The 144,179-nt window shown below is 42.4% G+C and overlaps 5 protein-coding genes across 5 annotated transcripts; 2 read left to right on the top strand and 3 right to left on the bottom strand.

Moving 5' to 3' along the window:
• Positions 1-2,494: 2,494 nt before the first annotated feature.
• On the bottom strand, positions 2,495-14,608 carry cass (apoptosis inhibitor cassowary). The gene is made up of 10 exons (XM_080283880.1): positions 14,492-14,608; positions 11,833-11,994; positions 10,698-10,863; positions 9,928-10,091; positions 9,129-9,329; positions 8,219-8,407; positions 7,797-7,969; positions 6,642-6,822; positions 5,693-5,873; positions 2,495-3,412 (listed from the first exon to the last, which is right to left on the bottom strand). Exons 1-10 carry the CDS (start codon positions 14,558-14,560, stop codon positions 3,288-3,290), a joined length of 1,611 nt encoding a protein of 536 aa, XP_080140006.1. The 5' UTR covers positions 14,561-14,608; the 3' UTR covers positions 2,495-3,287.
• Positions 14,609-17,903: 3,295 nt separating this feature from the next.
• LOC145414150 (uncharacterized) lies at positions 17,904-67,716 on the bottom strand. Its single transcript, XM_080283717.1, has 7 exons — positions 67,354-67,716; positions 66,364-66,597; positions 23,791-23,963; positions 23,226-23,382; positions 22,270-22,383; positions 21,298-21,444; positions 17,904-20,488 (listed from the first exon to the last, which is right to left on the bottom strand). Exons 1-7 carry the CDS (start codon positions 67,714-67,716, stop codon positions 18,038-18,040), a joined length of 3,639 nt encoding a protein of 1,212 aa, XP_080139843.1. The 3' UTR covers positions 17,904-18,037.
• Positions 67,717-107,513: 39,797 nt separating this feature from the next.
• LOC145414269 (retinol dehydrogenase 13-like) lies at positions 107,514-116,255 on the bottom strand. Its single transcript, XM_080283874.1, has 8 exons — positions 116,159-116,255; positions 115,224-115,351; positions 114,018-114,183; positions 113,096-113,204; positions 111,912-112,057; positions 111,326-111,494; positions 110,503-110,710; positions 107,514-107,679 (listed from the first exon to the last, which is right to left on the bottom strand). The coding sequence occupies exons 2-8, from the start codon at positions 115,298-115,300 to the stop codon at positions 107,583-107,585; spliced, it is 972 nt and encodes a 323-aa protein (XP_080140000.1). The 5' UTR covers positions 115,301-115,351; positions 116,159-116,255; the 3' UTR covers positions 107,514-107,582.
• A 731-nt stretch (positions 116,256-116,986) lies between these two features.
• Positions 116,987-125,029, top strand: LOC145414267 (BTB/POZ domain-containing protein 6-B-like). Its single transcript, XM_080283872.1, has 9 exons — positions 116,987-117,080; positions 118,184-118,292; positions 118,726-119,055; positions 120,739-120,883; positions 121,214-121,430; positions 122,129-122,308; positions 122,593-122,789; positions 123,515-123,683; positions 124,128-125,029. The coding sequence occupies exons 2-9, from the start codon at positions 118,193-118,195 to the stop codon at positions 124,422-124,424; spliced, it is 1,635 nt and encodes a 544-aa protein (XP_080139998.1). The 5' UTR covers positions 116,987-117,080; positions 118,184-118,192; the 3' UTR covers positions 124,425-125,029.
• A 6,616-nt stretch (positions 125,030-131,645) lies between these two features.
• On the top strand, positions 131,646-139,440 carry LOC145414152 (arylsulfatase A-like). The gene is made up of 11 exons (XM_080283718.1): positions 131,646-132,150; positions 133,025-133,108; positions 133,525-133,648; positions 134,252-134,451; positions 134,975-135,101; positions 135,921-136,087; positions 137,321-137,445; positions 137,961-138,091; positions 138,636-138,744; positions 138,942-139,077; positions 139,182-139,440. The coding sequence occupies exons 1-11, from the start codon at positions 131,894-131,896 to the stop codon at positions 139,438-139,440; spliced, it is 1,719 nt and encodes a 572-aa protein (XP_080139844.1). The 5' UTR covers positions 131,646-131,893.
• Positions 139,441-144,179: the final 4,739 nt, after the last annotated feature.

A 144,179-nucleotide genomic window follows, 5' to 3' on the forward strand; every position in this document is an offset into this window, starting at 1 on the left:
TTAACTGACTTCCTGCAGCTAACGAGAGAACAAAGTGAGGACAACTTAGAAATATTATAAGACAAAAGTGGTGAACCAGCAGCTAAAGACAGAACAGGGAGAGGCCACATAGGTAGGTAAACAGTAAATACAATCCCTAAATAATCACAGGAAACAATCAGAACACAGTTGTCTTCCGAAATCCTGGGAAGAGAGATGGGAAGTCTGTACCTGTCGAATACTATTCCATTTAAATTTCTGCGGTCTCGATTTCTTTTCTGAGACTCAACTGAAAGGTACTATAAGAATCATTTTGCAATAGCCAAGTAATTCCTTCATTAAATGAGCCAGAATTTTTCAGTGAAAATCACCATGCTGCTATGTCAGCAAAATCTGTATTTAAAAAAAAAAAAAAAAAAAAAAAAAAAAAAAAAAAGGGGGGGGGGGAATGACTAACTCTACAAAGAAGCAATTACATATATATATATATATATATATATATATATATATATATATATATATATAAACCAATAAAGGATCAGAGATGACTGGAAAAAATCTTATTATTCGATAAATGATTCTTCGATGCCAATAAAACAACTCCACAGAATCATTAAAATAATCATGAGTACAAAATCAGGAGAAAAATATGAAGGCAACCACTGTATATGTTTACTTTCTTTTTATCATCAAGCTGTATCCATCCATCCATCATCCAAGCCTTTACTGTACAATAATGGTAAGTAATAATACAGTAACTATAATAATAATCACAAAATGCAACAAATATACACTAACTATACTACATATGCTTTCACATCTCAAATGTCATAAGTAATGCTGAATATCAATGCTGGAGTACAACCTGTGCGGCATATGCTCTTTGATCTCCGTTCCATGGTTGAGGCTGCATAAAATACAGATGCAAGATTATTTGCCTCATATTTGGGACGAGTACAGAAAGTCCTCCTTACATATTGCTGATGTGTTCAAAATTACAGCATCATTACTTATCCCAGAGAAATGATGTGGTAAATCGGACAAAGTTAGAAAAATCAGCTCTAGAGGAGACAATAGATTAATATGTAATTTTTCTATACCATAATGATGCATGAATGAATGTACACTACTGTGAACTCAATGACCGAAAGGACAATATATAACAAAGACTTTCTGTAATCCGCTGAATCTCCACCTCAATCCTTAACTGCCAGGAAACCTGCAAAATAAACAGAGGTAAGTGGGTGTGACACTGCATAACTATATTTGTGATCTTATCGACTCTGACGAAGACGTGTGGCCAAGGGATGGCTGATGTCGGTGTGGGAGCTCTTCTCAGTCCTCTGGTTGGTCTTGATGGAGGAGGGTTCTTCGAGTGAGGAGGCGAGCTAAATACAGAGGCGAAGGGAGGATCTCATAGCAGTCTTCATGCGGTTGGTTCTCAAAATTTCTTGCACTACTCTTCCTCACTGGATGAGATGCAGTTATACCAGAAGCAGGGAACAGGTACTTAATTCTGAGGAATCTTGTTGGGGCTTCATAGTTATATATTCAGCGATGTGCAACAATGCTGAAGCTGTTATAAGCTGCAGATGCCACTGGGGGAACTTCAAACAGACTCAATACAAGTAACTATCACGCAGCTTGGCATCACACTACTTTCCCGTAAGCTGGATATACACAATGCCAATATACATGTAAAACAAGTTGATGTAAACTATACAAACCAAGTACCAACTCCCTTACCTAAACAATGGTTATATCATACAAAATGTGCTGCCAAATGAGTTTAAATTGGCACTAAGTACTCCAAGGAACATATCTTGTACTGTCTATCCAACAAGCAAAACTTATAACAGAAAACCGGCAAACTTATAGAGCTGACTTTAAATCTTCTACAGTAAGTATGATAGCCAGGGAGATGAAACTTGTCCACTAAGGGCAGTATGTTACCTTAAGACATATTCCTACAACTTACACAGCTACAGTCAACAATACAATTGGACACAGAGGACAACCTGTTCATCTGTAGTGACTGCCACAATATACTATTTCTGCAGCTGACAGCAATTACGAGGTAAAAATTAGTTCAAAGAAAGCCATAAAACAAAGATGCCTTCCCACTGGTGTGGCCGATCATTAAAATTTCACAACAAATGAAAGATACTTCAAATCATGGTTACATATAACTATATACATAAAGAAATATTACCTTATCCAATGTAATTCCTAATCCTTACTTTGACTAAAACACAACTAGGCTACATTTAGTCAGCAATGCAAGCATCGTTATGAAAGATGGTCCCAACTCTTGACATGTGCTAATATTTTGATTATTCCGTACTGTTTTCTGTCATTTTAACTATTTAGTTATTTCACCCACAATTTAAGCGGCTCCACTGATAGCATAACCAATATTAAGCCATTATCCAAAATAATTTTAATTCAATAAAATATCTGAGTCTGGGAACTGCAAGTATTGTAATTCTGTCCATTGTTATGCATTTTTACGACATACAATCAAATGACTGGATCTCATTATCTTCACCTTACTGCTCTCTCCTCCTCGTGTATAAGTAACAGAGAACAAGTCAACACTAAAATACCACATCATAGTATATAATCCATGCTACCAATATAATCAGGGTACTCAGGTACCTACAGCAGGCTAGCTTTAAGATTTATAAGTTGCTCATGCATACCTTGCTCTTATCTGTTTCTTGTGCAATCTATTCATCTTACTTCATGGATTAACATTTCAACATCTGAACACTGACATACCTTACAGTTAACAATTGCATAATACACTTACAGCAACAACTAGTCAGCCTCTCAGTATTCATGATATAAAAACACTGCAAGCAATTGTATTTCCCACTTTGCCAGGCTATCCCTCCAAGTTTTTCTTTTCCCAGTTTACTGCATACTGAAATCACTAACCGGTCCAACAGCTTCAATATTGATGCCAATACCAATTACTCTACCAAATATGACACCTGAATGTTCTTGTTTTTCTGAGCAGCGTTATCTACTCCCCAGTTTCTCGAGGTACTAAATCTGACATCTCCCTAACACTGCATGTTTATCAAAGCATGCACTGTTCTTTCTTTCACAACAGAGCAAAACACAGAATCAATCTCCAGCTTTACAACACAAATCAACACTCTTGCAACCAATATGTGGTTTCCTTCCGCACATCTCTGATTCATTATGCAGCTTATTCCCAATGTTTCTTTGAAGTATTTTACTGTACCGGTCAACCTTCTTCCCCAACGTGTTGGTCCTGTGTTGTGTGTGTACTTGTCCATTCAGTAGCCGCCCCTGAAGCCACCGCGTCTCCCTCTGAAGCCACCTCTGAACATGCCCCCTCGGTTGGACCCAAAGCCAAAGCCACGCCCACGCCCACGTCCCATGCCTCTGAAGTTACCACTGGCTGTTTGGAGGAAAGACAGCAATTATTAAACACTGGAACCACACCTCATCCAATCTTTGGATGAGAAAAGAGATTGAGATGATAATAATGATGATGAATACAAGCCCTGCACATCTGGAGGTCTTGTGGCTAGAATGCTCCAGCTGAAGTGATGGTCTTGATATAGCCTATACACGTGAAAGTTCAATTCCCGAGAGGTGATTAGGGTTTTTTTAATCAAATGATGTTAACAAAGAAGGTACGCTGGCCATCTACCCTAAATAGTAGCCGAACCTGTCTCTACACCTCAAAAAAGGAAATATGCGATTGACTATTACCATATTAAACCATTCACAATGATGGATCATTTTAACATTTCTACAGGCTCCAGCACACTTGCATGCATCAGCCCTGGTCACCCTATGGCAGCTCTCCATGCTGTTCAATCTCTGGCACCCTCCTTATTCAGTCTCTTATCCCTGAGGTCAAACTCTATAACCTCGTCCCAGGTCTTTTTCAGTCTGCCTCTCACAACCCTACCCCTGACATTCACATTTCTCACCCTCTGCATCCAACTATCCTCCTCCATCCTCTCAACATGCCCAAAAATGTATAAAACAGCTTATTAGCAGCACTGCAAGAGTATATTAAAATATGTCACCTTACTGGATGGATCAAGACAAACGAGTAACAACCAACACCCACCCACCCATCAGTACCACTAACCAATCCCTGTTTACCATCATTCAAAAGTACCGTGAACCGGGGTGACTTCGTACGATTTTGAAGGTTATTTCATCCTGACACAATTTATTTTGGCCAAAATACTGATGTTAAGTATTACATACGTACGTGAGCCAATAACCTGTAAGTATCTAACAGCCAGATAATCTCAGTATCTCCATCTAGACGTAGTAAAATATTTTATAGGTGTCCGAGGTCACCCCGGACTGGGGAGACTTCGGACTGCCTTGGGGTGACCCCAGACACTCATTAGAAATGCACTGAAATGGGCCCCTAGTAGCTCAGCTGAATGTTTGGACAGTTCTGGGGGGTCTTCGGACACTGCGCGACTTTTAAAAAAATTGCTGAAAAAAATACAAAAAAATACAGAAAAATTACAAGTAAATAGTAGTGATATATAGCAAAAATAGATGAAAAAATAAATTTTCCATTGACTTACAACCCCAGTTTAGTTGATTATACATATACATTATAGGTAGTACATTCTCACGCTATGCGCAGGTTAAAGGCACGATTGTGACTGACTGACCGGACGGTTTAAAGCGTGCCGGCTATTTAAATGCCTAATTAAAGGGAACTTGGAATGGAGGAACAGAAGATAGGGAAGGAAAGAGCTAAAGAGTGAAGGAGCTTGGGAAGGAATGAGAGAAGGAGAAACAGGGAAGGAGAAACAGGAGTTAGGAATGAGGAACAAGAGGAGGGAGTGGAGACGAACTATAAGGATATCATACCGGTACCGTACCATATGGTAACTTAAATAATATGTGTTCTCACATCATATTTCTTAGCAGCAAAAACAAAGATAAGCATGCAGACTGTGTACATTGTACAAAATATGTTTTATTACATATAAAAAAAGCAAATTAGATATGCTGTCTGACCTCAACCCTTTAAATATCCATTGTCCGAAGTTACCCCTTTAAATCCCAAAAATGCGTACACATTCACTCATGTCATGTTTACATACATTTAAAATGCAGATTTTAACCCTTTCTCTGTTCCAATCTTCAAGTTAGACGTTAAAGTAAACCTCTAAATGTGTATAAGCGTGCGGTTTGTTATGATTCGTTCACACCAGACCAAGTTTTCCCGTATTCATTTTTTCACCAAAAAATAGCATTGTCTTTTTTACAATATATTCACCAGTGGAACATAATATTTTAAAAAGATAATTATACATAACATTTTACAAAACCTATGCAACATTATCCCGTTTAAATATATACGATATCTTTCTTCGTTTAGCAGCTGCGTAGCATTTAATCTTTTTATGCAAATTTCGTCCGAAACCACCCCGTGTCCGAATTCACCCCGGCTCACGGTAATTACTACCTGGGCACAAATGGTTGTAGAGCAGTAACAATCACCTGAGCCCAAACGTGCAACACTTTCTCTCACAATTCAAGCTATCAGAATGTTCAGTTGCTGGTCACACCTAATGCAACATCCACAACCAAGTCTGTTCATATTATCAATGGGACAAAGACATTCTGCAGACTGTGATGCCTGACATAGGGTGCAATCCAGTAATATACATTCAACCCCATATATACTCACAATACTGGCCTGCTCGCTGGCTGTACTTGTCTCGCGGGGGGGCGTAAATCTGACGTTCTGTTTTCTGTGCCTTGGGGCTCGTGCTGTCGAACGTGATAGGGGTGTGGCGTTTCTCAGTTCCATTAGCAACGCTCTTGCCATTTTCCGTTGTTGCTGGTTTCCATGACAGTGTGATGCTTGCCTGAAAACCGTCAAAAATAAAATATCAATTGTCACCACATCACCAATACTTTTAAATTTTCTGTCTTTAATCAACAAAGACAGACAAAAATTCAATCAACTTCAAAGTTAATCACACAACAACTGCAAGGGAAAACTGGGGTTAATGCATCAGCAGCTTAAAACTGACACAACTATTTTCTTTCCACTGGTAAGGATTTCCAATAACTGAATAAAAACTGGTACTGGCCAGCATGCAATACAGTCCTAAACAGACAAAACCAGTAAAAATTTAAAATGTTTCACCCTTTAATAAGTAGGGATTGCCAATAGATGAATAAAACCCCTAGTGGTGTCACAACACAAAACCTACATCAGAAAAGAATATAGATGAATAAAATCCCTTACAGTGTCACAATACAAAACCTACAGCAAAAAAAAATATGTAAAAAAATTTCACCAACACTCATCACAACAGTAAGTTTCTTTCATCAGTTATTGCTCCAATAGTATAACAACTTTATTTCCATGCATTTGGTGCTGTAAACTGCAGGAACCAACAAATCTGTTTTACAGGTGTTATTCACCCTCATCTTTAATGTCAGGACCAACTTGTCTAGCCCCGAGCTCCTATGCTCCTCATGGGGCAACGTAGGATTGGATGCTGGATGGATGGATGATGAAACTGGCAATCATCTAGGATTTAAACTAAAAATACAAAATTAAGGTACCATGGAATTCCCACCAAAAATATAAGTGAAAGGTGACATACACTATAGACTTCCCGTACCTTATAGGATGGAGGCTGATGGAAAAGATCCTTGATGAGCATGTTGATGTTGTTTGTTGTCTTTCGTGCAACAAGCTTGATCTTATTTTCTTCAGTCTTGAGTTCCTCCCCTTTCTTGTTGGCCAGAGCCTCTCGCAGCCGCTTCTGATACGCCTGGCACACTCGCGCAAAGTACTGGAGTCTGCAGCAGGAAGAGTTCTCTATTATTAACATTATATAATTTGTGTTCTTGGTGTCTCCAAATTTTATTCAGATCGGGTGAGACTTCTGGACCTAGAAGGGTTAGATTTAGTCATCAGTATCTCCTTCACTGCAACATGTCACCCCTTAGCTGAAAAAAATCACCTGGAGGAAGTAAGAATTTAAAAAAGAATAAATAAGAGTTTATAGCTGGACAAGAGAATGGCTATCTGGAAGATGAAAATCAAGAATATCTATCCATCCCCCTACGTCGCCACATGAGAAGCGTAGAAGCCCGGGGCTAGGAAAGTTGGTCCTGACATTTAAGTTGAAAGTGACCAGCCCCACTCATCCCTGAGTGGCATTATGTGAGCAATAAACCCCAACCACCCTTGGATATAAACATGCATCAGCTCAATCCACTTGCAGTGCCCTACTTACCCACTAAACCACCAGGCACCATAATTTGGTTATATGGTTACCACCAACCATAGTAAATGGTTTCCTGGTGTACAGCAGCTTCACTGCTCTTACTCTTGACTTTCATTTTCATGCCACACCATAGTCTCACAACCAGATGTTAAAGTTGGTACTAACACTCCTTCATGTAAGCCTAGTGCAGCTGCAACATTCAAGCCTCTGTTTCTTATCAAGGCCTTCATGAAAGTGCAGTTAGGATTGTGAGGTGGAACCATGGTTCCAGGGGCTTGATTGAGTGAATGATTACAGCCCACTTCATTCAGTATGCTGTTGATAGCTCTCCCACTTTCATATTTCCATAATTCTTGATCCTACTGAATCCCATCTTGAAACAGAAAAAAATGTCACAGCTCCTGTGACTCAATATCAGTGGAATTAAATTGTCTGGCCCTTATTGAAATAGAATACTAGAGTCGTCCTGACCATGAGAGGGTTAAGGAGGGTCTTAGTAGTTACCAAACAAGTCTACCAATAGTATGAGAATGTTGGTCCTACCTGATTCTGAAGTCCTTAAGCCTGGCAGCATCAGCTGTGAGGAACTCTGTGTGATGTTTGGCCAGCTGGTGGAAAGTGTACAAAAGACACTCCACACGAGAGAACTCCAGACTCACTCCACCCTCCAGTGCCTCCGTGGCAGCATCTCCCTCGGGTGGCAGTGGCATTACTTCCTGTGGGGGGGGGGGGGGAGGTACTCTTTATGTTAATTATAAGTGCTTGTAACTAAACTTCCTATTGTAAATACCTGCTTCATAAATCAAGAAAACGTACAATGCATCAAGAACATGCTCAACTTTCAAACAACTCAGTGCCATACTGGCATCCTGAATTAGTTACTATATACAGTACCTAATAACTCTTATAAGCTTATTAAGCTACAGTAAGCCTGAACCACAGCAATCCTTGCTGGATGAACTCACCAGAAGTTTGTCATAAATGGAAGTGACTTTCCCTGGGATGTCTTCTATCTGTCCAGCATGTGGCACCAACTCAGCGATGATCTTGAGGAAGTCTAGGAGGAGTGTGCCACCAGCTGCCTCAAGCTGGTCTAATATCGGCACCACTTCACGAAATATGTATTCCACAAACTGTGTTGACCGCACTTGTGACTGGGGGAACAGCAAGAAAAGGTTACCACAGAAATTACAGGAGTGTAGTAAACAATACATAGCAAGTTTGGTAAGAAATAAGTATGCTTTCCATTCATTCCAAACCCATCAATACTCAATAACTCACACCCACCCCAAAGGTGCTGAGATACCGTACCCATTAATACCTAATGTGCCAGTCTGATTTTCCTTTTCTGTCCACAACATAACTCTCAACCTAATATAATAAAGACTTTGACTGTAAACAGAGTAGTCTACTGTATTTATACAAAGAGAACACATGCATTCAACCAGTTTCACAGGGAGCTGTCCAATGAACAAATCTATTTGAGTCATGTGTCAGTAATATTATTAAAAGAACCAAATGACTACAATCATAACATCTTTTGTCAAATTCCCTATAAAGCAAGTAAATGTCTGTTAAAGAACTTTATCATTATATTCATTTAACCTCTTCCTCAAAATCTTTCCTGTTAATCCAGTAGGCCTCAATGGTCAAATTCTACGTGGATTTGGAGATTTCAAAACTCCTTCCTGTCATTTTTATTTGTACATTAAACCTCTCTATCACCTTCTATGCTATCAATACACTCTATGTTAACACAAAAAATTATAAGAACTGCAGACAAGAGAATAATAAGGCACAAGGTGCAAAATACAGCTCTGTGGCAGAGATGTTGTGTATCTGTGACGCAACTATAGATACAAGCCGAAGACTCACCGAGAAGTAAGGGAGGGCCTGTTTGGTACAAGACGCCACCCGATGGACACTCTCCATGTCTGTTGTGTCCAGGGGTTGGCTAAGATTAATTTGTTCAGACACCAGGTCAACCAGTCCCTGGTAACCCTTGACTGACTGGCACACTTTCAGTTCTCGCAGGATCCCCATCATGTAGGTAAACTCATCTTCTGAGGAGGCAACCTAGAGGAACAGAATATCAATATCATCATCATCACCACCCTGTAGCCACATCCATCACATGGAATGGATAGAATTAGGAAACTACTCAATGAAACAGACAAGAAAGAGTACCATAGCTATCATGAGAATGCTAAATGAAATGTGCCATTCATCTGTTCACTTACTATGCAAGTTTTCAAAATACCGTAACACATGTCTTTCCTCACACTCCAATGCGACCTTCAGATATTTCATCCTGCCAGTCCAATGATGTCTTTTTGTGGGTGATCCTTACTACCTCCAGATGTGTTCAATGAAGACATGCTCATGGCCTAATGCTGAACACTAGAAACACAACAAAGGAATCTACACCACAAATTAAGAAACTAAAAAGCACTCAAAGAGTGCATACCTCTGCCAATGACGGACCCAGATCCATCCCCAAATTTAATCAATCTTTTCTTGGCCCATGGCCCACCCTTCCAGAAAATTTCATTGAAACTCACTAAAAACTTTTGGAGATATCATGTGGACAAACAAACAAAGTGAATACATAACCTCCAACAAATTTGCTGGTAGAGGTAAAAAGGATAAGGGTAACAACAACAACAAGACTAACCTGCAGAACCTTCTTGGCTTCTGCGAGTATGAGATTCTCTACTTCAGTGGTGAACACCTGCGGCCCCAGAGACTTCACCTTGCTGTGGAGGAACTTAATACACCTCTCCCTCACCAGCTCATCCTCACTGTGCTCCATTTGGTAGAACAACCCTGTCAGGGTTCCTGTTAAAATGGAGAATGGCTCAGAGTTGGGGTTGTATTCTGAGTGGCACTGGGAGTTTTCATAAATACAATAGTAAGGCCACATTATATGTCACATTTTCAAGTGTTATTTTTTGTTACGTTGGGTCTGGTTAGTACTTGGATGGGTGACCACCTGGGAACACCAGATGCTGTTGGCATAACGTTCTCCCTACGTGTGTGGGGTTGGTGGAGGATTAGTGCCCCTCCCTGTAAAACAATTAACTCTAAGCCCTTGGTCACCCCGTTTGGGATACATGGCGTCTGGCAATGAATGAAAAAAAATGAATTTTTTGTTATTATGTCCACTTTTTTTCTTTTTTTTTTCCTGGGAGGGGGGGATATGTAGTGATATCCTGGAAAATGTCAGTACCCTGAAATGGTGGGTCACATGGAGAAAATGGAGAGCATGACTGATTGTGAGTTTATAAGTGGTGGAGAGAAAGAGGAGGAAAGGGAGACCTAGGATGAGTTGAAGACAGTAGAGAATGGTGTGGAATAGAGGAGGGACAGAGTGATGTGGGTGAATGTTCGCAATCACCCCAAATGGGATTATGAGACCTGGCTAAAGAGGGATATGAAACCCACCCTTAGCGTCGGTCTTGAGCAGTGTGACAAGTGAGCTGTGTACCATGGCCACCTCACTGGCATCTTCCATCTGCAGCAGCTGGGCCAGGATGTCTGCTACTTTGGCCACCAGCTCAGGCCGCTCCTTGCACAGGCTTGGAAGATCCTTGATGGCTTGCTTTCGTATCTGATATCAAGAAAAGATAAGTTACAGTATCCTATAGCCATTATAACGTAGTAACAGGAACAGCTAATCACCTAACATCCCCTTTGAGACGTAACTGCCCAAGGGAATGAAGGTTCAATATCTATTAAAAACAACCATGCTGCATTCACATTTCAGTACTGTATATCTGCTGGGCCTGGCACTGTAGTTAAGTAATAACAAGAACTATACAGATACGGTAAAAGTACTTCTTTTCTAAATAATAAATAACAACAAATTTTACTTAAAGTCGCTTATAATTCACGTGGAAAATCTGCTTTGAAATAAGCTCAGTCCTCAGTCAAAGGCTATGTGCTTTTATCTCCTTCAAACTTATAATGTAGCTACCATACTGTTAAGTTGCTTCTTGGTATCTCCAAAACAACTTGATTCTCTTTAGGAGTGACACCATGAACTGAAGGGGTTAACAAAGACCATATCTAACCCCTCCAGTTCAAAACTATCATAAGCTTTACAAAAGCATCTGGTGAAAGTGAGAATAAAATATGAACTACCAGGGCTCTTGCTAAATGCCGATGGTTGCGAGCCACTTGGCTCCTGATGTTTCAGATTTACGAGCCAAATAAATTTTTAGTAGCCAAACTGACTAAGAGCCGAAATATTTTACGAACAAGAAATATATTTATTTACATATTGTGATGATCAGAATCATATAATGAGGTTTTAAACATTCACAATGGTGACAAGGAAAGACTTAATAATCGATCACAATGTGCTTTTTTGTTCATTTAAGTGACATTTACTTATTCTGTAGTTTACTGGGTTTTGAAGTGGATGTATTTTCTCCTCGCTAAAAGACGACTTTCATGTAAAATCTGTTCGCCAAAGGGAAAAAATACTCGCATTTGCAAGCTGTGGCTCGCCAAACAAGAGCCCTGATTAGTGTTGGACTGAAAAGGCTAACTCCTACAGCGCTGGTTGGTGACTTACCGCAACATCCTCATCTTCACAGAGGTCAAACAGAGCATTGAGTGCTTGCTCTTGCTGGGCAGGGAAGTGCTGGAAGAAGCGAGCAATGAACTGGGAGGTGAGGCGCCGCTCCCCAGCCCCTCCCTTCACGCCGGTAAGGATCTCTGTGAATTCTGCCTCATGCTGGAAAAGAATCAGGGGAGTCAGACCACAGATTCAGTAATGCATGGAACTGATATACATAATAAAAAAGACAGCAAAACACATGGCTGCAGGAGATTAAAACTAAGGATGAGGTCAATAAACTGCACTGTGACTGCGAATAAACAACTGCCAATACATGACCACTACCGTATCCCGTTTTACCCCCTCCAGAGCCTAGAAGACCAAGGTAGCTTACCCTATTCAGAAATTTAAAGGCAGGAGACTGTCTACAGCTCTTGTAGCAATTACCAGAAAGTAACCTATTATAAGCTGTCAAGCATATGACCAGTGCAAGAACACTCAGGAGCAGAGGATGCAAAGGTCAGAACCGATGAATCCAAAGATTAGGTCCATATGAGTGGCTTAATGTCTATATCTGTACCAATGTACAAAATTTCTCATTTTCTTAAAATCAGCAGTACAGTACTGTACTCCAATAAACTTTATATACTGGAACTTTCTTCATACTTCCATACTGTTTTTCATGAGTCAGTACAGTATCAACAAAACTGCTGCAAACTCTGTATTTTTATGTACTGTTTGCTCATTCATTCACATATAAAGACTCCAACATGCCTGCATGTTATCAGCCATGGTCACCTAATGGTCTTCATACAGTAAGCAATTCAGATAATTGAAAAATTAGTTCAAATTTTCATGCTTTAATAACTATAACACTTGCCTAATACCTTCTACTTTCATAACTTAAGACTGCATGGCTTGTAAATATGAGGCGCTCCGAGCCAGAGGGGCGACCGTGCATTTTGCTTATTTTCTTTGACATTACCAAACTGTTATATGCTTAAACATGTCTTGTTTACCACCATTCTAATCGTCGTGGCTAGCACTTTCAAGCTAAACAATAAAATGCATATAAATATAATTTTACCTCTGTATAATTAGCCACGTCAAAGTTTAACATCTAAATTACTGAAAATGAGCAAAATGCACGATCGCCCCTCTGGCTCGGAATGCCTCATATGATCTCCAATATGGTACTTTGTTCAGATGTTACCATAATTTCTTCTATATCAATTTACTACAATTTGTCAGGTTATTTTCTGGTTTTCACTCACCTTTCTTTGCCACCAATCACTTCATTATACAGTTTACTTTTACTTCCTCCGAACAATTTCAGTTGTTACAAAGGTCATCCACAATGAAGGGACAACATTGTTTCATATCATTTATAAAGACCAGCAAGCTTGCTAGCATCAGCATTGGTCACAAAATAGCATATTACATAATGCTATACCTGGTACTGACCCATCTGGTTCGCAAAGGTGAGTAAAATTGTGAGACAGCAAAAAGAATATACAGTACAGTATGACTTCATCTATACCAGTATTTCATGATAATTTTACTGATAATTCTGTAATTTTCTACTTTCAACCTAGACATGAAATTTCAATGTCTCTCCCTCCCCCCCTTAATTGTACAGTATGTTATTGGTTCAATTTTTAACTTCAGTTCCGTTGAAAATTACCCGAGTTTTATACTGCATACATATGCCATCCACCCTGATATGAGTGAACTACAAGCCAATTTTAGGCACTACCCTGACCCCAGTTAACCTAACCTTCCACATAATCCCCATTAAAAAAAAAAGAAAAAATCCAACTTTACCTTAATACTTGTCTTCACATTCCTTTAAAGGAGTAGGAATGGGGCAGCTCCTACTATTCACACAGGTCATGGTGAAACTGAGTCAGTGACTGGGTAAAGCAAAGCACATGACATGCTGGCTGCCAACTGGCTAAATAATGTTATATTTCCCTTATTAATGATTTTTGACGTATTTCACAGCAGAACTGGTGCTTGCACTGATGATACATAACTAGAGAACACCCATAAACAACTGGATCGATTATCGGCTACAAGAATACCAATAATTCTGCTGTTAGACAAATATGGTAAAAATAAATAAACTGAAATGACCACACCTATGAATTTGCAGCACATAAAAACAGTAATAATTAAATACTGTAAATGTCATTTTATATACTGGAAACTAAATGATCTTCACTTTAAAAAAAATAGTTATCAACAGCCTATTCACAGGCTAACTCTGCCAACTGTCAATTTTTCACTAACAATTTTATAAGATTCCACAATAAACTGCACTTGATATTCAAATGTGCGGCATCAATGGAATATTTACCCAACAGTGTATCTAGTGCCAATACATGCTCCTATTCGTGTCAATAACAGGTGCAACCACTTAGGATGGTTTAGGCCTACAAAGGTTACACATACTGACAATCAACACCATAAACTATTTACTGACTGAACAATATTAACAAATACTACAGCAACTATACTAATTAACTACCCATAAATCACTGGCCAACCAATTATCGATCTGCCCGAAAACATCGCCAATAATGTCTGTTGACGTGGTTCCCAAGCCCGCCATTGCTTTCTCTATATATACACATTTAGCAAGCAATAAAAACAGAATCACTTATGGGCCTACCTCGCCTGCTTTATCTTTAGCGTCTGCTATGACGTTATAAAGCGCGTACAGTCTCTCAATGGTAGCCATTTTTTAGAGTTAAACCTTCAGGACTCACAACAGACGCCGCACCGCCACACCACTGCCACAAGATAGCGGATCCTGTTCTGGGGACAGATTATGACCATACGATTTTCTCCTTGTTCTATATTTCAAAACTTCTTACTATAGCTCAGAAAATATATAATAAATTATTTTACACAAAATTTATAACTCTTGAAAAAAAAGTCTCAAATGCACAAAGACAGTACAGAATCTTCTACTTTGTATGATTTGCTTAATTCATTCGTTTCATCGAATTATAACTATCAATGTTTGCATAAAAAGTTTTTTCAGAGTACTAGATGGCATGTAAGTTATCAACAACGCATATTCACGTACATCATTCATGCACTTAGTGGCAAGTAAACCGAAGTCACACGCATTCCAACGAACACAGTTTCCGTGCAGTTTATTGTACACTAAATACTTCATAGTTGAGATCAGCCAATAAAAGAAAAGCGCTCTAATTCATCGAGAATGATAGCTATTCTCTGTGGTAGTACATGAGAAATAATATCGAGATGGGAGCGAAGTTACTATGAAACTATCATGAAAGGCTATGGAGGAAGTACTGATTGACAAACATTTATTGTTGTAAGTGTAGAATATTAATACAAGACAGGTGCTCTTCCAGGATCCTCAAAAAGGAAGAATCTATGGACAACGTACAATACCTCGATTTTTTTTTTTTTTTTTTTTTTTTTTATGAATAGGGAATATACGAAAACAAAGTTTAAAGGTTAACTCAGGTACCAAGTCCCTACTTACCTGCTTTTTGGCGCTTGCCTTATCTCTCTGTTGGTCCCCATTAGCTGTTTGAGAGTTACAAAGGTCGGACCACATATTCAAATCCCACTGCGAGCAGGAACTTCTCAACATGCCACTTTCACACCGCCACTGTTGTTGCCCTCTGCCACTCTTCAGTCTCACTGTTCCTTTTCAAGTGCTTATATGCTGAATGTTGGGGCGGTTCCTGGGGGTAAGTTAGAGCACACACACACACACACACACAAAATAACACAGAAAAAGAAAAGAGTCTTCCTATTTTTTCATGGCATCATAACTGCTGAGAGTTACTACATGGGGTTCAGCATAGAAAGTGAGTGCTCCATTCAACTAGCCATGAGCTTTCTCTCTCTCTCTCTCTCTCTCTCACACACACACACACACAAAATGTACCTCCCTATACCCTTTCATCTCTTCCTCCGTCCCTCCACTATCTCCTTCTCCTGCACCCTCATCCCAAGGTACGCTCATTCTCTCTCCGCAGAAGGACCAAAACTACAGTGTCCTCACAACATACAGTTTCATTATACACTTTCCTTACCTGTATAACATCATCATCCTAACCTCTCTCTTCCACCCAGGTTAAGAATAAGGGTGAGGTAGGGTAGGAAACAAACTGCACGAAAAACAAGAGAGGGAAATATCAACAGCATCCCCAGCGGAATTAATGGGCCACACATTAATTCCCTCACCTCTCAAGCCCAAGTAATGCTGCTTCTACCTCACTTACAACCATATAATTATATTTTGTATTATTTATAGATTAGCCTCGCATAATTTTCCCTCACCTCTCAAGCCCACGCAATGTTGGTTCTACCCCTCTGACAACCATAGGCACATTTTATTTATAGATTATCCTCGCATTGTTTTCCCTCCAAAATATACACTCATATTCTGTTAACTCTCCAAGACAGTACCAGGGGTGGGATTCTCAGACATATTTCCGATCGATTCTCTGCCGTAAGTTATGTGGTTTTACAGGAAGAACTAGACAAGGGAAGATTTACACTTTTTACCTTGATCTTCGTGCAGAAAACAGTTACAACCTGCTGCAGTTTTCGTGTCGTAACTTAAGATTTATTTATGAAGAACAGGACAAAAGGGAAAATTCTACAGCCTTTGTCCCTCCTGCATATCAAAACCTGAGTTACGACATGAAATAAGATCGTAAGTGCGTTTGTGCAGTCCTTGATACCAGTTAAGGAGCGTAAATGTGAGGTGAATGAAAGGATAACGAAATTCTACTATATATTCACCGTTTTTACAAAGAGTTCATTTCAATCAACAGAAATTTAAAGCTTGACCTCTTACCACGCTGAACTATACATATATACACTGTCAAAAAATTAATAGAACAGACTGGAAACGTAAGCAACTATTGAAGAGAAAAGTACGTGAACAATATGAAAGAAAAGGCACAAGATGATAACGCAATAAAAAAGACAGAGCACATGAAGATAATGCAGTACGAAAGAGAGCACAAGAAGATAAACGCAAGATAATATTAACGGGAGAAATGAAATAAAAATATGGTACAATAGGATGAATTAAAGCAGGAAAATTATTATAACGATACACAATAACTGCTCCACTCTCTTCAACTCTCCCTCACACTGCAAAAACCACACTTCTCATTTTAAATATCTACAGCGAAAGTCAAAATGAGCTTCCGTGTCCACCGTTACGAGACAGCAGCCGTGAAAGCAATCTCTATACAAATTTGGTATGATCAGCTGCACTAGTTACCAACAAGAGCTAGTATAAAAATATCTATAATATTGTTTGGTAAATTATTAAGACTAAAAATTAGCTAAGATTGTACAGAATTCCCCTCCCATACATTGCTGACTATTTCTTCTATATTATTATTAATGATGGCTTATGTACAGTCTAGAAAAGAATATCATCACCCACGAAACTATATATATATATTTTTTAACCATACTTTCCTTGTAATCTAGTGCGTTTGATACTTTCCAGGAACTTGTAATTTCGACTGTTGATGTTACTTTAAATGGGGACTTATTAATATACAATAGTTAATGATACAGGACTTGCAGTACAGCATCTCAAAATTCTTTATCTCGTTTCCACATACAAAGCACAACGAAAGTAACGATATTCTTTTTTTCAGACTCCCCCCTCACTCAACAAAATACACAGACCATTACTGCCTTACGATACGATAAATACGAAAACAAGTTAACATTATTTCTTTGGGCTGGGAACAGTGTATATGCCCTGTTAAGTACATTAAGTAGGCGTTACTGTATTAATGTACTACCGTGATCCCTGGAAAACTAAGTACTGTACACTATATTATACACAAAGTCTATCTACACAACACTACTCACTCAAATTACACTATACTACTGACCTAGCTCTTGCCTGACAGGTCAACCACGGCAGAGATAAATAAAACATGAAACTAATCCATCCATCCATCATCCAACAAATAAAATTGGTAATAATAAAGTGATGAAAACAAAATTCATGGCATTAATATCCTTGTAACATTATTCTGGTTGAACTGCAAACTTTCATTCTACCCAAATCCGTCCAGCAGCATATTCTTACGTCATCTACTTCACTCACGATCTGCTGCTTCTTCACATTCGAGTCATTCTAATAACATATTTACACTACACTACTACATTTTACACAAAACTACCTCCCACCTCAGATGTAGAAACAGTGCTGACTGTTGTGTTTACAGGTGTGTGTTCTGCTGCCTAGAGATAATGTGTTGCAGGCCGGTGTGTGTTGCTCTGTTGCTGACTGCGCAGGTGTGGAGGTTGCAGGTATGGTGAGGGTGTGCTTTGGCAGGACAGGTGTGGAGAGAACAGACGTGTGGGACTCAGCATCTGTCTTTCCCCCTGCCAAATGACCACCCACCACTCCTCTCTTCATACCTGCCTTCAACTCTTTCAAAACACCTGCTCTAATATCCTGATATGAACTAGTACTGGTTTTCAACTCTTGAAACGGCATGGTACCTGTTTTAGAATCTTGTATAGGTGCAGCATCTATTTTCTTTTCCTGCAAAATACCTACATGCAACTGTTGCAAGGATGGAACAGCTGTCTCCGGCTCTTTTGAGGAGGGAACATTTGTCTCTGCTCTCTGTTTACCTTGCATCTGCCTGGCCAGCTGCTTGGACACCAACGTCTGAGTGCTCGTATTCGACCAAGTCTTAGTCTCCGTATTAGTGGCGGAGTCTTTGGTGTTCGGAGCAGCCAGGGAGATAGGGGAGGAGTCTGAGCTGAGGGAAGGGTCATGGGAGTTCAGGAGGTCACTAGCTGGGGTCTTGCTGGAGAAGACTTCAGCAGTGTCCGGACAGTGGGAGGAGGGAGGATTTGGAAGTTCAGTGTTTGAGGAATTTTGAAACGTAGCCGATGAGGGGAAGAAAAGGCTGGTAGAACTTGACTCATCAGGGAGAGATGAACCCTGGAGTTTTGCAGTATATGAGGGACTCTGAACTTCAGCATCAATTGGATTATGAACTTCAACAGTTGTGACAGAATTCTTCATTTCAGAGGAGGTAGAGGAGGGTTTGGCATCAGAGGTGGTGGTGTGGCAGGCCAGCAATAAGGCCGTGGACGATGCAGGAGGTAAACAAGAGAGGGTGGCAGTGGTCCTTGTTTCAGCAGAGAGTGAACATGAAGTAGACGTTGCCTTGGCAGAGTTAGCAGGATTACAGTACAGAGGACTACAGGTGTCTCTTGAATCAGCCGTTGTGGGATGGTATGAGTAACTCGAGCCCCTAATCTCATGAGCAGAGGGAAAGTGCGAAGGATTACTGCCTCTCCTCTGAGATGGGAAGAAAGACGACTTCGTGGCACCTCTAACTTCAGGTGCGGAGGGGCAGGAGGCAGGTGGGTTGTTCCAGTTTAGCGCCGTCATCCTTGGCATCACATCCGTACAGTCAATCACTGCCTCTTCCACCAGCACAGGCGGTGGTGGTCGGGGTGGTGGAATGGCGGAGTGGGGTGGATAGGACTGAAGTGGGTGATGAACATTAGGAAAAGACGTTGTACTAGGTGGAACAATCTGGGACGAGACAGGGTTGGGTGGTGCACTGTAGGGTGGAGCTGGATTAAGTGGAGTGTTGTGCGATGGGGCAGGGTTGGGTGGAGCGTTGTAGGACGAAGCGGGGTTGGGTGGAACATTATACGATATGGCTGAACTGGATTGAGCACTGTATGATGGTGCATGGTTGGGTGGAGCATTGTAGGGAGGGGTAGGGTTGGGTGGAGCGTTGTAGGGAGAGGCAGGGTTGGGTGGAGCGTTGTAGGGAGGGACAGGGTTGGGTGGAACGTTGTAGGGAGGGGCAGGGTTGGGTGGAACGTTGTAGGGACGGGCAGGGTTGGGTGGAACATAGCAGGCTGGGATGGGAATGGGTGGAACATTGAAGGGTGGGGCTGAACTGGGTGGATTACTGTACGACTGAGTGACAGGACTGGGTGGAACAGCCTGGGGTGGAGGTGGACACGGGTTAGCCGAGATACTGTGTGAGGTGGCAGTGTCAGACGCGGTGGGATAGGTAGGAAGAGACTGTGGGGGTCCAGAATAGGGAGGGGCGGTGTGGGGTACGGCACTTTGGGACGGGGCGGCGTGTCTTGTGACTGGATAAGATGGAGCGAGATTAGGTGGGACAGTCTGAGGTGCACTGGGATAGGATGGGGCAGACTGGGGAGGGAATGAATGGGGTGGGGCAGGGTGATTTGGAGCTGGGTAGTTAGGGACAGGGTGAATTTGGGCAACGTGGTTAGGGGGACAGTAGTTTGGCGCAGGGTGATTCGGGGCATGATAGTTTACGGCAAGGTGATTCGGGAGAGAGTGATTAGAGGCAGGGTGGTTTGGAAGGGGCTGGGATGGTGTAGGGTATGAGATGGCAGACTGGTAAGGAGCAGAATGCTTAGAAACAAGCTGGGATGTGACATGATGTGGCAGGGTGTGGTGCGTCGGGGCGGACTGGGACACAGCAACCTGGGACGGGACGGGGCGGGGTAGAGTGTGATGCACCAAGGCGGACTGGGATGAGGCAGGGTGAGGCGGGTCGTGGCAGGGTTTAGATGACGTGTTCGACTGTGCACTCTCTCTCTGTGCTTCAAACGTCCTCAGGGAAAGCTGCAAAAAGGACGTCAATCAAATAAATCGATTTATTTCTCTATCTATTATCTATCTATCTACCTACTGACACCCAGACGCCTTAATCCCGGAGAAGGTGGTCACGAACAGATAGCCTCCACGTTGCCCTGTCCTCTGTCATCAAGCTGTCCTCTTCCCAACCTACAAAACCTTCATTCCTAAACCTCTCCACCCCACCCTTCCATCTCCTCCCCGGTCTCCCTCTTCTCCACTTCACTCATCACACTCTCCTAGTTGGTCTCTCACTCAATTCATCACACTACACTCTGCTGTATATCAAGAAATCTAAAATGACGCATCGTAGACCAAAGTGATCATTATTACAAACCTTAGACCTTAAAAAAATAGTCCTCCAAATCGTAAAAAACTATATCTTGCTACAGGACTTAAGAATTATGCATTAAAATGACTCACAATATAATGACATGAAAATAATGCAGACTCGAGGGATTTATTCTCTCTCTCTCTTTCTCCATGATATAAAATGGCATAGAATCATAAACTACCGCTCATATCCGCCTGAGCGGTGAATGTGCCTTTAATACTTGACTCTTTTTCCCTCTAACTTGGCCAAAACTGCCATCTCTCCATCATGGACGCAGAGCTGTAATAGTAATACTAGAATTCGGTGCTAGTCACGAGGAGGTGCTATGGGAAGGAAGCAGAGTAGCATTGCCTTCTGCCACTATGTAAAACAACTTACAAAATGGGTGAAATTCTAGGCCAAGATAAGGTGCAAGAACTACAGCGTACAGAACTTTGCAAAATACAAAACAGAGGTGCTTTACCTTCCTGAGAGAGAGCGCCTGTGACATATTACGCCTGAGGACAAACACATACTCGGACTCCCTGTCTCTCGGCCACATCGCCTTCACGTTCAGCAATGTCTCTTCCGGCGGGATCATTCGGTCGCTGAATTCCGGACTCCGCCGAACCTGGGAAAAGTCACCTCATTATATACCTGTACAATTTTTTATTTAATCATTCATATACTAACCTGCTGTATCGATTATTAAAGTTCTCTCATTATAATCTGTTGTATCTGAGTAATAAAATTCTCTCATTATCAAACTATCCACCTAGTCGTCTATCTACCCCTTTAACTAGCTTTCAATTGTATATCTTATCAGTAACGTCGGCTCTGGTAGGATTATTAAAAACTGAACTTACACAGCGCCACTGCTGTATTGAGGAAACGTTAACTGATTCAAGTACTGTTTATCTGTTTACCTGGAAGTATGTATGCTACTGGCAGTGCTAGTTGTATTGGTATGGCCTTACATACGCCCGCATACGGTTTTTATTCACTTTCTGACTGATCATATAGGTGAAATAAAAGTACCCATCCTTAGCATACAGAACACAGCTTATCTGAGGGAGTCTTTTCATGACCCGCGGTGAGTCCTCCTGTATAGGCTAGTCCATATCCGTTGGTCAACATGTAGTCTACTCTGTATCTGAGGGAGTTAGACCCCCCACACCCCCGGCATGTCGAGCCCTGACTTTGACACACATAAACATAAATAAACACTTCCACTTTCGCAGGCATCAATCGTCCTCCACACACCGCTTCCCTTTTTGTACTTTGTCAGCATGGAGAAAGGTTTATTTTGTCTTTTACTCTCCCTCCATGAAGAAGGTCCAGTCCTGCAGATGATGTCACAGGAACAGATAAGAGATATATATTTACAATGAGGTGATACAGATAAAGAGACACTAGGGATAACCCCCTTGTCCGTGATGCCGTGTACCTAACTAACCTCGTGTATGGCGTAGTAATGCCTGTTGTCCCGCCTGTTGTAGCAGTTAAGCAGCAGTTGAACCACCTCCTCAGCAGTAGTGCGATCCGACACCAACAACGACTTGTACTGCGACTGTTACAAATAAATAAATAACTAAATATATAAACAAATAAGTTAATACAGGCAACAGAAACATCCTTGGGAAAGCGGAGTCTTATAAAAAAAAAAAAAAAAAAAAAAAAAAAAAAAAACGCACTCGACAGCAGAAAATCATCTTGTTTATTTGGCACGACAATTTCAGAGACAATTTTACTCCATCATCAGACAATCTACAAATTAAATGAAACATCATGTGGCAAGAGTGACAAGCAATTTACAGAGTTCATTATAAAAATTAAACACAAATCAAAAGTATCAGTAATTATATCAGCTTGTCAGTCTATAATAAAAAAAAAAAAATAGTGAAGGTAAAGAAGTTAAATCAATAAATTCACGAAAAAAGGACAAGGGAGAAAAAAAGTCACGTAAAGCAAAGTGCACCGATAAAACATTATATTAGGCTCCTTACAATACAAACACAAGAGCTCAAGGGAGGTGTCACTGCTGGCTAGTGACGGCCGATGCTGCACCGCCAACAGAGACTCGACTAGACACAGCTCCGCCTGGTTCGCATGAGCAGTGAGGACTAAGAAGGTGCCAAAGCGGATGGGATGGTCCGATTCTATGGAAGGTTTACGTATGGCGCTATAGGATGGGTTGGCTAATGGCCTGTTTGTTCTCACAGATCGACCCAAGTGCTCAAAGACAGGATCCCTTTAACTGGCGTGTAGTTTTGCCATTGTACATTGTAATGCAGCTATAACACGTTTAATACATCAGTACACGTGTCCTCCTCCTCCTCCTCCTCATCATCATCATCATCATCATCATCATCATCATCATCATCGCCAACGCAACTAATACACCACACTCACCCCCGGCATCAGAACAGTATCGTGGACCTTGACAACGCCGCCCCTCCTCATCTGCAGAGCGAAGCGGGAGTCCCCCGGGGGTCTGCACAGGGCCAGCTGGGCGGGGCGGGCACCCTCCTCCAGCACCAACAGCGACCGCACTGGAGACCCTGAGCACCTGGGGGGGAGGCAGGGGGCTTAGGCAGGTGAGGCAAGGTAAGTAGGGTGAGCGGTGAGGCAAGATAGATCGTCATCATCATCATCATCATTATCATCGCCATCGTAACCACCATCAACATCTTCACCATCACCATCATTATCATCATGATCATAATTATCATCACCATCATCATTATCAACTTTATCACCATCACTGTCATCATCTTTATCACCATCATTATCATCATTCCATCATCATTACCTTTATAACCATCATCATCGTCATTATCATTACCATCATCATCAACAAATTTATCACCATCATCAGATTAACAAACTTCTGCCCAGTTAGACAAGATGGGAATGATACATATACGTAAAATATTGCAAATACTTCAAAACGGGGAGGGTCAGGAGCATGGCGTACCTCCTGACAGTGACCTCCATGGTAAGGTAGAAGAGGTTGGGGTCCCTGTGCCTCATGCGGTACTTGGAGAGCAGCGTTGCCACCACCTCACGGCAGCTGGCACGGGACGACACCGACACCGTCTTGTACTCAATGTCGGAACGCAGGCACTTGGCGAACACACGGATGGTTGTCTGTGGGACGAAAGAAACGTTAGATAAATATATAGATACACAGATGAATGGATGAATAGATAAACAGATAAGGACAGGCAGATAAATACAATACAGTTGACATGGGCGGTGTGCGGGAGAGGAGGAATTAGGTGTCAGCTGAGTGGGGGAGAGGGAAAGATGGATGCAAGCAGAAGTAAACAAACACAAATGTACCAAAACAATCTGATACGAATAACGACGGGAGCCAACAAAAATAATTAGAGAGAGAGAGAGAGAGAGAGACGGATGAGATTAGAGAGACGATTGGAATTCATTTATGCAGAGAAGCACCACATTCGTTTTTCAACATCTCATTCCTATTTCCCTGCTCCAATCTGCTTCCTGTTGCATTTCTTTTTTCTTTTCTTTTTTTTTCAAGGCGGGTGAAGTATCAAGGTCATAAGCGGAGACTCAAACAGGTTCTCAAGGGTGGGGTCAGGGTTTGATAATTTAATGATGTGTTGCTGGCAAAGGGAAAACAAAAAAACAAAACAAAAAATTACATTACAAGGAGATTTGAGATGATATGGAAACACGTGGATTCTCTATGATATTTTTTTTTTCATTTGTTTCTTCCTCTGTTCAACTCCTGACAAAAAAAAAAGGAGGGGGGGATACGTGTTCCTCTTGTGTCCTTTCTTGTCGGTATAATCTCTCTCTCTCTCTCTCTCTCTCTCTCTGATTCACGCCTTGCATCACTACTATTTCTACACACACTTCCTCATCACTTCCCTGGAAATCCCACTTCTTGCTCACTCTCCTGGAGAAGATAATGGTGTGTGTGTGTGTGTGTGTGTGTGTGTGTGTGTGTGTGTGTGTGTGTTCGAAACAGGCTAGCATATTCGGGGGGTCACTACCTTCGACAGTGGCGGCCCTCCAAGCGCGGAGAGAGGGGAGGGGGGGATGCTGGTTGCTGTAAGCACCCCCTTGTAAATCAGACCAGGCCATATGTGGTGAGTAGTAGTTACCAAAGCAGTATTTAAAGATTCAGGATGCAGTATTCCCACTATAATAAACACACACACAATTTTATATATATATATATATATATATATATATATATATATATATATATATATATATATATATATATATATATATATATATATCGTATGTCCGTATGTATAAAGTTATGTATGTAGTACGTGCATCCTTCACAGTCATGGGGTCCTTGTTTACAGCCAGCAGCAAGGCCACACAACCGACTCAGCAAGACGGAGGGAGGCACTACAGTCACACTTACCACACAACTGCACCTATTTATCTGTCAATTCCCCCACTCAAGCGTAATGGGTATAAAGCGGCAATGTACGGGTGTGTTCAGTACTTCCTGTGTGTCATCTATACTCGTTTTACCCTAATGACCTAAAATGTCACTTCTCCATTTTCAGTGCTGATACGTAACAGTAGATTAAACCCTGAATATGCTGCTAGTCACGAAAACATACCCTGAAAAGACTAACTTCCTCGAAAAACCTCTCATAAGCTGAATAAAATCGTCTGGGAGTATAACGAATAAAAGTAGTGCTTGTTTAGACGTGGGTGATTATTTGGACAGACCAGACGTGTAAATGAATTAATGACGGTGACTGTACAAGCCTGTGAGCAGATTGTGATGAGGGAGTGATCTTCAAGGTGAGCAACTCTGACACCCGCCATTAAAAAAAAAAAAAAAAAAAAAAAAACGAATAAGCCAAAAAGAGGTGGATGGAGAGAAGGAAGTAGAAGTAAGAAGTATGGAAGGAGGGAAGGGGGTACATGGAGGGTCAGGTGAGTGGAGGAGAGAGGGGATGAGGGAGGAAGGAGGTGCATGGAAGGGGTAGGAGTGAAGTGGAGGTAATTTTGAAGAGGTTTGGGTGGGGTGGATGTATGTGAGGTGGATGAGTGGAGAGATACACAGAAGTATGAAGGAATTAAAGAAAAGAAGTCCATTGGTCTATAACAAGGTAGTCTGTGATCTCAAAAACTTTGGATAAAAATGAAACCTGCATGCGTAAGAAAACAATGTTAAAACAGGAGGGGAGGAGGCTTTCCCCAGCCCACCACTAACCCTGGCATAAAAGCCGATTTTTAAAAACTCATTAGCTACTGTTAGCTACGCAATATTCTCATTTTAAAGGCACAAGAAGACTTGTGGTGATCTAGTTTGCCTCTAATCTACACTTCGTCAGAAAGAATAGTCACAGAATACAACCGTAATGAATCTAATTACCACACAGTCGTATGTGCACACCTACACCTAAATAATAACCCTAAATGATAACAATAACGCAAAGAAGTGGCCTAACCAGTAGGTATAAGGCTTGGAAATCATATCTGGCGTTTTGCGATCAAATTTCATGCAAAAATACCCAATGGCAAAGGAGGCGGAGCAGGCAAGCGTGAGGAGAGATAGAGTGAGTGGAGGGGTGAGGCAGGGTGAGGGGAGGGGTGAGGCAGGATGAAGAGAGGGGTGAGGCAGAATGGGGCAAGAGGTTAGGCAGGATGGGTGGATGATGCAGGAGTAGTGTAAGCAGCAGGTCTGACAAGGTGAGGGTTAGGCAGAGTGAGGTGTTGATGCAAGGTGAGGCAGCAGGCAGAGGAGGGGTGAGGCAGGGTGAGGCAAGGTAAGGGGTGAGGCAGGTGGAAGGCCGGATGCGAGTGAGTGAAGAAGCAGGTTGTGTTCCCACCATTAGTGACACACACACATACACACAGGAAATACCATACTCACATACACAATACTCCACTACACCTGCTCTCCGTACATGCACACGTACAGTAGACGTATACGCACACACATACAGGCAATATCGCACACACAGACATACACAAGGACACTCAGGAAATACCACACACACACACACACACACACACACACACACATGCTGTCCACCTGCCACCAATACACAGTTCTGAAAACATCTCATTACTTTTCTTGTAACATCAGCTTCTCAAAAACTGGTTGTGCTGAACCGATCCTCTGCTTTCTTTATGCCTACAAGTTTTTTTTTTTTTAGGCCTATTCGCCTCAGCGTGTCTTACAGCTCCATGTGTGGGGAGATCAAAACATACAGCCCTTCTAAACGGGGTGGAATCAAAGGCTTCTCGTTGTATAGACTCCTCTCCTCTGACTCTCTCTCTCTCTCTCTCTCTCTCTGCTGGATTATAATTATACAGTCATGAATTATCTGTCGGATTATATATAGAAACAAGAACTATTATGGTCATTTGGTCCTTCTTTTACACACACACACACACACACACACACACACACACACACACACACACACACGAGGGCAAGACCTTGAGTGGCGTAATTTGCAGGAATGATTATGATGTTTATTAAAAGGGGAGAGGAGGTGGATGGGTAGCAGCAATGGGAGAGAGAGAGAGAGAGAGAGATACTGTCATTTCTTCTTGTGCTTATCTGTATTCTATTTTTTAATGTTTTATGTGTGTATTTTCATTTGTGTCTGAGTGAGTTTGAGGGTGAAAGGTCATGTCATCTGTCTTCATTTTTTTTTTCCATTATTTCTTGCTATTTAGATCGATTTCTCTTCTTTTTTCTTCTTCCATTCCCAGTTCCTTTCTTCCTTTATTACATTTCCCCCTCCTCCTCCTGGTCTCACCTCGCTGTTTTTTTGTTTTGTTTTTTTTTACCTTCCTGTTCTGTTTCTTTTCATTCCCCTCTCCTATTCTTCTTCCTATTATGTCTCTTCCGCTTCGTCTTTAGCTTCTCGTCACAACAATCACGCTAGGGTCAAAGGCCTTTTCTTCATAAATAAACCCTTCCCCTCCCTGACTGATTCCCTCCATTCTCTCTCTCTCTCTTACCGGAAAGGTGTGCATTTAGATAATTATACAAATAATTATAACAACAGTAGTAGTAGTATTAACAACAATAGTAATGGTAGTAATAATAGCAGCAGGAGAATTAGCAATGAGTCAAGCGTAATAACAGAAAATAACTTAATCTGACCTTGCCTCGTCTCCACTACACTCTCAGTTCCCCTTACTCATCTCCCCCTTCCCCTACCTTTCCCTTAGTCTCCTCCTTCCTCCTTTCTCTCCCTCTCCTTACCCTCTCTCCCTTTCTCTCCCCTTCCCCCTCCATTCTACCTCCTCCCTTCCTATCTTTTCCCCATGCCTCTCTACCGATCCCCCCCCCCACCTCTCATAGTGCTCCCTCTCCACCTCTTCCTTGTCGTTCCCCTCAACTCTCCCCTTTCTCTTCCTCCTCCCCCTTCCCCTTTACCTCCCCCCCTCATTTTCTGCCTCGCTATCCTTGTCTTTGACTGAAGGAATGCTAATTTCAGTTATAACCATCCCTATAACAAACAGCCTTGAAGGGACCAAGGACGCTGTTGTGGCTTGCTATCCTTTGTATTCTTCTTTGAAATTCCTTTGTATTCTTCCTTTGAACTCCTTTAAACTTATTTATGTTCTTCCTTGAAATTCCCTTGTATTCTTCCTTTGAACTTCTTTGTATTCTTCCTTTGAACTCCTTTGTATTCTTCCTTTGAACTCTTTGTATTCCTTTTTAAACTCCTTTGTATTCTTCCTTTGAACTCCTCTTCCCTCCCCTTCTCCTCCGCCGCCATTTTGCCTGTCTCAGCCAATCAGCGTCCTCCTCCCCGCCCCTCTGCCCTAAGCCACGCCCATCCCTACCCTCACGCCCCCCCTTCCCCCCTCCCCTTACCATCCCTTCTACTTTCTCTATCCTTCCTCCCCTACCCCACTTCTCTCTCCTCTTCCCTCCATTTTCTCTTCTCCCCCTCTCTCTCCTCACCTTCCTCCTTTACTCTCTTTCTCCTCTCCCCTCCCCTGTCTCTCCCCTCTTTCTTTCTCTCCATCCTCTTTCCCTCCCTCCCCTCCTCTCTCTCTTTCTCTCTCTACTTCTCCCTCCTCTCCTTTTCCGTCACTTTCCACTCCCTTCTCTCTCATTCTTCCTCCCTTTCCCGTTTTTTCTCTCCTCTCTCCCTCCCTCCCCCCTTCCTTTGTTTCTTTGTCATTTCACCCGTCTCTTAATTTGTTAACCCCCCCCCCTCTCTCTCTCTGAAAGGGGTTAGGTGAAGTATGTGAGGTCAAAGGTAATGAGAGAGAGAGAGAGAGAGAGAGAGAGAGAGAGAGAGAGAGAGAGAGAGAGAGAGTTTAATTTTTTATCTATGACTCATAATGATCCAGCCAATACACAAAACCCTCATCACACACACACACACACACACACACACACACACACACACACACACACACACACACACACACACCACTAACGTCATCACGCACACGCAAAAAGCTAATTGCGTGTGACCCAACAGATGACAGGTCTGCCTGACCTTGCGTGAATGTGGGTGAGATTGAGGGTGTCATGCTACGGAAATTATCATCATCATCATCATTATCATCACCACTACCACCACCACCATCATCATCCTCCCCCCCTCCTCCTCCTCCTCACCACCACCACCACCACCATCATCACCACCACAACCATATTCATCATGACATTCATTACCATTATCATAATCACCATCACCATCATCACCTCCACCACCATCCTCCTCCTTCTCACCATCATCATCACCACTCTACCCCCCCCCTTTGTAATCAGGATGTGTAGGTATGCCAGGTAACTCATTACTCCGCCTCTCATTTCCTTCCCTCACACACAATACTACCCACCTGTAATTAAAAAGCCAGAGCGGAAAAAACGAGAGAGAGAGAGAGATAGAGAGAGAGAGAGAGATACACAAACAGATAGATTGATAGACAGATATATAGACTGACTGATAGACAGATAGATAGATAAATAGACAGACTGATAGGGGGGAGAGGGTGCATGGTGACGGTTGAGGCGGCAGGATCGAGGGGTCAAAGGTCATAGTGAAGCACAATTATCCTGTAACCTCTGACCCTGCCTCCCCTCTTTCACTACCTTTCTCTCTCTCTCTCAACAATATAATCTTAGGAGAGAACCATTACACGAGAAATGAGTAACGCAAACTTTTTTCTTCTTGTAACCAAACACGAGGGAATGAAACTTTAAAATCGGCAACACTTCTTTCCAAATAAAGAAAAAAAAAATCACAATATAAGACCGTACAGCCCGCTACAAAGTTCGCATACTGTTTCACCTCGCCTCTTTGTCATTTTCCTTTGCTTGCTGATATTCCTAAAATGAGAGAGGTTTGCTAGGTTTCTCTCGCCATGGAAACAAAAGCGTGACTAATATTTCATCTCTTCTCACTTTCCTCTCCTAGTTAATATTCCTTTAGATGGAGAGGCCTGGTATGATTCTCTGTCCATAGATACAAAAGTCTGACTAATGTTTCACCTCTTCTTCCTCTTATTTTCCTTTGCTGGCTAAAGTTCCTAATCTGAGAAAGGCTTGCTATGTTTCTCTGCCCAGAGATACAAAAGTCTGCCTAATAGTTCACCTCATCTCCTTGTCACTTTCCTCTACTGGCTAATATTCCTAAGCAGAGAGGGGCTTGGTAAGTGTCTCTGCCCATAGATACAAAGGTGTGCCTAATATTTCACCTATTCTCCTTGTCACTTTCCTCTGTTGGCTAATATTCCTAAGCAGAGAGGGGCTTGGTAAGTGTCTCTGCCCATAGATACAAAGGTGTGCCTAATATTTCACCTATTCTCCTTGTCACTTTCCTCTGCTGGCTAATATTTCTAAGCTGAGAGGGGCTGGGTATGCTTGTCAATCCACATATAATTCTCTCTTACATAATACAAAATGCGAGGGAATCCAAAGTGTGACGCAGACGCAGTGGAATAGTAAACCAACTTTTGTCCCTGCCTGTACCTGCAAATCACTAACCTCCACCCCCCCAACCCTGCACCCCCACACCCACCATCACCTTCCCCGAGGCAGGGGAAAGGGTTAACTGCTGGGGGGAGGGGAAATGAGAGAGGGGAAGGGAAATCGAGGTGAGGAGGGGAAGGGAAAGAGTGAAGGGGAAGGCGAATAATGAAGGGAAGGGGAAAGGAAGGAAGGGGAAAGGAAGAGAAATGGAGGTGAGTCGGAAGGAAAGGGAAAGAGTGAGGGGGGGAGGGAAATGAAGGAGAGGGGGAGAGGAAGAGGAAGGGAAATGTTGAAGGGGAGAGGAAAGCAGGGAGGAGCGGAAGGGAAATGAAAGAGAGGGAGAGGGAAGAGGAGTGAGGGGATAGGGAGCGAGTTTAGGGGAAGGGAAATGGTGAAGGAGAGGGAACGGGAACGAAAATGAGAGAGATATGGGAAGGAAAGGGGACGTCAGAGGGGGAGAGAAGGTGAGGGGCAGTAGAGAATGAGAAGCGGCAGAGGAGGGAGAAGAGAAAGGGGGACATGAGGAAGGAATACTGAAGGAAAGGGGAATATATGAAGGAGATGGAAGAAGGGGGAAATGAGCAATAACTAGACGGAGGAGAGGAAAAATGATGGAAGGGGAAGAGAAATGAAACTGACGGGGGAGGGGGAGGGAAGGGAAAAGGGAAGGTAAAGGTAGGTGAAAGTGGAGGGGGGGGAAGAGGAAGGGAAAGGGGAGGGGGGAAGGAAGGATTGAAGGCCTATTTATCGTGTTCCGGGGCCGGCTCAGTCAGCGTTATCAATGAAGGGGGTTTCTAGAGGTTGTTTGTAAGGGGGGTTTACCTGTGGTCCATCTGTACGTGCAAACCACTACACCCCCTCCCCCACACACCGCCACCCCCACTCCATCATCTTCCCCAGGGCAGGTAATTAAGGAGGGGAGGAAGAGGGAGGGGAAATAGTGAACGGGGGAAAAGGAGGGGGGAAGGGAAACAGGAAGGGGGAGAGAAATAGTGAGGGGAGGGAAATAAAAGAGGGGGAGGAGAAATAAGAGAGGGGAAGGGAAATGGACTGGGGCGGGCAAATAGTAAGGGTGAAGGAAACAGTGAAGGGGAGGAAAATGAAGGTGAGGAGGGGAAGGGACTGCGAAGGGGGTGAGAAATACTGAGGGAAAAGGGTACCAACGAATAGGAAGAAGAATGATGTAGGAGAGGGAATGAGAGGAAAGGGGAAAGGTATAGAAGGAAAATTGTGGAAGGTGGAGGCGAGGTGGTAAAGCCTTCCTATATATCTATCCTTGTCTTTAACTGACATAATAGTTTTGTAATGTATAACCTTCCCTATACCAAACAGCCATGAAAAGAACAAGAGGTCTGTTGCTGTTTGCTTTCCTTTGTACTCCTCTCCCCATCTCCTCCCCCTCTTCTCCCCATCCTTCCCCCCACCCCGTTACGACCGTTCCACAAACCTCTAGTCCAGTTGCTGTGTTGATGGTGGGGAGATGAGAAAAGCTCCTTCCCCCTCTCCCTCCCCTACCCTAATGTCATTATCATCCCCCCTCTCCTTCTCTTATCTCCAACTCCATCCTTCTCGCTCCTATTCTCTCCTCTCCCATTCACCCGTCTCCCTCTACATCATCAACATCACCATCACCATCATTCCCTCCTCCAGCCTCACTCCCTCATCCCTCCATTCCTCTCCCTCTCATCTTCTACCTCCCCTCCCTTCCCCCTCTAACATCTAACTCCTAGCCCCCTCCCTTCTTCTCACTCCTTCCCTTCCCCCTTTACTCCCCCAGTCATCATCGGCTCCTCCCTCCCCTCCCCTTCTTCTTCCTCTACTTCCTCCCCTTCTCCTTCCCCTACCTCCTTCCCTTCCCCAACTCAATCTCTTTATCTATTACCTCCCTCATGTCCTTCCTCCCCCTTCCCCTCCCCCTCCCTGGCCAGTTCCTCTATCTCTTTCTCTCCCTTCTATCTTTCCTTTTTTCCCTTTCCCTCTCCCTCCCTCGTCTGCTCTCTCCTCTTCTCTTTCCATCCTATTCACCTTTCTCACTCTCCTCTCCTTACCTTCCTCCCCATCCTATGCTTCTCCCTCCATCCTCACACACACACACACACACACACACACACACACACACACACACACACACACACACCTGTCCCTCCCATAACCACAACAGGTCATTAATACACCTGCGTTTCCCTAACTACCCCACCATTACCATAACCACTTCCACTACCATACGCCTCTACCATTACACAACCAATTACAGGACAACTACCATAACCATAACTACCACTATTGCCACAACCACCACGATTATCACAATACTACTATTTTCTACTACCACAATTGCCATTACATAACAATACCACAGAATCCATACCCACTATTACTCTTACTACTACTACTACTACTGCAACTGCTAATACTACTACTACTACTACTGCAACTGCTACTACTACTACTACTACTGCAACTGCTACTACTACTACTACTACTACTACTGCAACTGCTACTACTACTACTACCACCAATTCTCAGTCTGTTTATCTATCTCTCCTCCCCTCTCCACTTCTCTCTCTCTCTCTCTCTCTCTCTCTCTCTCTCTCTCTCTCTCACACACACACACACACACACACACACACACACACTTCCGCCTGTTTCACTTCCGGTCACTATTTCCGACTTGGATTATTGCCCTTCCTTTCCGGTGGAGGGAGAGGGGAGGGGAGGGGGAGAGGAGAATGAAAGGGACAGGGGATAGGGGAGGAGGAGGAGGAGGAAGTGGGGAGGAGAAAAAGGGAAAGTGAGATAAAATGAGGAAAAGGGATGGGAGAGAGAGAGAGAGAGAGAGAGAGAGAGAGGGGGGTATTTGCGTGTGTGTGTGTGTGTATATTGTTGATGTGCATGTGTGTGTATCTATGTGTGTGGGGAATTCATGCATGGATTATATGCACACGCTTCTGTATGTATGTATATGTGAATGTGCACAGTAATTATTCGTATAGTACATAACTCAAAGTGCGTGTGTGTGTGTGTGTGTGTGTGTGTGTGTGTGTGTGTGTGTGTGTGTGTGTGTGTGTGTGTATCTTGATATGTATGAATATGTATGTAAAGATATACTTATGTGTGCGAGTATGTATGTGTATAACGTAAAATGTGTGCGAGTATGTATGTGTATAAGGTAAAACACCAACACAATTCAAACAGCATTATGTCATGATCATTGAAAACTTATAAGAGTATGGTTACAATGGTAGGTGTAGCAGTGGTGTTTGCAGGGTGGTAGATTTAGTAGCAGTGTTTGTGGTAGGTGTGGTAGGAGTGTGGAAGGAAGGTGTGGTAGGAGTGTGGTAGGAGTGTGGTAGGAGTGTGGAAAGTGTGGTAGTGCTGTGGCAGATGTGATACTCGTCGGAGTGTAAAAGGTGTGGTAATCGTGAGGAAAATGTGATACAGTCTTGTGGTGGTAAGTGTGGTAGAGATGTGGTTGTGGTAGCAGTGTGGTTGTGGTAGCCGTGTGGTAGGCGGCGGGGCAAACCACACGGGGGCAGGAAATGTGGTTGGTCACACGTGAAATTGTTATACCCAACCCAGCCATACTACCTCTCTCTCTCTCTCTCTATCAGTAATATATCCATGGTATTACAATTCTTTTTCACATCGATTAATTTTCTCATATTCTCTCTCTTTTTCTCTCTCTGTATCTATCTACCACCTAAACCCACCTACCTTCTCTCTCTCTCTCTCTCTCCCAGCAGGTAGCCCCAGGAGGGAAGGGTGGCACAAGGGCTATTGTGTAGAGGTAGTTCAGGTCTATACAGGTAGATGGTCAAATCTTAGCCTAGTAATGGACACTCATGGGATTCCGTGTGTGTGTGTGTGTGTGTGTGTGTGTGTGTGTGTGTGTGTGTGTGTGTGTGTGTGTTTTCTCTTTAATTCATGTCCCGTAAGACTTTCAATCGCCATAATGATCTCTCTCGCCAGAAACACAGAGAGAGAAGGGATGATGATGATGATGATGATGATGATGATGATGATGATGATGATGGTGGTGGTGGTGGTGGTGATGATGATGATGATGATTAACACGGACACTCACAATACCTCGAAACCACCACAAAACAAAATCAAATGGCCTCAAGGATTCGTTATTGTGGGTGGGACTCGTTAAATTCGTTATGCCGTTAAGTAATTTATGGCAGGCTTGAAAGTTCTCACACACCTCTCGCCCCCTCCCCCTCCCCTTTTCTTCTCCACCCCGTCTCCCTCCTCCTTTCTTCTCCCCCCCTCTTCCCACTTTCTCCTCCCTCTCCCATTCCTCCTTGTTCTAGTCTTCCTTTTCCTTCTCCTCCCCATCCCATTCCTCCTCGCCTTCCTTCTCCTCTCTCTCTCTCCGACTTCTCGTCTTCCTTTTCCTCCCTCTCCTCTTCTGTCTCCTACCTCTCCTCCTTTCTCTTCCTCCTCCCTTTCCCTGCTTCCTCTCCCCCTGCTTCTCCTACTTTCCTTCCCCTACCCCTCCCCTCTCTCTCTCTAACCACGAAGCCCTTCCCTACCTTCTCTCCTCCCTTCTTTCCTTTCCTCCCTTCTACCCTAACTCTCTGTGGATCGTATTCTCCCTGGCTTGGGAGATTTCGCAACACCTCCTCAACAGCGATTTATTCTGCCTGGCCAACTTAACCCTCTCGTGGTCAGGACAACTCTAGTATTCCATTCCAACTAACGCCTGACGATTTGAGAGAGAGAGAGAGAGAGAGAGAGAGAGAGAGAGAGAGAGAGAGAGAGAGAGAGAGAGAATACTGCGGTGTAATACGGAAAATAAATCGCTAGGGAGGACGTGCTACTTAATCTCCTTGCCAAAGAGAATGTAGCTCTAGTTTCTCCTTTACACATTTCTCTTTCTCTCTCCTCCCTTGTTCCTTTCCCTCTCAATATCTGTCTCACTTTTTCCCTTTCTCTCATTTCTTTTTCCTCCTCCTCCTGCTCTCTCTCTCTCTCTCTCCTCCTGCGCCGGTGTGTTAAAGGTCCATGCTATAACCTTGGGTACATCCGGCCCGAGTGGAGACCTCAACGCCGCCCCCTCCAGGTAGTGATCCAAACTGAGCTTCTAGTCCGCCCACCTCTCACCCCGACGCGTTTATTACCCTTCCCTCCCTTTCCCTTGCCTTCCTCCCTTCTTTGCCTTTCCTCCCTTCTCCCCATTCCTCCACTCCCTGCCCTTCATTCCTTTGCCTTGCCTTCCCTCCCTTCCCTACTTATTGCTTTTCTTTCTCCATTCCATCCCCCCCCCCTTTTCCTTATCTTCCTCCTTCCTTCTCTGCCTTGCTTTCCTTCCCTACCCTTCCAATTTCTCTCCTATCTCCCTCCCTTTTTCCTCCTTTTCTTCTCATATTCCTTTGTCCTCTCCTTTCTCCCTCCCTGCCTCCCCTTCCCTTCCTCCTTTGTTTTTCTCTTTATTCCTTCTTTCTTCTCTCCTCCCACCCTTCTTCCCTTACCCTTCATTACCTCCCTTTCCTCTTCTACTCCCTCCTCCCTCCCCGTTCTTCTACCCTGCCTCCTCCACTTGCGTTCCTCTTTTATATTCACTTTCTCCTGTTTCAGTATCACTTCTGTTTTAATTTTACTTCTCTACCTTTCCTTCTTCACTCTTCTCCAGTCTTGTTATACGGTATCCTTTTCACTCCTTCCTCGTTTCCTCCTTCCCCTTCCCTTCCTTTCCTTCCCTCCTCCTCTCATCTCTCTTTCATGCTTTCCTTCTCTTCATTTTCCTCTCCTCCATGACTCTTTTCTCTTCCCTTCATTACTTCTTTTTTTTTCTCTCTCATTTTCCTCTCTCTCTCTCTCTCTCTCTCTCTCTCACACACACACACACACACAAACACACACAAAACCACCCCTATGACCTCAACTCCTGTGGGTAGTGATCCAAGAATCGTGCCTACACCAAAACCAACATGGATTAACATTTTTTTTTTTTCATCAAACCTTTTTCTTCCAGTTCTCTCTCTCTCTCTCTCTCTCTCTCACCTAATGTCACCTAACCTCTTTGACCTTGTACAAAAAACTTTAAACATCTGCCAGCTCACGACACACACACAGGCACACACACACACACACACACACACACACACACACACACACACACACACACACACACACACACACACCTGGGTCTTTAAACCAGGTGTGTAAAGGGATCAGTACACCTGTCTGACTGGGCCTATTGTTATATATACACATCAAGAATATCTGGAGCGTCTTAGTTCATCTAATTGTCTCTACAAGAAAAGGGCAAAATTTCTCTGTCGCTCTCTCTCTCTCTCATCGTCATCACCGTTATTGTGGTCATCAGTATCAACGTAATAATCGCCATCGTCATTATCACCCGAAAGAGGTTCACCATCATTATCATCATCATCGTAATCATTACATAACAGACATCAATACTACCATCATCATCATCATCACCATCATCATCTTCATTAAGCTTCTAAGTATCATCATCCTCATTATAGTCATCATCATCAGCACTTTCTGCAATCTAAACTATCATTACGCTACCTAATTGCATCTCATTTAAAGTAATTAATGTACACTGACTCAGCATTCCCTAACAGTGTACTCCTACCCACCTTAACTAACCTAACCTCCACCTTGACTTAATCTAAAGTATCTTAATCTAAATCATCTCTCTCTCTCTCTCTCTCTCTGCCTGGTTCCCACAGTAGGGCCCGCTTGCTCTACCTCAGGGGATCTCACGGTGGGTGTGGGGGTGTAGGAGGGTGGGTGGGGGTGTAAAGAGATGTGTGTGACAAGGAGGAATGGTAAGAGTGGGTGTGGTGGGTAGGTAGGTAGGCAGACTCAAGCAGGCAGACATTTATATACGCAGATAATGTATGATGTAGGTAGGTAGTTAGGTAGGCAAGTGGGTAAGTAGGTATGTAGGTAGGCAGGTAGGTAAGTAGGTAGGTAGGAAGGCAATTAGTTGAAAGGTAGGTGGGTGTAATTGGACGTGTATAACAAGGCAAAATGAGGAGGGTGGGTGCGAGGGTGGGTGAGGGTAGAGAAGTGAGTGAGGAGGAGTAGGGGTGGGTCATGATAGGTATACATGTTTAGATATTTGTGTGTGTGTGAGAAGGAGAGAGAGAGAGAGAGAGAGAGAGAGAGAGAGAGAGAGAGAGGAGAGGTGGAAGGGTGGGTGTGGTGGAAGGTTAGTGATATGAGAGGGTGTGGGCAGTATTGGGTGGCAGGGTGGGGGGAGGGAGGGTGCGTGGGAGAATGAGTGGGGGATGGTATGTGGCCTAATTGGGTGGGATGAAGGTGGGGGATGGGGTGGGGGTGATGGTGTGGTGGAAGGTGGAAGAGGGGATGAAGATGAGGGTGAGTGGGGGTGGTAGGCAAGGTTGTGGGTGAGGATGGGAGTAAGAGTGAGGTTGAGTGAAGGACAGGGTGAGGTGTGGGTGGGGTTGGGGTAAGGGTGAAGGCCTGGATGAGGGTGAAGTGGGGGAAGGGGGGCCAGGGTGGGGATAGGGGGGATATGATAGTGAAAATGAGAGTGGTAGTAGCGAAGGAAGGATGAGGTGGGGGTAGGGATGGGGAGTGACGTGTGAGTACAAAGGAATACAAAGGAAATCAAGCAACATGTAACTATTGTCGTTTTCAAGGACGTCTGGGATGGTGCAGGCTTGGCTGGTATCTCTGACGATGTACCAGTAATGCGAAGTGTTGTATATACTCGATAATATACCCATCATCATCATCATCAACACTATCATAATCATTATCATCATTTTCAGCACCATCATAATCATCAATCTAGCCATCATTATCATCACCATTATTTTAGTTATCGTCACCACCACCACCATCACCATCATCATCACCCTAACCTCTCTGTCAAGTAAGAATGACGTGAGGTAGAGCCCCGACGCAAGGAAAGATAAAGCACATTAATGGGAGAGTCTTTTAAGGTATACGTTAGGGTCCAAGTGGGGCCTAAACAGTTGTGGGTTATCCTCACCATTAACAGAATTTCAGTATATTAATTCCACGACTATGGTATCTATTTTATCAGCTTAACCCCTCTACCAACAGCCTCCTAATCTTAATAAAAATCTTCTAGAGGTAACCTGAATAAAATCGACTGGTAGCAGCCAAGGTGCAAGGAAAAAAAAAATGATATAAAAGGGTAAGGGTGGTGATGATAAGGTGAAGATGAGGATACTACAAGCAACTACCCTCGTCATTATCACCATTATCATCACCATCATCAGTGCCATTATCACCATCAATTTCAGCCATCATCATCTTCATCATCATCATCATCATCACCACCACCACCATCAACTTAGTCATCATCATCACAACCACCACTACTACCACCACCATCAACTTATCATCATCATCGTCCACCAACAACCATAGCCACTCCACATCTTCCACAACTCCAAAACTGCTGAGGAAGAGAGTACACACAGGTGGAGGAAAGGTGAAGGAGGGAGGAGGAGGGGGAGGGGGAGGGGTAGCGTTTCCTGCTCCTAAACCCCTCCCCCTCATCCTGTTTCTCTCCCCCTCCCCCTTCCCTCCCTTTCCTTTTTCCTCCCTCACCTGCCCTGCTTACCTTACCTTACCTTTACTCTCTCTCTCTCTCTCCTTCTTCTTCTTCTTACTATCTCTACTTTTGCTCTTTGAACCCCCTCCTCTTTTTCTTTCCCTGCCTCTCTTGCTTCCTCCTCCTCCTCCTCCTCTTTATTTTTCATTTTTCTCTCCCTCCCTCCTCCTTTTTTTCTCTCTCTCACTTTTCTCGCCCATTCTCCTCCTCCTCATCCTCTCCTTCCTATTCCTTTTGTCCCTCCCTTCTTACTCTCTAGCTTCTCCCCACTTCTCCCTCGTCCCCCTCCAGACCAATGGGTGGTTCTCTTCTTGTGTTGTGGTCAGGCTCTCTCTCTCTCTCTCTCTCTCTCTCCCTACCCAGAGCTTCCGTCCTGGGCATAATATAATGGGTCTCCTTCCTCCCTTCCCTCCAATCTCTCTCTTCCTGTCATAGTCTCTCTCTCTCTCTCTCTGGTCTCGCACGTCAAGCAGACAGACATACAAACGACACCCAGATAGTTAAACAAACTTTAACACGTAGACAGACGCAGAATAACATATGAGTGGAGACAAAGAGATACAATAAGTTACCTGAGTAGGTAAAATGCATCACCATCATCATCATCATCATCACCTTATTTCAGCAGCAACGGCGGCATTAATATCCTAGGCCTATTTCATCCCCATCATCATTAACAACCTAACCCTACCTCATTATCATCATCATCATCCCACATCCCACTACCACAAACAGTAAGGCATGACACAGGAACAGGAAACCATGGCATCAGAGGTAATCATCAGCATACCCTCTCCATTCATCCACACTTCCACCCATTCATCATTCAACCCCTCCAAATCCCACGCTTCCTCCCAAACACACAACCACCCACACTATAATTGGTTTGTTTTCATCTGACGCCACTGTCCCTCTCCTATAACTTCAATAATAAGTCGCAGTTGCGTGAAATTCAGTGAGCTTGACATGAGGTACGATTAAGCCTCCTTGGGTACTAGTCAAATTTACCCTTTCCCTGGCCATCAACTGAGCTGTAACCATACCGTCTACGCACACACTCTCCTATCTTTCCATATATACTCCTCCTTACTAGACTTATTTCATGATTTTTTTTTTTTTTTACATTCTACCCAGTCAAAGCATCCCATATTATTTCCTAACTGCCCCTTTTAGATGCTGGAGAGGGACGCCTTCATGTTGTGGCACCGATATAAGTGGGCGGTGGAGCTGCCTGGTTATACAAACGTCCCTCAACTCCCCTCCTACCGCCCCCAAAGGAGGGATGGTAGATTGCAGCAGAGAGCCAACTTCAGCCTGCAGTCCATTGAGTTCACATTCAGAGAAGCCTGAGGTTGCATCACTGCTACTACTACTACTACTACGACGACGACGACAAACAACCCCCTCCCCACTGCTCGCATAACAGATTAGAGATATTTCACACAAATTTTACATCTAACTGGAACTCCTATATGTTATTGAGACCACCAACACACTTTGATGTAGTCAGTCCTCTGCCCGCCTCTGTACTCAATTTCCTGTTCCTTATCAAGACCTTGTAACACCAGCCACTGTTCTTCCTTGCGCCACTCATATTTACACTTCCTTTTCGAACTTACCATTCTCATTTATTTTTTCTGCAGCAGTATAAGTACCAAGGAAATGAACTAAATTATCTCACCACTTCGTCTTCAGTCACCACACACACACACACACACACACACACACACACACACACACACACACACACACACACACACACACACACACACACACACACACACACACACACACATCACTTTACACTTATCTACATTCCGTTTCCGACATCATAACTCATTAATATTCACAAAACTCTGGACCAGTTTGCAAAGATCCCATTCTCCCTTATACAGCAAGCAACACGGCATCATCTGCATATATCTGAATTGAAATGCCCCACCTCTCACTGTCCAAGTTTTGTGGATGGATAACATTAATCGGAATGACAGACAACATAGATAACAACAACTTTCTTCCCCCCAGTCCTTTGCATCCTCTCTCCATTCCCTTCCCCTTTATTCTTTCCTCTTTCTCCACTCCCTCCCGTTCTCTCTCTCTCCCTCACTTTGTTTCCACTTCATTCCCCTCTAGTCTTTCTTCCTCTCCCCTCTCTAACTTGTCTTCCTTATCTGTTTACTTCCCCCTTTCCTCTCCTTTTCTCCTCTCCCTTCCCTTCCCCCCTCGCAGTGTTCCAGGCCAATGCTAACCCTCCCTCAACCCTCGTTTACTCTCCCCTCCAACACTCTAATGTCTCCCCTCCCTCCCCACTGCTTTACCTCAATCTCTTCCCCTCCCTCCCCACTGCATACCCCTCTCCCATATTCATCTACAAACTCCCATCCTTCCTTCCCTCCCTCCCTCCCCTCCCTTACTCACCTCTCGACATATTCCCCTCCCCCACTACTCTACATACTCCCTTTCCTCCTTCCCTCACCCCTCCACATATTCCCGTCCTCCCTTACTCCTCTACATACACCCCTCCTTCACCTCTATACATATTCTCCTCCCTCTGCATACTCCCTCCCTCATCCCTCTACATATTCCCCTCCCTCTACATACTCCCCTCACCCACCCCTCCACATACTCCCCTGCCGCCCTCCCCCCCCTCCTCCCTCTCCCCGGTGCAATGCAAAACTGGGGTCACTCACAGTCCACCACCGTCATCATAACCTCTGACCTCAATGCCCTCAGCCCTCTAATATCTCACATGTGGTGTCTACGCACTCACGGGTTAAAGGACCATATGGTAAACAGCACAGGAGGCTTTTCACCTTCTCATATTTACCCATTTATTTAGCGTATTACTATTTATTTTGCATTAAACATCCTTGGCGTTTTCTAGTATGTTACCCCCCCCCACTCTCTCTCTCTCTCTCTCTCTCTCTCTCTCATACACACACACACACACACATACACACATTTCCCTCTTTGTCACCCCACTCCTCTTCGAACCCCCTCCCCTCCTTGCCTTACCCCACCCCAATCCCCTCCCCACATCCTCACCCCTACACCTCCCTCACTGACCCGAGCCGTTATCCCACAAACCGTAACTGCGTGAATGAGTCGCAATGAGGCAGACAACAAGGAGAAGAGTGAGTGTCCAGCAGAGTCTTCTAACAGGGTACTCATGGCCGCGTTCAGGGGAGCTCAATAATTTTCCTTGGCACTGTTTATTTATGCTTTACCCCTCTGTGGTTAGGAGTCTTCCTTTAACTCATTATTTTGTGCATAACTGTTTCACCCTTACATTACATTTGTGTGTGTGTGTGCGTGCGTGCGTGTGTGTGTGTGTGTGTGTGTGTGTGTGTGTGTGTGTGTGTGTGTGTGTGTGTGTGTGTGTGTGTGTGTGTGTGTGTGTGTGTGTGTGTGTGAGAGAGAGAGAGAGAGAGAGAGAGTCGGAAGAGGGAGCAAAAGGTCTTTGTAAGGGGGACAATACCTGTCTCACCATCCTGCCTCACCCCACTGAACCTGCCTCACCCAACCTGCCTCACTAGATATATTTCATTCCCTTGCCTCACTCTCCTTCCTCCTTCACCTGCCTCGCCCAACCTGCATGATTACATTTACCGGTATTTCAAAGCACCTGCCTTTCCTCGTGCCTCACACACCTGCCTCACTCACCTGTCCACCTGCTCACCCCTCTCAACGTACATCACCCCTGCCTCACATTTGCCTCTAGCACCTGTCATAACCACCTGCCTCACCCATTCCTCGCACTTGCCTCACCTCTGCCTTACCATTAAGTCACTATACATTTTCCCTGCCTCACCCTCCTGCCTTACCTAACCAGCCTGTCTCAACCACTACCTCGCCCCTGCCTCACCATGCCTCGCTCTGCCTCACCATACTCATCCCTTCCTCACCATACCTCGCCCTGCCTCACCTCACCCACCCCTGCCTCACTTCACCTGCTTGCCTCTCACCTGACAAAATTCACCACGACAGGTAGAATATGACAGGTATACGCTCTCTCTTTTTCCCTCTCTCTCTCTCTCTCTTACACACACCCCTAACTACTCTCTTCCTCCCTCTCGCTTCCTTCCTCCCGCTGCTTCCTCCCTCCCTCCACCTGTTTCCTTCCCTCCCTTCCCTTCTCTCTCTCTCTCTCTCTCTATCAGTTTTTACTCCTTTCTCGCTTTCCCTCCCTCCCTCTTTCTACTCTCCTCTCACCACACCTCCCCCCCCCACTCCCTCAACCCCTCCATTTCCAGTGTCTCCTCCCACTATCCTTTCCTTTCCATCGCATCTCTTTCCCCTCTCTCCCCTACCCCATTTTCTCTCCCTCTCCTCCCCCTCTCCCCCCACCGAGGTATTGTCTCTATACTGTGGTCTTTTTTGTCATCTCCGCTTCTTTCATTCATCAAGCATTCTTTCTTTACCCATACACTTCCCCTTCCTACCATCCCCCTTCTCCATATCCCTATTCTTCCCTTCCCTCCTCCTCCTCCTCCTTTCTTTTTCCCCTTTTCCTCCCGTCCCTCTATTTCTTCATCCTCAGTTCCCAGCTTCTCCGTCCCTTCCTCTTTTCCTACTCCTTGCTTCTTCCTACAACCTTCCCTTTCCCTTCTTCTCTCCTCCTACCTCCTCCCCGATCCCCCTCCCCTTCCACGGACCCAGCCTCACCATCTACCCTCCTTCCCGTTCCTTCCTCATTTCATCTAATTTCCTTGTAATTTCCCTCCCAAAATGACCAAAATTAACTGCATTGTCACAAGAATCAAGAGGAGTTCAAGAAGCGTAGGAAACAGACATCAATAATTCACATCTCTCGAGCAAAAACAATGCCGAGATTTACCCGAAGAAATACTACTTTAGGGAAAAAAAAAAAAATGATAAGAGAGAACGGATCATTATATTTCCCCGTCTGTTTCTTATTTAAAGGATTCCGAGTATGTTTTTTTTTTTCCAGCTATCATCCTGCCAAACATTAAGTCGGAGGGAGTGGCGGGCGGACGAAAGCTTTCCTCTCTTCCAATTCTTTCCCATAATTCTGACGTCTTTTTCCTACCTAAGGAGTGGGTGAGGTAGGGTCCAAGAAATTAGGAAAAAATAAGTAAGGATGTGGTAAAACTATGAACAGCATGCCTATTAAACTGGGTCACACATTCACTCCCTCCCCATTCAAGCCCAAGGAATCCTGGCCCTACCTCATAGGCCTAACTATCTTGACCTAATTTTCTTCTTTACATATGCCCTTCACATTACCTGCCAGACACACTCCATCCCAGCCGAGAGGTCAACAGGTCTCTTATATTTCTTATGTACTGCTATAAATTCACTCCCCCCCTCTCTGTTCCTTCTTCCTATCTCTCTCTCACCTTTCCTCTCTCCTCTCCCTCTCACCCCTCCTCTCTCTTCCCTCTTTCCTTCATTTCCTTTCTCCCATCCCTTCCTTTCCTCCTCCTAAACCCCCCCCCACTTATTTTCCTCTTCCTTTTAATTCTCTCTCCCCCTCCCACTTCCTTTCCCCTAGTCACCCATTCATTACCCCCCCCTTTTCCTCTCTCCCCCCTCTTCGTTTCCTCTCATCACGTCCTCCCATTCGTTTCTCTTCTCATTCTTCCTCTTTCCACCTCCTCTTACTCTCTCCCTCTCTGGCCCCTTCCCCCTTCTCCTCCCCTTCTCATTCCCGTTTTGGTGTACGGAAAGAAGGGGGGATGGGGTGGAAGAGGAAGGGAGAAATGAGAGGGAGGAGGAGGAGGAGGAAATATATGATGCTGGAGGAGTGACGGAAAATAAATAAATACATAAATATATAAATTAATAATCATAATTGATGACGATGACGATTAAGGAGGAAAGATATGCTGCTGGAGGAGCGACGGAAAATAAATACATAAATAAATAAATAATAATTGATAATGATGATACATAGGAGGAGGAGGAGGAGGAGGAGGAAAAAAAGGGAAAAGATGTGGAGAGAGAGGGAGGGAGGGAAGGAGGAAGGAAGTGTAGGAGAGCCAGTACTACAAAGGAATGGGAAAGGAGGTGGAGACAATACTCAATAATTACACTGATGTTAGACTGAGTTCCCTTTAGCCTATCTTTCTGTTCAATACACAGTCTCACTCTGTTCACTGTGTTCACCGAGAGAGTGTTCTTAAAGTTAGACAATGACTGACAGACTGACAGATAGATAAACAGCTTTAACTGAAATATCTATCTAGTAATATTCTTTTAGGTTTAAGTCTAGCTGAAAATATCCCTATATCATTTTTGGTCAGATGAAACGAGAACTTGCGGAACGTCACCTATCAAATGTTCCTACGTGCTTTGGTGTTTTTATTGTGTGTGTGTGTGTGTGTGTGTGTGTGTGTGTGTGTGTGTGTGTGTGTGTGTGTGTGTGTGTGTGTGTGTGTGTGTGTGTGTGTGTGTGTGTGTTTAAGTAAGTAAGTAAGCAAGCAGACAAGTAAGTAAGTAATGGAGCAAGTGAGTGAGCCAGGTCCTTCTTGTAAGGTCCTATATGCTCTATAGGTCAGTAAGTCATTGAGGTGATTCCGAAGGTGAGTCAGAGAGGTTGTTGGTGGGGGTGGGGGTGGGAGGGTAAGGGTGGGGGTGGGGGTGTTTTCTAGGGTCACACAGCACACCTTATCCCTTCACCTCTACGTCACCCCTCACCCTCACAGTGCCACCCTTCTCCTGGCACCACACAGACACTGGGGTATGATACAGAGATGCATGGGTTTGTATGTCACTCTGTACTCTATTATAATCTCTTCACTTTAACTATACTGTCTTTAACTTGACCTAGATTTTCGTTCTTTTGCAGCTTGTTTCACGAAGATCAGTGGCAGAAAAAGATAATACTGCAGCTCCACATCCTTTCCATGGCACTTCTTTGTGAACAGCATCGTCTTCGAATGGCAATCTACTGTTACAAGCAAGGACGGATGAAGAAGAGATGGCAATATAGGCCTAGTTAGAGTAAAGCAGATATAGGCGTAAAACTGCCATCTCTCCATCTTGAATGCTTAAGTGTAAAAAGAGATTAACACTAGAATATGGTGTTAATCACGAAGATGTCTTATTGAATGGATGCTGAGCCGTATTGTCATATTCTGCCACAGAGGTACGGGAAATAGGCTGCAAAAGAACAAAAATCTATTCCAAGTTAAACTGAATGAACTACAGTATGTTATCAGTTAGAATCGACTGAGAATGAAAATGTGCAGGGAGATGACGGACGTTACCCAGCGTATATGTACACCACGGCCTTGGGTTTCCATCTATACGCTTTATTCGGGGCACACGCAGCTCACAAGATCAACACGGTACCACCAGATCGCCGTGGCTCTATCAAACGTTTATATTATCTACTCCCTTCCACCACCACCGCCACGACTACCACCACCCCCCCACAGAAATACCGGCAGAGACATAGAGACAAAGAGAAAGAGACTGAGACTAGGCATATGGATGAGTGGATGTGGGTGATGTGTGAATAAGGCACTGTGTAACACCTCCCACCCTCCCTCCCATGAGAGGAAGCCACGCCACACCACCCTCCACCAGTGCCGTGTTGCGTACCCTGCTGTGTTGGCTCCAGGGGTTACCAGGCCTGGGTGTCAGGGAGGGAGTGGCACACAGTATCATACAACAGCATTCACATTTCCCGTTTTGTACTTTTATCCTGCATCCTCTAGCTTCTCCTCTCCTTCCTGTACTCTTCATTTTTCCCTCTCCTTTACTGCCTCTGCCTATTGATCTTGAATGCTGTGAAAGTTGTGTAAGTTTTTATAAAACCACCTAAAAAGCTACATCTCCACGCTGACCCTAACCGAACCCAACTGAACCTCGTGATCACATGGCGTTGTGTTCACTTTAAAAAATCCAAAACACGTTTTGGCGCTTTTCGGTCACTGAAACTAAAATAAATGTGGGCGGAGTTGTGACAGATAAAAACAACACAGCTAGTTTTTGAAGAGACTCCAAGTCAAAGCGGAACGACAAATTCAATGTTAGTAAGTGTTTTTCTAAACAAGCATGCACAACACTGGTGAACAAGACATAATGCTCACCATCACCGTCACGGCCTCATCAGCGAACCAATGAACCTGAGTGCCGGGGGGCCATCGACGTCTCCTCCGGTGCGATTCACATCAAACCGGTCGATGGCGGTGCCAAGTAATGCACTCGGCTCACGGTTCCTCTGCTATACCGTTAACGGAGCCTCGGGTGTTTCGGCGGGATGGGAATTAGAACTTGGCTGAATCTTATTATAACCTACAAGCACATGAAGGTGGCAGGTGATGGTAAGTGATCAGAGAAGTTATCTGTTGTTTACAAGGACGCAATTTCATTCCCAGGCCGGGGCATGGATGTGAAGCCCGTTACTGAGGGCTTGCTTCTGGGGAAAGACTGAAGCCCGAATTCTCGTCAGCTGTGGAAGCTCCTAACACCTTTTCCTGAGCAATTTATGTCGCTTATTACATCTTACTGTCCATCTATGTATTATATAAGCCATTCTGATGTCGCCACACTTTGCAGTGATAACGTGCAAAAGGGTATGAGCCAGCCATATCGAAAAATAAATCTTGTACAAGGGAAGAGGTGTTAGGGAGCCTTCTCACCCGACGACAATACGGGCCTGTGGCTTACCAAAAAAACTGACTAACTACTACAGTGAACCACGTGTACTCGATATGAATTCTACATTTTCACTACCCTTTTGCCCTTATAGGCTACAGTGCACATAAATCAAACTATAATTATTGAGGCCCTGCATGTACGCTGACTACATCAAATCGTGTTATGAGAAAATTAAGGCTTACTAAAAACTGACTGGCTGATGACCGTCCATCGTTCTAGCGTAAGGCTGAGACTTGGAAAAAAATGAATGTCTGACTGATGACCTTCGTGTTTCGTGGGGTGGGTAGATTTAAACCTAAACCTTCTTCATCTATCTACCCAGCACCGTGATAAACCCAGCAGTACCAGGGACCAGGTAAACCGGGCCAGGGCATTTGGGGGGAGGGGGGCAGGGGGCAGGGTAGAAGTAGGGCGTGGGAGAGGCAAGGTGCTGGGAAGGGACGGGATGGGAAGGCAAGAAAGGGGGAAGGGGGAGGGAGGAAAGAGGTTGCTTCCTGCCACGACACACTGAAGGAGAGGTGAACGTGGGGGTTGGTGTGGGTGTGGATGGTGGGGTGTGAAGTGGGTCAGGTGTGGGTGTGGATGAAGAGTGAGAGGGTACGCAGTGGGTAAATATGTGTGAAGGTGTAGGTATAGGTGTTTGTGAGGGCCATGTTTGGTTATGGATGTTAGGATGTGGATATGGATATGTGTGGGTGTGGTGTGGATGTTGAGTGTTTAAGGTGTGAGTATGTGTGGGTAATGGTGTGAAAGTACAAGTGGCTGTGTGAAAATAGAAATAGGGAACCAGAAAATGTGGACTGTACGAGTTAAGCTCAGACACCAATGTCGTCACTGAATGAAAGGAACAAAATTTAGGTACCGCGTATGTAGAGGCGTTTATTTTATTCTCACTTGGGGAGCACGAATTTCACATCTATTCGACTGGCTTTTCATACGTTTTTGTCTTTGGTAGTAACCAGTATACCACACACACACACACACACACACACACACACACACACACACACACACACACACACACACACACACACACGATGCAAAAGTAATCACGACTCCTAATCAATGGAACTAATTACACAGTTTTAAAGGCCTAGTAATCGTGATTTGTTCCACGGCAAAACGAATCACAACGTCGGCAGATTTTGCTGTATATTATTATATTTATGAAGATGATGATTACTTCTACAACTACTACTACTATCCGTTATTTAAATTGTTATGAAGTGGTAAATGAATACAAATATTTAGGCCATGTAATTCAAGACAACTTTTCTGATAATCAAGATATTTATTTCAGATTGAACTCATTTTATGCTAAATTTAATTCAGTAATTAGAAAATTTAAGAACGTTAATGCACAGACGTTACTGTATTTGTTTAAAGCATACTGTGTCCCTGACTATGGTTTAAGTATTTGGAATATGAAAGATATGCTTAAAAGCAATGTATTCAGAAGCTTTGAAAGTGCATTTGCAAATGCTCTTAAGAAAATATATAATGTCCCAAGATTAATAAGTAATCATAGTATATCTAAGGCAGCAGGACTACTTTTACTTAGACACCATGTTGCCCTAGTGCAAGCTAGGTATTGTAAAGCCCTAAGTAGAAAGAATAATGCGGTTTTAGGTTATTTTATCAGTCCTCTGGCCACCATGTTCCTCATTTATTGAAATATTTTTATGATAAATATGAGATAGATATATTGGATAACTCTGTGGACATTATAAATGCCAGAATTCAGTGGGTGCAGAACCATGAGGAAATAAGTGGTGTGGAGTTAATGTAAATTTCGAAAAAGATGTATAACAGTTGATACTGAATGTGTTGGTATGCAAATTGTATATATTGAATTTATTTATTTATTTATTTTTTTTTTAATTAATGAAATTGGATCAACTCCTCGATCTGATTGTTAAGGATTTATTTATTGTAAATATTTTATTAAATTCAATTGTAAAGGAGTATCTATAGTATTTATGATGATGAAATGTATTATATTTTATGTATCACGAGATACGAAATAAAGACGATTGATTGATTGATTGATTGATTGACTACTACCATTTTCATTGATTATCATTATTATATACATACTCACAGGTTTCCACAAATGTATCTGAGTTAATAAGCAGTCACTTTCAACTTGCAACACCCAATAATCACCAACACATTTCAGACACCACACCCACGTATGATTAGACCACAATTTGCTCCAGTTTTCTCGTGGCAATCGATGCTATCACTCTCGGTATGACGTTTCTATTACTCTCGGTATCTTAATCGTAATCGTAATCAGAAGTTTGCCATCTCGCTGTAACCAATTTCATTACAGAGAATCGTTACAAAATATATTCCAGTACACCATTACACCTTTTTTTAATTAATGTGTTCAGGTGTATTGAAGTCTTGAAATTGGTTTTGTGTTCGGTGTTTTAAGGAAAGAGCATATTCATTAGGTTTTCAGCTTTGGATTATTTTTTCTTTAAGTAAATAAATAAATAAAACACATACACACACACACTCATACCAACCATACCAGGTAGACATTTCCCACCACATCAACCTCACCACATCACACCTCTTCCACACCACCAAGACTACACTTCACCCATTACCACCCACCTAATGACCACCCACACCACACCACACCACACCACCACACACTATACCACCCAAGAAGCACGTATTGTCTTACCTAAGTCTTACCAACCACCATACTCTCCCTCTCTCTCTCTCTCTCTCTCTCTCCTGATCCGCCTATCTATTCACCAGTGTCGATTCATTCATTTCCTAACTATCCTCTGTCTATCTGATTACTGTCATTCCATTCATTTATGTATCTATTGTTATCTAATCACCAAACAATCTATCTATCTCCACATCTAACTCATACACTATCTATCTACCGTGTATCTAGCAAGCCATCCACCTATCCAACGCTCTAACACCACATCCACATCTAGAAACAGCTCATCACTTCCTTCCATCCACACGGCTCCCATGTACCCTGCTCCCGCGCCGCACCATGATCCATACGGCAAGCGGTGTGTAGACAGAGCAGATGTTTCCGTTCCAATGATTCTGACCATCACCACCTGTCCCTCTTACCTGCCCTGCCTACCTGTCCCCCTCCCTCTCTCAGCTACCTGTCCTGTGCTACCTGTACAGCCTCACCCCCCCCCCATCACCCCTCCCCCTCACTCTTTTCTCCCATTTGTCTATTATCTATTTAGTCTTCCTTTCCCGACCTTCGATACCCCCCTTCTCTCTCTCTCTCTCTCTCTCTCTCTCTCTCATTCATTCATTTATCTCTAAAGCTTAATGCAAAACTTGTCTCTTCCAAGGCACGCTGAACAAAACCAAGTCAATTTCAAGATCCGTTCATTTTTAGATGCCCAGAGACACTGCGTTTAAAAGACGGGAGGTCATAGGCAGTGGGAAAAACAGAAGGGGGGAGACACTTTCAAAGTTGACCTGGTGTGTACGTGGATGACATCTTTGTATAGGCGAGCTGGATAGAAAGTGGTGAGACAGCGTGAAAAGTCGAGCGCTGTGTGCCCACCGTGTTGGAGGAAGGAAGCAGGCAGAAACTACTGTATAAAAAAAAAAAAAAAAGTGTTCAGTGGAATAGTCAATGAAGAGAGAGTTGGGTAACACTGCAGTGAAAATAGAGCGTGGTGGGTGAAGGGAGTCAGTGAGAAGGGGAGTAAATGAGACGAAAAGCCTTTGACTACACCCTCTTTAGAAGTGCTGATGTGGCGACCCCCCGCCCCACATACACACGTGAGCTGTATTCCAAGCTGGGCAAATAAGTCCCTTTTGCAGAATTAGCAACTGTGCAGCGGTAAAGATTTCACGGAGTGGGTTCAGCACATCTAACCTCTGAGAAGCCGATTTTAAAGGAAGCAGTGTGATTCCCTCAAGAAAGATTACGAGAAAAAGGCACCGTGAAAAAAGATAAATGTAGAAAGAATGAGTTGTGTGTCGTCGAAGGTGGGCGGGGGAGGGAACTGTTATGTGGAAAGTTGTGGCACACAGAGCAATGAAGGAATCAAGTTTTTAGGCATGAAAACGCAAGGTCTCTTTCGCCTTAGTCACAAACAACAGCCAAATTTGACGCCAGGTGTGCCACTGCCTCCTCTTGTGACTGATGCGGTGCCTGCTGTGATGAACGATGTGAGAAGTGGGTGGAAAAGAGAAGGGTGGAGTCATCGATCAGTATATGAGTGGACAGGGCTAGATGTGCGGCTCGTCCTTCACAACTAGGAAGAAGGGAGTTGGTGAAAGGACAGACCCCACCTATCGACCTATCTATCTATCTATCTGTTTATCTATTTTTCACAACCAAAAAGCCCATCCAAGGTAATAAAAATAATCTGTCAGTAACATTAATCTAATTTCGCCAGCACCGCAATATCACCACCACCACAATCATCATCACCACCATCATCATCATTACACACAGCAAGAACCTCTGTCATTTCCATAACTCACGCTAGCTTCCCACACTTTCCCTGCATGGAGGGAGGGGGTGGGGAGGAAAGGAGGAAAAAGGGGGGAGGGGAAGGAGGAGGAAGAGGAGGGGAGGGAAAGCTGAAGACAAAGGGGGGTGGAGGAGGGGAGGGTAAAACACGAGAAAAATAAAGATGTGGAGAGAGAGAGAGAGAGAGAGAGCTGGTTCATCGCCTGCCTCTAAGATATTAATAGCCCCGATGTAACGAGGCTTGAGCGTACTTAATTACATCATTACCTTGCTGCTCATCACTCTTATTACATTTTCCCACACCATCCACTCATTACATTGAGTCGATTTTTTTTTTTTATCAACACGCTGCATCAGTGTCTTTGCTCTCTCTCTCTCTCTCTCTCTCTCTCTCTCTCTCTCTCTCTCTCTCTCTCTCTCTCTTTCACTACCGGTACCGTCTTTTTCTCTCTCTCTCTCTCACTACCGGTAACGTCTTATCACCATCACCACCATTATCTTCCTAATCATCATCATCATCATCATCATTTCCATTACTCACAATTCCCATAACCGTATCTCATTACGTCCACAATCATCACCATCATCATTGTGCGACCTTGCAGTGGTGAAGAGGGGTCGTAAGTGGTGAAGGGCGGATGCTGGTGGTGAGATGAAGAGGGAGAGGGAACTACTTGAAAGGAGTGAGGAGAGGAGGGAAGGGCAAGGAGGGGGAGGGAGAGGAGGGGAAGACAAGGAGGGGGAAGGAGAGGGGGGAAAAGAGGGAGGGGAAGGGAAAAGGAGAGTGGGAAGAGAGTGAGGGGAGGGAATGATGAAGTGAAGAGGAGAGAGGATGGAAAGGCAATGGAAAGAGGAAGAGACTAGAGAAGAAGAAAAGAGGATGGGAAAGAGGCAAGAACAAGTGAGGATGAGAGAAAAAAAAAGACAGATGAGCGAAATAATGACATGATTAAGAGATAAGAATTGGGATGGATGTGGAGGGGAGGGGGAGGGGAGGAAAGGAGGGGAGAGAAAAGAAGGGGTGGGGAGGAGGAGACAAAAAAGACAGGGAGAGGAGAGAGGAGGATGAGATGAGCTGAGAAAACGGGATGAGAGAGAGAGAAAAAAAAAAAGTAGGGGAATGTAAGGGGAAGTGAGGGAAGAAGAGAGGAAAAGAGGGGAGAGGAAGCAAAGATGGAGATAAAGAATGGGTGAAAGCAGTTATGGAAGAAGAGGATTAGGAGGGACGAAGGGGACATGGGAATAGGCAGGGAACCAAGGATAGAAAGACGAAAGGGAAACAAAGCAATGTGTGTGTGTGTGTGTGTGTGTGTGTGTGTGTGTGTGAGAGAGAGAGAGAGAGAGAGAGAGAGAGAGAGAAGCAGAAGAGCAAAGTAACCATAGCCTCAAGCAGAGCAGGATGGATGATGCTGAGAGAGACGCGAGAGAGGGAGTGAGAGAGAGGTGAGAGAGACAGGAAGTGAGGGAGGGTGAGCAGCAGGGTGCAGGTAACAAAGGCTGGGATGCCATGACTCCACTCGCGCCAAAAAATAACGAAACTAACGAAATAACAACAACAAAACACAACTTCCATTCGGCACGGAGCAAAATACAAAATCATTTAACAACGCCATTTTTTTTTTCTAGCCGTATTATCAACTTAGTCATTGAAAATAAAAGTTTAAAGACTATCCGTGAATATAATGACATCAGAGCCGAAATGGGTGAAATGAATGAAGTCGCTACACCCAACAATGTCAGTTCGTCTCAAAACAAAAATCAAAACTCATTCCAACCCTCCATGATATTTTTTGCGACTCACTATACAACCACAATACTTCAACTTCACTACATGAAAAAATAAAATACAACAGAGCCGAAATCATGCAGACCGAAACGCACTTATCCAAATGTAAACAAATCATTCGTCAGGTGGGTTTGTGAGTTATCGGTGCGGGCGTATGAAGAGTGGCGGTGCGGGATACAGTAAAAACAGGATGTGAAAGTCGCGCAAAAAGTATGCGAGACACTATTAAATGCGCAGGAGAGAGAGAGAGAGAGAGAGAGAGAGAGAGAGGGGGGGGGGGGATGACTATGAATTAAAGAGAACAGGTGTGATGTAGGGCGCGGTAGGATAAGCCAGCAGCTGTGAAAATGGGCGTGGGTGGGGAGGTTGAGTTGTGTTAATGGGTGTGGACGAAGGCAAGTGTGTGTGTGTGTGTGTGTGTGTGTGTGTGTGTGTGTGTGTGTGTGTGTGTGTGTGTGTGTGTGTGACAAATCAGGTGTGTCTATGTGTGGGTGGGTGGAATTTTAGTCTTAATCGATTCCACGGCAGAAATAATCGTAATCACAATTTCACGCTACATGATACTGTCCTAATTATTTATTCATTACTACTGTCATTTATTTGGTTATGATTTCATTATTTACGGTATCACTTCTCGTAACAGGAACATTCATAATTATATTTCACATGTTACAACACTAGAAGAGAGAGAGAGAGAGAGAGAGAGAGAGAGAGAGAGAGAGAGAGAGAGAGAGAGAGAGAGAGAGAGAGAGAGAATCATTCAGTTCCCAATTCAGTTCCTCACACTGAAATCATTAGCATAATTAAGTATACTATTCTTTGAAGGGCAGTCGTTAAGGGCTCCATTACTTTTCCCAACACCGTCATCATCATTACAGGTTTGTCAGGTTATTACAATCGATTCCACCTGTGACTTCACAAAATTACCACCACTGCTATCATCATCACAATCACCACTCCTCATCACCACCACCACAGTCACCATCACCTTACCATAATCGCCATCACCACCACTAATACCATCTTCGCGTCACCACCATTTTCGCTCATCACCTAACCTTCCTCCCACCATCACTACTCCCCATCACCGTAACTCATCACCTCTCCAACATCATCATCATCATTCCAGAAACGTAATATGCGAGTGTCCCAACATCATCACCACAACTACCATCATCACCATTTCTTCATCATTACTCTCATTCTCTCCACACCACCATCACCATCATCACAATTCCTTCACTGTTACTACTATTCTCTTTGCCGGATCATCACTACCACCACCACCACCACCACTATCATCATCATCATCATCATCATCATCACCATCATTATGACCACCACCACCACCACCACCATCAATATGACCACCACCACCAACATTATCATCATCATCACCATCATTATGCTCACTACCACCACCATGATCATCACCATTATAATAGAAAAGTTGGCCACCTCTCCACCAGCACACACACACACACACACACACACACACACACACACACACACACACACACACACACACACACACACACACACACACACACACACACACACACACACACACACACGGCAATTGTGAAACGCCTCTTGTCTCTTAGTTAGGAAGTTAGTTATGAGCAGGAAGACGGGTACTGCTAGTAACTGCTGTGTTGGGTAAGCAGAATGGGAAACCTAGGCCTATTTACTTTCGAATTACGTATCTAGATAACTATCTTACTAGTAACTTATCTATCAATGTCTCTACTATCTATATTATCAATCAATCAATCAATCAATCAATCAATCAATATATATATATATATATATATATATATATATATATATATATATATATATATATATATATATACACACACACTGTCAATCTATAAATATATCTATCAATTCATCCATTGCGATATCTATTACCGTATCAATCTCTATGAATCAAGATATCTACTATTAATATCTGCCAATCGATATAGCCTATCTATCAATCTGTCAATCAATAAATCTACTTAATCTATCTATTAGTGTATATAGGCTATATATATATATATATATATATATATATATATATATATATATATATATATATATATATATATATATATATATATATATATATATATCACTGTATCTACTATCAATCTATCCATCAGCATATACGAGACTCGTAGACTTCCCGACGCAAATTTACTGACTTCATCCAAAACGACCGAAAAAAGAAAAAAAATCAAAGCTCCTCTACCACCACTCCCTCCCTCCCAGGACAAGCAGCAAGACATTTCATTTACGACACAGTTAAGACAAGGAGTTAGGAATGCAAAGCTGGGAGAAGCGACGGGTGCAGCGGATCTTACTAACTCATCTTCGACAACTTCTTAACCTTGCATCAAGAGGGGAGGAAGAGGCAAGTGAAGAGGAATTAAGTTAGGTACAATCAAGGAAGAAAGTTTGTTCCCTTCTCCCGCTTGTTCCTCTTATCGCTGGATGTACAGCAATAATAATAATAATAATAATAATAATAATAATAATAATAAACTATGGTAGACGAAAGCAAATGGAACTCGACTCCCAAACACAACCATCCGTGACATCATTACTTGGCGGAAGAATGAAACGCAACCACTCAACTTAGTGACAATATTTCAGACTGTAAAGTATAATTACTGAGAAGTGGCCTTGGAATTATAGGCATTGCATCATGGGGTGGGGTATTGTAAAGTGATGCGCAATATTATAGGAAGTTGCAGAGAAATTAAGAGTTATAGACACTGGATTGATAGGTACTGCACCATGAGGCTGGATATTGCAAAGTGATGAGCTGTAGTACTGAGTGTAGTAAAGACATTAGTAACTTTAGGCACTGGAATGAAAGGTATTGCATCATGTGCCTGAGTATTGCTAGGTGATGTGCAATATTACAAAAAGTGGTAAACCAAATTAATACAGTTTTAAGCCATTTCGTTGCAGATATTACAACATGTACCGGAAAACTGCAATGTGATGTGAAGCAGTATATAAGGAGAGTGGTATAGAAATTAATACAGTTTTCACCCCAGCATTCTGTTTACTTATCTTTAATTTCATTCAACCATCAGACGATTTTCTTCAGCCGGGAAAATTCAAGCACTCAAAGGACTGATGAGAGGGATTAACAGTACTGACGAAGACGATTAAATACGACACAGCAGCACAACATTACAGATGAGTATTAAAAACAGTTCAGTTTTTGCAGATACGAACGATACGAGACGATACCCCTTGAGGCCGATGAAGCATTTTTAAATATAATTATTACTACCACTCAAAAGATCATATTACGACAAATCTTTAGTAATAAAAGTTAATGAAGGCTATATCTAACTGCCCCAGCCTAGAAACTCTCAGTAAATCTAGATAAAATGCTTAGTAGAAGAAACTTTAGAATATGAAATGTCATCACAGCGAACGTGTTACATAAAGAAGATTAAGAAGACAATTAAAACTTAGTAATGGCGGATGAGCTAGATTACTGTACGTGGTGTGTGTGTGTGTGTGTGTGAGAGAGAGAGAGAGAGAGAGAGAGAGAGAGAGAGAGAGAGAGAGAGAGAGAGAGAGAGAGAGAGAGACTACCAAGAGGCGACAGACCAGTTCACATGTAGGATGGGAACTAGAGGGGGGGGGGAGAGGGGAGGAGAGGAGGTAGAGGGGAAAAAGAGACAAGAGTTAGAGTAGGAGGAATGGAATGATATGCTTAGATAATTAGGGTTAAGTCTGGCTGAACACGGGTAAGTTAGTGTAAAGTAAAAGTGAGGTTAGATGAGGATTAGCTAAGAAGGCTAGACTAAGAGAGTGTAAAGATGTAGAGAGGATAGGTCTGATTAGGTTAGGTTAGGATAGATTGTTAGGTTAAGATGAATAGTATGATGGGTAAGGTTAGGTCCGGTAAGGTAACGTTATGCTATGTTAAGTAGATTAGATAAAGGGTTATGCTGGTTCATGTTAGGTAAATCAGGTGAAGTTGAGGTCATGGTATGTTAGGTCTGACAAAGTACATGAGTGTAGGGTTGCATGTGGTGTGTGTAACAGATGTGGTTTTGACACTCAGCTACCCACACACCGTTACATGGCCTTGCTTGTAACGGATGGGCCCTAACACAGCATAACATAACACCTCAAACGCTACGGCAATGTTCACGTCGGCTACAATGACAGGGCCCTCACAAGATCACCACTTTTTATTTTTTGTTTGCAGATTTTTTTCAAGTGTGACCAGGAAAGCCGCATAAACAGTGGCTTCACGGTCACACATATAATTTTAAGGTGACTCAGTGGATAACACGTTCGCCTCTCAATCCGTGCCTGTGTGTCCTGAATGTGGGTTCCAATCCGTCCTCAGCAGTCATTACAAACAAGTCCTATCATGACCTAAGTGAGCAAAAGTTCGCCGACGCTTCCCTGCCGGCTATAGCGTTGGTAGCTGTTACGTGAAATATTTCTGTGATCGCAATACGAAACACACACACACACACACACACACACACACACACACACACACAGAATATGAGAGAAAATGATACTCTCGGACGTCCAACGAGGAATGAGAAATGTGGAAGGTAGGGCACAATGCTGGTCGGGGGAATGGTGATGATTTATTCTCATGCCTGTACTTAGGTTGCAAGCCTGTACCCTGTAGGTTCAGACAGGACATCTATCGAGTACGCCACAAACGCACCTCATGCAATATATACCGGAACTAAAAATAACCCAACCCGTGCGAGTATAGCAGAGCATATGACATTACACCAGAGACAACAGCAGAGCACATGGTAGTATTTAAGAGAGTATAGCAGTGCACACGGTGGTATTTAAGAAGGTACAGCAGAGCACATGGTAGTATTTAGGAGAGTACAGGAGAGTACATGGTAGTACAAAAGACAGCAGGCTACAGAAGAAGGTCGGGTCGGGTGGGGAAGGAGTGAAAAATGTGGACGTGGGGAACCAAAGGATGATGTGAGGCCGTCACGGGAAGGGGAGAAGGAGATGAGGACGAGGAAAAGGAAGTGAAGAAGGATGACAAGGAGTTAGGTAAATATATAGAGATGTACACACACACACACACGAGAGAGAGAGAGAGAGAGAGAGAGAGAGAGAGAGAGAGAGAGAGAGAGAGAGAGAGCATTACACCACTACATTAAACCAGAGCGAAACAGCACCTGACCGAGACATTCTGAAGCAATACAGCACCACAGAACAGCACGGAACAACACTAATGGAAACACTGAACAGCACATCAGCACAGAAAATCCATAGCAGTGCGAGAGTAAACAGCAAAATAATAGCACAGTAGAATGCAGCAACTGGTGAACATGGCCATAATCAAATCACCAGAACACCTTTATATCACTTCCTGGCAACGTGAAGCAGCGGCACAGCAACACAAAATATCATGGGAGAGCAACTACACACAGCAGCACAGCATCCCTTTCCGGCAAAACAGCAGTAGACATTCCCCAATTGCATTACTAACCGCAGAATACAGCAGTGCAGCAACACATAGTAAGCGTGTGCGTGAATCGGAACAGCCCCCGCAGCAGCACGCCACAGTTCCTGGTTCTTAGCAGCATGATACAGCAGCACAGCATAACAGAAGACAGTATAAAAGTGAACGTTTGCATGAAGGACAGCTCAGTACAGTGTAACAGAACAGTACCGTACATCACAGCACTCCTTTGCATTATTATAAACCAGACAAGCACAGCACATCACAGTATCTAGTAGCAAGACACAGCAGCACACAGCACAGCATGAGAGTGAGAGTGTGCATGAAGGACATCACATCACAGCACAGCACAGCACAGCAGCCTAGTAGCATGACACGGTACATCACAGTGTAGCACAGCATAAGGGTGAGCGTGTGCATGGAGAGGACAGCAGCCAGCCGCATCTGTGCTGTGACTCACCGCAATCTACACACCCGTCAGACCGCGACACATCCCTCCTCCTCCACCCCCAACCCCTTCCACACCCCTCCTCCTCCACCCCCAACCCCTTCCACACCCCTCCTCCACCACCCCCAACCCCTTCCACACCCCTCCTCCTCCACCCCCAACCCCTTCCACATCCCTCCTCCTCCACCCCAACCCCTTCCACATCCCTCCTCGACTATCCCAACCCCTTCCACACATCTCCTCCTCCACCCCCAACCCCTTCCACACCCCTCCTCCACCACCCTAACCCCTTCCACACACCTCCTCCTCCCCAATCCCTTCCACATCACTCCTCCCCAACCTCTTTCCATACCCCTCCTCCTCCCCCAACCCCTTGCACACTCCCTCCCCAACAAACGTGGGTTAACCAAACTTCCTAGAGTTGCTAGGGTATTCAAAATTGACAACGAAATTATCACAATTTAAAATTCAACTATCATGGCAGAAAAGTCTCAGTAACAATCATCATTATTATTATCGCCATCGTAAATCATCATCATCAAGACCACTGTCCAGACTCAAACCTTTTCACCGCTTCGGGTACACTAAAACAAGAGAGTTTTTAACCCCTGAGACAAAATTTTAAAAAATTCTAAGGTAAGGTAGCCACAATCAACTCTAGTGTCTCCTTTTGCCATTATAAAAAGAAAACACATTACAGACGGAATGAAGTCTCTCTCTCTCTCTCTCTCATTATAGCCAACCAATAATCACACCACTGTAGATAAACCTGTTAATTGCTAAGCACTGCAATCCATAGATCATCACTAATACATGAATCGAGAGAGAGAGAGAGAGAGAGAGAGAGAGAGAGAGAAACTGGCACTCGTAAACAAGCCAGTAATTGATTTAAGCTAATTATAGGAGACACCTGAGATACACGTGTTAATTAAGCACTGCGATATATAATTAGTGATACATAAGCCTCGTCAAAACACCGAATCAACCAGTGACTGACGTAAGTTCAATACCCTCCCCACCACACCCCTCTTACACACCCCTAATCTCTCATCTCCTTTAACTCTCTTACTCCTCTTCACCACCACCACTACAATCGCTCTGTTTTCATGTGATGAAACTGGGCCACCATTATAGCTTAAATACTACCTGTATGTCCTGGTCGCAATTAAATCGATGAGCCTTGGTTATAAAGTAGGAATGAGCCTCCTTGGTTACCAGTGAAATTTACCATCAGCCAGACTACACCTGGGTATCAACTGAGCTGAAAAGGGCTTCCGAATTTTTGTCAGGAGATCGAACGTGCATTACCACCTCCACTCCTCCTCCTCCTGCTCTTCTTCCTCCTCCTCATCATCATCATTTTCCCTCACTTTTCTTCTCTTCCTCTTCACCTCACTTTCTCTCACTTCTCTCTTTTCTCCTGTTGTCCCCCTCTTTCTCTTCTAATACAGATCCTTATCATTGTTTCTCTTCCCCATCACATCACTCCAACTAAACACACACCTTGACCTCAATACCCTGCCTCCCATATCCTTCTTATCTCACCTATTACAACATTACAACAACAAAAACTACCACTACTACTATTACTACTACCACTACAAAGGAAAAAAATGGTCTACTCCTCATCCTACTTCACCTCCCTCGATGACTCTGCCCCCGGTGAAAACAAGAGTGGTCCAGATGGTTACCCTAGGATGCCCACCTGCCCACCTTGGCATGTCATTATCTGCCCTCTGCAACCATCATACCCTGCCCCACTACCATACCACACCCCTATCTTTACAACCATACCACACGCCTACCACTAACCTACCGTACCACACCCCTACCAGTGTACTCACTTCCACTATCCTCCTATCACCATACTCACTACCACCACCCTATCATACCCCACCCCTACCACCCTACTAATCACCACTACCCTACCAATATCCTTCCATACCACACCCATACAATCCCACCACATCATCACACTCTTCATCACTCTCTCATTCCCCACCCGTACTTCATCTCGTGACGCTAACCCAACGTCTCCCCACCACACCACACTCTTGACCCTTCCCTCATTCCATCCTCCTCAAGCCTTCACACTGCATCTCCTACACACCTCCCTCAACCCCACCACCCCCTTCACCTCAACACTTAGCTATCCCATTCACTCAGCTCCACCCGTCCCATCTCTGTGCCACATCCTCACCCCTACTCAACACCCCAACTAATTCCCAACCTTCACCTCCCTCCTCCCTACAAATTTCTCACTACACGATCACCTCCCCATTTATCCCATCCATCAACATCAGACCCTACCTCAGGCACCTATCTGCTTCATCCCTTACACACCTACTTCACACCCATACACTAACACTTGTTATTGAAGAGGGACGCCTTCACGGAGTGGTGGTGTATAGCAGGAGGGCAACTTCAGCCTGCAGTCCATAGGGTTCGTGTACAGATGGGCCTGGGGCTACTACTACTACTACTACAAAAACACATATATATTTCATCCTACACAACATTTACTCTACCCAGTCTATTCCTTACCTACCCTATCCCTAACCCATACCTTAACCTCCTAGCCTATCCTTAACTCACTGCCACTTTATTCCACTCTTCCCACACCGCCACCCAGCCCTCACCACTTAACATTAAGTGGCTTTGCAGATTTCGCAACAGCTCTTCCTAAGCACATTGCTCTCGAATATCCTCTTGAATGTTTTTTTTTTATGCAAACTACGGCACTGTTAAAACAATATAGCAAAACAGAAAATGCTAAGGAGTAATTGGAAAAACAAGTCGCTTAAGGACGAGGTGTTACGTTCCTATGCTATTTCCTTCAGTTACCCTACCCAACCTATTTCTCACCTACCTACCATTCTAGCACTTCTACAACCCCCCAACCCCCACTCACATCCCCCCATTATACCCTTTTCCCACCGCCCTTCCCACCCCTACACCTCCCCCATTTTATTCCCTTCCCACACCACCCTCCTATCCCCACCCCCACACTTACCTACCTCCCCGCCGCCACACACCTGTCGTCTCACCCACACCTGGCTCGGTTAGTGAGGCAGGTAATTAGAATACTGCCTACCTGTCCAATTATTTACTTTCACTTTCTTACGAACTTTATCATTTTTACTCGTCTTTCTTTTCGTTCCATTTCTCTTCCAATTCCTTCCCTTAATCACATTCTGCTTCCTCTTTTTTCTCTACTTGACTTACATTTAGGTACTATACACTCTTTTCACTTTATCTTGGCCTAAAACTACCATCTCTCCATCTTCAGTGCTGAGTTATAACAATGCATTAACGCTACAATATGGTGCTTGTCACGAAGAAGTGCTATGGAAATGATGTACAGCCCTACCATTGTCTGCGCCAAGTTAAGGTGAAAGAACTACAGCATCGCCACAGATACCACCACCATCACCAACATTCATCCTTATCACCACAACTACAGCTACCAACATTCTCAACTACCATGACTACCAACATTTCCAAACTTCATCATTACTACAAATGGTTACTAACATTAATCATCACCACCATCACCATCTCTTACCACCACTACTAACATCCCTAACCACCAACACCACCACCATCCACCTCAACCAACAAAACTACCAACATTTCCTTCTACGAGCACCACCGCAATTACGAAGCATCAATCATCAAAACTACCAACATCAACAGGCAATACCAGCGCCTTCCAACAAAACTGCCACCATCACATCCACAACTACCACCACCACCACCACCAGGTCTCACTCTCACTAGGTATAAAAGCCGCTGCGATTTCTCTCGACTTCCGGGCGAAGCGACATGAAAGTACAGTAAGATCTCGTTTAAGTAGTCTTTTTATGCTCTCTCTCTCTCTCTCTCTCTCCTGAATGAATATAAATCGGTAAGTATGGTTCATTTATCTATCTACCTATCTGTCTATCTATTTATATGCAGTCGCCTCAACCCCTTCAACCCACTGACGTACTTTTCCTATATTCCTGACATCCTTAAACAATTTTATTCAGTCCTGGAAAAATATTAAAATGAGACATCGGACTGAAGGAGTTAAGGAGGGGGAGATCAAGAATTATCAGTCCCCACGTCGCTCTGCCCTCCGCTATTTGGCTGCCCTCCCCCCACCTCAAACTACCCCACGTGAAATACCGATGAGATGTGGTGCGTAACCGTAACATTACCGGGAGCTGAATCATCGAGTTGCGTTATACGTCCGTCACACCGAGGAACGCACGTGACGCACCCATCACCGTAACACACACGCATATAAACTTACATACGCATACACTCACACACATAAACCTACATACAGGCATACTGTCACATAGACCGTGCATGAATAAATCAACACACACACACACACACACACACACACACACACACACACACACACACACACACACACACACACACACACACACACACACAAACAAACACACACCAAATCCATCCTGACACAGATTCTGAACATACAGGGTGGGTCTTTTTCGTGAATCTCACTAGGCATATAGGCTACAAGGCGTCACACACACACACACACACACACACACACACACACACACACACACAGAGTAGAGTGTTTTAATTATGGGTGAATCCTGCTATCTGCCATGGTAAGCTCAACGAAACCAAAGAACAGGTAGGAAATGTGTGTGTGTGTGTGTGTGTGTGTGTGTGTGTGTGTGTGTGTGTGTGTGTACAGGAAGAGGGTGACGTTCTGCAACCCATCCCTTGAGAGAAGTGTTGAGTGAGTGTTTGTCCTTCTCTCTCACTCTCTCTCTCTCTTTCTTTCTCTCTCTCTCTCTCTCTCTCTCCTTTCTTTTACCCAGGCAGGAGCAACAACCAAATCCCGTGACTGCTGAAGTTCCTGCTACGATGGACGTTGTGAGAAGCGAGTGGAAAGGTGAAGGGTGGAGTCATCAGCGTATGAGTGGACAGGGCTAGGGATAGTGAACGGTGGAGCCATCAGTGTACGAGTGGATAGGACTGGATATACAAAGCATTAAGTTACTGATGAATTCAAAGTCAAGATGCGTAAATGAAACCAGAACCTAATAACAGTTACCGTAACCTAACAAATGAACAATAATAATACCAAGCCGTGCAAAAGAACAATAATCATACCAAGCTAAACAAATGACCAATAATAATACCACGCTAAACAAGAGAACAAAAATAATACCAAGATAAACAAAAGAACAATAATAATAATAAGCTACATAAAATAACAATAATCAGATATGTAGGACCCTCATTTGATCACTTCAGAATCCTTGTAATCTATATATAAGGAATGTCAACACCTATAAAAAATAACATATTGCAAAATCAACGACCAATAAATGGGCTACAATATAACCTTTCTTTTTTTCTTTATTCAGAACCCCCAAACTACGTCTATGGTGTCAGAATCCAATAACACTTTTCAAAACTAATCAACAAGAATCAAGTGTGGATTGTAAGTGGATTTTTGGGCGTGAGAGCAGGGTAATCGATGCAATAGGGTGAGTCAGCGTGAATCATGCTTCTACCCTTCTTCATGGAACTCACCGTTGCTGTGTTTCGTAAAGGTCACACACACACACACACACACACACACACACACACAAACCTTCCCTCTCTTCTCTCCCAATCACAAAATATGATCACAAAATATACACCGCAACTGGTAAAAAAAAAAAATTAATAAAAAAAAAAAAGTATGAACAGGATCACCAAACAACCTTTTACCTCCGAAAACTATAAGAGAAAAATATCCAATTAAAAAAAAAAATGCACAGAAACACATCAACAATAATAGAAAAAAAAATAAATGCCAGTAACTTTTCACTCGAGAGAAAAAAAAAAATCTGAACATACTGCATAGTCTCGGGGGGAAAAAATCAATAAATGCACAAAGAAGTACCATTCACAGAAAAAACACCATATAGCAAGAACATTTCTTAAATTTTACCCCCTAAAATATAACTACCGGTACATATATGGAAAAAAAAAAACAGCTCATAATGGAAAAAAATCAATCACTCAATAGAAAATGAAAAGGAGAAACTAATAATCAATAGTTACTCTGAATCTAATAAATAAATAAATAAATAAATACTACAGAACAACAAAAACAGCAATAGTAACAATGCATGCAACTCACCGAGGCAGGCTCAGACGTGGAGGACTGGGAGCCACTCGAGGCGTTGGTGTTGCTCGAATTGGAGGACGTGTTCGAGGTCCAGCTCCGAGATGAATTCCTCCCGCTCTGAGCCGAGGAAAAGCAGCTGTCGGCGGAGTTGAGGCTAAGGGAATCCGGACTGAGTAGCAATCCGGCCCCACTGACCAGCCTGGCATGTCCCCGAACGCCAGGTAAACGCAGGAGGTTCTTCAGGCTCTCAAGGTCTGAGTTTTGGAAGGTCTTGGAGGAGTTCTGCGGAATTTTGGAGTTTCTGGTGATGGTCGTGCTGGGTTCGGAGTTTCGGCGAGGGCATTTCAGGTTCCCGGATTCGCTCTGGTTTCTCGGCTCGTCCTCCTGATTCAATAGGTACTTTTTCTCCGTGTCTTCTTGAGCCTGTATGTACTTCCCTGTGTCGCCCTGGTCCTGTAGGTACTTCCCCAAGTCCTCCTGGTTCTCTATGTACTTCCCTCCAGTGTGTTCCTGATTCTGTATGTACTTCCCCGTGTCCTCCTGGGTTTTAGGTAAGTACTTGAGGATGCCAACGTCATCTTGTGGCTGCTTCTGTTGTAAGTAGGTCCCGATTTCACTTCCGGATTTCTGGTGTAAGTATTTCAAGGTACCAACATCGTCTTGGGCCTTCTGTAAGTACCTCACCGCGTCCTGCTGGCTCTTCTGCAAGTACTTTGAGGCATCACTGTCGTCCACGTCACTTGGTATGGGTTTCAGGGTTCCTTCATTATCATCACCTAAATACTTTTCATCTTTAAGTGAGTTTTTCAAAGTTCCCCCGTCCTTTTTTAAGTATCTAAGTGTGCCTCCATGACTCGGTAGACGTTTCCAGGTACAGGAGTCATCGTTAAGTGGGTTCTTCAAGGCACTTCCACCATTCTCCGAGTATTTAAGTGTCCCTCCGTCATTTTCTAGATACTTAAGCGTCCTTCTGTGGTTTTCTAGGTATCTCAAGCCCCGCACTTCATCCCCGTTTAGGTACCGTCCCCGCCCATCCTCCCTCTCACACAATCCGGCCAAATCGGTCACACTGGAACTCAGCGGGTGATTCAAGTGGTGAGCTAAGCGCGCCGGAGATCCCTCACTTCGCACCGACCGCAGGGATATGGAGTCGGGGGGCGTGTGTCGGGAGATGAAAGATAGTCCCCGACGCACACTGGCCGTAGATACACCCGACCACGTCCCGACTTGGTAGCCCGCCTGCTGTTCGGCCCTCGCGTAGGCTACGGGGACTACCAGGTTATCGCAGTCCACCCCACGCTCGCTGTAGCCCTGGCGAGGAAGGTTCGGGCAGGGGAAACGCTGAGGACTGGCGTGTTTGAGCATGGCGGCATCTGTTGTGGAGGAGAGAGAGAAGGGGTTAGCTTTGAGTAAGACAGACAGACAGGCGCAGAGAGAGAGAGAGAGGGGGGGGGGGGAGACGTACTATACAATAAAACACACACACAAGTACACATGAAAACACCGAAGTATATTCACACGACACAAACCGCACATCTAAGCACAAACACAATCTCTCTCTCTCTGTTTAGCTGTAATCTCCATTCACTCCCTCAGGCTCACGGTCCATCCTCTACAATCCCCCACCCGCACTACCATCACACCCATTTCGCTCTATGCCTCTTTCATGTCCTATTAATGCCTCTTTTATGCTGTCTGTCTCCCTTGTGCCCTTTCCATGCCTTTCTTCTCGAGCCATATTCTCCTCAGTTAATGCCCTGTTCATGCCTTCCTTCTAATCGTCGCCTCATGCTTTGTTTATCTTTTTATACCGTTATTATCAAAACTATCTTAAACCCTATAACTGAGATTATTTTTAGTCATGCTTTCTTTAATTTGGTGGTCTAGTGGTTTGAAAGCCCCCGTCGGAGTGACGGCCATGCATAGGTTTCAATTTCCAAGAGGCGATTTTTTTTTTTTTTAATTTCCTTCCCCAGCTTAGTCCTCCCCCTCCCCCCAAAAACAAACAAACAGCAGTTTAAGTCCAAGTGTTACATATATACCGTACACAGTCCGTTCCCTGGGTCTGAGGCCCGTATTCTCGTAGGTTAAGGAAGACCCCTACCACGCTTCCCTAAGCGATTTATTTTGCCTATTGCATATTACTATCCTACTGTATTCTGTGTTATATAAATCCTTCCAACACAGCCCTATTCCGCACTCCGTACCGGTACCATACACAAGGATACTAACCAGCCATGTCTAAAAATAAATCGCCAAGGATGAGGTGCCAGGAAGCCTCCTTACCAAAGAATAAGGGCCTAAGGCGTCCTGATACGTGACCCACACTTTCACACATCACCACTCTGGCACTAATACCCCCCGTCCACACTGGGAGCATATTAGGGCTGTCTCACTCACAACAGGTGTTATGGTATTAGCAGGGGTGTTGGGATGACATGGCAGTGGCTCTTGCGGAAGGCAGGTCGTGTTTTACTTCACCTCGAACATATAGTTTTTCTTTTTTGTTTTTCCTTCACTACGGACCAACTTTTTTTTTTTCCTTCTCGGATCTACTCTTCTGTTTTCCCTTCTCAAAACTACTCTTTTTATTTCTCGAACCTACTTTTTTTTTTTTCTTTTCGACACTACTCTCTCGAAGCCACTCTTGTTTTTCCTTGTAGTCTACTCGCACCTACTTTTTCTGTTTTCCATTTTCTTGTACTCTTGCAACATTTACTTTTTTCTGCCCTAAACTACAATGTTCTGTTTAACGTGATAAAAATCCTTCCCTGTCCCTAGTCTTCTCAGTTTCACCCATAACTTTATTTATTTATTTACTTTTATGGGGGGAGAGGGGGAGTACTGTAATGAAAACCTATGACGACGACGACGACGACGACGATGACATTCTAAAAGTACGCTTACATTCATCCATGCATACCCGGTAGCTACATACTATTCATACACATACATACCCCGGACATACATGTATATACACACCCGGTACATACATACACATGCAGCACATACCCGGTACATACACATTCATACCCGGTACCTACAACACATGCATACTCGGTACATATACTGTATACACATTCATACCCGGTACATACATACATACCATTTTAGTCTTTCCATGTGCATCATACTGCTATGACAAAACTACTTCACGTAAGCTACCACCGTCCAAGGCCACAAGGAGGTATCGGCAGCCTTTGAAGGTGTACCGCCTATCTCAGTGAGTAAGGTAGGCTAGACCACGTGACAGGTTTGGCCACTCCGCCACCACACAGGCTATCACTACCAAGGGAACACTGATCCCACGCCTCTCACACCTTACACAACCAGTACAGTACAAGTTAAATAGTGAACGACAGTATGCTAACACACACACACACACACACACACACACACACACACACACACACCAAGCATACTGAGACTGCTATTTCGTGCACTCGTAAAAATCCAACAGTTCAACCCAAACATTTAATGAACAATACCGGTACTTGACCCCCCAACAATACATTTTGAAAACGTTTTATGACAGGTACCGGTTTACGATTTACCTCACATAACGAGCAGAAAATAACATCACTTCTGCAAACCCTGCCTTGGAGAGAGAGAGAGAGAGAGAGAGAGAGAGAGAGAGAGAGAGAGAGAGAGAGAGAGAGAGAGAGAGAGAAAGGGGGGGGGGCTGGAAATTAGTCTTCAAGAAACCCATTCACGGAAGTACACTTACTCTAACCTGGCAGAGCCCTAACGCTTTTCTACTCAGTTGATGTCAAAATAAAGGGTCAGTTTAAATAGTAACCAAGGAGATTCGATCCTACCTCAAATCTAGAGCTCACTGAGTTTCATGCAACCACGTATCGTTGTATTTTTATGAACCGTTATCCAGAGCTAAAGACAATCGTACCGAAGGGGTTAAACATGCCTATAGTTTTAGCTAATGCAAGATTCTGAAAATGAAACTCAAAGCCTCATATCGATACATACTAGTACATATATAGTTTACTGGTTGAGTTAGGAAGTTCATTATTTCTGCAGGTGATGAATATATTTAAGTCCATAGCTGACAATAAATACCTATAATAAAAGAAAATTCCACACTAAACAAAGGAAAGGTTACCTAAATTATCTCATGCATGCAAACAAAAACCTATACCGGTATATCAGACTTTGTTATAGAAAACACTCAATTTAACGTGTCGACAAGCTAGACGAGAACATATAACACTCCGACTTATCTTGGAAATATAAAAGCCTCACAAACTTCAAACAAAACAAAACAAATCAGCTAAACAACTCATTTACGGGTTAGAGGAAGAAATCCGTCACAGTCTGGAAAGAAAGGCCTAAAAATCCGAACGGTTCTCGTATAGCCCACTTTCTAACGGCTTCGGTGTCTGGGTGGACTCAAGTGACGTGGGTGTCGGTGTGTGTGTGTGTGTGTGTGTGCAAATGACGTGCTGAGCGTGTATGAAAAAAAAGTTTGCAACTTTCTGTGAGAATAAATGTTTTTATTGTCATGAATGCCTGGACCATTTTATGTGCCGTGTAAGTAATTGGGTAGACAGTGCCTGCCTGTGTTCAAACGAAGGTATGACCTAACTATGCAGATAATTTTTATGTTGCTTGTGTGCAAATTGTGTAATGTGTGTGTACTTACAAACAACTGCTTTCATCCAGCCTGAGCATATAATTGTGTAGGCTGCTTGAAATTACTGAATGGCGTATGTGTGGTAATAACTGTGCAACATATGAAAATAGCTTGCCTACAAGTGTGAAATTATGTGAGTACCTTATAGTGCAACTGAACCGAGAAATATTTAACTGGTTATGTTCTTACCTAATTGTATTTTTACAGGAATGAGTCAACCTCGTACTGTCCCGTGTCTTAAACCATATTTATCGTACATATCCTTAAATTTGTGAATTGTTTTGGCACACACTATTTCATTCGGTAGTGAATTCCACTGATCAATTGCTCTATTTGGGAAACTAAATTTCCTTACGTCTTTATCACCTCTCTTTTTATGCAGTTTTTTGCAGTGTCCTCTTGCTGATGCTTCCCCATACGTTAAGTAATCATTTATGTCTATTTTCTCCTTCCCTGATATGCATTTACATAGCATAATCATGTCACCTCTTTTCCTTCTCTCCTGTAGTGTTGGTAGATTCAGTTTATTTAGTCTTTCTTCATAGCTTAGATCCCTTAAGCTAATTGGTACCCATCTTGTAGCGGCCCTTTGAACTTTTTCAATCTTGTCTATGTGTTTTTTGAGATGAGGACTCCAGACTACTGATGCATACTCCAGGGTTGGTCTGATGAAGGATGTTATTATCTTTCTTAGCATATCTTCATTTATGTATGTAAACGCTATTCTCATATTGGCAAGCAGTGTATACATGTTCCGTACCTTCTCACTGATGTGGTCAGCCGGAGATAGTCTGTTATTGACAATCACACTTGATTACATGACACTTGTCCATATTGAATTCCATTTGCCATGTATTGCTCCATTCATGAAGTTAATTTAATTCTTCTTGTAGCTCTTTACAAGAGTCTGTTAGTAATTCTCTTTTGTATTTTTGCATCATCTGCAAATATATTTAGATAGCTTTCATTTCCTGTGTTACTGTCTATATCATTTATATACACCAAAAACATGATCGGTGCCAGCACTGAGCCCTGTGGTAGTCCACTAGTCACTTCTTTCCATGATGAGTAATTTCCCCTTAGTACTGCTCTCATTTTTCTTTTCATGAGAAAATCTTGCATCCAACAATACAGTTTGCCTCGAATTCCTCCTTGATGGTTCAGTTTCCATAAAAGTCTTTGGTGTGGTACTGTTTCAAATGCTTTCTTGAAATCTAAATATACTGTCCACCCACCCTTCTCTTTCCTGTAATGTGTCCGTTACTCTGTCATAGTTGTGTGTGTGTGTGTGTGTGTGTTGGGTTTTTGTGCGCTCAACTTTATGCAAACTGTGTGTGTGTGTAAGTCCAACACCACAATGTCACAGGGGAGGGGGGTAAGGAGGAAGGAGAGGGGGAAATGGGGGGAGGGGGCAGAGGTCAACGTGAGGTGACTTCTTGACGCGCACATAGGCTACGCACACACATGCACGGTACTCACACATGCCGGTAGCTATGCAAGTATTGTACATTCAAGAACACAATGTACTCACACTCCTGTTGGCTTACTCTCACACACACACACAATTTACAGTACTACTAAACACAGCCATGTAAGTGACCTTACAGTAAAGACGCTAGGCTATGTTACAGTGGCGATAACACACTATTAATTTACTTGGTTTCACTGTAAGAATAGGTGTCTGGCTGCAATTAAATCTGGTAGGCAAGTTTAAAAATAACAGTTAACGGTCGCGGTAAGATAACGTTTGATCAATATTATCTTTGTTAGGTTTAAATTGAGTAAGGCTAGTTAAAGCAGTGATGGTTAGTTTAGATGTTACGATTCTGGGTCTTCATGATGGTTTAGTTTCCTTGGCTACGATGTTGGGTAAAATATATAAACCTTGTCAAGTTATCTACTCGCATGGGTCTTTGCGAAGTTAGCTACGGCTCTGCACGGGCTTTTTTGGTGTACGTTGCTGACCCAGTTGAATAAAAGTGCACTGACTACATACACAGACCTTGCAAACACTTACCAAAATCCCAAGTGTTGCTGCCTCCAGGACCATGCTACAGGCGACGAAAAACTGTTTCATAAACAAAAATCACTTAGGACACTTAACAACTCACTTCTCGTCTCGTCTCTAACCTCACGGTAAGTCGGGGACATGTAGCAACATAATTCCATACCACTACACCTGATTTCACCGTAATTATTTGTAAATCGTCAGTTATATCACTGTTTTCCCAGCACGCGAGAATCAGAACCTGGAAGGCCCGCCGCACCCAACCTCCCCACTGGACGACTGGGAGGTAACTGAGGCTGGGCGGAGCTTGTTGCTACATGGATGCCCCGCCTTCTCTCCCCCTTTCCTCTTCCAACTCTCCTCTCTTCCCCCTTCTTCGGACTCTCCTCGTCTCCCCTTTTCTTTCTTCCTCTCTTCTCTCTTACCTCTTCCATTCCCCTCCACTTTTCTTCCGTCTCTCTTTCCTCGTCGTTCATCCCTCTTCTCCTCCCCCTTATATCTCGTCCTCCCCCTCCCTTTTTCTCTATTTCACATACATCCCCTTCTTACATTATCTTCAGTTTTTTCCCCTCCCCTTTTCTTTCTTCCACCTCTCCTCTTTCATCCCTCTTCTTCCCTGCCCGGGCTGCCCCCTCGATCTTTCCTCCTCTCCTCCCCGTTTCTCTTACATCTCCCCTCCCCTTCTCTGTTTCACATACATCCTCTTACATTAGTTTCACTTCTCCTCCCCTTTTCGTTCTCTTCCAACTTCCCTTCCTCCTTTTTTCTTTCCTCCAACTTCTCTCCTTCCCCTGCTCACTCGATCTTTCCTTCCACCCCCCTCCCCTTCTCTCTCACATACAGTATACAGTATCCCCTTCTTACGTCAGCTTCACTTCTCTACCCTCCTACTGTCTCACCACAGCACGCAATAACGATGAAGCTTCAACGGTAATAATCCATTTTCTCTTAAAGCAGACATAACTGCCTCGTGAAAACTGAGCTCATAAAGAATAAAAATTTGACGATTTCAGCTCATGACGGTTCCAGGCACGTGGTAATCACAATATATCGTTTCTGTAATTTAATCTTAGGACATTCTCGTAACCTTGGGAGGCTTCTGGCACCTACTCATTTGCGATTTATTGTATATTGCTGTATACTTAATTGTTTTCCACATCATTAATGCAGCAATATGGACAGTTTTGGTACTGGACTGGGATGCCTTCCCTCATTGAGGATGATGGATTTCAGAAAAAAGGGAAGCTAATTCAGCCTGCAGTCAGTTGGGTTCACGTCCAGATAAACTTTAGGCCAAAACAATATGGACAATTTGCACAAATAGCATACTTAGGCCACCACTAGACAATTTTAGTCGTTAGGAAAGACGGCTATATTGAAACCCGTCCGGAAAAAAAAAAAAAAAAAAAAAAAAAAAAAAAAAAAAAAAAAGCGCCAAATTAACTTTCATCCAATTACTGACTGCTTTTTCCAGCCCATCAGGAACGTAGGGGACCAGAACTAAGCTCACAATCATAACATTCAAGACAAGAGTGGCTAAATTACTCGTCCCTGAGGCGCAGTGCCATTATAGGCAATAAATCCCAACCATCCCTCAGAAACCAACTGGGTCTCATCTCTCATCCAACTGCAACGACTTAAGCCACTACACCATTTGGTATATGGTTCCTAGCCAGTGCAGAACATGGTTTCCAGGACTGCATAAAATCATATGGCTTATAACTAAGTGCAGAGGGGTAGTAAACAGCACATCTGCCCACCTCCTCCACCTCAATAAAAAAAAATAATAATAATAATTAAAAAAAAAAAAAAAAAAATCAGCATAAAATCAACAAAAGGTCTCTGGGAGCACCCAGCTGAAGTGGCTTGGTTTCCTGCAGTCTACTGAACAATGTTTATGTCCAGATGAGTCTAGAGCCAAATCAACATCAATTCATCCTGGCTGAGATACAGTACAATGAGGCCGGGAGGCTAGAGGGCAGATGCTAAGAGGAACACGGCTATGGAGCTTACCTCTGTACAATTAAGGTTTTGAAGATATGGTAGATTATTCACCCCCTATCCTGAGACGAAAAATGACTACATCAACCAGCTTACCATAGTTACCTTCCCTGTATTACCCTACGTACAGTACTCATGTTACCTGCCAACCAACAGTGGTTGGATGGATACCTTCCAGTTATGTTGCACCAGCTGCCCGCACCAGCACACAAACCCTAACAATAACAAACATATTGGCAGTTTCATAGTTAGAAATGCTAATCACTAGGCCACCACTGCCCAGTACAGTATGGGGATAATCGCAGCCCAGTACAGCATCGGGATACGCTAATTCACATAATGCGCTAGCATCAAGTTTAACAACATAATCAGTTAATGATAAGGCAACATAACACCATCCATCCGCCCCTCTCCCGGTGACGCCTCAACGAGTTGCCTGGAACCACTCACTTAATTTCTGCAACATTTGCGGCCTTCCGTCTTTCTCTGTTGAGCACCACCTCTCCTCCCCTAAACCTCATCTTCCCTTCTTAACTGAGACTCAGCTGTCTGTGGCAACTGATAGCAAACCCTTTTCTGTATCTTCCTACTTTCTCTATACTCATTTCAAAGCTAAAGGTGGCTCTTTTGTATATGTAGGCAATTACTTATCTCACTCTCATGTTCCTGAGCTTGATTCTTCTGAATTCTCTCTCTCTGGCTTCGGCTTTCCTGTCATTCTCTAACTAAATATATATGTGCTATTTACTTATTCCCTAATTCTACTACTATGAAAAATTCAACTATCTTACTTCTACAATGGAACACATTCTATGTTTCTCCTTTCTCTGAAATCTCCATTCTAGGAGATTTTAATGTTCACCACCACCTTTGGCTCTCCTCTCCTTTCACTCATCCACCTGGTGAACAAGCCTACATCTTTTCTATCCTTAAAGACCTAGTGCAGCTTTTACAGCACCCTACCCGTATCCCTGACCGTCTTGTGGAGAGTTCCAACATAGCTGACCTCTTCCTTACAAGTCATCCTTCTGCTTACACTAATAATCTTTCCTCTCTGTTGGGCTCCTCCGATCACAACCTTATTACCTTGACCTGTTCTATTGCTCCAGTACGGCCTGTGGACCCTCCAAAGAAAAGTTGGTTGTGGCACTTTGGAGCTGCTGATTGGGAAGCCCTCAGGCAGAACTTCTTTGATTTTCCCTGGAATTATTTTTGCTTCCATGGCCGAAAGCCATCTGAGTTTGCCTTGCGCATTACGGAGGTTATTCTCTCAAGCATGGAAGAACGAATTCCTCTCGTATCCTCTGACTAGTGCAAGAAAGCCTTGGTTTAATCACTAATGCTGTCCACAACAAGGAAAGGGCCTATAAAAGGTGACAGAGCCTGACAGAGCCAACCCTGCCTAGGCAAATTCTATCACCCTTGTCTATCAACTTGTACCTTTCCTTCTTGCTGGCAGTGTGCTCTCATTCAGCCTGTCCCAAAGTAGGATAACCATTTCCAACCCTCTAACTATCGTCCAACTGCTTTAACATCCTGTGTCTCAAAGTTTTCAAGTCAATTCTTTACAGGAAATTTTTAAATTTTTACAGCATCTTCCCTATCACAAACGTTTTTTTGATCGTCAGTATGGGTTCCTTCAGGGATGCTCCACTGGCAATCTTCTCACCTACCTTTCAGACTCCCGGTCATCCTCCTTTCGGGACTTTGGCGAAAGCTTTGCCATTGCACTTGACATCTCAAAGGCCTTCGATCGAGTCTGGCATAAATCTTTAATTTTCAAACTGCCCTCTTACAGTTTCTATCCTTCTATCTGTGCCTTCATCCATAGCTTCCTTTCTGGTTGCTCAACTGCTGCTGTTGTAGACGGCCACCATTCTTCTCCCACATCTATCAACAGTGATGTTCCTCAGGGCTTTGTCCTATCACCAACTCTCTACCTTTTACTCAACAATGACCTTCTAAGCTGTACATCTAACCCTATCCATTCATAGCCTGATGAGTCCACCCTTCACCTCTCCATTCGGTTCCTGCAACATCTATCTCAGCAGTTACTTCAACAAACAAGGGCTGAGGCTTAGGTCATAGACCATGTGGTTTGTCACTCAATGTAGAGTCACTACAGTACATCCAATGGGTGCACTGGTGGGTCTCTCTACCTGCCACCATCAAAATGAATGAAAATAAAAAATCTTTAAAAAATAAAAAGTATGTTCACCCACCCTTCTGCATGATGATATATTAACCTCTTCAATTCAGTGATGCATTCTTTACTGTACTTTACTCTTGCTACTATCAGACTTTCTTCCCCAGGTAAGGAAAGGCCTCTCTTACAGAACGGGTTATTATTGCAGGCTATATCTACTGTAACCCCCCCAGTTCAAGAATTCAATCTCGAGGTAAATAAAATCGTTTAATGGCCGCATGAATAAATAAGAATGACATCACTTGACTGAAGAGGTCACAGTCTACAACATTTTCCAGTTCCAAACTTACTTTTTACACAGATTTACATGCAGTTATGATCAACCAGCATAACAATTACATCTTTCTGATGAGCTCTATATTTCATAATTTTAAACAATAATACAAATACATACTGACTACAACTCTCCAATTCACACCAACCTTAACAATGGGTTGGATATCAACTGCTTCACCAAATTAAGAAATGAATCAAACTCTGTTTCTCAATGCAAATAATGATCTATGGCATGATAATTCCAGAAAGACATGTTGCACTACCTTCTTGTGAAAGCAAACTGTTTATGCTAAACATTCAGCAATTTATCACCGGCATATGAGACCAGCCCTACCAGAAGACCATATGTGCTGAAAATGCAAGGACACAATTTATTACAATTCTTACAAAAGAAACTCCTTAGGTTTGTAGCCCACTTAATTCTTTATTTATACCTTACTATTACCAAACATATTCTACAATGGTCTGACGATCAGAGTGGCATGTCCAACTACCAATGCTTAATCACTGTGGTGGCCATTATGGACTTCTGGCATGGCTCCCCTCATATACATCCTTTTTATTTTTTGGAAAAAAAAAGAAAAAAGAAAAAAAGACAAACACTATCAAATCAAATCAAATTAAGTGGTGTCATGTTAGCTATTACGGAATCCTCATAATGAGATTGGCTATGATACATTTGATCTTTCCTAAGAAATGGAGGCTAAACAAGGTGCCACAACTAGCTACTGTTATTACTGCAGATTAGTTGCTGGACACTCAAAGGAGAAACCTGAGACATGTAATAGGATTTCCTATTCTGTGGCTACTTACCAAGCTTGCAGCCACACTTCAGCAACGGTAGCACCTCCCAGGGTCACTGGTAGCCAATGAAATACTACCTTATATCAGTCACGTCAAAATACATATTGTACCATTCTAAATACAATGAACAGATGACAATAATATATATCCTCTCTTATTGTAACAAAAGTAATTCCATATTCATCTAAGTTCTCCTTTGGAAAAAATATATTTATGTCAAGAATTAAAAAAAAAAAAAAAAAATAGCCATAGAAAACATAACATCCAATCCTTATGCATTTGTATCTCCTAACACAAAGTCAAATCAGTAACATCCGAGTACTGTAATACAAAAGCAAAAACCACAGCTAAATTACGTCAGTGATATGTACTTTACAACATAATAGTCAAACTTTCTCATTATGAGCTGTTTCAGTAAAAATAACTCCTTCCATTCTAACCAGGTTGTCATACATTCAGTTTGTCTCCAGTAAGTGTTGAAAACTCTCCAGTAAGTGTTGAAAACTCTCCAGTATGTGTTGACAATCTCCAGCATGTGTTGACAATCTGAAATTGGATTGAAAATTTAGTCCTTTGGTTATTTAAAATATTCAATACTTCAATTACAGCAGTATTAATGAAGCCAATTCTCATTTAAGCCCTTGAATCCAATAATGCATTTCTATCTACCGTATGTTTATTCTTGCTACTTCCAGGCAATTTTAGTCAGTTAAGGCAAGTACTGTAGTAGCGGAGGGATTAAGAAGGGCAACATGTAACCCTTTCAGCTCAAACTATTTCTCCTAAAAGGAACAAATTATCTAGAAACAGCAGCCATAAAGAACAAATGTTGTGCTCACTGTGAATGAGTTAATGCATTCACAGAAGCGGAGGTCAAAGGGGGTAGTTGCCTCCCCTGAATTTTTTGTGAAGCAAAAATTTTTTCTCCCTTCCCCTCAAACAATATCTAGCTGTGGACTCGTGACATCCTACTCTCCGCATTCCCCTCCTATTCTGCCTACTCATGTATTCTTTTATTCAGTTCTCCCAACATATTGGAGGTACCCTCGCATACCTGCACCTACAATTTAACTTTCATATACAGTATACAATATATATATATATACTCGCACTGCTCTCACTCTCTACTTTCGACAAATCCTCAAAGTGCTCCTTCCATCTCCTCAATTTCTCTCTCTTCTCCACCAACAATCTATTATTCCTGTTTTTCACTCCCCTACTATTTCCCCTTTCACACTGCCTTACTTTCTTTACCTCCTTCCAAAACAATTTCTTAGTCTCCCTCCATTTCACACTCAGATTCCTCCCAAACTCTTCATCCACTTTCTTCTTACTCTCCTTCACCAGTCTCTTAACCAGCATACACTACCAAAAATTAAAGAAAAATTTAGCATATGTTACAGGCCAAAATAATTTTGAAATATTAGCTGCATACACTACTTTTTCCTGTACTGTACAGAACTAATCAAGAATTATAGGGGGATCATCAGGATCATGAATTGAGGATTCAGACACTGGAGAAGAAGTGGAAAGATCAAGGTCAGGAGCTAAGAAATGGAAGAAACTGGGTCAGGAGCTGAAGAAGTGGAAGGAACTGGGTCAGGAGCTGAAGAAGTGGAAGGAACAGGATCAGGAGATGAAGATTTGAATCGGCGACGACCAGTATCTGGTATATTTTCGACCCCATGCCGGACTGAATTTGGTTCTGGTTATAGGGATGTGCCAATGCACTGGATGCTGGTTAATTGAGCTTTTACTGTACCACTACTCTAAGTGGGTGGATGATGGGTACCCCCACCTACCAACAAAGTGGTAGGTATATGAGAGAAGGGGGTGTGAGCTGGGAGCAGGGCAATGAAATGGCGGGGGACAGGGTGACATGGAGGCGATTTGTTTATGGCCACCCCTTACAAGATTAAGGTGTCTGGCAATAGATTACAGTAATCTGATGTCATATCACACGACGGAATAATGCCACCTCTGGTGGGGTAAGGTTGGGCACAGAATGCCAGGAATAGGAAAGAATAGAGTAGTGAGAGAATTAATCAAAAGCATGCTCCATGAAATGGGTCTCATACATACATTCATGCACCATTCATGTCCCCAGAATATGGTGCTGGAAGAGATAGATCTTCAGGTACGGTAGCTATATGTGAAAATAACACTGATTATTTAAAGGCAAAACAAATGAAGATGGGATAAGTATCACTGAATGAACAACGAAATGTGTAAGAACAGAGCAGCCTGGAGACTACCGTCCTGTCCACAGTGAGCAGCGAAGTTCCCAGGCAAGAGCAATAATATATCAGAAAGACAGACAATATCAGAAAAAAAGCAAGCTAAAGATTTATCATTTTAATTTGATCAATCATTGAATTTTAGGTAAAATTCAACAAATCTAAAATCATAATATAGAATCTGTTTGTAATAACAAACCAAATCCCAGAAAATACTTAACAAAATGCTGATGCCATTAAAGAGGATCTGGCACAACTACCATCAAAGATGGTCACCGTTACACTGAAGGCGCAGTAAAGGTAAACCTGTAACTGCTAAATAAAATACTGTACTGCAGAAATGAGAACATAAAACACTTATACTGTATGTCTTACCTGTAAAATGCCAGACCCAGGTTCTCAAAATCTCCTTTTAAATCCTTCATAACCTGAATTCCTTTCTCTATCAAGGTTGTGGCATCAGTTCTCTCATCACCTTCAGTTCTGATTACAGTCCCCAACAAAGTAGAGAAAAGAGCTCGTGGAGTCAGACGTTTTGGGGTCTCATTCTGTTGAAAGAAATTACAGATTTCGTCTGGTAACCTTTAATTGAAACAGCATTCTCCCAACTCAGATGGGGTGATTTAGCATGAAGCATGGAAAAATGAAGTACAAAACACCCATCAAACAGAATGTCCAATGAAAAAGGCCACCCACTTGCTCACACATCATCCAAGCCTTCAAAAATCTAGGTTCCACTTCACAACCCAAATCACCTGCTCATATTTTTTTCATTTTAGATGTTTTTCACATAAACCAAGTGTGATTAATTCTGTGGACTACCGAGTTAAAAAAGAAGGAGTCACTGTCACTATCATCTCTGTACATAATTCATACACCTGTTTCAATCCTCCGTCAATTTCCTAGCATTACTGACTTCCATACCTAATTTGCTCACAGACTCCTTTGCTATACAGTCCTCACCCACCTTCTTGGTCTGCCATGGTCTCATCCACCTTCAAATTCACCTGCATATCCCTATTTCACTACCATAACCATATCCACTCTCTTACTATGATAATACCAGGGTACCATCTAAGAACCCTCTCTTAAACCATTTTATATGTACAGGTACTGCCTTACCTTTAATGAATCTCCATAATTTTTCTCATCCAATTCAGCTTGCTTTCATTTAAGTCCCATTTCCACTGCTCACAATTATGTGTTAATGTGGGCACTAACACACCTTCAGGCAATCCTTTTTTATATCAAAATCTTTATAACTATGGCTTCCTCTCTTCCCTGAGCCACTATATTCTCCACTTCAGTTTTATCTTGCGTACCATGATCAAACAAACATCTACACTGTCCCCTAACTGCTCTTGTGTTAACAACACTACCAAATGTTTTTCTCTCTACAAGCCCATAATCAAATAAGCTCCTTTCATCAACCTCTACAGTCTCACTGTACCATTTATATTTTTGTGTTTCTGTCTCGAGTATGAATTACCAATATAAAGCCTACTTTCCTGACATGACCAACAGTTGCAGTTCATTATCATTCTCCTATTACATCTTAAAATGACCAGTTACATCATTCACAGGACCAGTGTCAACTCTACAATTCAAGTCTCCCACTACAAACACTCTATGACTCCTGGTCAACAAGTCCATCACTCCACTGGTTCCAAAACCTGTCCTTCACTCTCTTACCTCTACTATTGTATGGTGGATATGCAATGATCTAAGCCAATCTTATTATCCCGAATAAGGAGCAATGACAATATGGTACAATGATACCTGAACAGTACAGCAAGGTAATGTAAATCATATATGAGAGACTGACAAAAAATTGGGACAACATAAAATGAATACTGATACTTGGTGTTTGGTGTCTCAGATATGGATGAAAACATTGAAGGTAATCATATCACAAAACTACTGGTAGTGTAAGATCAGTACACTGCACTGAGAAAAGTACAAGAAGTTGGCTAATAACATTTTCTGGAAACCTCTAAGACACTATTTATGAAAGCCTAAGTTATGATAAAAGAAAGCATATTATACATCAACCTACTGCTTCATAAACTTAAATAAAAATACTTACAATTTTGGTATTCTTTGGCGTCTGTGAATGTTGTAAACGTAACTTGATAAATGCCTGGCTCTCATTAACACTAAAGTCAGAGGTACCGTGAACTGCTGTTTGTTTACAGTCAAATAAATGTTCTTCAGTGGGCTGTTCTCTCCTTTTGGTATTCAGTACATTCTCCACGGCCTTCTCAACATCTGTCTCTTCTCGGCTTCGCTGGGGTGTCGTGGGGCGACTAACACAGCTCTCTGTGTCTTTAGGAGGGGAAATCAGAGGAGGAGAAACTAAAGGAGGACTAACTATGGAAGGACAAAGCTGGGGTCTCAAGCCATCTTCATCCATCCCCATGGTGGTGGTGGTTTCCGCATTCTTTTCTAACCCTGTAGGTGCCTGACTCTCAGCTGGTCCCTCCCCTTCTTTGGCCTGTACTGGCTGTGCACACAGCACTGGTGACTCATCACTTGAACACATCCAGGATTGTCTGGGGATCTCAATAAAGGGTTCAGTATCTTTTTCTGAGTCATCAGATCTAAGTTCACTGCTTGCTAGTTGTCGTGGGGAGCTGTAGTTACCAACTGCATCCACATCTTTTTTCTCACCATCTATATTTTCAGTAAATTTGATAAAGGGTTCAGTTCCTTCTTCCGAGTCATCAAATCTGAGTTCATTGCTTGCAAATTGGGGTGGGGAGCCGTAGTTACCAACTTCATCCACTTTTCTTTTCTCACCATCTATATTTTCAGTGTAGGAATGGTCAGCTTCTGAAACATAACTGAATCTGGGAGCAGACACTAATGTATCATTTACTTCACCTATCATTGTACTCTGAAGAGGGCCATTAGAAGTACTCTGAACAAGAGATTTCTGTTTAAACTCTTCTCCAATGACAGTAACATCAAATGCCTGTGTAGAGCCACTTGGTCCCACAGGTACCACTGTGTTTTGTGTGTGACTGGGAATGATTTGTATTTCATCAACCACAGGCAGATTGTTTTCAGTCCTCTCTTCAGTGGAACCTTTCATTTTCTCACCGTTCATCTCTTCCTGTAACCTGTCTTCCATAAGGTTGGTCAGTTTATCAACTTTCTCTGACCCCTTCTCTTTTTCTAGAAATTCAGGCGATAAAAAGCCAAAGGAATTTTCAATATCAGCTCTTGTTCTTTTCAAACTATCATCAAGACATTTTCCTTCAGGTGACAAAACTCCAATTTCCAATGCACTTGGTGTGTATGCTTCTACAGAACTCTTACTGGTATGACGCAAAATTTCATTGGATACGTTGTGAACACTCTGTTGTCTTCTACCAACATTGTCAGAAGATAAACTGCTCTCAGTGTTAGGTAGGTTGTAAACAGGAGTGATGTTTTTACACTTACGAGGCATGTTTGTTCTTGCTTTTTTGTGCTTGTTATTCTCAGTACCAGTGTCTAATGTTCCTTTTGGAAGCACTGAGCTCTTTCGCTTTATTCCTTTTGATACTGGCGGCCATGAATCCTCACTACTGCTCTTATATTTGTGTACTCTTGGCTTTTCCTTGGATTTGTTTCCATAACTTAAACCTGAAAAGTTCACTGACTTTCTTCTGTGATTACCAAACCAACTTATTTCAGAATCTCTCTCATCTGCAGAAAGATCTGAGTAGATTGAAAGAATTTTACCCCTTTCCTCAGTCAATTCATGTTTGTCAATCACTTCATTTTCCTTTCTATAGCTTTTACCCTTCTGGGATTTCTTCTGAGGCTCTGACAAAGGAGAAGAAGTTTTCATTGGTCTAAAATTGGCTTTACCATACAATTTTGACCGCCAATCACTTTTGCTACTTTCTTTCTCTTTTGATTTGGTCTTCTGTATTGTTCTCAACTTAGATTTTTTCTGATCAACTGTTGACCCTTGTCTCCTCACCCATGAAAAACTGTTTTCTGATCCACCAAAATCACCAAAGGAAGTTGGTCTCTGTTCATTTTGCTTGAAATACCTGTTTTTCTGCAACTTATCCTTTTCAGATGTAATTTTGTTCTTTATATGAGAATTTTTTGCTCTTTTATGACTTGTCACTCCACTATACTGATTATTCTTACTTGATATTTCAAGTCCAGCATACTCATCTGAGGCGAGAGTGAAATCATTACCATCACCATCAGCTGACGCATCAGTATGTGGTGGGATGCTTTCAAGAATTGACATGATTGAAGTATTATAAAGCTTCCTTTTGCTCTTCACCTTCTTTTCACATCTGACTGGTGACGTAGGTGGAGTCGCCTTATCAATATACAGTGGGTAAGATTTGGGGCGCTTTTTCTTTTGAATGTTCATCTTGTTTTCTATTGACTTGCTGCTTAACACACCACTGAAACTCTGAGCCGCAATTTTTGGGGTTTGTACTCCTTGTGGCTTGACAGGATAATCTGCTAAAATCTCCATAGTTCTTGCCAAATTTTTACTTTGCTTTGTTGCATTTTGTTTTGGGGTGTCTGGGTGCTTTTCAGGCTCTTCTACTTGTTTAACTACATGAACTGGAGACTTATTTACTGCAACATTTGCTGTTTGATGTGCTTTGCTTTTAGAACCACAATTAGGTGTGTTCAGCAATTCCCATTCCTCTGATATAGTAAGTTTGCTGATTCTGGCTTTAACTGATGCTGAAGATGGTGAGGTATGCAACTCTGTGTTTAAATTAAGACCATCAACAACTTCATGACTTGCCACAGCAGCTGCATCTGGTTGCAAATGGTCATATTCATCAACATTCTGATATACTTTTTTACTTTTTGAAGATTTATCTCCCGAATTCTTGGTAATGTGGGGGCTTTCAATTTCAGCTGCTGACAAGGATTCTTTGGTAAACTTAGCTGGTAAATGAGTGAAGTCTAAGGAAGCTTCTGGGAAGTCACCATTTGATAAAAGGTCTGAAGGAGGCTCCGATGCTGGAATGTGTTGGTAAGCACTAAGTGTGACCTCTCTAGGTGTCCTGGGACTAACTATACCACTAGAAAATGGCTCAGTCAACTTGATGGCAGGCCAGTGTGTTCCATGCCAGCTATTATCAGGTCTAGGAGTGTCGGCGCTGGTTTTATGAGGCCACGGTGTGTCAGGTCTATTAGGTTTTGCTGCTGGACTTTCAAAGGTGCATGGTTCACCTTTGCTTTTCTTGCATTCCCTTTCCTTAGTCCCACTTTCTGAGTTATCAGTCTGCCCAGCAAGGGGCACTGTATCACTGTGACTGACAAGCTCTGAAGTTTTCTCTCTCTCATCTCCAACCTCAACAATAGAGACACCACAAGAGTCAGGTGAAGCCTGAGCATATTTAATGTGAGCCTCTGATAATTCATTTTTGTTACACCTTAAAGAGGGAGATTTATCAGTAGCAAATTTCTGTGGTGAGTCTACTCTGTTACGTTTCTGAGAGGGGGGCTTATCAGTAGCAAATTTCTGTGATGACTCTACTTTTCTAAGTTTCTGAGAGGGAGACTTATCAGTAGCAAAGTTCTGTGGTGACTCTACTTTTCTAAGAGTCTGAGAAGGAGACTTATTAGTAGCAAAGTTCTGTGGTGACTCTACTTTTCTAAGAGTCTGAGAAGGAGACTTATTAGTAGCAAAGTTCTGTGGTGACTCTACTTTTCTAAGTTTCTGAGAGGGAGACTTATTAGTTGCAAAGTTCTGTGGTGACTCTACTTTTCTAAGTTTCTGAAAGGGAGACTTATTAGTTGCAATGTTCTGTGGTGACTCTGCTCTGTTATTCTTCTGAGAGGGAGACTTTTCAGTAAAAGATTTTGTGTGTGACCCTACTGCTTTACTTGCCCTGGGTGTACGACCTGGGCTTACAATATTCAAATCCTCAGCAAATTCCATACTGTTCTTCAAGTAATGACTCTGACTATGTTTGGCATGGGAAACAAATTGTGCTTTTATCCTTGCACTCAGTTGTGAAAGCTCATCACTTTCCAAACCCTCACATGAACTGGATGCACGGGATTCCTTTTCTCCATCTAACTGAGGAGTAACAGACTTGGAAACTGGAGCTCCAGGAGGCGGAATGGGAGTGTAAATCTTGCGTGGTATATCAGGGACCACTGGTGAAGGTTCTTTTTTGTGTTCTTTCTTTGCTTTTTTCTTTATTCTTCCTTTTTCCCTCTTTTCATTAGTTTCTTCCAAAGGCTTAGAAGAGCCTATAACTTCTTCCCTTGTGGCATTTTGATTTGCCAATTCCTTACTTCTGCTCCTCGTTATGCGTCGTTCACAGGACTCGGACTCATCGATTCTGGTGGTGGACTGTGTAAGCTTTCTCTTTCGAACTTGATCTCTCTTGGTAACATGTTGTACTTCATCCATTTTTTCATCTATCTGGTGACCATGCTGTTTAGGACTGAGCTTACTTTTGGCATGAGATGCATATCGTTCACTGGATTCAAACTCATCTATTCTTGTGGACTTGGTGTGCTCTCTCTTCCTAACTTGATCTCTCCTGGCAACATGCTCTACTTTATCTATTTTTCCCTTTTTTGTGTGAGCATCCTGTTTAGAAATGAGCTTACTTTCTGTACAAGATGCATCTTGAAGGTGACTCGAGACATCCAGTGCACTACTAAGATCACTTCTCTTCTTTGATGATCCTCTTTCATCTACATAATCATTACTGTTATATTTGCTCTGCTTCATCTCTTCGTTCTTTTTACTTTTCATATTTCCCACTTTTTGTGTCTGACAATGGGAACTACATTTATCCTCATTTCTAAATGCAGTTTCTGTATGGGTACTTTTTGGTGTGAACTTTAGTTCATGGGAAAAATATTCAGAAACTTTGGTTATTTTGTGGGATTTTGAAGAGCCAGATGAACCTACAGACAATTCCTTTGAATTCTCTGGTGTTAAGTGGAGTATGCTTCTTCGAGATTCACTTGTGTTTTGTGAACAGGGGATTATGTCTTCATCACCTTCAGTGGAATCATCAGTATTGGTCAGTTTTGCTTGTGGCTTGATTTTCTCACCAGATACTTGGTCTTTCTCACTTACTTTGCCATCACTAGTGACATTCTTCTTCCTAACTGCTTTATCTCTGCCAATCATTGGGCCATCAGCTGTTTTTCTTTTTTTGTCACCACGTTGCTGTTTTTCAAAAGAGTCCATGGCCATGCTGAGCAATGCGGCATCCTGAGAGGAGGTGTTTGAGCCTTGGCTCCCTCCTGCTCGCTTCTCTGCCTTGGCATTTGCAGTCATTTCTTTTTCCACCTTGGTATTTTTAACTGTTTCCGACTTCATCTGAGGCTTCCCACTTTCCTGGTTACCTTGGCTCCCTCCAACTCGCTTCTGTGCCTTAGTGATATTAACCGTTTCTGGCTTCTTCAGAGGTTTTCCCCTTTCCTGGTCTGTCAGTTGAAAATCCAGAGCCAAGTCAACTTCTGAATCCAGCGCAAGAGAACAAATGGAGGACTTGCTGCGACACACAGGTGGGGTACTCTCATATGTGTTCCGGCATGCTGGTCTATGTGCTGGAAAAAAATAATAAATATATAAAATCAAGGCATCCCTTAACCCCTTCAATTCAATAATGTACCTATTTTTCATCCTAATCACATTATCCCCTGGTGATTTTACTCAACTTATGGTGAGCCTCTATCTGTAACAGGATTAATAACGGCTATACATATCTAATTTCTCCAGTTCCAATAGTCACTCCTAAAATAAATACATCACCAAGAGAGATCAAGAATAAAGCAATAAATACTTGACAAGACTGAAAAGGTTAAAATTTAATTTTGTGTGGCTTCCTTAAAAAAAATATATATATATATCAAGATTGTAAAAGTCTGATTTACGCATATGCTCTATTTCACCATTACAAAGAACATTTTTTATTAAAACAATAATAGTTCAATGGTAAAAAAAAAAGAAAAAGAAAAATGACTTGCAAGAACACATAAATCAGAACGCAATTAACTTTATTTCCTCTCTATAAATGGGGTAGGCAGGATTTAAAAAAAATAAAGGTAAAAAAAAAAAAATAATAACATAATATTTAGGTAAATGGCCCATCAAACAGCCCGTCAATTATATCATTTAAGCCTTCAAAATTCTCTCTGCTAAACTCCACAGGCAAAAATTGTCCTGTAAAAAAAAAAAAAAATCCATGGATCCATTCATGCATCCATTTCTCAAAAAATACTGATCATAGATAAGGTGGTGAAAAGGGTATACGTGTATAATAATAATAATAATAACAATAATAATAATAATAACAATAATAATAATAATAATAATCATCATCATCATCATCAGTAGCAGCAGCAGCAGCATCCGGACCTTCTTTCCCACCCTAGGACAGAGTAGGAACAGCAACGTCCAGACAGCCCAAGTTTGCCCAATCCAATGGGCCACACATCCATTCACTCATCATTCAAGCCCCCTGAATCCTGGCTCTTTCTAATAATAATAATAAACAATAATAATAATAATAATAATTTGTTACCTATTTACTTACTGTGTAGCCACAATAAGGAAGCTTTGCCATTACTATTAATGGTACTGATTGTCTTTGTAAGCATGGGTACATTTTACACTTGTCTCAATAATTGGCTAATCGTATGCTTAACTGTAACCATAGTCCTTTCAGATAATACAAGGGACCATAGCAATATTTCTGTAAAGTTGCAGCTTTACAGCTTTTGTGGTTTTCTCTAAAATGTGTTACAAAGATAACACTGAGCAGATTTGAATTTGGTACTTTCCACTAGGCTAAATGGAAAAACAATCAGCCAACATTCCCAGCAAACTTTTTTATCACAGGATTTTCAACCACACAGCTGTATCTCAATTAGTTTCAGAGATATTTCAATTTTAAATATGCAATTTTTGCACCAAAAATGAGTATATGACCTTCAAAAATAGGTCAGTCATTTATATTTGGTACAAGTACTTGGGTTACCCTAGGGTACCTTACTGCATAATATCATCAAGATCTAAGAAAAAAAGATGCAAGGAAAAATAATAATAACAGTGAAAAGAAAAGAATAATAATACTTATCAAAATAATATGCTTCACCATATATTTGGCAGAGCTTATTAATAAAAACTGAAGGATGGTGAAGTAGGTCCTATCTCACCCCACCCTCTTGTAAAAAAATAAATAAATAAATAAATAAAATATAAAACAGAGGGCAAGAGGGGGGGGGAGGGAGTCACCAGGAATTACATACGAGTTGGTGCTGAGGCTGAATGGCTCTGGTAATCCTCAGAAGACAGCAATGCGATGGAGGACTTCCTTAGCTTTTCACACTGTGGTATTACTGTGGACTCAGAGGATGCTCCTTGGACTCCACTTGGTGATGACAGCTTGTGTTTCATAGCAACATGGGGCTCATTCTGAACAGGTCAAGTAGATATAAGTACAGCTGGCCTCAATGTTCCCAACCAAACTGATTGGAGTAGAATTCTACATATCTAGGCAGAAAATAATTCTCGTACATACATAAATACAAGCCTACAATCTCAATAAAACTACTCACAGCAGGTCTAAATCTATACTGCTAGAACAGTGGATAAACTAGAACTGACCACTCTCCAATCTGGTTCTAATGTACAGGAATAACAATTAAAATTAGCTGATATTCTTAAGCTGTGTAGCTGGATAACTAAACTCTTTATAACATATTTTCATTTATCCAAATGTTATTCGATCCCTTCATTACTATGAGCTGATTTTCCTCTGACCTTACATTTTAAAACCAGAGATTTTCTATGTTTAAACAAAGAGTATCTGAAAAACATGCCTTGCATACAAACTCCAAAAACATGACTTATATTACTGTAGATGTAATTCTCATCTGGACATTTATAGTAAACACTATTTTGCATGACATTACAGCTGTTCACTCCCTCTAACTTTGTCTTAGGCTTTCCTCTCTTTCATTCACTCCTTACCTCCCACTCACCCCCACTCTGTCCCTCACCCTTCCCTACCACACTCTTCCAATTTCCCTTGCTTCTTCCCTCCCACCCATCCTCACTCTTTCCCTTCCATTCTCCCCCAGTTCTTCCCCTCCACTCACCCTAATCTCATCCCTACCACTCTCTCTCTTACTCCTGTTCCACTCTCTCTCCTATTGTCCCCTCCACTCTCCTGCACTTCATCCCTCTCACTTTCCCTCACTTCCATCTTCCATCCCTTCCACTTTCCCTCACTCCATCCCTCTCACTCTTCCTCATTCTGTCCCTCTCACTTTCCCTCACTCTCCCTTGCTCCTTTCCCATTCTTCCTCACTCCATCCCTCCCAGTGTTAAGATTCATCACAGTTCCAATTTACTACCCCCAAACGACCATCTACAAGTACCTGGGGCTTAAAGGAACTGGGGATGCTGGTTTTACACCGAATCAGGCTTACAGAGGACTTGCTTCGACGACCTGAGCTACTGGATTTCACAGCATCCTGAAAAAGTAATTAAAGCATAAACACACTGTAAGCTACAATAAAAAACAAATGCAATACAGAAAACAATACTAGAGGTGTGATTTTTGCAGAGATGTAATTGCAAGACTATTTTTTTTTTTTTTTCCCTTCAACACTGATGTATGGATCTTTCTTGATTCACATCCTCATTGTAATTAAAAACATGAGCTCCGGATTTCCAGACCTTATGTAAATACTCTATGTAAAACTGGGGGCTGTACAGTGGTCTACAAGGCACAGGAGGCCTTGTAATACCTATTCCTTAACTATTTATTTTGCATATGACCTCTTACTATCCTCTTGATATGCTGCATACTGGAGTATATTGTTTTATTATTGATATATTTTGCACCAATAACATACAAGAGGACGCTCAGGTGACACATGCAGAGTAAATTCCCAGGAAGGGCTATTACAAAATCTACGAAGTCACTTCACTTGTGGCATGCAACTTACTCCATAATAAGTCAGCTCCTGAAACATGTGACCTACTTTAAGTGAAACACCACAAACAACAAAATTTCTAGCAGGAGCAGCATCATGTGAGTTTTATGGGATACTGTATTAGGTTTTCTATATATCTCATCCCTCTCATCCTCATCCCAAAGATTAAGCCCAGCCATGAAACAACAGCAACCGCTATGAATGAAATTTATGAACTTCCCGGTTCATTTACCATGGTGTTGTACGGAAGAAAGGCTCAAACCTATTTTGAATTTTTTTTAAATCAAAGGCAAGGCCAACAGTGGCAACGGGGAGAGGGCAAGATTAGTAATCGAAAGTAGCATGTCACACTCAAGTTATGGCTAGTGTACTTTTCACCAACCCCAATTTCTGTCTTTTCTCTGCTATTTCACCCAGCTCAGTGGCAGAGAATGACAATAATATGGCTCTACATCCTTTCAATAGCACTCCTTCATGACTAGCATTATATTCTAGTGCTACTCTATTGCTAGAACTCTGCATTCAAGATGGACATGACTATTTAGGTCATTCATCCATCCATCATCCAATCCTACACTGCCCCATGAAAAGCGTAGGAGCCCGGGGCTAAGCAGTTGGTCCTGACATTTAAGATGAGAGTGAAACTATTTAGGGGAAAAAAAAAAAAAAAAAAAAAAAAATCATCATCATCCAGACCTCCTTTCCCACCCTAGGGCAGGGTGAGGAGTAGCAATGTCCAGACAACCCAAGTTTACCCACTCCAATTGGCCACACTTCCACTGACTCATCATTCAAGCCCCCGGAAACCTGGTTCTATCCGATACACCAAAAACATTCACCACATTCTGTAGCTTCACATAAACGTATCCGATAGAGTCAATCCGGATGCTGTCACGTTAAAAAGGGGTGCCAAATCCCTGATCATGCACTTTTCACAACATTCATCCAGCCTGCTCGATCTTGTCAGTCCCCTGGCCTCACCAACTTCCATACCTGTCTCCCTCACACATTCATCCACCATATCCCTCCATCTTCTCCTTAGCTTACCTCGCCTCCTCCCTCCTTCAAATTTGCTCAGATATATGATTTCCTGTAAACTAAGAAACCATTTACTAAGCTGGGTGGTAGCCACATAAATAACTTATGACGCCTGGTGGTTTAGTGAGTAATTACGGTACTCCAATCCGATTTAGCCAGTGCAGGTTTATATCCCAAGAGTGGTTGGGATTTATTGCTCACGTAATGCCACTCACGGATGTGTGAAGTTGGTTACTCTCATCTTAAATGTCAGGACCAACTTGCCTAGCTCCGGGCTCTTATGCTCCTCATGGGACAACATAGGACTGGATAATGGATGGATGGACACCTTTTTCACCACTCTGTTGTTATCCATTCTCTCCACATAACCGTACCATCTCAGTACACTCTCTTCTATTCTGGTGTCCACAGACTTCCTCACTCCTCATCTTTCACGAATCACATTATTTTGTATCATACCCATTCTCTGTACTCCACAGACATTCCTCAGCAGTCCTATCTCCACTGCTCTCACTCTTGACTTTTCATTTTCATGCCACACCATAGTCTCACATCATCATCATCAGCATCAGCATCTGGACCTCCTTTCCCACCCAAGGGCAGGGTAAGGAGTAGCAATGTCCAGACAGCCCAAAATTGCCCAATCCAATGGGCCACGCTTCCATTCACTCATCATTCAAGCCCCTGGAATCCTGGCTCTATCGGATATGCCAAAAACATTCACCACGTTCTGTAGTTTCACATAATTGTATCTGACAGAGTCAATCCAGACGCTGCCATGCTAAAAAGGGGTGCCAAAAGTCTCACAACCATATACTAAAGTTGGCACTAACACTCCTTCATGTAAGTCTCGTGCAGCTGCAACATTTAAGCCTCTGTTTCTTATCAAGGCCTTCATTGCACCAGCTACTTTCCTTCCCTGTGTCAATCTACTTTCCAGTTTATTTAAAAAAAAAAGAAAAAAAAAAAAAAAAAATTACAGATGCTACGAGTATGTCAGCACATGTGAAAACCCCCTTACGTCGGTCACTGGTAGGCGCATCCTTGTAGCTCTGCCGATCCAACCATCTGGCTCTAAGGACACAACCTGCAACACAACACAGTCATTATTTTGTTCTGTTACACATTCATTTACCATACTTTTGCATGCTGTGGAGTTTCCCACACATCTCTTCCTAACCAGCTTAATGCTGCAAGTTGCAAGATAATATTCGTCTGTATGTTATTAATGCAAACATTATTAGCATTTTTTTTTCTAAATACAGTAACAACACAGGAAAGAAAAACAAATGAAAAAAAAAAAAAAAAAAAAATCATATGCCAGACTACAGGTGTCCTAAAAAAAAAAAAAAAAAAAAAAAAAAAAAAAAAATCTTACAATTGGACCTGAACAACCATAGGCTGAAGTTTGGAGGGAAACCATTCTGGGGAAGTGAGTACCAAAATTACAGCCTGAAAGCCAATAGGATACCATACTCAACAAGATTACCATCCTAAGCCATTTTTCTTGACCTTCCACAAATCCTACATTTAGAATCATTCATACACACCTTCGCCAACCAGTCTCTTGTGGCCACACCATCAAAGCAAACTTCCATTCCCCAGTAATTAAACTTACTCCATCTGGTGCCACCAAAATCCTTTAACTCCCTCCCTGTCCCCCCAAAGGTGAATAGTGGATTGCAGGAGAAGGGCAACTTCAGCCTGCCATCCAGTTGGTTCACGTACTGACAAGCATGGGGTCAAAATAATAACTAACATGCCTTACCCTTTGCTAGTTCTACTACTGTACTCTCACTAATCACCATCATAAACATCCTACTATTTTTTTCCCCATCAAAAGATGAGAAGAAAAAAAAAAAAAGTATGACAGTGGGAGACCATCAACACCATGCTCAGTGAAACAGGCCACACAATACCGACAAATCATTTGTCTCAATCAACGAAAATTGAGTACAATACAGTGGTTAGAGCATTCCATTCAGAGTGATGGCCTAACTAGGAGCACAGATTCAATCTCTAAGAAGTGACTGAAAGTTTATTAATCATGTAACATCATCCAGAGGAGTAGGCTGGTTGCCTACCCTTAGCTGCACTGGACAACAATAGCCTATCCCCAGGCCCCAACACCATCAAGGGGGTAAAATGGGGTTAGCTTTTAAAGTACCACTTACACATCAAAAATACTTACATGGAATCGTGAACCATAAAACTGCCTGCACACAGTTTCAATCTCACTGTTGGGTGCAAACTCAAACAGAAAGGTCCTAGAAATGAGATCTTGGCTCTGTGGAGACAACGGAGACACAAACATGTTCAGCACCAGATTGCTGCTGGTAAGAACAACTTCCAGGGTCAACACATGCACAGTGCGTGTAAGGACCACTTTCTCGATGATTTGGTCTTGAAGACCCAAGCTCTCCCAAGGTGGCTGTGGAATAGAATACATCATCATCATCACCTTAACCTCTAAGGATGGACTGAGGTTGGGTTCATAAACCAAAGAAACAGATATTACAGTTGAGGGAAAACCATTAACAAAATGACCAGTAACATAAGCAACATTCATTCTCCTCATCACTCATGCTCCAAGAATGCAACACCTGGCAATGTAAAATGCAGTAAGTTCGAAGCATACACTGTATTTTTTATGCTCCTTATTGCCAGTAAGTTTATACTAAATTCAAACAAAATTTTCAGACCTCCATTGTTCTTACTGTATAAGGCTGATATGCCAGTTACCACCCAAAATAACCCATGGCTTGCGCAATTACCTTTTTTTATCCCACCCCATGGTGCGCAAAAAAACGAAGGAAAAAAAGTTTTTTTTAGTTTTGCTTATTATAAACTTGAAGATAAATATCCAGGGCATCATCTGGTGAAAAGAAAAAATCTCTCTCTCTCTCTCTCTCCGTCTTTGAGTAGGGCCATGCGGAAGTTTATGTACATGAGTGGTGAAAAAGAAAAATTAAAAAATTTTGTTTTTTGTTTTTGTTTATTACAAAACTTGAAAATAAACATCCAGGGCATCATCTGGTGAAAAGAAAAATCTCTCTCTCCGTCTTTGCTTGGCACCATGCGTAAGTTTGCGAAGGGGTCGAGTTGTTTATGGTGATGCATGGCCGGCACAGCCTGAGCTGTGGCTCGCAATGTGATGCTACCCAGCTTGAGGTGTGACTCGCAATCCACAAGTGAAAGTTGCAGTTGTATGGGAAATGCTGTGATAAACTGGAACATACTCAATGACATATGAGGACTCACAGCACAAGCAACAGACAGAAACTATGTTTTGTCATTAATCATTACCATCTCCAACCCCTTGCTTCCTTATGAGAACCCCCAGACTGAGAATGGCTTACACAGAAATGCCTCCAGACTACTTTATCCCCATATACTTCTTACATTTTCTCAAAGAATCCCCATCCTCTTCCTTCTCTCTCACGAATGCAACGCTGAACTCCCATCATCCCTTTAACCTCTTTTATTATGATGATATCTTTTTCATCTTAATCAGGTTACAACAAGACAATTTTACTAACTTGGGAAGGATCTCAAAGAATGAAGGAGGTCAATGAAGGCTATATCTAACCTCTCCTGTTCAAATCATAAGTGAAGAAAAATTGCCTGGTGTGCAAAAAATAAAGTAAAAAGATATCATCAGATAAAACAATCAACATTATTGTAAAACTATTTACTATGACTGTCTTCAGTCATATTCGAGAGAGGAATACTTATCTAAGCTATGGTATTATTTATATATTAAAAAAAAAAAAAAAAAAAAAAAAAAAAAAAAAGATGAACAGGAAGAACATGGCTTACATCATCTGGACTGTGACGTGAATCAGGGATCTTCTGACAAAGAACCAGGATTGTCTTGCTGTCACTGTTGAAATCAATCCAAAACTCCTGATATGTTGGATTCTGTGGTAATTAACATAATATATCAATACAGACTGTTTTCATAATTTTCCCATGTACTGTACTGATATTTGGCATTCAAGCAGGACCTCCAATATCAATTTTCCCCAGACTTAATGAGACAAGGGAGAGTAAATTCACAATTTCAGCATATAAAGCATAAAAGATTATACACTAGGTGTGATCTTCTACCATTTAGGTTCTGACATACTATGGCAAGATATACCTGTACTGCATTAGATGTAACCCATCCCTTCCCCCCTTCTTGTTTAATTCCAGGGTGAAACTCATATCATCCAACAGACAAGCTGGTATTGATAATATAACAATAATAATAATAATGGTAGTGGAAAAATGAAGAACAACGAAAACTGAAAAACATCACAGTACCATTGGTTTGTTCAGTCTCAATCGCCCTACAAAAGCAGAGATGCAAGGGAAAGTGTGCACCTTGCGCTTACTACCCAGAGATGCATTGAAGGCATTCAAGAATCGTCTGCAATCCTGAAAAAGAAAAGTCTTGCTAGAAACTTCAAAACAACCACACTATTAATTTTGCTTATGTACCTACCCCTTCCACAAAAGACTTTGGATAATGAAAACCATGACTAAACAAGACTTACGAGACTAACTGTAATCTCATCATAACAATAAAGCTAAAAGATTAAATACAGTTTGCAGAAAATTTCATCTTCTTATACGCACGAACGTGATCAAGCAATACACAAACAACAATGCTCTGTGAATAAATACCCAGGACTATGCAGCTGCTAAAACTTATAACTATTCTATGGACAAATACTCTAGTGCCTTTGCCACCAGCTGGAAAAAGCTAAAGCAGTATTTCAAGACAAGAATTTATATAACCAAGAAGTTTGCCTGAAAAACCCATGAGTACTAATCTACTCTCAGAGATAAATGAAGCAAAATTAAAAGTGCCCTGCAACTTTTTTTTTTCTTCATTCCCTGGAAAAAAAATACTAAACTGTGGGAATATTGCACAACTTTGATGGCAGCCAACTGGTGAGCGAGGCTAATCTAGGCAAAAATGGAACACTCAAAATGCACAAAAGTAACTGAGAAATGAAACAATCTGTACGAACTGGGTCAAACTCTGAAATCATGATGAAGCGTGACTTTATTGTGCAGTCCAGCTCTGGGAACCACCGACTGACTGATGAGCTTCTCTCTGCTACAGTTGACATTCTGTATATGGCCTCAACTACACACGTCTGGGTATCATAATCACCTATTTCTTGCAGCACCTGAGGCAGTCTAAGGCTGTGGAAGGAAAAGTATACTAATTAATTTGTTTATCAGTCACTGACCATCACTTGATAGCTCAGTTATAAGAAAGAGAACCATCCTGCATAAAAACATAATGCAGTGTGGTGCAGTGAAGATCTGTACCTTCTCCTCTTGGGGCTAAGATATGAGTAAATATGTGTGTCTGGATGAGTAAATTAGGAGTGTGTAGTCCTATCTCGGCTACCCCCCCTTCCTTTGGGGGAAGCAGCCTAGCTATGTTTATACAGTATATCTATCTATCTATATCTATATATATAACATACATATATAAAGTACACCTTTGATATAACTATCTACCGGTAATTGGTACCATGCTTTTCTGTAATTTCCCAGGTGTCGTGGCTTTTACCAACGATCGTTACATATACTGCAGAGCGCTGCTCGGCTGTACAGTCACACACAATAACATACAGCAAGGTCTACATGGCTCTTTTTCGCAATAAATGCTCTAATTATGACTCCTCTCACAATGCTCGTCACCCAGAGACTGATGCGGCATTCTGTTGGATGTGGAGGTATTTGTGCATGTGTGTGTGTGTGTGTGTGTAGGAACTCCACACTGGTCAGTGTTTCCTGCGTATCCATTCTTTTACTGAACAAAATCTGTTAAATGAACATAACATTCGGCGAGCTCAAGGTGGTCGTTAAAACCAAAACTCATTAAAAGAAAGTTTTGTATATCAAGGGTTTACAGTACTGTATAACAGACATAAAAGAGTGACATTTAAGTGTTTTAAAGAAACATGGTGTTTAACAAGAACTGAATACAGTATCAAGTATTCTTCTACAATCCACAAGTTCCTGTCTGCATTTGTGGTTGCTATGTAGGAGGAATCCATATACCATAAGGGTCTACAGTATGTCATTATCTATCTATCTATCTACTGCCAAATGCCTTAATCCTGTAAGGGGAGACCACAAACAAATTGCCTCCATGTTCCTACAGTAACTCCAGTGGGATTCTCTTTCCCCCGATACTTCAATCAGTGTGTCAATCTAACTTAAAATAGAAAAACAGGCAGGAAACAAGACACCTACTCATTCTTCCCTCCACAGGGGAATGACACATGCATCACCCTCTGCCCAAACATTGCTCTTATAGCTATTATAATATTTGAGTTGCCACTTGACACTAGGGAAAGGCAGTCAAATGGTAGTACAGATTGTTGACCACACTAGTATGGGGAGTCAACTCACTACAAATCAGCAACCAAAATTTTTAAAAAGCTCTAAAGGGCATTTCTTTTACTTTCCAAGTACATACTGTACAATTGGAATGGAAATGTTCTCTTTCATCCTGGCACAAGAAGAAGGTTTTCTCATTTATCACTCTTTCTCAAGGAAATGACAAGTGTCAGCTAAATATGTATCTCCAATAGGCACCTCCAAAGCACAATAAGCTAATAAAAGATCTTGTGTGTGATTACAGACTATGTACAGAAATACAATACTTACAAAAGATCAAAGTACTTTTTCTTGAATATGCCACGTGCCATTGTTGGAGAATGCTTCAGAAGATCATTGAGATCCCTAATACAGGTGTATCTGACAATAAGGGGGAGGCGGGAATGGACAGCAGACCTCAAAAAGCTCTCACCAAATTCACAGAATCGCTTCAGGACAGCCTCTGTGTGGTGTTCCACCAGGTTCTGTAAAACAACTGACTTTCAGAAAACATTTAATGGAGAAACTACACTGAACAATCCCTTTATCCTGTCCTCAATCTGACTAATATCCATCTATCTATCTATCTATTGCCAGATGCCATACTCCCATAAGGGGTGGCCATTTGACTTTGAGTTATTGGTTTTACGGGGAGGGGCACTAACCCTCCACCAACCCACTTGCCAACACGTAGGGAGCACGTATGGGTTGGTTATATGGTTACCACCCAGCGTCGTAAGTGGTTTCTTGGCTTACAGGAAACCATTTGGCTTGTCATTCAATATAAAGCCACCTGTAAAGGAAAGAAGAGCAATAAGAAGTGACAGGAATGATGGGAGATATAGGAAGAGGGGAGGGCAGGCACAGAAAAACAATGATAAAGGCCAACTGTTGCACTGGTAAACCCAAAATGGCCAGTTCTAAAAACATGATACAAACTTGTCATATCCCAATGTAATAAAAGATACACACTTGTTCATCTGGTAGATCAGAGAATGGATAGGAGTCAAGAGTAGTACAGTAGTGAACATTAAATGCAGCATCCTCCACTCTTACACTTCTGAGAGAAATGACAGAACTCAAGCATCTTGCAAAATAAAAGTGCACAAGTTGCATTTATTATACTTACATAATAAAGCGCTGATGTCGAAGTCCACCAAGTATTAACATTGGAGATAGCAGTCTTGGGTACTCTGGTCTTCAGAAATTCCCCCAGTGTCAAAAATGCATCTATGACAACATCAACATCAACAGAATCTTTACTTCTTGCATAGAGGCTCAGCAATTTCCAGAGACTAATGGTGGGATTAATGTCTTTCAGTCTAATAGCCTGGAGAGGGAAACCAGTATGAGCTGGCTCACAATGCAACCTCACTTACACAGACAAAATCATACACCAATCAGCAATAGCAACAGCAGTCTGAAAATATTAAGGTCCTCAGTTTTATCTACCATACTCAATCCATCTCTGAACTCATTTTCTTGGTACCAAGGAAATAAAAACAAATACAGTTCTTACAGTACTTCTCTCAATATATTTTTAATAAGGTAAGACTAAACGAAAATTCTAAGCTGAATAAAACTGATGACAACAAGGATAAAACACAGACATCCCTGTATCATAAAGTCCAAGGGTATCCTACCACATCTAACTCGTCTACTGTACTGTGCTGGCCTCTAGAGGTAATTCGAATCTAAAGGTGTCTCATGACCATGCTAATGACTTAAGAAGTACCATATTTTTCACCTACAGTTGCTCATGATTACCTACAATTGCCCTAAAAAAAGAAATATGCTTTCTCAAGCCTTTAACTCCTCAATTATAAACCAAAAGCATTCCTCATTTAAGGCCATTTCACTTAAATATGAATTTTGCATTCACACACACTAAACTTCAACTTCTACTGCCTGAACAACTTTCAGCTACCACCAAACAACTTTCCTAAGCTTAGGAGGGCATTGTATAAGTGAAGGTGTCAATAAAGGCTAAGTCCAGTCACTCTAGTCTGGAATCTCTCTCTTGAGTAGGAAAGTTTAACAGAAGGTCATGTAATTTCTTAGTTTATCCTTGCTATTTCCAGATGATCCTATTTAACTTACGGTACAAAAAGTGTGTTCTGAAGGAATTAATGAAGGTTATATCTAACCCCTCCAGTACGAAAATCTTGCCTAAAATGACTAAAATCACATGGAAATGGTAATAATAAACTGTAAAGACAGCACCAGATTAAAGGAGTTAAACTAAAATGGATATCAATGTAGCGAAGGGGTGAACCTGCTCACTAGGATGATGTATTTTACTCTGGTCAATTTCCAGACTAATTTATTTAGTCCTGGAGAGACTTTCAGATTTGAGGGGTTAGATACACTCTTCAGGAACCCCTTCACAACTAGTTTTCAAGTTTAATATCTGTAAAATACTCTAGGTGTTAGCCAAAACAAGTAAAAAATAAAGACAGAAAGAAAAGACATCCTTGAGCTGAAAGGACTAATGTTTGGAGCACCTATGCACAATACAATCAGTACTTTTCATATATCAACAATGTATGGTGCCCCAAATTATAGATAACCCTTGTATACTGGGCCTCATTTTCCAATAATAATTCACTCAACTGATAATATGGTAGAATTTTAATGTATCAACTTTTTAAAAGCAACTGGTACTGTATACAGTACTAGGAACTGGTGAGTTAGCTTTACTGCTAGGCAAGGAACTTCAATGTGCAATCTTTTCTAGAATTTACTGTGGAATTTTACAAAATAAATCAATAAATATAATAAAATATAAAAAAAATAATGAGGACCTACTTACCTTCTGAGTCCATCGTTGTACAGCTCGCCTGGCTAGTGGTGACCAAGGCGGGAGAACATAAGTGGAGGTGTTCTGGTTGAAGAACTTGTCAACATTGAGGGCAGCACATAAGCTGTCTGGCGTGTTGCACGAGTTTAGAATTCGTGCAAAGGAAGTCATGTTGACCTTGGATAGTACCTGCAAGTTCTAATACCATAATACCTGTAATAATAATCCTACTGTAATAAGAATAATAATGATAATAACAGTCTATCTATCTATCTATTGACAGATACCTTAATCCCGTAAGAGGTGGCCACAAACAAATCGCCTCCATGTTGCCCTGTCCCCCGCCATTTCATTGCCCCACTCCCAGCTCACACCCCTCTCACTCATATACCTCTCCACTCCATCCCTCCATCTCATCATCATTCATTACCCAGATCCTTTTCTCACTGTACATGCAGTGAGGCAGGGTCAAGAAACAATGCATATGTACAGTAATTACCCCACTCAACATCTGACCAGTTTTCTGGCAACATAACTGAAGGATATGTGTACTGTATGTATGTATATACAGTACTGTACTTAAGTACAGTATATACTGTATACTGTATATATGAAAACATACACATATATAAATATACTGTATATATACAGTATACATCTTTAATTGATCCACATTACCATTCAGACAATTTTATTCATTTCTGAAGCAACCCTGGAAATAATTTTTTCTTTTGAAGGCTCTACCATGCCTGTGTGCATCGGCCTTGGTCACCTAATGGCAGCTCACCATGCTGCTCAATCTCTGGCAGCTTCCTTATTCATACTCATTTTTTTTTTTTTTGAGGCAAAGATGCACTTGACAGATTGGTGATGACTGGCTGAATGCAACATTACTTCATAATCTCTTTATTATTAATTGACAACATATATCTGATAGGGAAATTTGGGTTAGTAAATGTTATTTGGACATGTTGCATTCGGCCAGTTGTCACCAACTTATCAAGTGCATGTTCGCCTCAATAAAGAAAAATGAGCTTAGTTCCTTAACCCTGAGTTCACACTCATGACCTCATCCCAGGTCTTTTCAGACTCTCACTACCCTACCCCCAACATTAACACTTCTCACTTTCTGCACCCAATTATCATCCCCCATCCTTTCCACATGCCCACACTATCTTAATCTACCTCTCCTCATCACAACACCAATACACTCCAGTTCCATCCTACCTCTGAACTTTTCCATCGTAAACCTAGACCCCCCAGGCCTTGCACTCAAGGACACACTGCACATCCACCTAGCCTAATCATTGCCATTTCTATATGTTTGAGCCTGCAAATATCTTCTTCCTTTACTGCCCAGGTCTCACTACCATACAGCATTACACTTCTAATACATGCTGCATACAAAGATCCCTTAGCACAGAGGGAAAGCCCTCTCAATGTCAGGAGAGGCAACAGCTCCCTGAACTTCTTCAAACCACTCCTCATTCTAGCCACAGAGCTAGTTCCTGTCCCACCTCCAGCACATAACATGTCTCCCAAATAACAAAACTCTTCCACACACTCAAGAGACTCACAAGCAAGTTCAATCCTTTCATGCCTGGCAATCTGCACATACTCTCCCTGATACACTGCACACATGAAATCAGCATTATCTCAGTCTACCTCTAATACCACTACATCTCTTATGCACCCACTTATCACAAACACTGCACAAGATGGAATTACTTCCCATGCCTTTGTGACAAAGCGCACATGGTCACTCTCCCTCTTCTTTGACAGTACTGCCCCCAGCCCTAGATACCATCATTTTTGTTTTATCTGCATTTACTCTTAAGCCCCTGTGCCCCATACCATCTCTCCACTTCCTAAATCTTACCTCTGCCTCCCTTTCATTCTCTGCAACCAACACCAAATCATATGGGATACAGTCTATGTGTAACCCCTCCACTTCAATAAGCACAGAAACATACTGTATAGACTGATATGGGTAAGAAACTGTAGCATTTGTCACTCTAAAAGAAGCATATAATATAGTGTGACTGAAGAATCACATACTGGTAATACAGTACCGTACTGTAATGTGCTGAAGGCAAGTTGCTGAGAGCTGTAAAATGTGAGTTGGATTTCATACACTAACATGTGGAACTAAAATGACAGCACTTATACAAATTAACTTTCACAAATCTCTCCAGGGAAAGGCCTGATGTTAGTGGATGCCAACTACCGTTTGTGAGTGCAACCATACCAACATTTCTACTTGCAGTCACCTGAATATGTTCAACATTCACTTACTGTTTCTTCTATCTATTGCCAGATGCCTTAATCCTGTCAGGGGTGGCCATAAACAAGTTGCCTCCATGTCACCCTGTCCCCTGCCATTTCATTGCCCTGCTCCCAGTTCACACCCCCCTCTCTCATATACCTCTCCACTCCATCCCTCCATCTCATCTGTGGCCTCCCCCTCACTCTCCCCCCCTCCACCTCATTCACATACACTCTCCTCATCAGTCTCTGACTCTCCATCCTCTCCACATGGCCAAACCACATCAATGTGTTTCTCCTAACACTTCCTATATCACATCCACACCGTTTCTTCATGGGAGAGAAAAAGGAGGGGGGGGGGGCTGAATGGCATCTTCCCCTCCTCAATCTTCTCATTTTCTCTGACAAGAACAACTACTGCAAGTTCCCAGTCTTTGGCTCTCTTTCCCTGCATAAAATGTGGCATTCTTTGACAAATGCCAAAGTTAGGGGTGGACCAAAGAATGACAAGGTTATAACCAAATGATATCAAGGCAAAGACCAAAGGATGTCAAATTTGGACTGAAGGACTTGGTTTTCTCCTACTGGTCAGCTCTTCATTGGTTTGGTTGTGGCTCAGATTTCCCCCTCCCCCCCCCCCTTTTTTTTTTTTTGCGATGTTTTCTCTTGCCTTGCCCTCCCACTGGTAATGAGATTTAAGGCTGATGAACTACTTGGGTTTGGAGTGTCTTTCCCCTCAAAATAAAAACAACTATCTCATACATAATTAAAACAGCAAAACTAAATAACAATAATGATAGGAATAATAATAATAATGTGACAACCAAAACTTGGAAATCATCAAAGGCTGTTTTGAGCTGGATGTTTAACTTTTTTAACATATGATAATACCGGGTACATTTGCCTTTCTCTATTCTAAAAGTCCAGTGATAAAATACTTTTGTCAATATAACCAACCCTAACTTAGCTGATTTCAATTTGCCAAATAATGACCAAAAATCTTAGACACCCTCCAGTTTTATGTTGCTTTGGCTTGCTGTATGATATAAAATGAACAACCATTAATAAAGTCTGCTAAGTATGTTCACTGTCACATTTGAGCAACTTCACAACTGTTCTATCAACAAACAGTTTAAGTTTTATCTTCAGCATCCAGACCCGACAACAAAACACAACCCAGCCTACGCCTACCGGTACCACTAGTCTATATTTTGGCAAACTGTACTTTAACACACACCCTGAAAGCATTATTGTGGTACAATAAAAACTTTTTGCAAGAACGGCAAAAAACAGAGTTACTAAGTTCCTTCATTAGCATATAACCTTCCATTTTGTTGCCAACTTCACAACTGTAACATGTCAACATGCTACACAATCAACTTACCATACACACAAGAAGTTACTTAGAAGTCTACACATAGCTATTGTAGTATACAGAACTCCCTCATCACACTAAAATAATCCTGAGGTAAGGTAGTAAATCTAGGGAAGAGAAATTACTTTCTACCATCGGCAACACGACAGGTTAAACGATCGTCACAAAACCCTTACCTTCAGCTTCTCAGAGGCTTAATTCTTGTTCTCATCACTCCATCAACAGCCAAATTAACATCTTTGTAGAATTACAACTCTGCCAGTACTCTAAGCCACAAAACATACGAAAAAAAAAAAATCGTGGCGTCTTCCTTGAGTATAAACTCGCAACACGTTTAGCGAGACAATAATCTTCGGTTTTCAAATTTTAAAAAATAGAGACCATGCATATAAATTGTGCTAGACTGGGTCTGCTCACTTTCTGCCTAAATATGGCAAACTACTGGGACAAATTACTTACGCTAATTAATACTGCATAAATGAAGTAGCACATTTTTTGGAAGACAGTCCCAGTGTTCAGATTCATAAGGACAAATTGATACCCAAATTGATTAAACTGGGAAGACTTGTGTTTAACCCTGCATTTTAAAATCTGGTGACGAAAATGAACTACTTTTAAAAATCCACATACAACTATTTTAGTTATTAGTCATTCCAGTCTAATACAGTAATTCAATTTCGTATTATCACGGCGATGTTATTGCAAAATCCAATATATTATTGGATACGATGCTCCCAGTATGTGTTATGCTATATCAACTGAAGTTTGGGTGGAAGATAAGGAGGGTAAGCTCCCTCAGGGACTCTAGTCAGGGTCACAGGGGGTCAGAATAATTCAGTGGTATCGCTCGCGCTTCACGACCGTAGGGTTGGCAGCTCGAGTCCGCACCTGAGTGGCGTATTTCTATTGAGAGTTGTAGTGGTCTTTCCTTGTCCAGCGGGGCCACGGTGGCTCAGAGGTAGAGCATCGAGCTCGTGGCAGGGGGGTCGTGAGTTCGAGTCTCGCCCGGGACTGCCGTGCCGGAAGTGGTAGCGCACTCCTGTAACCTAGCGGGGCTGTATGGCCTTAGTTGCCTAGCTCGCGGATTAAATCCTTGACCAGCAGAGCTATATAAATGGTTCACTGGTCCTAGCTTGGGGGGTTCACCCTTGTCATGGTCATAAAGTGAGTGGGATAAGGATGGTGGGGAACTTGTGGGTGGAAGGGGGTTGGAGATGTAACATGGGATTTGGTGGATGAGGAGGAGGAGGTGGTTAAGAAGGGTGGGTGGGGCACAGTAGCTGGGAATTCTGTCAAGAGGTGAATCCCCCCCCCCCAAGATACAATTAATGGACCATATAGCTCTTCTGGGCAGTGATCCTTGGGGAATGGATTCTGTAAAGGTTTGGGGATCTGGTGCATGGTAGTGGGAGCAAAGGTGTGGTAACCCATTCATACTAATGGGGACTGTCTGGTGTCACTTGTCACTGGGTTTGACCTTATGGCTGAGACACAGATGTACTCATTGAGATGCATCCCTCCTGAAAGGGTTAAAACCCAATTACAAATAAAATCTAATGGGCATCTGTCCTTTCAGACTTAATCTGTTCTGGCTACCACCAAGCAGCTTCAGCTAATGGAAGCACCTTGGCTTTACCAAGCAGCCAACCATAATGTAGCTCTTAATAATTTTCAGTTACCTAGCATCATTATTCTATATTGCTCAATGCTGCAAGTAGGTTTTCTAACAATGCACTATGATCATCATCATCATCATCATCATCATCATCATCCAGACCTCCTATCCCACCCTAGGGAATGGTGAGGAGTAGCAATGCCCATCATCCACTCAATCAATGTAGCGATGCCTTATGGCCTCTACACTGAGTGACAAGCCAAATGGTTTCCTGTATCCAGAAAACCATTTACTACGCTGGGTGGTAACCATATAACAGGGGGTTTTGGCCAGGTTGTGTCCCCCAGATTCCCTATCTAAAATCACTTAATCATGGCAAACAAAGCACTACAAACAAATACATATTTTAGGTTACAGCCTATGTCATTCAATCTCAAATTTGTCTGCTACATAATACGAGCATTTGCGAAAAGTCAATGGCTGACTGACGGGCATGACAGGATTCAACAAACACCATTAACTCAATACAGTAATGCATATTTTTTATTCCTTGGTACAATGTTGACAATGAAGAACTGTACAGTACTGTGTTCAACTAAGAATGGTTTGTGATCAGGAAAGGTGTGTCCAAACTTCACTAATTGCCCAGAGACGCCGCGCTGCTTCTCGGTCCTGTCCAGCCTCACTCACCTCCGCCTCTCGTTGGTTACTGCAACACCAACACACAGTCTCACTTATCACAATAATACAGCAAAATGCCAGGGAGCCTTAATCCTTTCACTCTGAGGCACAGTTTCATTTTATTTCTGCTCCCTCTGAACAATTTTATCTCTTTTGGGTGAGCTTTTGTAGCGAAGGGGTAACTGATAATAGTATCTAATCCCTCCATCTGGAAATTTTTTTCCTACAGACTGTTTTAGAGCCTGGACATAACAATACTCGATGTAGTGCTGCTTTGGGTGTCTGCCATTTCCTCTCTTCTATCCTTCCTCTTCTGTCTTTCCTTCACTCTTTCTTCTGCCTACAGGTGACTTTACACTCCCTCTTCTGTCTTTCTTTCCTTCATTCTTTCCTCTTCCTTCTGCCTAAGGGGAACTCTGCACTGAGTGACAAGCCAAATGGTTTCATGTACACCAGGATACCATTTACTATGCTGGGTGGTTCCCATATAACCAAATTATGGTACCTGGTGATTAAGTAGGTAATTAAGGTGCTCCAGTCAGATTGAGCCTGTGTAGGTTTATATTTCAGGACTAGTTGGGGTTTATTGCTCACGTAATGCCACTCAGGGATGAGTGAGGCTGGTCACTCTCATCTTAAATGTCAGGATCAACTTGCCTGTCCCCAGGCTCCTACGTTCCTTATGGGGTGACATAGGATTGGATGATGATGATGATGATGATGATGATGATATGATGACATAATACGAAAAAACTATCAAAATAAAAGGGCTAAGACAAGCTAGGACCCAGGGCACTTGACCATCAGGGCCTCCAACATCTCCCCACCCCCACCCTCCAGCACTCCTTTCTTTATCCAAAAATTAATGGAAATTTCCAGTTCAAAAAAGCAATTAAAATTACATTCACTCAAATTAAATACAGTACTCCATAATATGAATACAGTAATCACTCCAATATCCGGACGCCCAATATCCGAACATCCCCACTATCCGGACATAAGAATGTTTCATACTGTACTTTTTTCCTTACTATACTTACCTCATTTCACTCTTTAATGTCCTTTATTGGTGTGAATAGGGTGTTAGGAGCTATGCATGTGCAGTAGGAAGGTGTTTTTCTGAGGTAGGCTAGGTTAGGGTCCATAGGTACCAGTCCAGGAGCCAGTCACCAGAATGTTTATTATTGTATGAACCTACTTCTAAACCCTCATTTTATGTTTCTTTTGCATTTATTTCAGTCATTTATGTGCCTTATTGGTGTGATTTGGGTCTTAAATAGGTGCTATGCATGTCCAGAGGGAGTTGTATAGGTGTTTCTCTGAGTTAGGGTCCATAAGTACAAGTCCATAAGCTGGGGCCCAATATCCGGACAGAACCAATATCCGGACCTACCTATGGCTCTATTACGTCGGATATTGGAGTGATTACTGTATAAACAATGAATGTTAAAATCATCACAATACATACATCATGTCTGCAACTGAAGCTTAGTCTTGTAAATGAAACTCTGTACAGAACATACAATAAACATTACCATAATTCTTACACTCATGGCCATACGACTAAATCTTAAATTGCAAAGGGGATGGGGAGCCCCTTGCACCTGACAAAGCTGGAAAGTTTCTGGCTTCTCTGTGGCACTGTTCACTGTGCTCTGTAATGGGGGATGCAGGCAGATAATATCTAACAACCACAGATGTTCTACAAATGTCCATTAACAATAAAGTGTTCTGCTTCCCTTTCACAATTCAAGTTTTAAGCATATGACCCTTCCTCCTACCTACAGATGGGGTGAGGTCAGTATGGCAGGTTTCTACTGTCGCTTTTTTTTTTTTTTTTTTAATGTAAGTCCACAGTTATATAATTACTGGAAAAATTCCCTATTATATTTCCATTGCTGCATATTATGCTGACCTGAGTTTCCCCCAATTTACAATACCAACTGTTCGGAACAAATTCAAAAGCAGTAGATGTGAAAGCATCAGGGCCCTTATGTTAATGGCCTTGGTGTGCTGTGGTGTGGTATGAGAAAGTGGTATAGTACATTGCATGGTATGGTGAAGTGCCTATGAGAGAGAAGCACTTTGCATCTAAAAATTGTTCATGAGAGATGGATGGACAAAGCAGCTCCCACATGTAAAAGCTGTGATATTTCGAAATCCATCCCTAACTTGTATGGAGGACTGCCCCAGTACCGTAAAGTCTAGTCGAAGCATCATCCTGACCTCTTATTCCTCATCTAAGGATAAGATGACATAGGTTCCAAAAAACCAGGAAAGAGAATGCATAACAAGAAGAAGGCCTACTAACTGCATGTCCAGTGAAAAGGGCCACACACTCACTATGCAAGTCCCTGGAATCCTAGCTCTACCACACAGGTCTAACCATCTGCACATATTCTTTATTGCAGATGCACTTCACACTACCTGCAAGATAGACCCAAGTGAAATATCCATCCATCCATCCGTCCATCATCTAATTCTTTTTTGCCCTATCATGAGTATGCTGGCCTGAGGCTATGCTACTCAGTCCTGCCATTAGGGCAAAAGTGACTAGCCTCACTCCCTGTGAGTCAAATTATGTTAGCAATAAACCCCAGCCATCCCTTGGATGTACACCTTTAAGGGTCCCATCTAGTTTGGGAGCCTTAACCCACTAAACCACTAGGCATCATCTGGTTATATGAAGAACACCCAACGTAGTACATTATACGGTTTTCTGGATTACAAGAAACCATCTGACTTGTCACTCAGTGTAGAGTCACCTTAAGGTTACACTGCATTAAGTGAGTGGATGGTGAGTGCCTCCACATACCTTACTTGAAATATACAAAAACTTGTACAGTCTTACCTGAAGTACTTTCCTGAGACTCCCTCTAGGTCTGGGCTAAGCGCTACATATAGTGTGGTCTGAGCACCCTGCCTAGGTGTCTTTAGGAAGAGCCAAAGCAGAGGGGAGAGGAAGAAGTATGCCACCCAGCTCTTGTATATGCTCATATGCCGCCCGATGTCTGTGTTCACGATGCCGGGGTGGACAGCATTGCTCGTCACACCTGTACCTGTTGTAACACAGTCCACGTTGTTGTTGTTATGGCCCCAAGCTCATCCTGACATAAAGGGTTGAAGTTGCCTTACTCCTGCACAATACCAACCTCCTTTTGGAAGATCAAGTAAGAGACGAGGATATTTGTACAGCATAGTCAGGTAACAAAATTGCCCAGTTTTATATCAATGCCACCACATGAAGGCATCTCTCTCCAGCATCTTACAATTAATACAGTGTCTGCTCCTGTGACTTGCTAGACAACCACACAAAACATTACCTGTCAAACATTTCACTGCTGTGAGAGAATAACACATAAAACAGTTTGAACATATACAGTACAGCTGCCCTTTCAGGTTAGGTCTGTGTAAAGTGGCTCCTGTAAACAATACAGTAAATACATAAAAGAGAATAATTGTACAACAGATGACATAACTCACTCCAAGGTCTGTATTTTAGTCACAAAATCTATCCATCTATCCATCCATCATCCAATCCTACACTGCCCTATGAGGAACGTAGGAGCCAGGGGCTAGGAAAGTTGGTCCTAACATTTAAGGTGAGTGACAAAATCTACAACAATGAAAACCAAAATAGCTAACCTGTGACTCCAAATTCCCTCCTGACTCACCTGCCAATCTCTCTGCCATTTCTTCATTAAACAGGATGTTGGCCAGTTTGCTCTGTGCATAGGCCTCCCCTTCATTGTAATTCTTTGCACTGTTCAGATCACTGAAGTTTATTTTCCCTTTCATATGGGCCACACTGGAGACATTGACTATTCTGCTCGGTGCTGAGGCCTGAGGAAGTTCAATAAATTGATCAAATGCAGTACATGGCCCAGATTCACAATAACATGAAAATAATTCTGTTTGGTAAATAAGCAGGGAAGTGGTTGAAGATTCCAATACATGGAGAGTTGCCATCAAGTGAAAGGATCAATACACACTATAAAGCATTTGTTCTAACCTGATGAAGATCCCTGCCTTTTTCAGCTCAGTTAATAGCCAGCTATAGTCAAACTGGAGGGTCAATTTAATTAGTAGCCTGATTAACAAGACTTGTACCAGTACTTCATAACTTCAATCATCAAATTTCATGCAACCACATCTTAGAACAGTAATTCAACTTTTGGATGTGATGAAGTTCCATCAGATGAAAACAAACCAACTAGGCTATAGCATGGTCAATGGTGTGTAAATGCTTACTTTCTTTACCTTTAGTTTATCGAGAAGCAGGTTGGTAAGAAGGAAGTGTCCCATGTGATTGGTGCCCAGTTGAAGCTCAATTCCCTCATTGGTGAATGACTTCTTGCATCGCATCACTCCCGCGTTGTTGATCAGCACATCCAACCGAGCTTCACCTGCAACAACATATTTAACTCATTTAGTATAATAACACATTAATTTAGACTGTCTCTGTTACTCCCACACAGTTAATATTCAGTTTAAGAAAGACCTGTCAAACCAAAGGGGTTATATCTTAGCTCTGCCTAACTCCTACATCTGCAAAAGTTTATTGGATGACTAAAAACATTTAGAGGTACAGCAAAAAGAACATACAGTAATACAATATACATCAGCAGATTAAAGAGTTAACAACAACCCTTTCAACCTGAGAGTATTTATTTAATACAGGTAGGGCAAATATTATTCTTTCTACCATCAGATGACATCATCCAGCTCAGGAGAGAATTTCTGAACCAAGGAGTTATACACGGTGTCCCATGAAATGCATGTCAGATTTCAGGAGGTTACTGTTGGACCAATTTTGTGAAAGAAAGTCTTTGTCAACATGAGTCCAAATCTCAACCATTTTCAAGCTACAATCACTGAAGATCTTATGGGTAAAAATGGAGTCCCACATCATTCATCCATGTGGTCATCAGTAACTATAGCTCCGTAACAGATGAAAATCAGATACATGATTATAGTATTCATAGAGTAGTGTCCACAAGTTGGGGACATGTTTCAAAGGACACACTGTATGTAGTCATCAGTAACTTCAGCACTAATACAGGTCCTTCCAAACTTGACTAAAATCATCCAGTAAATACAGTATACCTGTACTCAATAACCATGTAGACATCACACATAAATATCAGTATTAATGCAGAAAATAACAGTACTAAAGCAGAAAGTGGAAAACATGTGGAAAAGATTGTTAAGATTTTTACGGTATGTATGGATCTAATAAAGGCATATGACAAAATGAACAGTGCAGTACCCTGTACATATAAGAGTACTTCCCTTGGTGGCATTACATGATTGAAAAGCCTCCACACACCACTTGAGGATCAAACCTATGGAAAGCTATAATTCCAACTGAGGCACTCAGGATGGGTGTCTTTCCAACTGGGCCACACTAACCACTGGAACAATAAGAAGATAAATGAACGAACCTTCATTAAATCTCTTTGCAAATGCCCTGATGGATTCTTGGGATGCCAGATCACACTCCTCACAATATACGTGCTTGTTTCGGCTGTCCAGCACAATGTCCTTTCTTGCCTGAAATAGTTTATTCCAGTGTGTAAAATGTATTTCCAAAAAATAAATAAATAAATTCAGTAAATAAAACTGCATATCTTTCTAAATACAGTAGAGCACATAAATTTCAATACAAATTGCAGTTAATCAGAATTACAGAACCAAACAGAGATCACAACACAGGAAAAAATCTCACTTAAGAATCAATTCATAAAGAAACAGCATCTCAGTACAATACAGGTACAGTCAGTCATCATTATAGGTCAATGATGTGCTCTAAAACATCACAACTTTTTCCATTCTGTTGCTGCTGTAAACTGAGGGAAACTATATCGCGGCGAACGACTCTGAGGTTGTTATTATTGTACCCTGGCAACCCACCATTCAAAAGTGTGTCCGATTTCGTATCCTATTAACACGAATCATATTACTACGCACAAATATATTATACTGTACACAAATCACATGCATATCATATCATACACGAACTCAGACGCACTGTTGAGGGTTAAGTTGCTAAGGCATGATAATAACAACCTCAGAATCACGCGCCGTGATTATAGTAACTCTTACACTGCCTGTGGAGTGCTGGCATTTCCACACCACTGTAATGGAGGGAATTCCATCCACTTACTCCTTTAGTTTCCTTGCACAATAAGTTGGTACCATATCTATCCTTTCTCCCCGATTCCAAAGGTGTACTATACTATTATTAATTTAAAAACTGGGAACCGGAACTGAGAAATGACCAATTTCATTTATATAAAAAAAATCTTTAGTCACCCACACATAAAATATGTAAGACACTGTATATAAGTGATCAATGTCACCAACCTGATGACATTTGTCCATGTCTCGGCAAGCCATAATGACCCGCGCCCTCCTCCTGGCCAGCCCCAATGCTGTCTCCTTCCCAATACCAGTGTTGGCTCCTGTCACAATAACAGTCTTCCCTCGCAATGTTTCCTGTCCACTGTAGTTTCCACCACCCAGGTATTCTCTGCAGAAGACAAGTTAACTGGTAATATAATGTAGTAATAGAACAGCATTTTCTCACTTGCCAACATCATGCTAACCTGCTGTAGGATCTACTTTAGAGTACCATACAGGCTTTACCTTATGTTTTACAAATCACTACTAATGGTATGTTGTACACATTATATCTAAGATACTAACTGCCCATTCATTGCGGAATGGAGAGTTGTACTCTATGCCATTAATGTAAAAACAGAGGGAGGGGGTTACTCACAGACTAATAATGTGATTATAGTAGCATACCCCACAGCTACATTACCTTCAAACCAAAGTTTTCTTTGCTTACTTTGTATGGCAGAGCCTGCTGGGAGAAAGGGTTCAGAAAACTGCCACTATCTGTACCTTTGATGTAGAGTCTTGCCTTTCTTGTAGACAACAGTAGGCATACTGTCCTATAAAATAGCTAAATAAAAAATACAGTAAGCATGTTAAGTAGATACCAGTGGCTATATTCTCCAGCTATCAACTAACTGGAGTATCCACATAATTATGTTTGTCCTCTCCCACCACTGCCACCACCACCACCTCTACTGTGGTAGTTATTGGTGACTGGTGGCTCCAACCTTATCGTACAAGGTAAGATGATTGATATGTGAAAACCATTTCTCTGACATGGCCAATAAAGATATCACAAAAACCATGTTATCTTTACTGTGCTTAATGCACATTTATCATGGGAAAGTTACTAAAAAACAGTGAATAATTAGGCCTACACTCATCTTTTCATTATGCCTGGGAGATGATAAATTGTCTTCTGTGCACGTGCACACATGCGTGCACACACACACACACACACAAACAATTCACAACACAAAACAATTCACAAATTTAAGGATATGTACGATAAATATGGTTTAAGACACGGAACAGTACGAGCTTGACTCATTCCTGTAAAGATACAATTTGGTAAGAACAAACACACACACTGTACACAAAGAACACTACCATACACATAATGTTAGTTTCCCATATACTAGTTTATACAGTATATATCTGTCAACTTACTTAAATATGATAACACCTCCAACGAAAGTGCCGAACGCACTTAGGCGAAGGAAGTATTTGGGCGCTCTGAACTTCATCCTGATCAGCTTCACATCTCATATGCAATGACTATATTTGGTCAACATAAACTGCAATAACAAGGATCATGTTAAAATGAACAATTCCACTGAAAAACAAAATGTCTTCCGTTTTACACTATTTCCATCCTTTGATGTACAAAAACTCCTTCCAACAATATGCCCATATTGTGGAGAACTGTAATTCCATCCATGTGAATGGCACCAGAACCACCAAAAGAAACAAACCTCAACAGAACAAGAGGGGAAATATGAGAAACGACAAGTCCTCATCACACCCTACTGCTTCGGACCCATCATACTCCACAGCAAATAGCTGAGCCCAACCATAGGTATCATCCTAGGACCCAGAAAGTACTGTAATGCCCATTTTTTAGGTATGCTTGCTGAGATGAGAGCAGAGATGAAGACCTCAATAACATCACCAATGGCAATGGCAATGGTAGAGGCTGAGGGAATGCTACTCGTCAACCACCTGAAGGAGAGTCAGAATTGCTGGGAGACAGGTCCTCCTCCCACCATGAGATTCCCATGGCTGGAAGCCATAAGCTCCTGCTAGAAAGTTTTCCCATGAACAACATCCAGGGCTCAACCCCAAAACAACCCAGAGCAAGACCCAGCTCTTAGAGGAACTTGCAAGGCTAGAGACCTCATGTTCATTGCCCTAAAAGAGTCCCACCTTAAAACAGGAGTAGGGAACAATGAAATAAGCATTCATAATTACACTATCTACAGAGCAGATCGAGGAAGGGTAAGTCACGGTGGGAACTGGACAAGTTCCTGCAAAATCTACAGGATGAGCCGCCGGTGCCAGGTTACACAGCAAGTTGCCGGGCGGCCACAAATTCAGTCCCTGACCAAGTCGACCTCCTGCGAAATGACCCATTATCACGGCTGAGAGGAGGACCTCGAGACTACGCATAAATGACGTAAGACTATATTGTCATCTTATGATCAATAAAGTGATGCCTGCCTATGGTAAACAATCAAGTCGGCACAACGTGCAAGGTGACATTATTTTTCTGATACTGTACATACCCAAAGCATTCATAGTAGAATCATTCCTATAATGATGCAATAGACAAACAAAAAATAAGCTCAAATGGCTGAAAAAGAATACATTATAAATGCTTGGCCGAAAAATACCTGTCTCAGATTAACCTAAGCAGTATCCAAAACGTAATCAGGTTTTAATATTCATAACTTACATATATAAACCAAATGAAGGTATCCATTCAGCTTTTACTATACGTAACACAACCATCGGTTAGAAGTTACTTCTACTTTATGCATTTGCTAAAACAACAAAGACAGATGGGCAAAAAATATGTATAAAACATAAGTCGAAAGAGAAGCTTTGTCTCATGGCTGTGGTACTCTTATTATATTATACAGCATTTCATCTGTACTGCTAAAGATTTTTATTACCTCGATAATACTAGCATAATATACTTATCATCCGTTTTGCTTTATAAAACACTAATTTCTGCCGATCATACCACCTATCGAGAGGGCAAAACGTTCCTCAATTTTGTTATATGAAAGTATGGTGCAATTCATCAGAGAATTCATCAAACATGAGGTTAAATTCAAGCGCTACAAGCCAAAATCAAACACATTCCTAGTAAAAGTATAAACACAAAAATCTTGTTAGTGTCGCAGGTGTGGCACCCCGAGCAAAATAAACAAGATGGCGATTGCTGCCCATAATTATATTTAGTCAATAATCTGCTTCTAGTGCTTAGTAACAAAATCAAGCATTGAAGGGGTATCAGTAACTGTAAGTATCACCTCTACAACTGCGACAAGTATTGATAGGTAATTTAAATGTTATACTGCACCACTTACTGCACTTTCCCACAAAAAGTTATCCATCGTATTTTTTCCGTAAGCATTTTATATATAATTTAAGACTATGTCCATTGTTTCCAGGTAATATTAAAGCTCATGTATGCTACTGTATGGGTAACATTTCCACATAGATATATTTATGGTTAATAAGAATGACAATAACACTAATTATCAGAAAGCATGTTACCCAACACCTTAATTTATAAGACAATAACTTGTTTGCTTGTTTGTTAATAATGTTAGATGTTAAGGTACTTCCTGTAAGCTTTGTCTCCTTTTTAAATACTCTATATAGTTAAAATACATACTGGTTGTGGTCACATTAATTATCAGGTTGCAAGGTCAGATAATTTGGGGTTATTGCAGTTTCGAAGTCACTCTTCACTATTGGGGAGTTAGGTTAGCTAGGTACGATCAATTAGGTTATCTTAGGTAGAAAAAGGCAGAATGATCTCCACTGTCTGAAATAAATTTACCAATAATCCAAACCCATTTAATGTGAGGTCATCATCCATACCGGTAAGTTTAATAAAATAATGTCTTGCTAACCAAAATAAAATATAACAACACCTTCCTGGACTTTGGGGACTGTGTTTTTTAATTTCTACAAAGGGTAAAAGAGAGCTTTTTATGAAGAGCTTCATACTATATAAATTATGGTGAGGAAATGGCCATCTCAAAAAAAATAAAAGAGGGTTGCAGTAAAGACACCTAGCCTGTATGCTCTCAGGTTGATCTGGTCCGAAAGTCAATGCACTCCCAGTCATTTTGTCTCAATTCCTAAGAAATTAATGTAAAAAACCTAACCTAGTATAATATAACCCTACTCTTAACAACCACACATTTAACCTTGCCTAACCCAATCCAGCTCAGCCTGACCCAACCCATCCAAACCTAACTGTCTGAACTTTGAGACAGGTTTTTTTTTTTTTGCTGAATCAACTCATTACCTTCAATTAGTAGGTAGCAGTGTAAATCTTGCATTAAGCTGGCTGACCTGGGTGTGTGAAAGTAATCATGTGTTGGTGACAGGCTGGCGGGATGGACAACGGGAGTCAGACGTCCCCCTCCAGCAAGCAGGTGTGTAAGCGCACCCAATATGAGGACCCCTTCGCCTTGCACTCACTTCTCTCAAGCTCAGGTATGCCCACTCCAAACGAATATTTCAGCCTATACTGTATGTAGATTTCCAATATCTGTCTTGTAGAGTTGCATCAGCCTGCACCTGTAAAACAGAAAGTTTCAGCTAGTGAAGAAATTTTATGAAATATGTTGCATTAAACATAATCTTAATTTCACTCAGTTATCTACCTTTGTTTTTCATTACGGTATCTTCTGACATGGGATGGGTCCAATAAAGAGATAGATGAACATTATAGACATGTTAACAGACTCTCCAGTGAACTGTGCCATATTTACTCTCATGTTAAGCTTTCAGAATTCACATGTCCTCCCTGTGGTTGTATTTTGTACAACAATTTACTGGATAAACATAATTAACTTAAAAATTAAAAGAAAACTTCAGTCTGTTGAATATATGCTTAAGGTATCTTGTTGTATACTTCATATTTTAGGGAGCCTTCTGGATAATGAAAACTCCCTGTTCCTGGGCCAACTGATGCCTCCGCTGCGAGGCATCGAGGAGCAGTGTGAGGGCGTCAACAGCCGGGGCATGGCGGGGCGCGGGGGGGGAGTCCTGCAGCCCTCCAGCGCCCCCACCTCCCCCCAGCATCGCCACAACAGTGTCACCTCTCCACCTCCCCTCTCCCCTGTGCCTCTGGGGGCTTCCATCGCCTCCACCTCCTCAGACCCCAACTTCCACGCCACCAGTCTCAGGGAGCGCAATGCAGCCATGCTCAACAATGAACTCATGGCTGATGTTCACTTTGTAGTGGGACAACCAGGTAATGTGCCACAATGCAGTAAAATTGCCTGCTGTATAGCATGTATGTTACAGTCTGAGGAAGAACCCAACCTCTTGCAGCTGAGTTGAGAGTCAAATGTGGTCAAACTGGAGGGTCAGTTTAACTATTTACCAAGGATAAAGCTCATTGAATTTCATGCAACCACAATAATGTTCAAGATATTGAGTGACCCACTTTTAAAAGTGAAAACTGACTATAGCAACCCTCTGTTGACTGCTGTGTAATAGTTCAGACCCTTGTACCACGTTGGCAGTTGGTGTGTGAATAGCAAAGCTGGGAATAGCACCGCTACTATTTTAATAGCGCTGGTGGTACACCATTACTTTTTGTAGCCAGTAGTGGAACTGAGAGCGCTACTAATTTTTGGGCGCACTCACACATTACCGCGCTCCCTGCTACTCACGCAACGAATACAGGTCTGGAGTCGGTGAGTACATACAGATATGCCGACGGTTTGGTTGTATTTATTAATGACGAAAAATAATACTCTTGTCAGTTCTGTCAATTAATGACGTTTGTTCTGTATTACATCAGTAATTTATTAATTATTTATTAGTAATGTGCAGTAATTAGACAGGAATTTGCTAGTTAATTATCAGTCATTTAAATTAAATGAAGATAAATTAGGATGTCAACTAGATGTAGACAGTGCTAGCACACACACACCTCTAACTATCCCCGTCTCTAACTCTGCTCTCTCCCTCACTCTCTCTTTCAGGCTAATTCTTACTCACTACGTTATTATTTCGTAACAGTATGTTACTTTCAGTTTAAAGGAATGGAAAAACCATTGCTATTGTAAAAGTAGCCTTTAAAAGAAAGCCCCAGTTCATTTTTACTTTCGTTTTTGTACATATCTTGAATAGGTATCATTGAAAATATAATAAATCTAATATGTGTCAATGGTAGGCCACATTTTTTAGCCTTTTATTTACATATGTTACTTTCAGTAGGTTACTTTCAGTAGGTATACTAGGTAACAATGCAATAGAACATTTTTTAACATTATACAGTAAATAGCTTTTTCCTGTACCTTCGTGGCTCTAAGCTTCATTAAAGTGACATCGACATGTATATGATGTTTATTTATTTTCGGTATAAGTATACAGTATACTGACATTACTGGGACACAACATAACCACTCAGACTGACTAATATTATTAAAACAGTATATAGCGTATTGCTATATCACAGATTTTTGTTAACCCTTCCTTCGTGTACCTTTTTCTTAGCCAAAGTAGCGGTAGCGTGAGTGCCGCTACAATTCGTATCAAGTAGCGAAACCAGTAATGCCACTACTTTTTCGAGCTATTAACGGGAATGGGAGCGCCACTACTTTTTACGAGTAGCGTTCCCAGCATTGGTGAATGGCAGTAGTCTTTACTGTCCTAAGTATTTGGCACATGCTGGCTACATATACCGTACTTTATTCACTACAACTTGGCTGAGATTTCCATTACAGATTAGTTCTCATAGCTCAACAGGAGATTATGACAATACTATGGCTGCACATCCTTTCCGTAGAACTTCTTCATGATTGACACCATATTCTTACTGTTAGTCTCTTGTTACAGATATACATTCAGGATGGAGAAATAGAACTGTATGCCCAATTAAAGTGAAGAGAGTGTATTTAATAACAGACTTTTAATGTTTTTACAGGAAGTACCCAGAGGATTCCAGCACACAAGTACGTCCTGGCTGTGGGCAGCAGTGTGTTCTATGCCATGTTTTATGGGGGACTTAAGTCAGAAGAGGAAGTACAGGTGCCAGATGTTGAACCCTCAGCATTCCTCACATTACTCAGGTACAGCCTTTTAATCTCATTATCTGAATATATATCAATCTATGTGTGTCTGTCTGTCTGTCTATCTATCTCTCTAGTGAAATTCCACAATCCTGTGAGAAGTGGCCATAAACAAATTGTCTTCATGCTGCCCTGTTTTCTTCCATCAGGGCAACCCACCCTCATCTCACGCCATTCTCTCTCTCTTCACATTTTCGTATTTCTGTATTCTTCCACTCCATATTTATGTTGGAAACAGGGTGGTGGTGGTGGTGGTGAATAGGCTTAGATGATGACAGTGATGATGAGAATAATAATAATGATGATGATAACGATGTTTTTACTCTGTAGGTACCTTTACTGTGACGAGATCCGCCTAGAGCCAGACACAGTGCTGGCCACTCTGTATGCTGCCAAGAAGTACCTCGTCCCGCATCTGGCCCAGCAGTGTGTGAAATTTCTTGAGGTCTCACTGACGGCTCGCAATGCCTGCCTCCTACTCTCACAGTCACGCCTGTTTGAGGAACCGGAGCTGATGACAAGATGTTGGGAGGTCATTGATGCACAGGTAATATTGTTTACTAATGATGAGAGATCCTTAATGGAGATCAGTTGGCATTCAGTGCTGGAAAAGAGACCCTTACCTAGTGGCATCAGTATAAACAGGTGTCTCCACTGCCTGGTTCGACAAACTTCTCTCAACTCTCTCCCTAGCCTATGAGAGATGGTTAATGGACACCAGAAGCAGGGCAGCTTCATCTTACACTCCATTGCACTTGTATTTCAGATAAACCTGGGATTATATCTACTGTTAGCAATACCTATTATTCACTCAGCTAAAAATGTAAACTAATGGATCAATATTGTTATTACGGTGTTATGGGTATTCTGGCCCCAGGCTCATCAGAATATGTGCACTGTAGGGTGAAGTTGCATTCCTCCTGAAGTCCATTATCCTTCTCTAGAGGGATAGGGAGGGAGCGTTTGTCTAACCTGGAGATGGAGCCATCGGGTTATATCAGTGCCACTGTGTGAAGGTATCCCGCCAGCATGATATTGTTATTATAATATGGTAATGGAATATAGCATAGCTGTGTAGTTGAATTTCATGATGATGATTAAGTACCAGTATTAATAAATTTTAGGTGGCTGGTGTTTATGCAGCCGATTTCTGCAGTTCTAAACGGTACCTATCATAAAACAGATTGTGAGAATAGTATGAAATATGCTGCCAGTCATCATTCACACCCACTTCCTTCCATGCAGGCTGAGATGGCTCTCCAGTCTGATGGATTTGTTGACATAGACTATCCGACCCTCACAAGTGTTCTGTCCAGGGAGACTCTAAACTGCCGCGAGATTGTGCTGTTTGATGCTGCTCTGTGCTGGGCTGAGGCTGAGTGTGGGCGGCAGGAGCTCCAGCCAACCTCAGAAAATAAACGCAAGGTGATTTTACCAAGCATGCTGTTGATTCTTCCACTTTCGGACTTTTTCTCCCTGTTTCCTGGATCCTACCTTATTCAATCCATTCATGGGAAAAAAAGAGGTCAGGATGATGACGATGGTGATGTACAAAAATGATTTTTCCACGAAACCTTGCTGCACATATGAAAGTATGTACAGTACAGTATTACATCAAAGAACAGACCTAGATTTGCTGGTTCAGTATATTTATGGCTAAACACAGAATAATATACCATGTAATACATGCAGTGCTGTTTGATTACTAGGTGCTGGGTCAAGCATTGAACTTGGTGCGCATACCTTGCATGGAGCTGGGAGAGTTTGCCAATGGAGCAGCCCAGTCCGGGATTCTCTCACTGCAGGAAACAACAGATCTCTTTCTTCACTTCACTGCCCGCAACAAACCCACCGTCGCATATCCAATCAAACCCAGACAGGGACTCAGGAAGCAGATCTGTCACAGGTGAATTTACAATACAAAATAGATGTGGCCCAAAAGGGCAAAAAATTTAGGCTGGTTGTGGTTTTTTATTCACATAAGTCTGCTCAGGAGCCAGTGACGGGTTACTGTTGCCAAAATTGTCAGGACAGAGTAGCTTAGCTCTGGGCCTTCATGCTCCTGATGGGGCGGTAAAGGATGGAGTGATGGATAGATAAGCTGAATTTACAGTTCTTAATTAATGACACTGCTGTTTTGGATGATCAGGTTGTCTCAGTCGTGCACAGTTAAATGTAGTTTGAGAATAGGAAATACTGTACTTGTAGGTTAGTTAGTTTACAATAAAGTACACGAGGATGAATAATCTAGCCCTACATTAGTGGTTCGTAGTTTGGGGTGCATGCACCTCGTGGGGGTGTAAAACTTCATTTGTAGGGGTGTGAAGCATGCCGGTTGGCTCATTTACAAAGGTGTTACATTAGAAGTTTTAGTGTTTCCATAGTTGGTTGTATTTTTGTAACCTGTATAAATACTCTGTGACCATGTTGTATCATTATGCCATCTTGGCTGTATTGTAACTCACCTGTCACCATATCTCAACTGTGCTACGAGTGTAAATCCGATTTATGTCAATGGGTCTGACAAGATATTCCAAGAACAGAAAGGGTACGAGCATTAAAAAAGGTTAAGTTCCATTGCCCTAGATGATGACTGGATAGATAGCAATAATTTTTATCCTCTTCACCCAGATTCCAGTCGTCAGCTTACCGCAGCAACCAGTGGAGATACCGAGGACGTGTTGACTCCATAAACTTCATGGTGGACAAGAGGATATTCATTGTTGGCTATGGTCTTTATGGGTCATCCAGTGGGGCAGCTGATTATAATGTCAGGATTGAGCTAAAGAAATATGGAGAGGTGAGATCACTTTTTTTTTTTTTTTTTTTTTTTATATATATAACTAAAGATGCATTTGCTGGGTAGAAATGTATAAGTCATGTTCTCTCCATTTTATTTATTTACATTTTTTTCCTGGGAATAGGATTATGAAAATGATCACAGTGAACAGTTATACCTCCACCACAAGCTTTGTTCATTTTAACTTTTAATATTTATTTATTTATTTATTTTTAAGTTGTATATTTTTTCTTTCTCTGTATGCATTACCTCACCTCATCCTTGGGTGGGAAAAAGTGGTCTGGATGATGAAGAGGATGATCCTGAGTTCTTTTCCTCCTAACAGGTTATCCCCCCTCCCACCTTTTTTATTACTGTTCAGAGAATTATTGCAATTAGACAGTGATTTGGGGGTGATGGGGGGTTGGGTGCTGATATTATCAACATTTTTTTGGCTTCCAACAGGTACTGGCAGAGAGCACAACCAAATTCTTCTCCGATGGGTCATCCAACACTTTCCATGTTCACTTTGCCCATCCAGTTCAGGTAGAACGTGATGTGTACTACACTGCCTCTGCCATTCTGGATGGGGCAGAACTCTCGTATTTTGGCCAGGAAGGCATGAGTGAGGTCAACATGGGAGCACTGACTTTTATGTTTCACTGCTCCTCGGAAAGCACCAATGGGACAGGAGTACAGGGAGGGCAGATACCAGAGCTCATTTTCTATGGACCCACAACCACTGAAACAGTTGAGAAGTAGCAGACTCCCACCACAGATTGTGAGACTCTTCACAGTTTAAGGTTGCATTCTTGTTTACATCAAAGCTTTTGGAACACTTCTTTCTAGGCAGTTTATTGCACTTGTTATGCCTCAATATTCTCATGTTTGTTGCTGATGCAAACTGTGTTTATCAGAATGATGCAGATAGCATACAAGAGGATACCAAGATGTAATATAAAAAATAAATTGCTAAGGAAGAAGTGCTAAGAAGTCTCCCATGCCAGTAAGAATTTAGGTCTTAGTGACCACCCAGACGTGTATAAAAAAAATATATACGGTATATATGTAGTCTGGTGCCACAATATAAAGAATTAATTTTCTATAGAATGTCAGCCTCTGATACATCCAAGAAGGAAACTGTGGCAGGCCAAGATTCTCCACTGCATTTTGTTTCAGGCAGTGGTGATAACCTTTTGAATCAGGTGATGTATTCTGTTAGTTTATTCCTCCTACTGCCTGATGATTTTATTCATCTGCAGTGAGACCTTTATGTACTGAAGGAGTCAAGGAAGTCAGTATCTTTCCCCTCACCACTTCAAAAAGTTTCTCCTAAACTGAATACAATCATCACGAGGTTACAAGGGGATATCTCTTCTAGTGAAGGGATCCGTGAAGCTATAAATTATGTGCTCCCGGTCTAGTTTGAGAACTCTTGTAAACCGATTAAAATCATCAGGAGGTAAAAAAAGAAACAAATACATCATCGAACTGAATAGGTAAACGAACCATTGACTGTATGATGCTGTTCCAGGTACCTCGTTATTGCGGTACTGTACTAATCTTCCTCTCCTTAGAAATGCAGATATTACATGAGGCCATATAAGATAAACGGTCATAATCACAAGTTTGCCAACACTTCCTTCCCAAGTGTGGTGATGGAAGGTGTCACATAAAGTACTTGTATGTGAAAACAATATGTTAATGTGAAACAAAAGAATATGAGAAGGAAGGACACTTTCTGACGTTCAGGGAGGAATGACAAATATGGAAGGCAGGACAAAAATGCTGGCAGGGGACTGTTGGCAAACTTTAGCTTGTGACAGTACTGAGGTTTTTTCTTATTATTAGATTTAAATGTCATATACTAGGCGGCCATTAGTGATGTGAGAGTATGGTGAGTGATTCGTGATAGTGGATTATATTCTTGTGCATCCTGACTAGAAGTGAGTGGGACAGGTGTAGTTACAAGTTACCATAGTTACACACTAAATCCTCTTTATATGGTGATTAATTTAATTTGATTTTATTCCTTTTCAGTTAATCTCTCCACCCTTTTTTTTTTTTTTTTTTTTTTTTTTTTTTTTTTAAGTTGTATTCTTGCAGTTTCCTAAAAGTTTTGTTTAAATTACAAAAGGCCTGTCAGTTTGAAGGGTTAAAGAAGGCTTTGTCTAACTCCTGCAGTTTGAGAAGGCTCTCCTAAGTTGATATAAAGTGCAGAGTAGATGGAAACCTGAGTTGAGTGGAACAAGAATATACGGTTATATAAAGAATGTTACTGGATTCAAGAGGTTAAAGTTCTGTTGGTATCTAAAAAGCTGATATACCAATTTCTCCCAGTTTACAAAACCTGGTGTAGGCCAAAAAAAAAAGAAAAAAAAAAAGTTGTGATATTTTGTAACTCATCCCTGACTTATGAAAATGTAGAACTATATCTTCCAATCCCATTTTAACCCCATTGAGGTGTAGGGGCCCAAGACTAGACTACCACACTTCAGTTGATTGAAGGGTAGATGACCAGTCTACTTTCCTTGATGGCATTTCAGAAAACCCTAGTCACCTCGAAAATCAAACCTGTGCAAGGCAGTCACTCGAACTGGGGTGTTCTAACCACAAGACCACCATATAATGAGGACTTAGTGTAATTAGTCTTGGCTCTAGCATGACTGTACAGTGAGTTGTAATGGATAGTATGAAGGCAGGCCATTTTAGAGTTGGGGTTGTAACCTATGTAGCTTTGGAGGTACTGTAGCCTCATATGTCTTCCTTGGTGATTTAGTCTACATGTTATGTCTCAGTATCCCCTTGTGTGTTATTGATGCAAACTGTGTCATTATTAAAATATATGACATACAGGAGACTCTTAACCTGTAATATGGAAAACTGATTGCTAAGGAAGGGGGGATACAAAGCCTCCTTTGCCACCTAGACTACTTCCCTCAGTCTTCGTTTCATCAGACTAGTGGAATTAAGTTTAGTCCGTTGATAGTCATGTTCACTGTTTGCCTCATTACCCAGTTTCACTTTTAGTAATGCATGTGCAATATAGCTCAATCTTTCACTGCAGTGTGATTGTAAAGAAAGAAAGGTTTATTTTATATAGTTGTATTCTTGTTTTGTCCACCCTAACATCTTCACTTCGATGACTTACTTTTTATTTTATTCTTGCTACCTTTAGACTTTTTTTTTAACAGTGAAGTTTAATGGAGGCAATTCCTATTGGCTCACTATAAGAGGTTTCCCCATAGCTTATAAACTGTCTAAAGAGAGCAAGAATAAAGCAAAAATAAATAATCAGATGCAAGGGGTTAAGTATAATATTATGTTTGTGTAGATTTATGAATACCTTAATAGAGAACAGTACTTTCAGGACTGGTAGTTTGTTCTTTATGTATCAAAGGTGCTGCTTTATTTCTGGACTACCCTTCACAAAAAAAGCTGAGAATTCCATATTAGTATGACAATATATTGTTTGGACAAAATTTAGTGAAACATAAGCCAATCAACTGTTCACTGCCCACTATCTCTGTTCATCTTCTGATTAATTGTTGCATATCTAATTCCATATTAGTATGACAATGTATTGTTTGGACAAAATTTAATGAAACATAAGCCAGTCAACTGTTCACTGCACATTATTTCTGTTCATCTTCTGATTAATTGTTGCAAAGTTCAAGCAGACTATTATGTATCAGCTATGCTGCTGAATTATTTTAAGGATCGTACTCCAAGTGGCTCTGGAGATTTTGAAGCATTTTTTCAGCAGCACATTTAGTCTACTGCCTCTTAATATTCCCTTGTATGTCACTGATATAAGCTGTGCTGATATGAAAACAAACAAAACAGAGACATATATTAAGATGATGTAGACAAAATTAGCTGCTTAAGAAGAGGTGCTATGAAGATCCTGTGCTACGACCCATGGTTGAATTCTTGAACAAAAACATGATTATTGTACATTCGAAGTTTTGTTTCCTGGCCAAACAATATAAGAAGTTATTAGACCACTATACATAAGGTGCTGATTTATTTTTTTTGGCTCACCTTCACCACCTATTGTAGTGTGTGTAGGAGGCAGCTAGTCAGAGGGACCGAGAGTTTAATAAGGAAGGGCTTACAACTGACTCACGATAGACCCTTCCACACCAGGCTCTGTGTAGGTTCATTATTATGTTAGGAATACACAAATCAAAGCAGGATGTATTTATTTTATACTACACCTACTTCTGCTGTAATATGCATGCCATGTTTTAACCTGACTTTGCTTCACTTAGCCTAACCCAGCCCAACATAATATAATCTAGCTAAGCCTAACATATCCCAGCCCTCAGGCTAACACAGCCCAACCTAACATACCCCAACCCTCAGTCTAACCCATCCCAACCTAATATAATCTAGCTCAGCCTAACATATCCCAGCCCAGCCTAATAAAATTTTACCTATTTAACTTAACCATCTCAGCCCAACCTACATAGTCCATTCCAACCTAACACATCCCAGCTCAGTCAGATCAAACCCACCTCAACCCAGCTCATGATGATAAAAAGAGGGTGTTAGAAAAGTTTCGCTGGTAGTGTGTGGTGTAGTAGTGTATGGTCTGGTAGTGTGAGGTTTGGCAATGAAGGATGTGGTACTGAGGTGTAGCAGTATATGATATAGTAGTGTCAGGTATGGCTATGGAGTGTGTAGTTGTGTGAGGTGTGGCAGTGCATGTGTGAGTGTGAGGTATGGCAGTTATGTCTGGTAGTGTGAAGTGCAGTAGCATGTGTGGTATGGTAGTGAGTGTATTGAATGGTAATATGTGGTGTGGCTGTGTGTGGTGTAGTAGTGCAAGATGTGACAACAAAATGTGTGGGAATGTGTTTGCAGTAATGCTGAGATAGCCTAATGTCTGTGACTCTGGCTCATCTAAAGTCCTGTATAACCACACTAACTTAACCACCCTTACCCTAAACCTGCCAGTAACCAATCATAACATCTTTAGTATTTTGATGTATTTTTCATATTGTTTTTGCTATCTCTAGACACCTATTCAGTCTGGGAAAGGCCATTCCAGTAGCAGAGGTTAATGACTTCTATATATGTATATAACCCTGCAGTTTGAAAATCTCTCTCTTAAGCAGAATGAAATACCTGTCGTCTGGGGATAGCAGGAACGAGATAAAAATCGTCTTCAGACTGAGGAAGTTAACCTGTCAATAACCAAAAAAAGAAAGGTTGTGGAATATGTGAGCATGGTGTGGAAGGGCCTGTGGGGTATTGCACATGAACCCAGTGCCTCAAAGCAAAAACCCTGAGCTCAGATTCACAAACAAACTTACCATCGATTCTCTGTCACAACCAGAAGTAGCTTTCCAAAGATGGACAAGGAGAGGACCATACAGAAGTTTTTCATGTCTCTTCTGCCATAGCTATGATTTGTTGTCTGAGGAAAGGAGTGTACAAATACTTTCCATGTCTTTTCTGCCATAACCAAGATTTGTTTTCAAAGGATGATGGAAGAATGGAGAGTGTGTTTCTTTCCATACAGTTTGGTCTTCCTTCCAAAACAGTTCTTGGTTACATCAGGGAACTGATCATAATTTTGTCTGTGAATCCGGCCCCTGGTCCACTATCAAAGCTATACCTTATTATCCTACCGCACATGATATTTATATAAGGTTAAGTGTAGGGATACTTTTTAGAGGTTTATTTTTCAGGCTCTCTTTCTCTGTAGTAATATTACATACCACTTAGTGTAAGCAAACAAGTCTTTATTACTCAGATATGTGTTTTTTGACCTCCAGCAGAAGTGAGGCTCTATTTTTTACAACTATCAAACTGCCAAGTACCATGACTCCGGGTTCGGTTTGTACAGTGTATAGATAAAATGCAGCTAACATATTTACCTTGGCTTACCTACCATGTGTTCTTATAGTTTTAAAGTTTGTGCATAATTACAGTGTTTTGTGTCGTGGCCATTTTCGTGTGATGCTCAACTGACCCCGAAGAATTTAATGGGGGATTTCCTGAGCTGAGTCCTTTATGTAATCCTTAATTTTTTTTTACAGTAACTATTGATTCAGTGTTTTGTTGTCTTAGATATTGATTAGTTAAAAATTATGGAACTATGTACAATGATCAGACTAACTGTCAGCTCTACAGTGTAATTCCATTCTTCTACTTTTAGAGTCTCTCCCTCCTAATAAAAAGAATTTCCATGAAGAAATTTCAATAAAATACCCTTTTTTTCTTTCTTTTTTGTTTACTGTACACTTGTGGACATATAGTTAATATTGTTTTATTTCCTCACTAGATAATGAGACACTGACCAGTGAGCTGTAGAAACCAGTGGTGTGATCTTTCAAGCCCAAGAAACTTTTCCAGAATACAGTATTATGTGTAAGGTCTCATGTGTTCAGCTAAAAAGTGAAGTGATATTAGCCACAGCAGCACAGCATGAATCACTGGCTATCATAAAATTCAGCTCCTAAGTGTGCTGATAGGCTTGCTTTAGGGGGAATAGACTAGCTGGAAGTTGAAGCAGAAACTACTTCAGTCACAAGAGTCCAGTGTGGCTGCAAAAAATTAAGAAAGCTGTTCCCTGCATGGAGTCTCTATTTATGAAAGGGAAATTATTTGCCTCATGAATGAGAACTGTGATGCTCTATGGTAGTGATATGAAGGAAGCAAAGCAAGCAAATGTCTATAGATTTAAGTGTGCTGAACTGAGAATAACAATGTCCCACAATGAGGGACAGAATGTGTGGTGATTTAGCTGGGTGCTTAGGCACTGAGTGTTAGTGGCATGATGCAATGGATAGGCTGAGGTGGTGTGGACATGGGGAAAGAATGTGTGAGATTAACTGTGCAAAACACTGAACTAACCTGAGCATGGGAGAGTCCTTGTAGGCAGACCAACGAGAATGCAAAATCCTATAAGAAATGACCTCAAAGTAAATGGGGCTTGAAAAGTACCCATATAGATGAATTAGAATTCTGATTTACTAGCTCTTCACAAATGTTGGTGTTTGCAATAGAAAATACCACTTTTTCAGTATTTTAACTTAAAAGACATCCAAGGGACTGATGTACCCTCCCCTGTACGGTACCTGTCCTACGACATCTGTGCTGCCCCACACCTGTCCTACCACAACTGTGCTTCTCCACACATGTCCTACCACTTCAAACCTGTCCTGTCACCCACCTGTCCTATGCCACATCTGTGCTGTCCAACACCTGTCTTATCACATCATTTCGCACACCTGTCCGACCACGCATTTCCCGTCACACACCTATCCTACCACACACCTGTCTTACACTTGTCTTGCAACACGGGTAAGATGATTTAATCCCTCTCTCTCTCTCTCTCTCTCTCTCTCTCTCTCTCTCTCTCTCTCTCACACACACACACACACACACAAAAAAAAAACTACAATCTTAGCCTTTCCATCCCTCCAAACACCCATTCTTCCCAAGCCCAGAGGAGCGACAAGAAACGATAATAAATACATAATGTATAAAATGAAGAGTCCATTAAAAAAAAATGCATCTCACCCTTCCTTCTCCAAGACAAATAAACACATTGGCACCTGAGGCGATGTCGAGTGCCTTCCTGCACGAAAAAAAAAAAAAAAGACAAGCAGCACAAACAAGCGAGCTTATCTACCCTAGCTAACACACACACACACACACACACACACACACACACACACACACGGGCATGAGTCCCAACCTGAAAAAAAAAAAAAAAATCTACCTCGCTCAAAAAAACAAACGCTAATAAACACACACACTAAAATATGACAGCCTATCTACCCTCGCTCAAAAAATAAACACATGAACAAACACAAACACACGGACAAAACCAGATGGTCACCTGAGACTGCTTATCTCCCCGTCCTCTCACAATCTCGAGATAATGACTGTCCTCTCAACGCGCCATCGATCCCTCACTGCCACACCTCAACACAGCGCCACTCTAGCGTTCCCTCGTCACTTTACTCTCAAATATACGCTGATTTGTCCCATAATTTGAACTGAGAACGCTGTCTTACCGAACGAGGTTGTACGCAAGTCAAGGGGCGGTTATTTTAAACGAATATTTCCACTCTCGCTCCCTCCATCATTCTAATCTCGTATACAGCTGAATTTTGCCCTATTCTGAGCCGAGAAAGGAGAATTTTGACTGTCTCTGAATCATAATTGTCAACGGTCGGCCATTTCTGAAAGCTCAAAAGACGGTCAGAAATATGAAGGTGCTCTATTGTCTGTGGTTACTATCGGCGTTGTGTTTTTGTGGCTATGGCAACGGAGAAAAGTTGGAACTGAAAGGAAAACAAGGGAAAACTGATTCTAGTAATGTGAAGACGAAGGGCAGCCATGGAGTAAAGGGGGTGGACACAAAAATCACTTACAAGAACAACAACTCCCTACCCAACATCATCCTCATCCTGGCAGATGACCTCGGCTACGGTGACCTCAGCTTCTCAGGTCATCCAACGTCCAGGTAGGGTCAAACCAGGACACGCATATCTTTACAGCATATCTATGTGTACGTTCGTATGTATGTATGCATGTGATGTAGACATACAGACAGCAGATGCACAGAGACAGACAGATGACAGACAGATAGATATAGATGGCTAAATAGATAGATAAAGAGATATATTTAAATATTTTGATGACTCGCTATTTTTATGAGTCTAACAATCTTTCTCTGACACAAATCTGTTTAAAATTCTTAAGCCATTTTGTTGGATATATTTAAAGTTGACATGGTAGTTAGTTACAAGTGACGCGCAATCCAGAGAACTACTGCCATTCTCCTCTCACCTGGCTCAAACCTGCGTCTCTTTGCAGCTTAATTCACGTAGCTCAGTGGCAGAAAAGACAATACCTTGGCTCTACATCCTCTCTGAAGCACTTCTTCGTGACTAGCATCGTATTCTAGTGTTTGGGCAGCTTTATGTCTAGTTAAAGCGGAAGGAGGACAACACCTTCAGTACGAGGACGTTAATTTGTATTTAGCTAACTTAATGTGATTTTCTTCATAGGTTCCATTCGAGTTGGTATAGAAGCTTCGTTGAACCTCTTCCTTAGCGATTTATTTTCCTTATTACACCTCCACATTCTCCTTTATTATTTTATTTATATAATTTTAATATCGACATAGTATGCATCAGTAATAATGACGAGGATATTATGTTGTAACGGGCAAAATAAATTACTATGGGAAAGGTATTACGACATATTCAAAGGCACGATTATTATCCTCAGACTACTAGTATTTCTGTGAACTAAACATATCTGTATTGAATTGTTTATCTGGAGAGTAAGAATGTGAAATCCTCTCTCTCTCTCTCTCTCTCTCTCTCTCTCAGGAGCCCCCAGCTGGACTACCTAGCAAGGAAGGGTCGGTTCTTCACTCACTTCTACGTCTCCAGTCCCGTGTGCAGTCCCTCAAGGTAGGTACTACACACACACACACACACACACACACACACACACACAATGCAACAGATAACACACATAGCAACCAGATTAACGCAGACCGATTGTTTTGCGTCTTGCATGTGTCAATAGTTCTCTCTCTCTCTCTCTCTCTCTCTCTCTCTCTCTCTCTCTATTCCGTTTTTCCTTATTATTCATCATATCATCTGACTATCTTGTTCATTACACCTCTCTGCCTCCTCCTCCTCATCATGATCATCATCACGATAATCATCATCATCACGATAATCATTACCACCACCACCACCACCACCTGCCATCATCATCACCACCACCACAACCACCACCACATTCATAACCAGCACCACCACCACCATCCTCCTCCTCCTCATCATCATCATCACCATTAATCTCACGTCACCTCCTCCAGGGCATCACTATTAACAGGCCGCCTACAGATCCGCAGTGGCGTGTACCCCGGAGTGTTTACCCCTGACAACACACTTGGTCTGCCACACAACGAGACCATCATACCGGCGCTGCTCAAGGCCAAGGTAGTGCGTGGCGGGGCAAGGCAGGGCACAAGAGGTCAGGGCCGTGTGGAATCTGGTGTGGTGTGGTGGTAATGTGGTGTGGTAAACGTGGTAGTGGTGGGATGTGATGTGATGCTAGTGTGGTGTGGTGATAGTGTGGTATGATAATCGTAGTAGCTGTGGGATGTGGAAGTGGTAATAATGTGGTGGTGGTGGTGGTAGTGTAGTGGTGGGATGTGGAAGTGGTAAAAGTGTGGTGATGGTGATAGTAATGCCATGTGGTGGTGGTAATGGTGTGGTGGTAGTGGTAGTAATGCCATGTGGTAGTGGTAATGGTGAAGTGGTAATGGTAGTAATGGCAGACGTGGTAATGGTGGTAGACTGTGTTCGAAATAGGTCAGTGTTTTTTTTAAAGGGGGTCACAACCTTTGGCAGTGGCGACCCTCTAAGCTGGGTGGGGGGGGGAAGGGGGGAGGAAAGGGGAAGGGGGTGAGGAAGGGGAGAACCTACCATCCTCAAAGTAGCATGAAACGTTAGAGTAAATACTGTTATAGAAACGTCAAGCTCTAACCTCTCTCTCTCTCTCTCTCAACATTTCTGCCTGTTTACCTGTCTTCCTGCCAGGGGTACCGCACGCTGATAGCCGGCAAGTGGCATCTCGGGGTGGGCAGCAGCCGTGAGTACCTGCCCGTGCACTATGGCTTCGACGAGTACCTGGGCGTGCCGTACTCCCACGACATGTGCCCGTGCCTGGCGTGCTTCCCTCACAACCGCCCGTGCTACGACACCTGCTGGCACTGGGACGTATCGTGCCCGCTCTTCAGGTGAGAGCATTCCCATTCGGTGACTATGCTTCTTTCACCTTAACTTGGCCCAGGTTTTCGTCCGACTGTAGCTTACTTTATATAGCCCGGGGGCAAAAATAAATGAACAAATATCTATCTATCTATGAATAGCCAGACGCCTTAATCCCGGATGGGGAGGGTCACAAACAAAGCGCCTACATGGCTCCCTGTCTCCTGCCATTTCGCTCCCCTCCCTCCAACTTACACCCCCCTTTCTTATATACCTCTCTACTCCATTCCTACATTTCATAAAAAAATGAATACAAATAATAATAAAATGACACTGCTACGGCTGTGCACCCGTTCCACAGCACTTGCTCGAGACTAGCATCATATTCTTGTGTTAAACTCCTGATACAGCTCAACTTTCAAAATGGACAGATGACAGGTTTGGGCCAAGTTAAAGCGAAATGAGTACTGGGTCACTGATTAGGTGAAACAACACATTTTCATCACGGCACTTCAACAACAACAACGCTGATGATCATTTTTGTCTCCCTAGCAACACAACTATAGTGGAACAGCCAGTGGATCTCACCTCCCTCACTCAGCGCCTCATCCAACGTGCCATCCACTTCATATCCACTCCATCCACCGATCCATACTTCCTCTACCTACCCTTCCACCACGTGAGTCCACACAGCACTAATGAGTATGGAAGCCTGTGATAATTGACTAGTGCAAATCAAATGAATAACCCAACGAGCACATAATCAGTCTAATTACTTCGTTCTTCAACCTAAACTAATCTCTCACAAATTAATCTAGCCTAATATTACCCAACCCAACTGAACCATAACACAGCCCAGCCCAACCTAACACAGCCCAGCCCAACCTAACACAGCCCAACCCAACCTAACACAGCCCAACCCAACCTAACAAACACAGCCCAACTCAACCTAACAAACACAGCCCAACTCAACCTAACACAGCCCAGCCCAACTCAACCTAACACAGCCCAGCCCAAGTCAACCTAACACAGCCCAGCCCAATTCAACCTAACACAGCCCAGCCCAACTCAACCTAACACAGCCCAGCCCAACTCAACCTAACACAGCCCAGCCCAACTCAACCTAACACAGCCCAGCCCAACTCAACCTAACACAGCCCAGCCCAACTCAACCTAACACAGCCCAGCCCAATTCAACCTAACACAGCCCAGCCCAACTCAACCTAACACAGCCCAGCCCAACTCAACCTAACACAGCCCAGCCCAACTCAACCTAACACAGCCCAGCCCAACTCAACCTAACACAGCCCAGCCCAACTCAACCTAACACAGCCCAGCCCAACTCAACTTAAAACAGCCCAGCCCAACCTAACCCGGCCTAACTTGAACACATCGATCCACACTAAACCAAATCAAAACAAGCCTGACCCATCCTAACCCAACCTAAACAAACCAAGTCAAGCAAAACCTACTCATTCTACTCCCCCCCCCCCTCCAGGTCCACCATCCCCAGTTTGCGTCGAGTGCGTTCAGCGGGACCAGCGAGCGTGGAATGTTCGGCGACGCGTTGGCGGAGCTGGACGGGGCCGTGGGGCAGCTGGTGCAAGCGTTGAGGAGCCTGGGACAGCTGGAGTCAACGCTGATTTGGTTCACCTCCGATAATGGGTACGTGAGGAGGGGAGGGGGGGAGCTCTCTTACAAGGGTTGGAATAGGAGACAAACCCTCAGTATTACGTCACAACAGGAGCCAATTTCACGTCACAATAAGAGCCAATTTCACGCAACAGTAGGACCCAATTTCACATCACAACAGGAGCCAATTCCACGTCATAATAGGGGACAATTTCACGTCACAATAAGAACCAATTTTACGTCACAATAGGAGCCAATTTCACGTCACAATGGGAGCCAATTTCACGTTAAAATAGGAGCCAATTTCACGTCACAATAGGGGCCAATTTCACGTCACAATAGGGGCCAATTTCACGTCACAATAGGGGACAATTTCACGTCACAATAAGGGACTACTTCACATCACAATAGGAACCAATATCTCTTTATATCATCATTGTTGCAGATAATGCCTCTTTATAACATTTGCATTTGTAAAAGACACGGCTACAGCTCACACTGCCACACTAACACTGCTACACCTCACACTGCCATACTAACACTGCTACACCTTACACTGCCACACTAACACTGCTACACCTCACACTGCCACACTAACACTGCTACACCTCACACTGCCACACTAACACTGCTACACCTTACACTGCCACACTAACACTGCTACACCTCACACTGCCACACTAACACTGCTACACCTCACACTGCCACACTAACACTGCTACACCTCACACTGCCACACTAACACTGCTACACCTCACACTGCCACACTAACACTGCTACACCTCACACTGCCACACTAACACTGCTAAATCTAAGTATCACGCTTCACACAGACAAAACTTAAACTCCACATTACTTCACCACATAAATAATCACACTTCACACTACCACACTACACACAGAATTTATAATCACACCTCACACTGCCACACCTCACACACACTTCAGTCACCCATCCTGACCCTACTGCACAGACTTATTTAACCCTTTGTAGTTCGAGACAGGCGCTATGGCAAATGTCAAAGCTGCTTCAACAGTCCCTTGAGAGAGTCGTTTATCTTTACCATTCCGTTAATTCTCGTAAGATTAGTTTTGAAATCAACCTAAACTTACGATGAAAATTATGAAAAAATTAAAGGGGATAATTAGTTTTTTTTTTAAGGTTCTATACTGAAGGTGTTTAACTTTTGTTTTAATTATACATATACTCCTCTCTCGTCTCCCGTCCCTACCTAAGTCTCCCCTCCTCTCCCTCCCCCCCCCTAGCCCGAGCCTGACCCGTCACGAACGAGGGGGGTGCGCTGGCCCCCTCCGATGCGGCAAGGGCACCACGTGGGAGGGGGGCGTCAGGGTGCCCTCCTTTGTACACTGGCCACAGAGGGTGTATCCAGGTGAGTACACAGAACACACCCCAACAGATAAATAAATAAATAAACATGGTGACTACACAGAACACACCCAATAAATAAAAAATAATAACTACACAGAACACCCCCAATGAATAAAAAATAATGACTATAAAGAACACCCCCAATAAATAAAAAATAATAACTACACAGAACACCCCCAATAAATAAATAAATAAATAATCAAAATAAAATAAAGCTGCCCATATATATAACACGATCACGTCAGTCCCATGCCTAAATAAATCTCAATTTTTAAAAAGCAGGACGAGATTCCTCAGACTTGTGACCATAATACTATCTATCAGTCTGTCAAATTCCCTCTCCCTCCCTCTGTCTAATATCTATCTAGTTATCTATCCATTTATCTATCTATCTCCCCACAGGTCGCACTGACAGGCTAGCTTCAATCCTAGACTTGCCCCCATATCTATCAATCAAAATCCCTCTCCCTCCCTCTATCTATCTATCTATTTATCTATCTATCTATCGCGCCACAGGTCGCACAGACGGGCTAGCCTCCACCCTAGACGTGCTGCCCACCCTGGCCTCCCTCACCAACCTGTCCACCTCACACCTCACCCTCGACGGCCTGGATGTCACCTCACTCTTGCTCAACCCAAACACAGAGGTAGGGGGGGAGGGGGAGAAGGGGACTACGACTACGAATGATTAACACTACGACTACTACGACTACGAATGACTAACACAACGACTACGACGATTACTACGACTACGAATGACTAACACAACGACTACGACGATTACTACGACTACGAATGACTAACACTACGACTGCGAATGACTAACACTTCGACTACTACGATTACTACGACTACGAATGACTAACACTACGACTACTACGTTTACTACGACTACGAATGACTAACACAACGACTACTACGATTAATACGACTACGAATGACTAACACTACGACTACTGTGACTACGAATGACTAACACTACGACTACTACGATTACGAATGACTAACACTACAACTACTGCGATTACTACGACTACGAATGACTAACTCTACGACCACTACAATTATAAATGACTAACACTACGACTACGAATACCTGATGATGATGCTAATACTCATAATAACCACCGAATAACAATAGCACCGAAATCACCTACTTACTGTTTACGTTTCTCTTCCTACTTACGACAGAGCCCCCGTAAGTACCTACCGATTTACCCGGAAACCCCCGACCCGTCAGTAGGCCCTTTGGCGGTTACTAACGGGACTTACAAGGCTCACTTCTACACTAAGGGTTCTGGTAAGTATTGTGGACATCGGTAAGTAGGTAGGTAGGTGGGAGGGTAAGTAGGTAAGCAGTTTGTATATAATCTACAATATGTGTATTACGTATGGGTACTTGTGCGTATATGTGTATGTGTAATTTGTGTGTGTATGTCATGTGCACGTGTATGTGTGTGCGATTATAACCCTAATCTATATAACCCTGGCCTACAGATCTCTCAGACGCCAGCAACTACGACCCTATGTGCCCTGGCAGCCACCCCCTCACCCTCCACCAGCCTCCCCTGCTCTACAACCTCCACCACGACCCCGGCGAGAGATACGACCTGGCAAACATCACGACCTACAGGTTAATTGATCTTAAAATTTCACACTAGTAATAATTAAACAGGCGGGGAAATTTAACACCTACAAAGCGAAACTAAATCAAACTCGAATTTCTCCCGTCCGCAGCTCCGTCCTCGCCGAGTTGACGAAATGGCGGGAAGAGCATATGAAGTCGGTCAGCTGGATGCCGCCCCGAACCAACATCACAGACCCCCGCGCCCAACCCTGCTGCACCAAACCGTCCTGCAACCCCTTCCCTGCCTGCTGTGACTGCTCTACCACATCTACTACCACACCTACCACCACCACAACGGCTGCTGAGAAGACGTCTAAAGGTCGCCATCCGAACCACATCGCGAGCTTCAACGACCACGGTGGCAAATGAGATGGCAATGTGTATGTGTGGGTGTGTGTGTGTGTGTGTGGGTGGGTGGGTGTGGGTGTTATGGCTTGTATTGTTGAGGTGTGCTACTCTCTTTTCACCTTAAGTGGAATGCTGAGCTGTAGAAAGAGATGAATGCTAGAATATGATGCTAGTCACGAAGCAGTATTGAGGATGCGTTATCAATGTTTATCCTGCATCATCTAGTTATTTCTTACTCCCACTGCCACTCCACCCAACCAGCATACTCAGCCGTCCCAGGAACACACAAGACAAGGCCTGAGAAGTTCCTAGTGGGGAGCTATTTACGAAACAATGTGTAAAACATCATGAAAGACGGTCCGGATTTCAGTCATTCACAGATTACACACACACACACACGCACACACACACACACACACACACACACACACACACACACACACACACACACACACACACACACCGAAGGACCTACTTTTACAACTACATCCATCTACCAATGCTCATGACTGTTCCGCGTTGTTCAGATGTACAGTACAGGAATAAACAATGGACAGTCTCGTGTGCATATCAACAATACCTCTCTCTAACTCCAAAGCATGGCATAAGTTATTTCATGGAGGAATAACAGCATTTTCTATACAATCTTCTTCAGGTGTCAGTAGTTCTTTTACATTATATGACCACGTATGAGGGATGGAGGAGGGCTCCGAAGTGGAGGGGGACGGGCGACATGGAGGCGATTTGTTTGTGGCCACCCCTTACGGGATTAAGGCGTCTGGCAATAGATGGGCAGATAATGGATAGCCTGTGGACAAGAAATAATGTCTGTCATCACTAATATTCCTACTCAAAGTGGGAATAATTGTAGGAGAGAGAGAGAGAGGAGAGCTTTGACAGGTGAGACAGTATGCAAGTAGGCAATTAAACACCTGTGTACGGCTTAATGAAGTGCTCAGGTGCTTTGAGTCCACCTGTGCCCACATTTACTCACACAATAATTGCTCGTAAATGCATGTATGATAAATGCTCTTACATACTCACACAATAAATACTCTTAAATGTTCATACGACAAATGCTCTTCAATGCTCACATAATTAATGCTCATAATATAATGCTCTTAAATACTCCATCTATAAATGCTCTTCAATGCTCACGTGATAAATGCTCGATGCTCCCAACTACTCCTTCTGTAAATGCTCTTCAATGCTTACACACTAATATTTTCACAAGAATATTCACACCACAAATGCTATAACATAAATGCTTACCATAAATGCTCATACCAGACATGCTTAACACAATCAATGTTCTAATGCTCACACGAACAATGCTCTTACACTCACACCACAAATGCTCTCTCTCTCTCTCTCTCTCACACACACACACACACACACACACACACACACACACACACACACACACAGCGCCTTTGTGTCACCCCAGCGATGATCCCTTACCCTGCATTCAGTTCAGCTGATGGCCAAGTATAGTCAGACTGGAGGGGGCCCATTTGACTAGTAACCAAGGAGATTCGTGCCTACTTCATAACAAAGGTTCGTCGAATTCCACGCCACCAGGACTTAGTATTCAACCTGTGAGCGGCCTTGTCCAGTCCCGTCGGGTGAAAACGAACCATGAATAATAATCACACACATGATGACAAAAGGAATCTCCATGCATAGTGTGTGTGTGTGTGTGTGTGTGTGTGTGTGTGTGTGTGTGTGTGTGTGTGTGTATGTATGTGTGTGTGTCTGCGTGTGTGATTAATCTTGTGAACATCTTGCGAGCATGTCATGGAATTTCCCTCCCTCCCTCCCTATGTGTGTGTGTGTGTGTGTGTGTGTGTTTGCGACGACGTGGCAGTGGCACTGTGTTTGTGTATGTCTGATTGAGAGGGAGGGAGGGAGGGAGGGAGGGAGAGAGAGAGAAGAAACGAAAGAGAGGGAGAGGAGGAGGGGTGGGGAAAGAGAGAGAGAGAGAGGAGGGGAGGAAAGGGAGAAGGGAGGGGAGGTGGAGGGGGAGATAAGGTTGAGGAAGAGTGTGGGAGGAAAGGCAGGGGTGGAGGGTTAGAGGGAGAGGGGTGGAGGGAGGGAAGAGAGAAAGCCAGACGATGAGACGGGATGGAGAGATAAAAGTGGAGGGGTGGAGGAATGTAGAGCAAGGAAAGTGAAGGTGGAGGGAAGGAGGTGGAGAGAAAATAAGACAGGGTGGAGGGATGGAAGAAAAAAGTGGAGGGGAGGAATAAAGGGATGCAAGACAGTGGAGGTGGATGTCAGGAGGGAGGGAGAGAGAATGGGAGGGAGGAAAGGAAGGTGAGAATGTGGAGAGAGGGAAGGGAGAGAAAAGATGGGTGGGGGAGGGAGGGAAACGGAGAGAGGTAGGGAGGGAAGGGTGGAGAGGAAGGGTCGAGAAAGGAAAGGTGGAGGAAAGGGAGGGAGGAAAGGACGCCAGACGTTGAGACAGGGGTGGTGGAGGGAAGGAGGGGTGGTGGAGAGAAGGAGGGGTGGAGGAGGAGCGAGAGAGGTGGAGGAGGGAGGGGTGGTGGAGTGCCAGTGGGTGTCAGTGCCTGGTGGAGGGTGGCAGGACACACACACGCGCCGCTCCAATCCACCTGCCCTGCGGTCTGTGTACACCCGCCCTACCTTGTCCTGCCCTGCCCTAGGTCTCATCTGCCCTACTCTGCCCTGCTTTTCCTGCCTTGCCCTGCCCCTGTCCTGCCTACCTGCCCTGTCCTGCCCTATCCTAAGTCTCACCAGACCTGTCCTGTTCTGTCTGCTCTATCCTGTCCTGCCCTATGTCTCACCTGCCCTGCCCTGCCCCATTGAAATAAGTTCGTGTTGTGACCCGGCCTGAACACGGCGCTAGTGAAGTGACCTGGGAGTCCTGTGTGACCTGACCTGACCTGTCTTGGGAAACCTGACCCGGTAATTCTGTGACCTGACATGACTTAACCGAATTTGACATGACCTGGGAGTCCTGTGACCTAACCTGATCTAACTTGACCTCGAAGTCCGGAAGTCCTATGTTACCAGACCCAGTTTGACCTGACCTGACCTGGGTTCTACGTGACCTGACCTGACCTTGGAATCCTACGTGACGACCTGTGGCTCTACAAATGGGGTTTATTTATCTATCTACCTACCAATTTATCTACTTTCATTTTTCTATATAACCTAGTGATTATCTTCATCCCCCCACAGCGTCTAATTTGACCTGACCTCACTTTTCGAGCCAAATGACCCTCCCTAGCGACCTGTCTTGACCCAGTTTACCCTCGTCTAGTGACTTCACTCTATTGGTGACATGACCCATTTAGTGTTCTACCCTCTAGTATTCTGACCTGACTACATGCCTCTAGTAACTTGACCTGACCTCATGACTCCACTGACCTGACAAACTTTATACCATTAATGACCTGACCTGACCTCATGCCTCTGATATAACCTGTTCTCACGCCTAAAGTAACCTGACCTGACCTCAAGCTTCTAGTGACCTGACTGACCTCATAGCTTTAGTGACAATCTGACCTCATGCCTCTAGTGACCTGACCTGACCTGCTCTACCACCCTTTCCAGTGACCTGACTTGACCTGGAACCCTAGCAACTAACTTCATCTGCTACCATTTCTCGACATCTTAACTACATCATGAGTGACCTTGGATCTTACCTGGCAACATCATTTGACCTATTTTATAGTGATATGAACTTCCTGTTGACCTGACCTATCTACTGACCTGACCTACTGACCTCATTTGGGCCTTCTCTACAGACCTGGTTTATCGCGACCTGACCTGAATTCTTCCCATTAAATAAAAACCAGTGACCTAACTTCCAAAGTGACCTGACCTATTTTCACTGGCCCCATTCTGCCCACCTGACTCTTTAAGTGATATGACCTTCACACTGACCTAGTTTTGTGTGCCTGACCTTTCTTATCACCTGACTCTTGTGACCTAACCCCTTTAACTGCATGACACACTAGCGATGTGACTTCTTTTGTTATTTGATGACCTGACCCGAGACATCTAGTGACCTGATCTCTCCAGTGACATGACCTAGTGATATAATGCTTCAAGTGACGTGACCTCTCTAGCGACATGACTGCTTCGGTGACATGACTGCCTAATGACAACCTACCTATTGGCATGACCTCTGTAGAGAAGTGACGTTTCTCGTGACATGACCACCACTGACATGACCTCTAATGACATGACTTCCCCGGTGACATGACCTCCTAATGATAACCTCTCCAACGACATGACCTCTCTCGTGACATGATATCTTATGACATGACCTCTCTCTGTACATGACTTTTCTAGTAACATGACCTCTAGTGACAAGAGCTCTACTGACATGACCTCTCTAGGGACAGGACTTCCCTAGTGACATGACCTCTCTACTGACATGACCTTTCTAGTAACATGACCTCTTCAATTATATTTCATTCACTTTAAACGAGATGCTAATTTCTTTCGTCCCTTTGCAGCTTATTTCACGTAGCTCAGTGGCAGTGAAAAGACAATCCTGCGACTCTGCACCCTTTTCACGGCACTTCTTCGTGACTAGCACTATATTCATGCGTTAATCTCTTGTTCATTCACAGTACTGAAGATAGAGATAATTTTACGCCAGTTTCATGTGAGCGGAATAGAGTGAATGTCCGTAATAATAATAATAATAATAATCCATCCATCCATCCATTGCCAGATAATAATAATAATAATAATAATAATAATAATAATGATAATAATAATAA

Source organism: Coenobita brevimanus, chromosome 98 (genome assembly GCF_032717465.1).
Source record: "Coenobita brevimanus isolate Jiangsu-jjx chromosome 98, ASM3271746v2, whole genome shotgun sequence".
Lineage (NCBI taxonomy): Eukaryota > Metazoa > Arthropoda > Malacostraca > Decapoda > Coenobitidae > Coenobita > Coenobita brevimanus.

What these genes read in the sequence shown, in the direction of transcription:
- cass (XM_080283880.1), bottom strand. Translation starts at nt 14,560, where the DNA reads ATGGCTACCATTGAGAGACTGTACGCGCTTTATAACGTCATAGCAGAC. An exon ending in AGGCCCTCCCTTACTTCTCG is followed by an intron (nt 8,408 to 9,128) that starts GTGAGTCTTCGG and finishes CTGTTCCCCCAG; the next exon opens with TCACAAGTGCGGTCAACACA. An exon ending in CCATTTATGACAAACTTCTG is followed by an intron (nt 7,970 to 8,218) that starts GTGAGTTCATCC and finishes CCCCCCCCACAG; the next exon opens with GAAGTAATGCCACTGCCACC.
- LOC145414150 (XM_080283717.1), bottom strand. Translation starts at nt 67,716, where the DNA reads ATGCTCAAACACGCCAGTCCTCAGCGTTTCCCCTGCCCGAACCTTCCT. An exon ending in CCACGTCTGAGCCTGCCTCG is followed by an intron (nt 23,964 to 66,363) that starts GTGAGTTGCATG and finishes TTCGTCCCACAG; the next exon opens with ACAACCATCCGTGTGTTCGC. An exon ending in AGGCGCTCTCTCTCAGGAAG is followed by an intron (nt 20,489 to 21,297) that starts GTAAAGCACCTC and finishes TCCTTTTTGCAG; the next exon opens with CTTTCCCTGAGGACGTTTGA.
- LOC145414269 (XM_080283874.1), bottom strand. Translation starts at nt 115,300, where the DNA reads ATGAAGTTCAGAGCGCCCAAATACTTCCTTCGCCTAAGTGCGTTCGGC. An exon ending in TGCAAAGAGATTTAATGAAG is followed by an intron (nt 112,058 to 113,095) that starts GTTCGTTCATTT and finishes ATGTTGTTGCAG; the next exon opens with GTGAAGCTCGGTTGGATGTG. An exon ending in GTCTCAGGAAAGTACTTCAG is followed by an intron (nt 107,680 to 110,502) that starts GTAAGACTGTAC and finishes TTGGTGTTGCAG; the next exon opens with TAACCAACGAGAGGCGGAGG.
- LOC145414267 (XM_080283872.1), top strand. Translation starts at nt 118,193, where the DNA reads ATGGACAACGGGAGTCAGACGTCCCCCTCCAGCAAGCAGGTGTGTAAG. An exon ending in CTTTGTAGTGGGACAACCAG is followed by an intron (nt 119,056 to 120,738) that starts GTAATGTGCCAC and finishes ATGTTTTTACAG; the next exon opens with GAAGTACCCAGAGGATTCCA. An exon ending in CCTCAGAAAATAAACGCAAG is followed by an intron (nt 122,309 to 122,592) that starts GTGATTTTACCA and finishes TTTGATTACTAG; the next exon opens with GTGCTGGGTCAAGCATTGAA.
- LOC145414152 (XM_080283718.1), top strand. Translation starts at nt 131,894, where the DNA reads ATGAAGGTGCTCTATTGTCTGTGGTTACTATCGGCGTTGTGTTTTTGT. An exon ending in CCCGTGTGCAGTCCCTCAAG is followed by an intron (nt 133,109 to 133,524) that starts GTAGGTACTACA and finishes CACCTCCTCCAG; the next exon opens with GGCATCACTATTAACAGGCC. An exon ending in TGCTCAACCCAAACACAGAG is followed by an intron (nt 138,092 to 138,635) that starts GTAGGGGGGGAG and finishes TACTTACGACAG; the next exon opens with AGCCCCCGTAAGTACCTACC.